Source organism: Melanotaenia boesemani, chromosome 7 (assembly GCF_017639745.1).
Source record: "Melanotaenia boesemani isolate fMelBoe1 chromosome 7, fMelBoe1.pri, whole genome shotgun sequence".
NCBI classification, from domain to species: Eukaryota; Metazoa; Chordata; class Actinopteri; order Atheriniformes; family Melanotaeniidae; genus Melanotaenia; species Melanotaenia boesemani.
In genome coordinates this window covers 18,694,823-18,837,639 of record NC_055688.1, presented here as the reverse complement: position 1 = coordinate 18,837,639, position 142,817 = coordinate 18,694,823, and the positions used below count along the sequence as shown (strand labels likewise).

Sequence of the window (142,817 nt, the reverse complement as noted above, 5' to 3'; positions counted from 1 at the left end):
ATCAGGATACGATGCTCGTATTAGACCCAACTTCAAAGGTACAGTGTATGCCAAGGCACACCATCACAGTAGCCCTTAAGTATATCCAGTGCAAGCAAAAAATCAAAACAAACACCAGTGGATCTATGATGTGAAAGCTAAACAGCTTTCTGTTGTGTGTGTGTACATGATGTATGCTCTTTCCAAACAATGTAAAGTTTCTGTTATTATAGGGATGAAATTTCACCTTTCACCAGATTACGTTTAGACATGTACTAGAAACTGTTTTAATAACTGTTTTTTTCCAGTGCATGAAGCAGCGTTATTATTGGATAGTATGAAACACAGAACTTTAAAATCAGTAGAGTCTTGCATTTGATAAAAAATTTAGGTAGGAGTATTTAAAATCCAACTATATACCAAAATCTTGATAGTGTCTTACTTTTAAAAAATTGTAATTACGGGTTTGTGTGATTGCTTTAATGTTAGGGAAGGTGGATGTTGTGGTTCAGAAAGTTGCCTAAAAACAAAATAACAAAATTTTATAAAAGATCCTAAAATATCATTTTCATTCTTGAATTTGAAGGTGTCATTATGTCTTAGAAGAGTTTAAAAAGGGTTAAAAAAAAAAAAAAAAAAAAAAGGAAAAGTAATTGGTATTTAAAAGTCATAGCTTGAGGAAAATTTCACACTAATGAGGTTAATCGGCAAAAAGTCAGTAACATGATTGGATATTAAAAGAAAAGGCACTTCAGAGGAAGTCTCTCAGAAATTAAGATTTAAACTGGCTACAAATTGTAGAGCAGTTTCTGAAGTATACGTTTTTAAGTATGCTTTTGTACAAGTATCAATGCTAAAACTGACCTCTTTTTGTCTGGTAGCCTGTATGCTTTCTTCTTGCAATGCTCTACAGCACAATACTCATCTTGAATCTCACACCTGCCTTATTTATAAATGGCCTTCATTTGAGCATTATAGTATTATACTAAGGTTTATGTCTATAAACCCCACAAAAGCTTATACAACGGTTTTAGACATGTCATTATCTGATACATGCTCTCTTGACAATATCTATAAAGATTTCTGGCTGCAATGACTTTTTGAAAGCAGCACTTGGATTTCCCGAGACTTTTTGAGCACCTGAACAGAACCTTATGATAGATAAGATTCTAAGAATTTTTTTTTTTTTTAAACACAGATTAAACACTCTTGCAGGCACAAAATGTGGGCCAGCACATCTGTTACCTTCCTTATTCACAGTTTTAACAATCCCAACATTTTCTATTCCCTTCCAATTTCTCATCAAACTTTTCACCTTTCCGTGCACTTGAAGTGACAGGCCTGAAAAGAAAAAATACTGTGCGTGCCTGTAAAACCAGTCTCCTCAGAATCAAACCTGGAACTGGAGCGTCTTGAGCTGTTCTCAGTCGTATATGTAGTGCAAGGATGAAAAGTGATGAAGAAACTGACATTTTTCAGGAGCCTCAGGAGATGTACAATATAATAGCTATTTTAATGCAGACACCAATGTAATATCATAAATTCCTCCTAAGGGGAGCAATCTATACATTCAGTGTGTTATTTCTTCCCTTAGGCCCTCCTGTGAATGTCACCTGCAATATTTTCATCAACAGCTTTGGGTCGATCACAGAAACCACTATGGTAAGTAGAATGTATAAAGTATTCAAGGAATACTAAGGTGTTTTCTTAAAACCATGACGAAGAACTTTCTAAAAAATACAATTAAAGTACTAGAGTTTCCGAAAATGATAGTAATTTGTGGTTCGTAATAAGCAAGTTGAAGGTATCTTTCAAAGATCGCCTTTCAATGATGTTTTTTTTTTAGCTCCTTCTCTACCATCTTCTTTATTAATCCTCTTGCCATTCCGTCATTTCTGTTTCCTGGAGCATTACTGTGCAACCTTCAGAGACCAGTGGGTCACTGACATGCTGATAATGAACTGTCCACTCTGCAATTAAAATGAAAAATTGAGAAAATGAATGAAAAGTCAAAGGGGAGAGTAAAGGTCTGCATTTACAGTGTTACTGCTGCTGGGTCAGCACATTACAGCAACAAAGTGTTTAAGGTTATCTGGGGAGTTCAAGAGGGTTGGATCTCCAGCCAAGTTACCCCAGAGAAACACAGCACCAACGATGTCGCTGTATGTACTGATGAGACATAGTTCTTTTCTGATTAGCAAGAAATCAGAAAGATTGTTTGTAATCTAATCAAAAAGATTTGATGTGTGTTGTCTGCAGGCAGGATTATTCAGTTTTCAGTGATTTTAGCTCAGTCTGGTGACTACAACTAAGTAAAATTGATGTGTTTGTGTTCAGCTTTCCATGTTAAATTTAAAAGATGGATTATCTAGTGCTGATTCTAGTAAAGTTTGTTGTTTTCTTTCAACAATATACCTCATAATTCTGCTCATTCGCATCCACATCCACATCTGTGGTCAGTAATGTAAGTGATCACATTCATCCCTGTCTACTCTTCTTATCGTGGATTGATATAGCATACAGTATGTTTGCTTATAGTTTCTGGTGATGTTCCAACCAAAGACAGCAACTCTTTCATCATACCTTTATCTTTCATTGCTCTTCAAACCACAATAACATAAAAATCCATTGCTAAGCCCTCCATACTCTGAACTTTAACCTCCACTGATGATATATTTTCCATTAACTATCCGAGTTCTTCCACAGGACTACAGGCTCAATGTATTTCTACGGCAAAAATGGAATGACCCTCGTCTGGCATATAGTGAATACCCAGACGACTCCCTAGATCTGGATCCCTCCATGCTGGACTCTATTTGGAAGCCTGATTTATTCTTTGCAAACGAGAAAGGAGCCAATTTCCATGAGGTCACCACTGATAACAAGTTGCTACGGATTTTCCAAGATGGCAGCGTTCTTTACAGCATCAGGTAAGTAAAGATAATGTTTAAAAAACTCCAACAGAGCCACTGGTTGCTGGGTTATAAGTAACTGGGGAATGACATGGGTGGCTCAGTCAAACTCCAGCCACTAAAATTAAACTATTGCAAGTGAAAGATTTGTTGTATACTGATGGTACAGTTTGATCGTTTTGTGTGTTTCTCCTGCATATTTAGTAATTCTACTAAAATTCATGCATGTACCATTATGTCTCTTTACAAAACGTGCATTTTTGCAGAGTATTCCCTTATGATATACGATCATATGATAAACTTGTAACGTAATCTACCTAGGTGTTGGAGATTTTAATTACATTTTAACCGAATAAATTAAAAAGAAGTCAAAACCAAATTATGACTCAGTGCCATCCAAACAAGCATTATGAAAAAAAAAAATCCCCGACATGCAAGACCTCTTCTGTGCAACAGCAGCAGATTGCTGAATTTCCAGTGACATGCATATATTCCATTTAGGTCGTCAAAATACTAATAGAATGGGAGCACTGGAAAACATAATAAATAGAAATGCCAAACAGAAATTATGTTAGCAAGTCTTTGATGTAACTTCATAGTTTTAAATTAACTAATGCATAGGAGTAATACTTTCCAATACATGATAGTTGATAAGTTGTCAAACCAATAATATTGCCAAAAACAATCACCTCTGCTGATTTACATCATCCCCTATATTTGCATACCATGTTTGGTTATTAAAGATTGATTGTCTTTTTTTGCATTTAATACACAACGCTGTTTATACAGCATTAGAAAAGCGAATCACAAAGGTATTTGTAGTTTGTTCTTTGGCTGGTGGAAATATATTGTGTCATCATAGCACATTATCAAATGGGTGCCTCTGTGCATAGAGCTGGTGGCTCTTGTCTCGCCTGTGGGCAATGCATTACAGCAGGTAATTACACAGCTTTCCTCCAGACAGACTCCCAAATAGCTCTCTCTTTCTATCTCTCTCTCTTTTCTAAGAATCCTTGAAGGCTTAATGCATCAACACCGTAACAAATAAAAGCCTACACCAATTACTTTCCTATTTACTGTGGTTCATGGAGCGATCAAAAGGCAGAGTAACTTAAAACGTTGTTTAGGAAAATTAGATTCATTTTATTTTCCTTATTCCTAATATATAAAGTGAAATAATTTAATAAAGATTCATATTTTAAAAATGGCTAAATAATCCAACCTGCCACTGATTGATTTCATTGTCCTTTCAATCTGTTAACCTGTCATGTCTCTATATTTATGGTGTCTTTTCTTTAAGCCCTTCTGTTCTTTCTAACATCCTCTTTGGTTCCTACTCTTTCTCCCAATCTGTTTTCCTATCTCAGGCTGACTCTAACCCTGTCTTGCCCTATGGACTTGAAGAATTTCCCAATGGACATTCAGACCTGTACCATGCAGCTTGAAAGCTGTGAGTTTTCATTTCTTCTTCCTTTATTCCCATGCTTTTATCTCCTTTTGATTTCAAATTCTTGGATCTTTTTCTAGGCTTGCAAAGTATCTTGTTTATTTTCCAAGAAATACTCACTATCAGACCTGTAAGTTTGTTGTTTTTTAGTTTATTTGACTGCAACACGTGTTTGTAGTTGTTACTAATAGTGGAAATGTGATTATTACAATAAGGCTTTCAAGTCTTTGTATCGTGGTGTTGAAGCATCTTCCCCCCAAACAGCAAAGCAAGGCGTAACTTAGCAACAATAAAAGATTTTTTTGTTCCTGCAGCAAGCCAGAAGTACAAGACATTAGTCTCCAACAGCTTGAGAAAGATGTTAATGTATGTATGTGTGGTCCCAAAATTTTAAGAAAATGCAGAACATCCAGATATTTTTTGAAGGAAGTAAAAAAATATATATACGCTAATGAAAAGCACATCCAATGTTTGGTATGTTTCTGCTAGAGCCAGTAAATGATGCTAGTAAGTCATACTGCAAACTATGTGCTGCTGTTCTGTTTAGTGTTACAAGCTTGAGAATTAGTGTCTTTGTCTTTGTTTGGTTTGGTTTTTTTTCCAAAGATTGACCAGCAACAATTCCTGTGACATCCACTACAATACCTCAGCTACTTCCTAGAGAAGATTCCCCAATATAGCACAACAAGGACAGAGTTTACCTGTCTACTCTGCGTGAACTGTTAATTCTAGAGAGTGAGAAGTAGTAAGCAGACTCACAATTTTGCATATAGTGCCAAAGGCATGGCAGAGTGAAAGGAAAAGGAGCAGCAGACACCATGCGACAGATGACACACGTCTATCAGTCTGAGGAAATGTTTGAGGCGTTCTGCCTCATCGTTTATGTAGCTGACATCATCTTTAACTGACTTGGTTGAAGAGTTTGTCAGATGTCAACCGTGCTCATAAAATTAGGGGCAGAGTAGTAGCTTTACAGTACTTTCAAATAGACCACAACTTAATACTTAATAAGAGCATTTTAATCTCAGTTTCAGGCTTGTTTCACCCCCTGACAACAAAAAGAGAAAATAAAATGAAACAAAAAGCTGAATACTTTGGGAATCCAGCTGTATTAGCATGGAGCTGATGTGAGGTTACTGTTCAAGGATCTTGCCATATCTGAATTATTGTGTGGGAATATGGGGAAACACTTATAAAACATATTTTTTACCATATACCAACAACAAAAAGAATTTATAGAATTGTCTGTAAGATGAGATATTAGGAACATACCAACATAGAGTTAAGAACTCTTAAGTTTTATGATTTGGTGGAGTTAGAAATAGTAACAACAATGTTTAAAGTAACTAATGATTAACTACCATACTACATACAAAAGATGTTTTTTAATTGAGATGGAGGAAATAATATAAACAATAAAAATAATATTTTTTAAAAAGTATGAAGAAAGCAAACTATGTGAATTTATCACTTCACTGTTGTATGTGTATTCATGTATACATATATAGGGGTATATGGCTATGTACGTTTGTATATGTATGTCTGTGTTGAAAACGTGTATGTGGGTAATGTGGGTGTGTATGTCAAATGTATAGTATAAAGGAGTATGAGTATATGTTAATATGTACAGGTATAGGTAGGGTGGTAGATATGCACAGGAGTGTACAATATCTCTATGTCGAAGAACTTATATTTCCTTTTTTTTTTTTGTACTTATTTTGATTTCTTGAAGACTAATGCGATTTGAGACAGTGTCTAAATAGAGTATACCGCAATTAGTAAGGGGGGCAGGAATATATAAGTGGTTATTTCATCCTTCTCCTTTTCAAGCTTGATAATGTATTTTTTTATTATTATTTTTCCTAAATTTAATTTCTTAGATATTTCTGGTTATGTATTATATATTCATCTTTCCATTTCTTTTTTTTTTCTAAAAGTATTTACGTCAACTCTAATAGTAGAAAGTATTTTTGTTTTGTCTGCTCAAAATAAAAGCACCTAAAATCAAAATCAAAAGGTTCCAGGGTAGGAGGCTTTACACCTGTGTGTGTGTGTTTGTTTGTTTTTTGTTTGTTTGTTTTTATATTTTTTTTTACATATGGGTGAAGTTCATTATATTCCAGTCTTTATGTATGTATCTCAAAATCTTTAAAAGATTAATACAGAAATTATTGGAAAAATAGAGTAGGAGGCAAGCAGATATATAATAGGCTTGCACACAACAGTATGAAATTGGATGTGATTATGTCCTGAATTTGTTATAAGTATGACATCATCTAGAAACATTTAGGGAGGATGCATGTGTTACATAATGCCATCATCAATATGATAATTAGCATCCAATGTCATCTAGAGACGTTGAGCTATTTTTTGCTAATTTAAGCTATACTAAAGCAAAAAGAAAAAAACATGCTTGGGTCAAATCTGGTCTACTTTTGGCACGTATGGTTCAGTTATGGCACTGGCAAGTGCTGTGTGTGCCAGAAGTGAACAGATGTCAGTTGCCAGCATGACTGGGATTATGGCAAGTCTCCTGTGGGCCCCATGTGGTCCAGAAGTCAGTAGTTGGTTTGGACATTAAGGCAAGTGTTTTTTATGGGCCAGAAGAGGCCCTACTACAGCCTGCCTGGACATAGATTATGGCAATTTCCTTGTGGACTACATCTGGTGGCAATGTGGCTCAGTTTCAGCCAACACTGTAAATCAAGGCCACATGAGGGCCAAACATATTTTGCTTTCCAGCTAGCAACGGTTAGAGTCACTTTAGGAGAAAATTCCCTGCAGTGATCCACAAAAGAGAGGTCTCTCTCCAGCTGGGGGAAAAGCTTTCTCTTCTTCCTCAGTCAGCAGAAGCACCTTGTGAGATACTTACACATAGTGTTGTTTCTGTGGTACATCAGGAGACCATGGAGTGTGTACAAGTGACGTTCTGGACATTCAGGGACATTGTATATTTAAATATCAGGTATTGACTTTAACTGATGTGAATGGTAGCTTTTGTCAGGTAATATGTTGAAAAAATATGAGTTTTATCTTATAATTGTTTGATAGTGTGTATAAAGTATGACAGGCTGACATATAGTCTTAATGGTGCACCTTTCAGTCATTATTTCAGACTTGTTGGCTACCTGATAAGAAAAACAGAAAAATATGTAGATGACAGCAACTTCACTGGGAATTTGGCTGCATTGATACAGATTTTGTGTGAGCTCAGAAAGCAGGAGAGAAGCAAACAGATGCAACAGGCAAGTGAATATGTTAATTAGCATCACAACATCAAGCAACATTTAGCAGTTAATGGGAAGGTGTATTGAAATATTATATTTATTGATATATAGGAAACAGTGATGTTTTGAGACCCTTCCAAGCTTTAGTCCTACTCTTTGAACAAACAAAAATGCTAAAGGGTATGCAGTGCATTACAGTACCGATGCCAAGGGCCATGACTAAGATATGATATATGATGTGCTAAGAGTGAGACTGGGCTTTGACAGCTGTCATTTTAGTGAGTATAAAAGATGGCCAAGGGCTATAAATGAGAAATTTGCTTGCATGTACCCACATATGAAATCTAGGATACTCTGTTAAAAAAATCATAAAAGATTAAGGGGGGCAGCATATGCTGTACCACATGAGCACTGTTAGACTCAAAAATCTGACAGGTGTTTTAGCAGCAATTAGAATGGGAGTTAATGTTAGGAAGGGTTTTTTTGTTTTTGCTTATGGAACATTTATAATGAATATCCTATAACATTTGAGACCTTAACACTGATAACTCTGGCCAGAAATGATATCCTCTTCTCTCAGTTCTTCCTTGCCTTTGGCAGAGATAGTATCTACCCTCATGAAACCAATTTCCAGGATATAAATAATAAAACTTTAACTCAGTGTCCCTTTTATTATATGTGACCCACCCCCTGTGCCTGAAGGTGACCCAGTTCTCCATCAGAGGGACAAGAGGATTCAAGTTTAGTAGAGGGTGAAACAAGAAGAGAATTGGGAAAACAAAAGAAAATTAAACCCAATTATTTGTTGGATTCAATAAGTCACAGGGGTGTTAATAGAATAAATTCCTTCTTCGTGCAACATAAGGCCTGATTTATTTCTACAATTTAACAAAGGGTAGGCAATAAAAATTAGAGTAATAATGTCAAATATTTTGCCCCTGTGGAGTGTGACGAAAGGAGTCAGGTAAACAGATGTGTGCCTAAAGGGTGTGCGTTTGTTTTTGAGTAACAATCCCATCACACTGCCATTAGAGGAGATGTAATATTTTCTGTTTAAAGCCATAGTGAGGGTGCTTGGCCTTGCATTGACAAGTGCTAGTACACCACCCAAGGGTGTGATCACCTTGGCTAGAACTTAATGTTAAGAGGACATTATTGGTTTTATTGTCAGCTGAGCTGGCAACACCATCTGTTCAGCATGAAAAATGAGCAAGAGAGGAGTGTGATTGGGGGAAAAAAGAAGAGTTATCTTTGAGAGTTTGAGTGAGCCAAGGCCAATCTTCTTTCTTGTCCTTTCATGCCATGGGCTTATATAGATATATAAGAAGAGCTAACCACAGGATTCTGCCTTATTCTTACACATCAAAGCTTAATATACACAGCACTGCTTTGCCTTGAGTCAATAATGTGCAGTAACCTCAAATCTACTTTGTACCATATACAATAAGTAGGAAGTAAGACCGAGACGGTAAATGTGAAGCATAGCCATAGCTGCATTAGGCTTTCATTAGCTGAATGACTATTAAACATAAGAAAAGAGATGGCATGTGACAAATGATGATTTCTCTGCCGAGTTATTCCAGACATTCTGCCTCATGAATTTCTTTTTTATTGCTCTTTAAAAACTGTGAGTTATGTTTTGATGCCTTTCAGCTATAATTGGCAGAAGAAAAGAAAAACATTTCATTATCTTAGGAAAGCTTTGGTATTCCCCTTGGTTGTTGCCAGAGAATGTCTGAATGACAATGAATATGTGAATGACTATGAATGACACAGTGAATTCTACTCAGGAGCAAGATTTGTGTTTTAGTGAAGGTGTTTTCAGACTAGTGGTTCAGAACTGGGAGTAACATTATGAATAATTGATGTATTTGTAACTCAGGCCCAGAAGGGTTCCAGCAGACATCAATATTATTCGAGATCTGAAAGAAACTCCATGTTGTTGGATAAGGCATGCATTTTCAATATACTGGTAATACAACAGCTGTGAGGAGTACAATTCTCAAAAAAACAAAACAAACAAAAAAAAAAAAAAACAAGTAAATCAAACTTTATGTAATGTATACCCTGTATGGTCATATATAGCCTGCCCTGCTGGTTACATTTATCTCCAGGCAGCCCACAGCACTGGCCTCCGTGGTGGTCCATCTGCCATCTACCACAAACACCTGGATTTTTCTCTTTTACCTTCTCCTTAACTGTTCTCCTTTCAATAAATCCAAGCCCCCTTCCCAATGAGATTTGCTCTAATCTACTGACCACCCAAACCAAATCCAGATTTCTTTCCAGATTTTTCAAACCTCCTATCTACATTCGGTCCCACATCCACAAACATTATGGTACTCGGAAGCCTAAACATTCACGTTGATTCACCCTCCTCAATCGTCTATACTGCTTCAACACCGGGCAAAATGTTGAACCAAAAGAGTCACGTGACCTAGGTCACATGACAGGTGTCAGTCCAAGATGTCCTGCGACATCATCTGTTCTCATCGTACAATGCTGTTTTGAGAATATTACCACAGCACTTAACAGATCAGCCAACTACCTCACAGGTGGGGGGAGGAGCATCTGTTTAGGCTGCTGGGACACCATTTTTTCTGGCACGCAATTGGATAAACACCCATCATGTGACCTAGGTCATGTGACTCCTTTGCGTCTACAAGTGCCAGTGCTACTTTCTTTTCACCTGAAGAACACTGAAACGTCTTGTTTTTAAGCTCAGTGTTTTAAAAATAAAATCTTTTTAGCTGCTACCATGTTGCTGTCAGCTGATTGAATAATTTTACATTAACAAGCAATTTCATAAGTGTAAAGTGAACAGTTAATGTATATTCAGCTGCAAAATTCATCTAAATATATTCCATTATTATTTACAGCTTTTATTTAGTAGCTAGCTAGAGTACCAACACTTATCAGCTGAGTGTATGTTAACATATACAACGTCTATCACTGTCACTGACAGATGTTCCTCATGCCATACAGTTTTTAAACAAATATACCAGCACTGTATATATCAACTGTAGCTGTGCTGTGTGTGACCTTTACTGTTACAGGACAGATTGGTAAAGGGTAGCTTGCTGGATAGATCAGCTGAGGGCCATTACGTTACCACAGTCATCCCAGTTTGAGTTTCTTTCTCTCTGAGTCTCATTAGCTAAAGTTTCTGATAGATTTTCATGAAAAGATTTCATGCAAGATCTCAGTGAAAAGTATAGTTAAGGATAGGCACCACAAGCAAGAATAACCATAATAATAATGACAATGTTTAAAAGCTAATGCAGTTGGTTACTTAAAAAACAAAAGCCCACAGTAACAGATTTGATCTAAATACAGTAGCATTAACAGCCATTCCCTGTGACTAAAAGCCATTTTTTTTACATCTACTTCAAGTGCTTTGTGACAGTTTTGTCTGTTTTTTTTATGATAATGTTTTCAATGTGAGCAACCTCAGTTTGCAAAATCTCAATTGTGAAAATTTGAGAACTTGACACATTTCCAGTATTGTAAGCTAAATAGTCCAATCTATGACTATACCTACATTTATTATATCCTTTCATCTCAACATCTTTTATTTAAACTTCTAGTGTTGTAGTTTCCCAGGGTGGTTGATTAGGGTTAGGACAGCGATTTTAGAGTGAGTATGTTTATATGTTTGCGTGGGTTTACAGTACAAGTAAAATAAATCTAATGGGAAAGTGTGTCCAAACTCTTGGCTGGTACTGTCGTGTATGTGTGTATATGTGGGACTTGTGAGTTTGTGGTCTGGGGGATTTGATGGTTTAAGATGTCTTGGCTTTTTGTTTCTGTTTTTTTTTTTTTTTTTTTTTTGTATTATTATTATTATTATGTTTATAATGTGAAGCAGTAAAGATGATGGATAGATGTTTATAATGTAAAGCACCTTGTATTGCAATTTCCTTTTATGAAAATTTTTTTTATAAATAAAGATTGACTGACTGAATCCAATGCGGGGAGGCTATTAGAAAAGATGCAGAGTACACCCTGCATAGCTTGGCTAAATAGTAAAAATGCAAAGTATTGCATGAACATTTGCTTTCTTGGAAAAGTAAAACTACTGATCCTCATTCACTCTTCTTTAAAAGTTAAATTCAGTTTTATCTGGACTGCAGCAAATCATAGTTAATTATGTCAGGGTACTTTACTCACATGTATGTTAAAAAAAAACATGGAGTTTAATATTAACATTTATTCCATCATATCAGTTTAGCATGACACACCACAGTCTCAGTTAATGGCAGCTAAAATGAAAAATATACGAGAGAAAGTCATTCAGAAAAGTGACATATTAAAGACCTGATCCCTTGACCCTAACAGCAAGGGGATCTGGTGGCTCAATTATATCCTCCTCTAAGATGGATTTTACGAGGATGGTTTAGGTCCATTTGGGCCTTTAGAGGTAAGAGGTCACTGCAAATCAATGCAAAGTTGTTCTAACTGTTCACCTTTATCCTATAATGAAAAATGTGTATCCTTATGGGAGAAGTCTCTTCAACAATGGCAATGACCCCATCCATAGGGCAGGAAGGAGAATGATGTAATGATGTAAATCATGTGCTATGGCTTTCAGTCACCAACTCTTCTGAATATTTACAGCTTATGTTAGACAGGCATGCTATACAAAATTTCCACAGAATTATCAAAACATAAAAAATGGGAATATGTTTTAGAATAAAAGAGTACTCCACCCTTCCAACAGATCACTCTTTAGATGCAATGGTGCTGTTATTTTGGCATATGGGGGTCCACCTTACTAACCCTGCTAAGACATACTTTCTTTCCCTCTGGCCCTTCAACTTGTTGATAGAATTGATTGTCTTTTTAGGCTGGACAAGAAAACAAACAAACAAACAAAAAAACAAAAACAACTCAGTAGTGCACTTCTCATTTTTAGTAACAGTATAATAGTATACATTTTTGCCCAAAACTCTTCATAATTGTACAACTACTATTCAGTACTAGTAGATATCCATTGGCTTCCATTTGTGATGCAAGCATGAGTGGACACACCAGTTTTGGCTGTTAACCAACAAACCCACAAACTACAGCTTGTCCTTTATTGTGGGACTGAGTCCAGTTAAAAGCAATTTCTCAGAAAGTCATGCTTGTTAAAAATTGTGGTCCAGTTCAGCTGCAAGATAATAAAATGCTATCCCTTGCTGTTGTAGTCCATAGAAAAGACCAACAGAATGAGGTAAACTACGCTGCTCCTGTCAATAACAAAGAAGTCTGTGATGTTGTTTCTATGGTTGTAACCACTTTAAAAACAGATATACACAAACATTTTTGGTATAAAAATGATGGGAGCAAACCTAAGAAATAAATAAAGGCTTTTTTCTCAACATCTCTGTTATAATATTATCTTTGTCCTCTGTTCTCTTTTTACAGTCGGTTACACCATGAATGACTTGTTCTTTGAATGGCTGGCTGAAAACCCTGTTCAAGTAGCTGATGATCTTACCCTCCCCCAGTTTGTGCTGAAGGAAGAAAAGGATTTGGGCTACTGCACTAAGCACTACAATACAGGTACATTAAGAATTCCAGTTAAAAACCAATGACCCAGTTATTGCAAAAAAAAAACTCTGCTTAGTTTTGGTGTCTGTTATGCTTTATCTAAAACTTGCTGCATGATGTCATGAAGTTTGTAGCTCCTTTATACCATACTTTCCTTATTTGCACTCAGTCCCATTTTAAGCCCCTCATGTACAGACCTTAGAGCATCATCGTATATCCTGTGCCTGCAGGTAAATTTACCTGCATTGAGGTGAAGTTCCACCTGGAACGGCAGATGGGTTACTACTTGATCCAGATGTATATCCCTTCCCTCCTCATTGTTATCCTTTCATGGGTGTCTTTCTGGATAAATATGGATGCTGCACCAGCCAGAGTTGGTCTGGGTATCACTACCGTGCTGACAATGACCACACAGAGCTCTGGGTCAAGAGCCTCACTGCCCAAGGTGAGTGTGCACACTGGTGGCCATTATCAAGGATTATATTTTGGTATATTTGGTTGCCCAAACATCATGCAGATATGAAAAGTAAAATTAGAGTGACGGGTTGAAAAAGTTGCACCAGTAAATTTCACATGGACAACAAACTATGTATTTAGTCATGACATGCTGATTTTTGCATGAGGCAGGTCCTGATCCAGAACAAGACTAGACACAAGTCAGGGTGAGCACGATGGACGTGTCATTTCCTGTTTGTATTTTTTTTCGATCTCTCTGTTTATATCTGTAACAGTCAGCAAACTGCTGCTCAATTGAGTGAAGTTTCCATGAAATGCCTGCTCAGTGGGCATGGCTTATGCATTGTGACAAATCCTCTCTCATAAGTGACGCAGCTGGGGCACTCCCCAAGTCTTGGCCGTGACTTGTCTTATGGCTGTGTGTCAACTGCCCACAACCCACTGATTCATTCCAATTCTAGGTCATGCTAAAGCTGTGTGTCAGTACAAGCCAGAGCTGAGAAACAGGTCGATTATGAATGACCTACAAATTATCCATCAGCGGTATTGATTAGCTGTGCATTATTCTGAGATCTTGTCTGTTTTCAGGTGTCCTATGTGAAGGCTATTGACATATGGATGGCAGTGTGTCTTCTGTTTGTGTTCGCTGCTCTGCTGGAGTACGCAGCTGTTAACTTTGTCTCAAGGCAACATAAGGAATTCATCAGGCTGAGGAAAAAGCAGCGGCAGCAGAGGATAGTAAGTGTTAAACATGCAGACACCAACTCAGCTAAAGCCGGTTTCCAAAAGGAGAAACATATGCACTGACACTGTCACATACTGTAGACCACTCCAGAAAAAGTAAGCATGAGGTGCACACACCAGACACATACGCACAAGTCCTTGTCAGGCCATATAACATTGACTTATGCCTCTTGTTATTGTGGCATGCTGTATATTCAGGAGCTGACAACATCAACACGCTACAGCTGGCTGTCATATTACATGAGGAAGATCTGCTCATTTCAGTTCCGCTCATTTCCATGTTGAGCACTGACCTGTGAAGAGCCTTGTGATCCTTCATCTCCGTCGCAGCATTTGACACAGAGCAACAGCCTTTTCACCAGTCTAATGGCACAGGGAACCCTTAGCTGTGCTACACTGGTTAATACATTTACAGTGGGCTAACACTGGAGTCAATACTAATTTATGACTACATGCAGATCTTGTTTTGGCTGTACTTAAAACTATCAAAACAAGAGAAGGCCAACAGTCAAATGGCCGGAAGGGATTATTTAATAAATAAGCACACATTCTGACACTGCTCTACCCAGTATAACCATCATTCTATGTGACATGACAATGTGAAGCAATCATTCAAAGCAGCACCTTAAAAGGACCATATTATAACAGAGAAATACAAAACAAAACTCTTTTTATGTGCTTGAGGACATATATTTGGGTGTCTAAAGTCACCACAAATGAAAAAACTCAGACAGTACACACCCCTGGCCCAAGTCCCCTTCATCAAAGAAATGACAGATTTGCAGGGTAAAGTTTTGTCATTTTTTTTGTCAAGTTTTCCATCCACTTGTTTTATTATCTCTGCCTTGCTTCGACTTTAGATGATGATTAATAAGCTAATAATGCTCCACCAGTGCTCTCTTTTTTCTGTTGTTTTACATTCTGGAAAAAAAAATTGTAGTTGCTGTTCTTAAATTTTTTGCCACATAGTTAAAAATTCCAACATCCTCATTTACCAATAAATACACCAACAGTACAGATCAAGCAGCAGCCAAAAGAAACATCTGAGAAATGTTTCTCATATAGGTATAAGCATCACTTATAACCTGAGCTATAGATTATGGTAGCATTGAAATCCAGTTTATGAAGCTAATATGTGAAAGAGGAATTAAGTTCTCATTGGTGTTTGTAACCTGACAGCAGCCTTTATGTTCTGTGGTGTATTTTTCTAAGAACTTGACAAAAATAATGATCTACAGCCAGCTGTCCTAAATGCAGAGGAAGGATATGAACATATTGCAGATGAGGTATTTTTCTGACTGAGTTTGGTGTGTGATCTGAGCACTCATGCCATTTACTGAACACCCTCTCATGCCATAATAATGTGCTCCAGTGGTTATTGAGTATTACAGATCTCAAAAGAGGAATACCCTAAAGAAGAGAGGGACAGAGTGGAGTCAAGTAGCTCCTAAAATAGTCTGTTTGAATGGAAGTGTAAATTATTGAAAGAAAAAGGAGCTGTCATGTTTGTGTGTGTTATATCAAAGCATGTTTCAGACATTTCCTTAAGACCCCAGAAAACTATCAGCTTGTGGACAAAAGAAGGCATGTCTCCTTTAAAGTTTTATTACATGCAATGTTCAAATGCTATATCCTTCTTTAATGGGGACAAACTTCAAGCCTCAGTGCATGATTACAATTTTAAAAAGTTGCTTTAGATAGATTGACACAAGCTTTTTCTTCTCAAATAAATGTTGTATATTTTCACATTAATGTTAAGATAATGGTTAAGCCAGATAACCATAGATACCATAGATACCTTGGACATGTTGAACCTGCTTCTGTCCACAGAACCCAGGACTGAGTGGTTAAACAATTCTGGTCCCAACAAGTTGTCAGGAGATCTATTTTATTTAAACCAGTGTAGTTGGAGCTGGCAAGCTTCCCAGGTGTGTTGCAGTGTAATAGTTGCAACACACCTTACTCAGACTTGTCCAGAACTTGATATGAAGCCCTGCAAAAGTCTTCTAAATACCCATTGATCTGAGTCAGATGTACTGCAGGGAAACTTCTAAAATATGCAGGGCCCTTGAGGACCAGGATTGAGAAACCCTGATCTAAAGCCTTCAGGACAGTGACTCTGTCTAGAGCAGGTGTGGGCAACGCCAGTCCTTGAGAGCTGCAGTCCTGCAAGTTTTAGACGTTTCACTAATTCAACACATCTGATTCAAATTAATGAGTCACTGAGAAGAACCAGATGAGCTGTGGATCCATTTAATTTAAATCTAGCATGCTAGAGCAGCAAAACATTTAAAATCTGCAGGACTATGGAGTTGCCTACCCTTGGTCTCGAGGACTGGACATCACTGGGTTAAAGAAAGGATTTACGAAAAAATGACCAACAGCTGGAAGTTTAGTACTACAGAGTACAGATCAATGCTGGCACACATCACAGGATTCTTTAAATCTATACAGATTTAGAGACCACACACTTGATGATAACAAAAGACACATCACACAAGATTTCTCTCTTCTGATCTTATAGTGTGTGTTGTTCACTACAAAGCACACCACACATTAACCAATTCTTCAGCCAGGTATCGGGTTCTTCACGCTCAGTTTGTATGCAAAGAGTTTGGATTGCCATTCCATTAAAACATAGAAACCTTTAACTTTATATAAACAGTATATTCACCTCTTCCATATTTAATTTTTTATTTTATGAGTTAATTCTTCAGGGAGACTTCGTAGGGAATTTGGTCAGCCCAGCACTCCATGCAAATTTTAATAAATTAAATAATAATTTTATAAATTATTAGAACGTTTTATTGCATTTTTTTTACTAACATCAACAGTAGAAAACCCAATGTTTTATTATAAAGTTCCAAAGCAAATATTTTTAAATGACCATGAACATCCATTAAGCAATCAGGCAAGCAACCGCTTGTTGGTGAAAATTTTGTTAAGGGCTGAGTGTTCTTCATTTTCTGTTATGTTCTATTATGAAGTTTGCAACTACCTTAAAAGTGTTGTTTTTGTATCATGTTTCTGTCAACCATATATACTTCTTAACTTAGAATGTGTTCCTAAATTATATACGGGGAGTTTTTTTGTTTTGTTTTTTTTCTCGAGGCATTTTGAAAATCCCATTGAATAACTCAGGCTGAGGGGCCTCCCAGACTCGCAGTCAAATTCCCAGTAAATGCAGAAGCATCCAGAGAATTTCCTGCACAGACTGCTCTTCTGCAAAATAATGATTTTTTTAAGGGGAAAAGACTTCCTCTGTCCACATCACTTGCACAATTACTCCCATTGAGAAGTTTGAGGTCACAAACCATCCATCTGAGAGCTATTGACACTTGACCAGATGTGCTGAACTGGAGAAAGGTTGTGAATCTGATGGAGCGTACAAATCCCAGACAGACAATCAATGTAATTACCCAAACTTTTGCTTGGCTCAGAAAACATCAGATTATTCAAACAGCCTTTGTATACTGTAGATTATCCACATAATCTTCAAAATTATGAAAAACTAAACTATTCTGCGATTTCCTTTACATAAAGAATTTGAACTGATTTTTCGAGGATTGCTAAGACTGAGACTGAGACTTCACTGAAAGCACTTACGGCATGTGCAATGACAATAAAACTGATTCTGATTTCTCTAAACAGTTCTCTTGAGTTGCAGATACATTTGATTTGAAGTTTGCATGAATATTATTTCCACTATTAACTTTATTAAACCAAATTCAGGGTCAGGGGGGCTGGAGCTCATCCCAGCAGTTAGCAGGTGAGAGGCAGGGTACACCTGGACAGGTCACCAGCCCATCACAGGACCACTCCTAGGGAGAATTTAGAGTCACAAGTTAATCTAACATGCATGTCTTTGGATGGTGGGAGGAAGCCGAAGTACCCAAAGAGATCCAACGCATACATGGGGAGAACATGCAAACTCCACTGTTCGAACTTCCCCCCCAGCTGAGGCTCGAACAAGTAACCTTTTTGCTGTGAGGCCTTAATGCTAATCACCACACCACCATGCAGCCCATTAACTTTATTAAACTTGTAAATTTAACTTTTATGGGTCCATTTATAACAAAAACATCAACCAAAGTTTGTCTTATCTAATAATAAATAAAGAGCAGTAATTGTTGTTTCAATGTTTCTACCTTTTTCTCTGATGGAGGATATCGGCAGTCGGGTTGGGAGTGTTGAGTCGTTGCGGAAAGCCAGTGACAACCCTGGTAACAACTCAGCCTACAGGAATCTGAGTCAGCACTGCAGCGCCTGTGCAAGGGTAAAAATGAACCCTGTGTCAACCCTGACCTTCCAACCCAATTTTTGTCCGTGCCTCCAGCCTTCTAAATTGAGTGTGTTGTGAAACCTTCATCTCAAACATGAATTTATCCCGGCACCTCTCTCACATCCAGACTCACGTTGTGCTGATCTCACCCCGTCTCTGTAGCCCTCTACTTCTGACCTTCTGTTCCACTATACAATTGTTATTACCAACTTGGAATTCTTGCCCTTTATTCTTCCCCAATCTGTGACCTGTTTAAAAAGTTCTTTCAGATTCAGCACACCTTTCCTCCAGTTGTTGTTTCCTTGTCAAAGTTTTGATCTTGTTTTTCAGGATACCCTATAAATGTTTAAAGTTACTAAAAATATGCATTACTTGTTTTTTGTTTGTTTGTATGAATTGTTTATATTACATAAAATGTGTAGTTTTAATTTAAAAAAATGTATAACTTGGGAAACCATTATTCTCTGTATTGCTGATAGTATTTAGTTTCAGCACCCTTTCATATGATGCAGAATTTATTGCAACGGTTTTCTCCGTAAGGTAAGGAGCTTACATAACTCTTCTTGGAGAAAGTTTAGTTACACTGTGCAATTTCAGCTGTATCACAAGTTCACTGTCACACTGTAACAGACATTTGATGAATTTAGCTAAAGCCTGGTACCCACATAACAATATTTGGGCTGTTTTTGTCCCGATTTTGCCTCCCCCCGACCTTGGATGGCAAACGCCCGGTCATCATGAGATTTCCCTGTCCAATCATCATTTGGTCTGTGGTGTGTTACGAGCCGATTTGTCCCGATAATCCACTCCGAAACGGGTTGTAGCCGACAATTGGGAACATTGAACATGTTTAATATTTCAGTGCTGATTTCTGAAGAACGCCGACGACTCGTGCATTGTGACTGCGTGGGTGGTGACATGGCACAGAATGTAGCCAATCAGCGAGCGAGCTGGCTAAGGAACAAGGAAGTAAATAAAGTCGTTGTTCACGCCGTCTCCAGTCTGTTATTTTTTTCAGTTCTGGCTTTTTCTGTTAACAATAGTCCCAAGACCACCACCATTCCCTCGTCCTATATATCCCCTTCCATGCTGTGTGTTGTGTTTTTCGATTGTTGCTATGGTTCTTCATTTTTTGCAGATTGTTGCTATGGTTCTTCGTTTTTTGCCGGTTGTTGCTATGGTTCTTCTTCTGTGTTTTTTGCCGGTTGTTGCTATGGTTCTTCTTCTACGTTTTTTGCCGGTTGTTGCTATGGTTCTTCTTCTACGTTTTTTGCCGGTTGTTGCTATGGTTCTTCTTCTACGTTTTTTGCCGGCTGTTGCTATGGTTCTTCTTCTACGTTTTTTGCCGGTTGTTGCTATGGTTCTTCTTCTACGTTTTTTGCCGGTTGTTGCTATGGTTTTTCTTCTACGTTTCAATGTTTGTCCGGCTCAGAGGACTAGATTGTAGATGAGTTGCTGGACAGCATCGTCAAGTGTGTGTTGTTCCGTGATTACATTGTCAGAGCACACCACACACAGTACGATCAAAACTGATTTTTTTATCTTCACGTGTGAGGTCTCGACCAGATAAAAAATCTCACAAGTTTTAAAAAATCGTTATGTGTGTACCAGGCTTAAGACATAGAGCAGGCTGCAACTGAAGAGAAACAGCATTTCTGAACGTCACAGAAACTGAAAGTAGCTGACAGAATAATATGATACAGATTATTTTTTATGGTTTTACTACTTAGAAGTTGGAATTTTCATGATGCATCTTTCTTGGCTTGATTATTGTCTCAACATGATGACATCATATGAATGAGACTTGTGCTGCTGCAGCTAAAGCAGTTTTGCCTCTTTGTGCCTCTTTTTGTTCTTTTTATACAATGGAGCCAGTATTGGTTTGATCAGCACATCACTCATGCCATACTCCTCTTGGTCAGTCGCACTGCAGGACGATGATCCTAAATATCTGGCATTGTCTGAAATTTGTTCCTGACCATCTTTGGTCATAAAACCATTAAAACAGCATTTTTAAACATGTCCTGGTGTTCAATGTAGAAATTTATTTTTAAGACCTTTCAAGCTGCTTCCTATAACTTTCTATTTATTGTAGTTTTAGGCTGATATATTCTCAGCAACACTTTAAAAACAGGTATTCCTAATATCTGACACCTGAACACAAAAACAGTTTAAAAGAAACTGAGAAAAAAGGGGGAAAGTAGCTTTATTTTCTTCAGATCATAATGTGATCATTGGATCAGGTTCAAGTGATCTTATGTCAACAAATCACTGAGTGTGTAGTCACTGCTTAGAGCACAATGATGAGCATCTGTTATCTGTAGAGAAACACACCATTAGACTTTAGCACATAATGTACTGTATCATTTAAGAAAGTGTGGGAGGGGTAATTAAGCTGTGCTGGAAAAGCTTTGACTCCCTATTGCACTGCTCTATGGTGCAGTTTATCATTCAGGTAACATAGTAACCATAAAGTTATTCACAACCAGGCAGCTGTGAGGAAGCTGTTAAGGGAAATTAAGTTAGCAACTTAGTTAAAACACTGATTTTCCGTGCTATTATATATATATGATACCTGCAGACTGGGCTCCATAACGATCAGCTTTATTTTCTTATCACAAGCAGATGCTATCAGCATGACATGTTGCAAACTTTTTTTAACCATAGGCATTTCGCACTCTATATATATCAACTACGGGTGCCTACAGGGTGGTAAATCATGAAATTACACATGCAAGGGAAAATGGCTGAGGTTGTAAAAGAATGGGGTTTAAAGGACAAATGCAAACGTAAGAGTTAAGTGGAGAAAAATATTAAATACTTTAGTAGCATGACATGTTTGACAGGAGTTCTTTACCAAGTTTCTGCAAAGAGTTCAGCACAGATCTGCCAGGGTCAGTAAACGAAACAGAGAGGTGGGTAACGGGGATCTTTCAAGGCTTTTCATGCCAACTACTAATCATCCAATTTTGATCCAAGATCTTAATTGTCTCCTGCTAAAGTGAAAGTCTGAGTGTCAGGGCGCTGTCAGAGTTAAGCTGTGCATCTATTAATATTCTCTTCAAAGGGCAGAAACAGTGTCTCATTCACTGTTTCAAAAAAAGCACATTTATCCATCACAGCGTAATAGCAAGTAATGTTAAGAAAACATTAAGAAAAATCTGTCATTCTGCAGAAGAGCTGCTGAGGACAGATGGAGGTTCATTTTTTTCATTAACTTTCAGAATGTCAATTTACTTTGTTTTTTTCCTTAAATGAAGATACCCTCAAAATGCTATCTTTGTTTTCAAACATAGTACCATTTTAGGCAACCTAAGGTGTATATGATTAGACATATTTTTATCCCTCTTCCTTGAAAAAGCCCTGCACTACCCACTAGCAGTGGATAATGCACTAGAAACCAGTTCACTTCACCAAAAGCAAATAAAGGCTTTACTGTTGATAAAAAAAAGGGTATGAAAAAATCTGAACAAGCCAGTCTTAGTAAAATGTAGAAAAAATATTTCTTAAAACATGTGACTAATCTTACACTTCCAATATCCTGGATAAACTGGAAAAGAAAAGAATTAAAAACATGTTCTTGTTGAATTTATTCAAATTGGTATATAATTGATCTGTGTATCGTCACTGTTAAAATGTTCTCCCTCTCTTGCCACACTAAAAACACATTTGGGAGTCAGCCACCGAGTGGAATGTAAAAAGCTGTATGATGATTATTATTGACAGCAAGAAGCTAATCCATTTTTCCCTTTGCTTGGCTCCACAGGAGGAGGAACTGATGAGGGAGAGCCGCGGCTTTTACTTTCGGGGTTATGGACTCGGTCATTGCCTGCAGACCAAAGATGGCACCGCTGTGGAAGGGGCCACAGTGTTCTCCCCACCTCCTCCAGTCACCATGTTTGACGGTGAAGTTCTTCACAAGCGTTTTGTGGACCGGGCCAAACGGATCGACACCATATCCAGAGCTGTTTTTCCGCTGAGCTTTCTCATATTCAACATCTTTTACTGGGTCACCTATAAAGTGTTGCGACATGAAGACATCCATGCAAATTTGTAAAAGCGCTCTTTGTCAGCATTAAATATCCCCCCAGAACCAAAACTGCCTGTGTGATCCACAATATATTACAATGAGGAAATGTGTCAAGAGGCGTCACTGTTTAAAATAAAAACTATGTGCTCAGGTGCGTCTTCAGGATCTCAGACATACAGTGATGAAGAGAAAAGACTAGGTTAAGCTACGCGCAGAGACTGATGTTTGTGATTGTTCTCACGTATCCATCTTGGTTTGATTCGCCTGGATCACAAGACAAAAAAATGATGACACTTGTGGGCTTTGTTTCAAGTGATGGATAAAAGAGTTCAGAAGCTGATGTTGATCCTGGCTGAATGAGATATTCTGACTTGAATTTTGACTCTACAAAGCTTTAAATGAATGTTTTTGACAATTAAAAAATACCTTTTTTTAAAACTACTTTAGATTATCAAAAGGGTACAGTTTTGTGTTGGGGGAGGAAGGGGTCTTGAAAAATGTATGAATATTCAATAATTGATCATTCAATTTAGGTATGTGTGACAAGAAATTATATAGGTGTACAACAGTGTATTAAAGTGTATATAAACAATGCTGTTAAACTGCACAAAGCACAAATGTGTATTTCCTTTTGTCAAAATTTAAATAAATTGATATTCTGCCAGGAAACCAGAAGAGATTTTGTTTTTTTTTTTAATCTGAAAATCTAATTGATTACTTTAGATATTGTTGTGCTTTTTCAACTACATAACAAATTGAGTCACAGACCAACTGCATCACACACAATTACTTTTCCATTTCAGTCTCTTAATAGCTCTCATCAGCTCAAATATCCCAAGAGAGAAAGAAAGCTTAAAGTAAAGGTGGAAATCAAATTTTCCCAATGAAAAAAAAAAAAAAAAAAAGTAGAAGTTGCAGATGTAAAACCGGTAATCAGCTCACATCAGCGACTGGGTCTTTGTACACTGTTGAATTGTATGAAAACAACCACATGCACATGGAGAGCTGGTGTTTCTTTCCCAGTTGAAGGAGCTACTTTGAAGGTGCACAAATGCAGGGATGTGGTGGTGGGGGAGGCATCGCCAGCGAGGGAGGACGAATAGGTTTTTTAATGGGAAATCAGAGGGTTGTTTTATCAAGTAATGAGTTTGAAAAGGGCTTGGTGTTCCTCTGCTAATGACAATGAATTCAGAGGGGCTGCTGCTGCCTACTGTCCTTTTGTGTGCAATCCTAATCAACCCCTCTGTATTGTGTGGGTCCCCTGTTAATGAAAAAGTATGCCAGAATCTGTTAGTGTTTTCATGCTTACCTTTGCTTCTATTCCATTATCACCCGCTAACTCATACATTTTACAGATTACATTTTTAACCTCAGTCCTACAACTACTGTAAGAGAAACAGAAAAAGTTGGTTGGATTTTTCATCTTGTGATCACAGAAATAAAAAAGAGGTTCCTGCTTATTGCCTCTGATAGCTTAAGAAAGGAGTAAATTGACGCGTTGACTAAAGGTCCTTACTTGCCCCTGACAGCTTGAGTAGATTTCTTAAACAGAATGTGAGGGCATGCAAATATCTTTAATATTGGTTGCTGCATGTCACTGGCTTTGCTTTTACCGTCTTTTAAACTCAACTCTTGAGGCATTAGTTCAGGATTTTGGGCAATGTGCTTATTTACTTTTTTACTCCATTTATTGTCAAGTCCATTTATATGCTGCTCATTCTGCAACAAATACAAAGATTTGAAAAGTGAAATGTCAACTGGTATCTGTCACAGTGACCAAGCTCAATTACCGTGGTTCCCAGTCTTCATGCAAGGTTGCTAGCTGTTGGCTTGACAAAGGGTTAGTACGAGTCTTTTCATCTCAAATAAAAGTACTTTTTTTCTTGAATGTCAAAATACTGTTACATGTTACAGCTGTGTAACATTAAGAGCTGCTCTCTTAATACGGCACATTTGCCTGACAGAGACTTTCCTTGTTATGCCTTTATTTGAACAAACCAATTTGTCGATGAGCTCATTTAAGATTTCATGACATGTCCAATGTTTTCCTTCCTTTCACAAGGAAATGCACTATTTCACACCTTTCGTTTGCATGGAAACGAGAGGAGCCTGGCTGCAGGGCTCCAATATGGAGACATTTCTGGTGCAGTATCCACTCTCAGGACACCTCCACCATAGGGCAAGAAGAAACAAACTTTACCACACCCTATCCCTCCCCTGGGAGGCGACTAGATGAAGAAGAACAGATTGAACACACAAGACTCTGCAACAGTGGTGGGTTCCTCTACAGCAGGGGTGTCCAGCTCCGGTCCTCGAGGGCCACAATCCTGCCGGTTTTCAATGTGTCCCTGCTCCAAAAGCACCTGACTCAAATTAATGAGTCATTGTGCAAAACTTAATAGGCTGTTGGATCTATCTGATTTGAGTCAGGTGTGTTGAAACAGGAAACATTGAAAACCTGCAGGACAGCGGCCCTCCAGGACCGACTTTGGACACCCCTGCTCTACAGCTTAATCTGCAAAACTTAAAATGTATGGCTTTTTTATGCTTGTCAGAAACATATCTGTTGTGTAAATTGCATTACATTTAAAGTAAGTAAGGTTAGTGAATGTTACAGCTTTGAACAGGTTTGGTTGTTTGGAGATGTTTAGGAGTTCATGAACTAGTGAGCCTGGTTTGATAAAACTGTTTAGCTCGAACTTGTAGCAGGGTTAGTTCAATTTCATCATTTAGGTTTTATTTTTGTTTTCCATTGACCCTACTTTCAGTTTGTCTTCAGAGTGGCTTTGGTCATTTCATAAATGCAGGCCTGGACTGAAATAAGTAGCGTTTACAACTAAGAAGCCTGCAAAGATCTTGTTGGACTGTTGTATTTCGTCTCAGCTGATATGTAGTTTCAACTATGTGTCATGACCAACGGCTATTCTGTCTTTTATAGATGAAGCCATCTATTTTGTCAAATGGAAAACCTGCAATTAAAAAAATGCAGAACCTGCTGCAACTTCTATCACTGTCTACTGTGTCCAAACTTTAATCCAACCATGTCATCCAGGCTCCAGCGTCACCTCCACGTGCTTATAGAAAATGCCATCCCCTTAGTAGGTAATTATTTTAATCAAAAAATGACATTTGTGTGTCCCTGTGTATGTTCTTGTTGGCTAATTATTTATTTATTTAATTTTTTAACTTTATTGTTGATAGATATCATCAATATTTATTGTTTTGAACTACTTGGTTCTAAATGCAGCTTTATTTTCAATTTTAGAAAACTTTCACAGTCACTGAATCCTGGAAAACTGGAAAGAGTGACTGGTTTGCAAATACAGGTAAAACTTTGCAGCAAGGGTTATTTAAATTTAACAGAACTGTGAAAACACACTGATCTACAAACTCCTTTCTTAGGATTTTCCAGAACAACCATATGAGAATGACTGTTGCATCTTTGTGCTCATATAATAGTTTAATAATAGTTTTTTATTAGTTTTAGTTTTTATTTCGTTTTGACTTTTTCTTTTCAAAGTCAGTTAGTTTTAATTAGTTTTTAGAGCAAATTTCCTAGTTTTTATTAGTTTTCGTTTTTTAAAAATGCTTAGTTTTAGTTTAGTTTTTATTAGTTTTCGTTTTTTTAAAAATGCTTAGTTTTAGTTTAGTTTTTATTAGTTTTAGTGTTAGTTTTAGTTTTTTGCTTGTTTTTTCTAAATTAGAGTATTTGCCAAGTGCAAAATTCAAAATAATCAGAATGAGCACTGTATAATAAAAACGTACACTTTTTAAAAACTGTATCAGGAGGAAACATGAACAGCCAACGACAAATCAAATACAACAGCCCATAAGACAACAGCCTTAAGTTAAAAAATGTGTGCAATGCTGCTTCTGAGCTAGTGTGCTAGCTAAAACTCAACATAACCAACATACTTAAGACACACAACAACATAACATTAATCCATTCAAGAGACAGTTTACAGTTCTTGGTAGCCAGGAGTCTAAAGGAGGTAAATCTGACTAATCATGAACAACCTGAAAAACCCAACAAACCCAACAAACTCTAGACCAGGGGTTTAATTCATTCAGATGAAACAATTCACAATTAACTACATAAAGAATTGAACTAAAGGTGCAGCAGCTTTAGAACAAATTACTGCATCTGTTTAACAGTACAGAACCTCACATGTTATACTGGACATGATAAAGCTGTGAATATTTTACATACTGAAAGTGAACGTGTCTGGTAGAACACAGAGCCAGCAGCTGGTTAAGATACTCGTCTATTTCAGCTGGAAGCTGATGTGCTTTTCTTTTCAGAATTAAAAGTTTAGTCTCCCAGAAAGACCAAGAGAAAATCATCCATGAATTTCTCCAGTAGGCTGGATTACTGTACTGGTCTTCCTAAAAAGAGCATTAAACACTCGCAGCTCATTCAAAACGCTGCTGCTAGAGTTTTAACCAGGACTAAGAGATCTGAACACATCACACCAGTTTTGAAATCTTTACACTGTTTTCCAGTTTATACTGGTTTCCTGTCAGTCACAGAATAGATTTTAAAACCCTTCTGATTGTTTACACCCCAGAACAGTTTAGGCCCAGAATACATCTGTGATATGTTCAGAGAATATAAACCTAGCAGAGCTCTTAGATCCAAAGACTCTGGTCAACTAGTCCAGACCAGAGTCCCGACCAGAGTCCCAACCAGAGTCCAGACCAGAGTCCAGACTAAACATGGAGAAGCAGCATTTAGCTGTTATGCTGCAAACAAGTGGAACAAACTGCCAGTGGAGATTAAACTTTCACCAAAAGTAGACATTTTTAAATCCAGGTTAAAAACATTTTTTTTCTCATGCATGAAATCTGCACGGTAACTTTTTAAGTCATCTTGCTTTTAATCATTTTAATATAATTTATGATTTTATTGTGATTCTTGCTATGTGTTGCTGTCTTTTATTATTTCTAAATATCTGTAAAGCTTTTGTTTTATGTAAAGCACTTTGAATTGTCCTGTACATGAAATGTGCTGTACATATAAACTGCTTTGCCTTCTATGCTAAACGTACATAACCTGCTGTCCAACATTGTAAACAAAAACTAATTTAAGCCTCTCAAATTCAGCTTTTCAAGATTTTGTGGGTGACTGTGTGTGTAGGTCTGTTTTTGCGCGCGTGTGTGTGTGTGTAACTGAGGGTGTGTCTGTGACTCACGTTCCCTCCCCATGCTGCTCGGCCTGGCTGAAGCTTATCAATCCGTGGAGGGGGGCAGAAAGGCTACCTGGTCCAGGTGCTCCTGGTTATCCTTCATGTGCAGCTTTTCAAATGGATTTTCAGAATCGTTTTTTTTCCTTCCACATATTGAACCACCTGCTTCTTCTACAAGACCCTTTATCTTTGACATGGTCATAACGAAAGAAACCCCAAACAGGACTCTCCTCGCTTTCTCCTAACTTTCTCCGTAGCATCACGCTAGCCGGCGCGGGCGGACACGCTGTTGACACGTGACGTCACGGCCGTACGACGCAGACACCTGAGGGGTATTGCACGAAACCAAGATAAGGGATTAAGCCGGGATATGTTGGTTATCCTGGCTGAATTTAGCCCTAAGTCGGTTTCTTGAAAGCAGCTCAAACTAATCCCGGCCAAGTTACTGTGGTGATTTATCCGCTGCAGCTAGCCTGCTCCAGACCAGGCTAACTGCTAAGATTAATCCTAGCGAGTCACCTGCATGTCCAACGTCAATTCTATGAGGAATTAATGTGTTTTACAGCATGTCCATGGTCTTCCTAAGTATGGCGCGTCATTTTAATCATCCAGTATTAAAATATTACATATACAGTCACTGTACATTTAATCCAAATCTGTTCGTAATCGCAACAGCCTTTTTATATGGATTCGAGTTGTAGTATTATTATTCTATTCTACAGTCATTTAGCAGACGCTTTTATCCAAAGCGACTTACATTTGAGAGTAAGAACAACACAAGCATGAATTCAAACAAGATGGACGTCATAATTAAGTGTTAGTCAGACCGCTTTTGAGTCCAGTTAGACCCAGGTGCTGTCGTGCAGTGCTAGTGCAGTGCATATAATTTTTTTTTTTTTTTTTTTTTTTGTCATTTTATTTAATTACAGGATCACGATTTCATCACACAATATCAACTTGGTCATAAGTGCATGATTTCATCAGGCCAAGTGTTATATTGCTATGCTAATGAAGACTGCTCGTCAAATTGCTGTCAGAGGTTTTATAAATATGTGTTTTATTGCGTTAATTGAGATTACAAAACACAGCGGATGAGGTTACAAAGGTGTATTCAAAGAAATCCGTGACGAGGGCAATGTAGAATATATAAGTCCAACTCCCCTTCACCTGTTCCCTCTTCATAATGGCTTGCCCTTTTTTGGAGGATGTGCTGGACGAGGAAGCCCCCATCCTCAGAAGAGCATTCAGACGTGAACGAGTCTTCAGGGACAGCTCACATCCCCTGGCCTTTGGAGATGACTATGTCATTTAGAGATACAGATTTTCGGTTACTGGATTTCCAGGTCCAGATTTCTGAGTGTCCGGCGTTTAATCTCAAGATCCTGCTCCATTCCTTGGAGCTTGCTCATTTTGAGTCTGCTTTTAACATCTGCCAGCTCTCTCTCTCTCTCCAGGTGCCCTGAATAAAGCGTTCTGACAGTTTGTGAAGTCTGTAAAGGAAATGTCAGTTAGCACAGCAGGATTTGTGCATAACGTAGATTTACTTTAGCCAATACTCACAATGTTACCAGGCCGCTTAGGAGACTGTGCAGCATCCGGGTCCTGCTACACATTTTCTATTAGCACCACATCCCTGACTTCATATCCTTCATGGAATAAATAAGCAGGCCAATCCCATAAAACTGACATGCCTCAAGCCTTCTGGACTCCACTGACACAGTCTCCTCATCTGCAGATGTGCATTCTGCAGCTGCAGATGTGCTTCCCCCTGCCGTATACATGCAGCGAGAGGACTTGGATTAAGATTTCACAGAACATACCAAGCCTGTGATTTCGAGACACTGTACTAACCGGATCATCTTCTGGTGGCTCCAAAAGTGTAATTGTGTTCCCAGACACTGCAAGGTTATCCCAAGTCAGACACTATATTATATTTGATTGTGTTCCATGTGCAGTAGAATTGCAGTACGTGATGTACCTTGTATGAAGCGGACAGTTTCTGTGGCTGGGACAGAGTCAGTTATTGTCCCTCCCTGGATCCCCTCCATCACTGGCCTCCCTTTATTTAAATGGAGGCCAGTTCCTCTGCTGGAGTCACATCCTGGCTTGGTGGGCCGCCCCCTGTGCCAGTTCTATAGGCCATTTTTTAACTGCTACAATCATACAGACATTGAACATGTCAGCAGACACCTCATCTATTCACCTCATTTGTTCACGGTTATCTACTTTGGAGTCACTTACCAGCCTGCAAAATGTTCTTAAATTTAATTTTTTCTTGCTGCCAGGTCCTTTTATGGCCAGACAGGTTTGTCCTTTATGAAGGACAGAAAGATAAAATAGATAAAAACGTTACATGAGGAAAATAGATTAAATGACACATTGTGGATAATTGTTTGCACCTAATCATACTCTACATTTCCTGAGTAACATGCACCTGCTTGTCACTCTTAAAGTATACAACAGTTAGTGGATTTGAAAAGTAACTCCTTTAATTGTAGCCTAATTATGACGGTTCCAGTGGAGCACTGTTTATTAATTGTACAGTTTTTGACTACTTACGCATTGAGCCGGTCGGCTATTGTCTGCCAGGCTCTCTCGCGTTCTTTACTTATGGCATTGGTATTGCCTTTTTTCCTTATAATATCCTTAACTTCGTCAGAGAACTCCGTCAGGAGCTGTTGTTCAGCGGCCGTGACGTAGGACGCGCGACTTTTATCCATTTCCCCATCGGTGATTCTGTGAGCGATCGCGAGGTCTGCTTCAGTGTGCCGTGCACACGCACTTATCCCAACTATCTTCACCTGGCTTAACCTAGCCGCACCTTCTCATCCTGGCTCAGCAAACGTGCAACCAATTAAGCCAGGATAGGCCGCGCAAGCTAGGTCAAGCTGGGCTTGCTTAATTATCCTGGATTTCTTTATTCTGGTTTCGTGCAATACCCCTCTGGAGTAAATACGGCAAGAGCGAAGTAAACAGATTTCATATCAACCCCGAGGCCTTATGTATGAAATAAATTTACAAAAAACGAAAACGAAGGACATTTTTGCTTTAATTTTAGTTCGTTTTAGTTCGTTTTGTAAACATAAAATACAGTTTCAGTTAGTTTTAGTTTTTTAAAAAACTCGTTTTTATTTTTATTTCAGTTAACGAGAATGTTTTTTAATTTTAGTTTTCGTTTTTTTCGTTAGTTTTCGTTAACTATAATAACCTTGGGCAGGACACAGTCTGGTTAAATACTGCTGACAGTAAACCCGTTTATATTGAATAGTTTTTATTTCTTTTTATGCCATGTACACTGTACTGGAGGGCCCCTATGATTTCTCCATTGTAACTGTCCAATTCAAGTTATTTACAGAGCACTTTAAACACAACACTGTGGACCCAAATCTTGAACAAGAAAACAAAAAATCATAGTAAATCTAGAGCAACAGCACTGATGAGCACGAAAGGGAAAATACGTTGGAGCTTTTTACGCTTATTTTTGAGGACATTTGAAAGAGGTGGCAAATTGCCAGAGTTATTATTTATAGTATGAACGCAAAGCTTGAACAATAAAGGACTTAAAGACACAAAGAGTGTTTGATTATTTTTGTATTTTATATGATTGAGTATTGAATGATTTCCGGTTTATACCGTGACATGACATGTGACTTGCTTAATAATGTGGAACAGCCTCCTTAGTTTCTCTTCAATTAAGCATTACTTTAAGCAAGACATGAGAAACAAATCAAACAAAATCTTCAACAGAAAACTTGAACCCACATGTTTAATTAACTGAAATCCTACAAGCAAAATCATTTGGAAGATGGTGTAGTTGTATTCTGAACTTTATGTCTTTTACTGTTACTTTTTTGTTGTTTAATCTATAAATATTGTACCATTTGAGAAAACTTGCCTAGCAGAAATCCTTGGTTTGATATTTTGAGCTTCAAAGAAAAGAGTAAGATTTTAATGAATTTTCATTGCAGAAAGCAAGCGGCCAAAGCAGAACTGTATCCTGAGCAGCATCATCCACCTGAACAAGTACCCTCGTTTTACTGTAAATAAGTGATGGTATTGTTTCGAGACTGATAAGAAAATCAACCGCAGCATATTTTGAGGCAACAATAAGAAGCTTTTCCAAATCCACAAACCTTGAGTGACACATGCAGAATAGACGCCGTGATTTCTGGTACTTATGCTTCATCACCTCTTCCAGAAAGCAGCATATCCCCTCAGAATGTGCTTTGTTTTGAAGACACAGAAAGATTGATGGATTCCAATAACGCAAAACCTTAACTTTGCTGACCAGACTCAAACTTTCATTATGATAAAATCCCACGGGCGTGATGACTTAAATAAATATATCCCTGCAATCTCTAACCCACATCTTGTCACAAGACACCCAAAAGGAAACAAAAGCTATCAATTTTCTGATTTATATACTGGTCCCAGCAGAAATATGAAGCCAAATGAGAACATTAAATATTCATTGTTCCAACCAGCTTTAGATGCCTCCAGTGCTATTCTGTGTGTAGATGCCTATTCAAAAATCTTCTCCAGGGGATGCACAATGATGATGACTCAGACACATGTACCAGCTATGTGATTGGGTATAAATACACATACAATAAACTGGAGAGTGAAGAATGTGCCTTTTATGAAACCACTGGTCGTCATGTCCATGACATGCTTTCGCTGGGTCCTTTGTGGGTAATCAACATGCCCACAAATAACAGCTAAAGGGGAAAATATTGGTTTATTTTGGCAGTGATGTATTGATGACACAATGCCATGTGTCACCTTTAAATATATGAGTGTAAACAGAGGAAATTGCTTGTGGATGCAAACCTTGTAAATGTCAACCAGAATATGGAAACATATTCTTTCACCGCATGCTTTTTTTTTTTTTTTTTTTTTTGCTTTAAATTTTACTACTGTGTGGGTGGCGCAAAGATTTCATGCAATATCTTGTTTATCCAGAGCTAAATCTGATTCCATACTGTGCAGACTGACTCGGGGAACTGATAAGAAACTGGAACCAGAAGACCTGAGGGTTCTGGCAGGTTCATACTGGGTCAAGAGGTCACTGATGTATTTTGGTCCTAAACCATTCAGAGCTTTATAGACCAGCAGCAGAACTTTAACTATTCTCTGACGAACAGGCAGCCAGTGTAAAGACCTCAGAGCAGGACTGATGTGGTCACGTTTTTGGTCTTAGTGAGGACTCGAGCAACAGAGTTCTGAATAAGCTGCAGGTGTCTAATTGATTTTTAGGTAGAACCTGTAAAAACACTGTTACAATAATCAAGCCGACTAAAGATGAAAGCATGGACTAGTTTTTCCAGGTCCTGCTGAGACATCATATCTTTTACCCTTGATATATTCTTAAGGTGATAGTAGGCTGATTTTGTAATTCCCTTAATGGGTTTTTCAGAGTTAAGGTCTGAGCCCATCAGTACACCCAGATTTCTGGCCTGGTTGGTGGTTTTTAGTTGTATAGACTGAAGCTCCGTATATTTCGTAAAATAAAACTTTGACATGCACACGGATACCTCTGAGAGATAAATTTCAATCATCAGCCTGATAACCAAAGAGAAGAGGAAGAGAAGAGCTGACAGCTCCACCCTATTTGAAGTCTGTTTGCATGAGTCCAGACAGTTGTGAGCTTTGATGCACCAGTTGTTGGAACTTTCAAAGACAATCACAAATACATTAAGGTTGACCATTAATTAGCCTTTTCCCAACTTGAACAATATCTAAACATCCAGAAATTTTTAATTTATGAAGTAAAGTAAGCATGCCTCTACAGAAGATCTGTTCAAGAATACAACAGGAACAACCTACATTTCAAGCAGCTCTGAAAAAAACTCATCCCTTGTGCATACTTATGCAGAAAATCTTAACATGGATTCATTTCCACTAATCCCTTTCTGTGCTTCTGCATTTCTATAATTCCAACATCTGAGAGAAACCCCACAGCTGGGAATACTGTAGCTCAGGGTTTACATGGATAATGGATATAGATGCATCTGTGGACGACATTTTCTTTCTTTTTAAACCGGAGAAACAACAATATGCTCCTTTCCAAGTCCATATATAGAGAGAATGGGCACCAGTCAAAATTACATCACTTCTCTTTTATAAATGCCCTAGCTTTAGGAGATATTCATAATTTCTTGGGATAAAGCTTGTTGGAAGATTTAAGTCAGAATAACAGCACTTCTGCGCACATGATGCTAAAATAATTGCAGTGGTTATTATGTAGTGCAATGTACTGATTCAACTCATCTGTACACGTAAAATATTTCAAATCAAAGCATATAAATGTATGATAAACAAAAGTCTTTGCAGCACCTACAGAATGTCATGATTCTTCAATGAAGTATAAGTGATGCCGGTAAACAGTTAATTTCACAGAAAAATAGGTTTATAAAATCAGATTAGTTTAGATCTTGGATTGTGGTCATCGGTTACTCAGAAGTCAGATTAGCAAATGTTAAGTTAAAGTGAAGACAACCATGGTGACCTAATATACAAAAGACATTCCATTTAAACACATTTTTAAAATCTTGGGGGAAAAAAACTACTTAGGTTTCAGCTTCTATAGTTTCAAAATGACGATAAGCAAAATTGTTCTGGGACAAGCCCTAGAGGGATGAGTGGCTCCCATTTTATTAGTTTCCCTTTTTTGTGTGGTGTAGTAGCTTTTCATTCTGGAGACATGACAGTGGAGGGAGAAGGAGGGAGAATGAGTTGGAAAACATACAGCTATAAACACATTCACATTCCTGCAAAAGACCTACAATTCTGTGAAATGATGACATTCCTATAGCCATCATGGATGCACATTTTTATGTCTGGATTTAGTCCATGGTGTGTGCCCTGGAACAATAAAATAGCATAATTCCACACCTCGTGTTCCTAAATGCATTTCAGGTGTGTTTATGATAATTATCCTGCAGGAGAAGCTACTCTCTTTATATCCTCTGTTGTGTGAGTATGTTTCACTTGGCCAGTAAATGTTCCTGTGCTACTGGCTGTAAGACAAGCCAAATGCATAAACAATTCGTCCCTCTACTGAACGTTGGACAGGTTTCCCAATCATATTTTTCTCATTAATATAAAAAAGTTTTACCAACTTCACTGGTCCCAAAAGCCAGTCTTGAAATTTCTCATGTTTATTTAGTTGTTCATTTGCAAATGTCTAATACTTACTTTCTGTGTCGAGGACACAAGAAACAGGAAAGGTTCTTGTGTGATGACTGCTCTGTGACTGCAGTATTGTTTAGGTGTGGCTAAATGCCAACCAGCGAAGATTATAGAGATGCTACAAATAAATGTGGCAAAATGAAGAGTAGCTTTATGTTTGCTTTAGCAGAGTTAGCTTACTGGTGCATTCAAATGACCTAAAAGAATTGACATTGTAACTTGGAATGATGTTGCACCTGAGCTTATTGTGTTGCAATTTAAAACTTTGAAAAAGCAGGAAAATTTGTTCACTTATCCATTTCAGTATTATGATAATATTCACTCATATGAGGGCCAGATAGAAGTGTGGGGTGAGGTTAGGGGACCACATCATTAGTGCTCTACCGAGATTAAAGCATGCAGCATGAAGAGTTTATCATGTGAGAGAAGCTTGTAATAAAGACGTTTTACATTACTATTTTGGTTCATTGGCCTAACTAAACTGTGTGAATAATTCTTGCACAACTTTAAAAAGCACTTCCTTATTATCACTTCTCTTTGTTTCAAACTTAATCTCATTTTCCTCTTTTGTTCAGAGTGATTCCGAGTAGCTAACCACCTACCTAAAAGTTGACATTTGAGAATGGGAAAACGTCTCTGCTTCTCCCCTTTTGCTGCTGTTTAAGTTAACAGGATTTTCTCCATATCCTCCTCTGGCTTGTCCATCAGACACAGCTGCCATTACCACTAATGTCCAAGCGAGAACAAAGGAGACAGTTTGTAGCTCTTTCACTCTGCAGCTCGATTGTGGAGGTTTGCTCTGCGAGGTGAGGCAGGAAGGAAATTAATTGTTTTCATGGGAGACAAGACAATAAATGTGTATGCGCATATGTGTGCTTATAGCCACATGTGTGGAAAAAGACAAACCAAACCAAAGTTAAATCGTCTGGCGGGTGATTATTACCTTCATTTGTGTTAACTACCTGAACACATTGGCATTTTGACTTTTGGATTTGGTAATGTTTATCATTAATGAGTCTTGACTGCTTGAACTTTCTCTACATTGTGGCTGAGCTATATTAAAGTGTAGCATCCAGGCTTTGTTTGACTTGTCCTCCAAATCTGACAACACAGAAAAAAAGGAATGTAGCACAAACTTACATGATGCATAATAATTAACCTGACTCATACCTCTCAGACAAAACATAAACAACCCATCAAAGCACAGACTCGACACTGTTAAATCCTTTAAGTCCTGTAGGGTTGTAAGTTTGAGCCTCCATGAATCTACCTTGTTCTTCCAGGACATTATGCAAACGTTGCATCTTGATTACGCTGAACAATCTTGAGTTCACTGAACAATGTTTGCAGTGTGGTAAAACACATTATCTCACTGTAAGATTGAATCACATAGAGTTAAGCTTTCTCCCCATAAACACTGACCCTAATGTGCTCAGCCCATTTGTCCTTGTACCACTTTTAAGACTCTTGTAGTTCTTGTTCTTGTAGTATTCCTTTAAATTTAAATTTGTGGTAGGGGTATTCCGAGAGGTCCCCCGAAACCACAATTTCCCAACATCATACACTTAGATAAAAACATTTATTGCTACCATATTGGGGCAAATATAACATTCACCCCAAATCAAGATGTGGCTACACCACTTACTGAAATATTAATATAACTGTGAGTAGTTTGCATCATTTGTATCCAAAATACTGCCTTCTATTGTTTTAGCAAAGGCAAAATGGGAAACGCTTATCCTTGGACTACAGAAGTAAATCTGTCTGATTCTAAGCTACAGGTAAAGATGGAAGTATACATGTATTATTTGAAAAATAAATTAATTCAAGTTCCTCTTTGATCTTTGAAGATGACACGGGTTGCGATCATTCAGAAAAGGTCATTTTCTTCTGCGCTAATTAAAAGTAAGACAAAGAAAAGTCCCATTGTTAAATATCACAGTGTCACAGAGAATGCCAGTGAGAATGATAATGAATACTTGTAATGTTTCACATGGATGGAGCCTCTATCTTCATCTTGTTTTCAGTACCAGCTCAAACCAAAGCTGAGACTACAGGATGCTGTCAGTTTAATAATACTGCTATATTGTTTTTACTCTAAATTACAATGCAAATAAGCAGATCCACTTTGTAAATCTCAAGGGATATTATCATAAATTCTGTTTGTATTTTTCTGAACCGACCATGCACTGCATACTGCTAAACTCTGTATTCTAAAACAAGTCTAATGAAGATGTATGTGGTTTCTAAAGAATTTCTTCCATTTATGCATCCAGTCAATTAACAGAGATGAGCTGTTAGAAATCGACTTATATCATGCTGCCCTGATGTTATCCGTCCATTAAACTGTTTAGCTTCCATCTGTCAGGATCTGTGGGTTTCAATTTGGGTTTTTGTTGAATTTATTGTAGCCTTAGTTGCGGTCCTGGTTTCTTGTTTCACTTTTTAGTTCATTCCCTTCTTTATTACATTCTGTTATACTTCCTGTTCTACACCTGGTTTCATTTGCTAATTCACCTGCTCTTCGTTTAGTTTGTTCTCCTTAGTGTATATTTACCCCTTGGTTTCTTTTGTTCATTGCCACATTGTTGTTGTTTCCCCATTGTCATCCTTGTAAGTCTGTTTACCATCAGTTCTTATCATTAAACCTTTATTCTTGCTCCTGCCTGCCGCTTTACTGGGGGGACTAAACTAAAAGCCATTATACATTTTATTTAGTGTCTTTTATAAAAATCAAATACACTTTACAACAAACAAAACGACAATGAATAAAATCAGCATTTAGCTGATTACCACATTAGACACTCAAATCAAAGCTAAAACCCTACTGGCTATGCTTTTGTAGCTTATCCATGCTAAGCTAAAAGGAACACTGGAATCAATCAATCACTCTCATTTAATTTATTCACAATAACTACACACACACACACACACACACACACAAAGTAAAAATCCAAGTTTTATATACTTACCTACACCGCATGCATCCATGTGACTAAGATGCTAGACTGGTTTTAATGTGCACCCTGAGTCCTGTACGACGAAGAGAGATTTTCTTTTATCGAGGTAAGTTTAGGGTTAACCCAGGGTTTTCTGTACTACAGCGCTGATTAACTTTTTACCAGGGTATACCATTATGTTAACTTACGCGGAACAGCTAACCTGTTCTGGATCAGTTTATGTTCTGGATCAGAGATCAATGAGTATAAAAGCACCACCTCCTGACCAATCACTTCTCTTAGAAAATGGCTTGACCATTCTGTCGACCTTGGTGTGCAAATCATGAGAGGAGTGCTTAAGAGAGAAAAAGTTTTTAGGGATAGATGCATCTATTTGATGAAGAAAAAACAAGCCTCGTCACTGACCGCTTTGAAGTATGTTTTTTTACTTGTTCTTGACTTGTTCCCAAGTCTGTTTACCTTAACCAGGGTTACATCTGTAATAATGAGGTTACTTATAATGATCACACATGGCTGAACTGCAGAACCATGAACTGGAACGCACAACTACTCATGCCATCATGGTGAGTAATTAATATTCCAACACAAAGCGTGCTCACATGGGGTTGCTGAGCTTCTAAAGAACTCATTAAACTAAAAAAATTAAGAGCGCAGGTCAGCATGGTGGCACTTAAAATACACATGAAGAATCCAGAGAACAACATCATGGGCAGAGGAGAGGTGGTCCAGTTTAATTTGACACTATGATCGTCAGTGAAGCGGTCAGGTTATCTGCTTAAGTCTTCCTTACCTTCATTAAACTTTAGTGGGAGAGGCCATTGTTTCTGACAGACCTAATGTTGCTATGCACTGGACAGCTGCAGTGCAATGTTAAGAAGAATCTGTTATGGACCTCCTGACAGGGTGAACCATGTCTGATAGACAAGATTCTTAAGTGGAGCCAAACATAAACCATAAAATAGCAGGTTTTCCAGACATGGGATTGGAAATGTGGGGAATCTTATCCCCTGCTTCACATTGGCATGAGTCTACTAAGTGGTATGTTACATTAATCAGGATTCATCTCAAGCCTTTCCATGGGGATAAGTCACTTTGTGATCACAGTGCTCATTACTGAAATTTGCATAAAACATTAAGTGTGCAAAGAGGCCATGTGTGCCTTGGGAGGGCTTTTAATCTGCAATAACCAAAGCTATGTGACAAAGCTGTTATAACTGCCTTAAGCACAATCAATCGACAGCATTGTTGAATGCATGAACCATTACAGTAGACTTTGTCCTTATGAGAAGACCAAGTGCAATTTTTGGTCAGTATCAGGTTAACAAACTTACTAAACATTAGTCCCGTTGCATTTTCTTTTAACTTTTTTCCTTCAAGCTGGGGAACTTTAGAAATGCTGATAGGCTAGAACACAACACACCCAACACATCCTCCGAATCTTGTTGCCTTGGAAACAAAAGCCCACTGAAAAGCCTCGAGTGAATTGGTTACATCCCCATATGTCACATAGGGATGTAAGTGAAGTGGAGACAAGTTAGAGGGCTGAAGGTGTGCATGTATGAATGTGTTTTATCATCATGTATGCTTGAAGGAAGGGACTTGGTGTTTGAGGGAACTGCATCAGGATCAAAATCTGTAATCCAGGTCTCCCTTTTACCTACCCCGCCCCTCAAAATCTTAGCTGCAGAAATATCAAAAATACATATCACACCATTCCTTGTCACTCTAGTGCACCACCTGCATTGTGAACACATCTGACACTCTAAAATGTGAAAGATGATAGTCACAGGACATTCAGCAGGTGTTACTTCACCTTTTTATTTACTATCTGCTTCCTGTTGAATGATAGCCTGTCCCATCAAGTTATCCCCCACCACACAGACACACACCTCATTTAATGTGTCATTGCAGAGGTTTAAAAAAAGAGTGCAGAGCTGTATTTTTCCATTTTCTGCCTCTGTTCATGATATATAGATATTAAATATACAGCTGAATGTCATAAAATGTCTTTAGCCATGTCCATTTGTCAAATGTTAAATCTTATTGCAAGCTTTTTCATGTTTCACTGGCATTTCTCTCAAGTCAGTTTAGAGAGAAAAGAGCAGGTCACAATAAAATTTGGAAAGCTGTTATAGATTACATTTTCTAGAAGACACAGATCCAAAGGTAAACAAAATTGTGACTAAAGATAAACCCACAGAGAACAACAACAGAACACAGTTCTCCATAACTTTGTGGACGCTTTTTCTTGTCCTTTATTTTACTGTTTTGGTTTACTGTCAATGTCCTCAACTACAGTAGATACTCCACTTTTCCTTTAACAGAAACATTATGTTAACTTTATATGCTGAGCTGAATTTGTGAAACCAAGTAAAGGAAACTGTTAGCGATTCTGACAATTCACCTTTATCTAAATGATATTCAGATTGTAGTGCCTACATGAGTTACATAGTTACATACATTAAAATTCTAATATACATGTTATGCAGCATAGTTTCATAAATCAGCCCACATCACTTTTCCTTATGCTCTTGCAATTAGAGATGACGTTCATGAACAAATCGATTCTTTTGAACGGCTCTTTTAAATGAACGATGGGAACCGAGTCACAGCTGTGATCCGTTCATTTGTGAGCCATTCTTTTTATATACAAATTTTCAACACTGCCTTCATCACATTTATGACATCACAGAAGTCTGATGTCCAACACGCTTCATTCATGTGAAGCATTTATGGGCAGAGAGTTGTTCGGAAACAAATACTGTAAGTTCTATCCAAAACATTTACTAGAATTTGTGGTAACGGCTTTTCTGCTAGCTGCCGACAGGATATTGATCAGGTATCTGTCACCATAAGAAGTACTGGTAGGGATATCGCCCAGGTAAATAGTACAAAAATCTTGATTCAAATTGAAACGTATCACATGGCTAATATCTTCCACAATTTAATTCCAAAATATTTGGATGACGGAGCAGCCAAATTTCCTCCAATATCTTAATCCCTGCCTCTCTTTCCGATTTTATTTTAATGTAGTTTGCCAAATGTCCAAGTCCTCAACTTGACAACAGCTTTCTTGCACAAACAAGGAAACATCTAAAGCCTGCAGGATCATATCACTCAAAGATCAGAAGTGGAGACGAAAATACTGTACTGTTTATTTACAAGTGAAGCCACAACCTTTAATCTCAGTATCAGATCATTTAAGAACTGCTGCTTTGCTTTATCCACACATTCCTCTTTAGCATAAAAGATTTAAAAAGAATGTGCCATTTTTGGCATGTCCCAGCTCACAACCATTCTAACTGGTTCAAATTTAATTTTAATCCGATTATGTTTTTGCTGTTTGATTCAAGTGTTGCATTGCTCATCAGAGTGGGACACGGTATTGAGCCAAAGCCTCTTTTTTCACAGGTCTAAACAATGACTCTACCATACTCTGCATGACCAGTTAAAATACAATGATTTGATAATCTCTTACTTTTAGGGTATTCTGCATTTCCAGCACCAAATAGAGCCATGTAGCTACACATTTCATTTAATAAAGATTGGTGTGCTTTGACAATATTTGTTTTTCTTCCTAAAGCAAAGAGAATAAAAGATGTGCTCTGGGCTGCAAATTCACACAGAGAAATCAATATGTAGGTTCATCGTAACCTTAGAAATCTGAACTACAGCTATACAGAATTTTTTTTCTCTTTATATTTTTAGGTGATAAAAAAAAAAGGTTGTGTCTCAAAGAAAACACACCCTAAATGTTTCAACAACCAAATGAAATATTTACAAGTGCAGCCCAAATAAAGTTAATGATTTAGTAAGTTTTGAATCTGGAGAAGGTGCTCGGCTACAACCTAAAATGCATTAAAACTTGAAAGATCTTCAGTTCAACACACAGGTGTTTGCTTTCATGCTGCCAACTGCTTATAACATGGTCAATTTGGCTTATCCAAGCTTGATGTGGTAACTCTGGCTCCAGAGTTTATCACCATGTGAAAAGGTCAAAACTGTATCCATTACACAGATGCATCATGTGAACCATAAGAGATGAGTTTGAACTGGTAAGAAGGTTTACTTCATTCACATTTTATCCATAGTAAGAGCCCTTTTTGTTTATTTCCCATTGCTGCTATAAAACTGTTAATAACCCCTTGAAATCATAACCTGCTGGTAGAGCCTCTATTAATGAAAAAGCACAAAGGTCACACTGTGGAACACAGTAAAAAAGAAGCACAGTGAGAGGCAGTAATGAAGATCTTCTACGTTATGATAGAGGACACAGTTTCTTTCATAATAACAGCTTGTTATGTGCTTGTTTGTCTTCTTTTAAGACATTTTCCTGAACCTACTAATACACCCAACTCACAGAAATCTACACCCCACTGCTATCACTCTTTATCACAGCTAATTAGTCATCAAATGAGTAAGTTTGCATCCCTACAAATGATACGTCACTATATTTCTCACACTTGAATTAATCTTAAATTAAAAGGTAACTGATCCAAAACAAACAGCTGTTAAATCTGATTGGTGACAACATGCAAAGCCACATTTTATTCAGCTATTTTATATATGGGTAAGGGTGAGGAAATAAAATACCAGCTTAAGGAAAACATTTCTTTTTTTTTTGTATAAAGTACAGAACTTATACAGACCCTAATGTTTGGCTCCTTTAGCTGAGAAATGTACATGCAGCACTGCAAAAGTCCTAAGACTTTCCACATTTCTTTATAAATTGTTTCAAATGACCAGTCTTTCTTGAATTCTTTTGAAGTGGTCTCAAGCAACAGTTCTTTCTGAAAGTCTTTTGGCTCCCACCTGTTTTTTTTTTTTTTGTTTGTTTGTTTGTTTGTTTGTTTGTTTGTTTTTTACTAACTAATAATCCAGGTCTCCTGTCTGCATTTAACAGACAACTTAGCAAGAACTTGTTTTAAATCATATTTTCATGCCCTTTATTAGTAACAGCCTGTCACAAAGACCGATAATTAGTTCTATTTTTTAAAGTTCAATATATACAGAAATGCTGAAGATCACACAACATAACACACACACAACACATCATCACGGTGATTCCCACCTTGTTATTTCTTATAAGAAAAAAAAACATATTTAACATGCTATACTTTGTGTAATAAACATTTGAGAAAATTGACAAGGACAAAAAGAAAAGAAAAAAAGTGGCAGGCCTACAGTACACCAGGGTATGCAGGTTTAATCCTAAAGAGCTGCAAATCTGCTAAGTCTGCTAACTAGCAGGACTGCAGCTCTCTAGGACCAAACCTGCCTATCCATGGCCTACACCAACTATCTACACCAGATGAATAGCATCTTAAAGTGATGTCCTTAAGAAATATGGGGGGAAAAAAAGCCAACCAAGACCTGACACAGGACCTGAGAGATAGATGTGGGCATTTAGTTGATCCCTCAACTGTTCAATGAAGCCTCACTAGAAATGGTCTGCACATAAGGATGGCTATCATATCAAGAAGCCATTATAAAGGATGGGAAACAACAATAAAAGAGTAATGTCACTGACTGAAAATCGGTGGCAATTGGTCTTGTGGATTGATAAACTTTCCCCAGAGCCCCGACCACAACATTACTGAAGCAGTGTTGAGTAGATGGACAGAATAGAACAAATGGCAGCCAATGTCTAAAGAGTTTTGGATGGTCCTTCAAGAAGCCTGGAAATCTATTCCTGAAAACTACTTAAAGACATTACAAACAGATGCCTAAGTGAGTTTAGGCTGTAATGACCAATAAGTCCTCCGAACTGAAATGGTCATATGTGTTCATACCTTTTTGTCTGACTTATCTAGTAAACCACCACTATAATTGGCATTAGATGTGACATTTGTGAAATGTGACATTGGAACCAACACACTTTCCATAAGTAACACTTCAAACACTTTTCTCTACTTGATTGTATTTAGACAAAACCATTACTTTGGTAGAGTTATGAATTTATCATAGTTTGGGCTGAAACACTTATCCTTCATTTCCAGTGCAACTTTACAGATTACCATGGTTGCATGTTAGCACAATATGTGATAACAAAACTGTCATTTCCTGGTTGGTTTTAGGTGGTTTTGGTTACAATTTTACACCATATAAAGCAACCAGTGGGTGCAATTTTACCCTTCACGTGCAGTTGCTCTTACAACCACCAGAGGTCGCATTTTCTTTTAATGCAATTATAGACCGTGTTTCCATGGATTAATGAGTTGCATTGGCACATTTTGGTGAGAACAGTTTCAGAATATAAAATGGCGGCCAAGCTAAATTCTGAATTTCAAGCTTTTTAGTACAAACTAAATTTTTGCCTTGTATGCTGTGTATTTATGTTTGCAAAAATAATTACACCCATTTCGTGTTTTCTGGTGATATAAAGATAAAAAGGCGATGTGGGATCTCTGGTGAGCTAGTAGTGGAATGGCTTGAGCTATAGTATTCAAGAAACACACTGGTTGCCTGTTTAACTGGTTCCACTGGTTCTTCCCATTGACTCACTGTCGTGGAAATGGTAAGAAACATTAGAAAAATGCCAGAAGGATATACCACACTGCCACACTACTGAGGAGAAAATGAAACGCCTCACAGATGCATTCAGGGACAGCTGGGAAATAGATCCTTCAGAAATCTCTTAACACAAGGATAACTAGAGATAGTCCACGTGGGCTTCCTAACAAAAGAAGTTGTGGCTCAAGAGTTCTTTTAATAAATGCGTGATACAAACATGTTTGTTTTCCTGGATAACTGGGCTCCAACATGACAATCTAGAGTTGATACAAACTTTTTGTCACAAGGAGTCAAGAAGGAGTAGCAGCAGTCTCTCTCTTAAACCCATTAATCTACCTTAGACCTAAACTTAGTTATCATTCATTCAAAACCCCTCCTGAGCTTCTCACACCCAAACTGTCAAAACAAAAGGTACGTCTGTTTCTTGTTGTGCACCACCAACCTGATGCTTCTCCTTTTTAAAAATTTAATTTCAAATTTACTCTTATCCAACTTAGGGTTCTCAGCAACAGCCAGATCTATCCTTGTAGAGGCCTTTGCAAGGACAGCCTCAACACTGGATTTAATTCATTTTCAGACTTGTGTCTTTTCTCAAAAGGTAAAGAACCCCATTTATTTATTTATTTATTTAATTTATTTAATTTTTATTTATTTATTTCGGCATAGTGAAAGTAAATATAATCATATATATCATAACTTCTAAGTTGTTCTGACATGGCAACAAAGAAAACATCTTATAACGCTATTTCTGATCTTTTTTAAAGGTCAGAATTTACATTACTGAACAACAGTGCATATATGGTAAGAATTCTTATTTTCAGGAGCTATTGGTATGATAATGAAAAATTAGCACAAAGGGCATTCAAAGAAAAAAATCAACACTAGCCACTGTCTGTTCATCACAGTACTCTTTAATTTAATTATAGACCTCCAGTTTAATTATAATAATCAAATTAATCTTATATCTTCTCTTTATAGGCTCCTTGTGAAACCCAGAGCTGAATTTAAAATCCTTTTCTCGCATAAAAAGTGGAAGTAGTATGCTCCATTAGATTTTTAATAGGTCATACTACACTGGCTGGCCAAAAAAATAAAAATAAAAATAAAAAGTTGGACCAGCTTTAGCTTTTTCATTAAGTATTTTTTCTGATCACACTTGTTGCATCAGTTGAGGGTAAATAACTTGATGCCAGCTGAAGAATAATCGCTCGTGCAGTCATTATCCAATAGGAGATTCGTACCTGTATTTGCATAGTTAAATGTAGGTGGTAACTCTTTTTGGCCAGGAAGTGTACAATGTTGTCCTAATAGGACATTTCTCCCTGAAACTGTCAGCTACAAGGCTGTGGATCCAACTCCTAGTTTGGGCTCTGAAGAAAACAAGGTAAAAACATGAGCTACGCAACATTAATGGCTTTGTAAATCTATTAAATAAAACAACAGTCTAACAGTGCCTGTTAAAAAACTGGAGTGTTTAAACTACAGACCATTTCATTTTTCTTATGACTTCACTCACATTGAACTTCAATAGTGCTAAAGACAGCCACACTTACATGCTATATTTGCCACCTGGGAGTTCATGAAGTGAGTCCCTTCATATGAGTGAAAGAAAGAAGAAGAAGGGGGTTGGTGCACCCTTTTGAACAAAGGATTTGTCATGGTCAGCAATGTTAACCCTCAGTGCTTTAAGGACTACAGTGTATTCAGAATTGGCCCAGTTACTTGTAGGCAGCTATAAAAGCTGAAAGGATGTCCTTACACTCACAGCCCTGAAACAGCTCTGGTCAAAATGTTAAATGACATTAGGTTGAATACTGATTCTGGTCAAGTATCAGTCCTGGTTCTGTTGGATCTCAGTGGTGCATTTGATACTGTAGATCACAGAATCCTGTTGCACAGGCTGTAAAACTGGGTTGGACTTTCTGGAGCGGTCCTTAACTGGTTCAGTTCCTATTTAGAAGGCCGGAGTTATTTTGTTACGATCGGCAGCTATGAATCTGAGCGAGTGGCCATGACTTGTGGAGTCCCCCAGGGGTCAGTCCTTGAACCTCTTCTGTTCAACTTGTATATGCTCCCGTTGGGTCAAATATTACAGAACTATAGCATTAATTATCAAAGTTATGCTGATGATACACAACTTTATGTGTCTCTGTCACCAGATGACTCGGGCTCTTAAAATCACTGACCAAGTTCGTAACCTTGGAGCGTTGATAGACTCACCCTGACTTTCAGCAGCCACATCAAAGCTGTCACTAAGAAGCTTTTCACCAGCTCAGAAACATCAACAGAATTAAAAGTTTAGTCTCCCAGAAAGACCAAAAGAAACTCATCCATGCATTCATCTCCAGTAGGCTGGATTACTGTAATGGTCCTTTTAACAGGACTTCCTAAAAAGAGCATTAAACATCTGCAGCTCATCCAAAACGCTGCTGCTAGAGTTTTAACCAGGACTAAGAGATCTGAACACATCATACCAGTTTTGAAATCTTTACACTGGCTTCCAGTCAGTCACAGAATAGATTTTAAAACCCTTCTGATTGTTTACAAATCCCAGAATGGTTTAGGTCCAGAATACATCTGTGATATGTTCAGAGAATATAAACCTAGCAGAGCTCTTAGATCCAAAGACTCTGGTCAACTAGTCCAGACCAGAGTCCAGACCTAACATGGAGAAGCAGCATTTAGCTGTTATGCTGCAAACAAATGGAACAAACTGCCAGTGGAGATTAAACTTTCACCAAATGTAGACATTTTTAAATCCAGGTTAAAAACATTTCTTGCATGAAATCTGCACGGAAACTTTTTTTTTAAATTATCTTGCTCTTAATAATTTTAATGTAATTTATTATTTTATTGTGATTATGTGTTGATGCCTTTTACTATTTCTATATATCTGTAATGTCTTTGTTTTATGTAAAGCACTTTGAATTGTCCTGTACATGAAATGTGCTATACAAATAAACTGCCTTGCCTTGCCTTACTTTACAGGCATTTTTGGACAAAAATATATACTAAAATCAACACCTTTTGAGATGATGAGTTTATATTTACTTTTGACTTGACTTGATTAAATCTAAAATGATATTGCCACTGATCTTGGAAAGAGCTACACCAGCGTAGAGGGTCAGAGTACCTCAGCACAAGCTGTTTCAGTATATTTTGAGAAAATCCCCCTATGTGGTAGATCCTTCACTAAAACTGTGCCTAAAATCATTTACTTCAACCAATAGAATAAAATAAATTGCTTTATGTTGGACTGAATATATCATCATTTGGTTTGCTAAATTAGGTCAAGCAGCCTAATCCTCATTGGAGTTCTGTGTTCCAGCTGGGAGACCTTAAAGTAGCCTTTTTAATGAGATTCTCAGCAAACCTGCATCTGATGCGTCCTTCAATTTGTATGTTTAGACTTGATAACATGCCACAAAACAAAAACAATATAAGCACAAGCAAACAGTCGACTGAGAAAATGTGGAGGGTACTAAGAAGAAAAAAAATCACCGTTTTCATTAAAAATATACATCCTTCTTTTGCTGTTATATTGATTTTACAGTACACTACACACTACACACAGCTCCATCTAATTACTGTAAAGATTCTGTATCAATATAAGAACTCCTCGAAGGTAGGATTAATGCTGGCAGGTACTCAGTGATTCTGTTAAAGCAGCCAGAGCAAAAGGTCAGTCTTTTTGTACTCACTGACTTTAAGGACTACAACTGAATCATTTATTGATTATCCTATCAAAATGGATTTTCTCAAAATATACTGAAACAGCTTGTGCTGAGGTACTCTGACCCCCTACGCTGGTGTGGCTCTTTTCAAGATCAGTAGCAATATCATTTTAGATTTAATCATGAGGAAAAACTATTACCGACCTCCTTTTTCACACTTAGAAGATAATAAAACTCACAATCAAGCACATCATTTTCCAAAAAAAAAACAAAAACAACTAAAGCTACAGGCATCCTTTCTCTAAAACAATTCTCAATATCTGAAAGTAAACAGACAAGGAAAGAGGGGTACCTCCTTAGATAAACCCCTGTGGCTATAAGGCAGTGAATAATGTATTTGGTAAATAATTTATCATGAAGGTCTAATGATAAGAACAACTTGCCCTCACAGCAGTGTTTAAGCATCTGCAGAGAACAGTAAAGAAGAAAAAAATGAAGGGACGAAACTTTATAAACCTTATATAAAACGTATCTCTTTCTCACATCTTAATCTTTTAGAGAACATTCAACATGATCCTCCTTCTGAGACCACATTTAGCCTCATTTAGAAAAGCGGAAAAGCTCATCATTGCACTTCATGCTTTCGTCTTTGAGAAAGAAAATGGTTTAAACTCTTCCGGAAGTCTTCTAAAGTTTTCTTAAATGCTTAGGTAGGTGGCAAAAGTGAAAGAAACTTCCATGTGAATACCAGGAAGCAGAACATTGCATTTTAACAAGATGAGCTGCTACTGACTTTAAACCGTGAAGGTTTTTTAACGTTGTGACTGATCACGTATATGTTTAAAATATATAGTAGGTGCTACAATTACGTTTTTAATTACACTTTCACTTGTAAGAATGAAGGGCAAAGTTGTATGAAGAATGTAATTAATGAAATCTGCAGCTCAGTTTGAATAATCTAATGAATCATTCTTTCTAATCACAGTGTAATTAAGGACATCTTTCATTTTAAAACGGACTAAATATTAAATAAAAATGGAACTATATGGGAGAGTCTGCTTTCATTGCTCTTAATGTTCAGCCCACTTCATTATGCAGTCACCTCTTACCTTTTTAATGTCATATGAAGGAAGAAATGGCTATAAAACAAACGAAAAATTAAATTATTGTTTCTTTACCCTGCAATGTGACACCACTCCAGTAAATTACTTCTTCCCATGATTGTAGGCATCTTAAATGGATTTCTGTCTGGAGATGACCAGATTGCAACACATAGCTCGAGTCATCAATCTGACTGGTTGTAATGCAATTATGATAAACTGAATTTGCAGAAGTCTAAAATGTAATTAAGCACAGTGAGGCAACACTTCACTCTGTGGTTTAAACCACTGAGGATAAAGCAGCTCTGTAAACAACCAAAAAAAAAAAATCTAAATAGATTCCCTCGTATTAAAAATAAGGAAATTTAAGCTTCAATTATTCTTTAAATCATTAGCTAAATGTTCAAACATAACCAAGAGGAGATATTTTGTCAATAAAACAGTGATTTACAGGTCAAGCTTGTCTCTACAGGTTATTACCAGAAGCCTTTTCAGACACACTTGGTCCAACAAGGACCTAATTATAGCAGCAGCATCAGTACATGTAGGCTCCTTCCCTTGTGACACTCACATAAACAACTTAAGAAGTTAATTGCACAACAATAAGGGATTTTTCTCCCTGCAAGCCATATATGAGAGCTTTTATTTATGGAGGCACAACTTTTTGATGACATTTACTTGTGCTGCTACCTGTCTTTATAGATCAATACAGTAATGAAACTCTCTGGAAAGAGGGCTCGCCACAACAAAGCTTTCCCTTTTATTTCATCCCCATACACTTCATAACAAAGTTGCCAGCATAAGTCAGCCATGACAGCCTCTTCAATTACATGACAGTGAGGAAGAAAGGAGCATGATGGATTGGTGTCAAAGCTCTGGGGAGCCACATAAACTAGACAGCAAGCAAGGGCTGCCCCAACTGTCAACAATTTCAATTAACCGCTGTAAAGATACAGGCACGCTGCTATTTTATGCAGCACTTAGAAAAAAAAACAAGGGTTTCTGTCACAACAGTGGGCAACAACCCATTTTTACAATGAGAAAACTGTATTTAGATGAGCAGGATTGGCCTATCCATCAGCAGGGGGTGGCAAGAGTCAAATTGAAATCTGACATTTAGAGCCTCAAAGCCTTTTCTCACTGGCTCTGATATGAACTACAGCATGTGACAAATTGTATCAGGCTTCTCCCTGGCTGAAGCCTCTGATAATATTTAGAGTTGAAATGGGCATCCTTGACATTTCACATAAAGGTCATGTTTTGTGTTCATTAATGCCCCCTTTTTACATAAAGTCAGCTGTGGGGATTGAGGATTATTGTCATAATATAGGTCTCCCAATTCACAAGTGCTGCTTCATTCATTTCCAATCCTCTCAATATCAGGATTAGAGTAATACGTAGTAAAATAGACTTACCGGAGGAAGATCGCATGATGGTTTCACTGAGGTGGGATGCTGATACAAGCATTGTCACCTCTGTGATGTTTCAACCATTTCGTAACTCTGAGCAAACTCTAAAATAGCTAATCTGTACATAAACAATCTAAAACATTCATTTTCTCCAAAAGAAAGAAGTAATACAGTATTTGCAAAACTCATCAGTCACTCTGCATGAGAAGATCTCTGACAATTTTCCAAATGGAAACATCCAGGATAAATTTGAGTCTGTGGTAGCATTACCATTTCAACTGAATTAAGAAACCAATCTCTAATTTATTTAACATCAGCTCCAGTCAAATTAGTCTTGCATCTGCAGGTATTACACAGTCAGAAGCAGTGTAAAAGCTGATAGTGTGTGTGTGTGGCATTTTATTAACCAGGCTCCTCAGGAGCCTGCAAGGTAATTTCGACTATTTTCCATCAGTCCTGATGCCAGTGAGAATACAAATACAAATAACTATCAAGTGTTCACTTACATATGAAAACTGGTTTTGTTTGGACACAAGTGATGGTCCAATGTCTGCATAAAAAACTGTTGAGGTTGTTTTATTCATGGCTGGATTTCCAAACAGACAACAAATCCCCAAGTTTGTCTAAAAGCTACATGAAGAGGTTTATTGTCATTACACATGGAAAACTGATCTCCAAATATAATTTATTTTAACTAAAGGATTAAATGATGCTTTACAGGACAGAACAATTCATTTAATCCTTGAAGGATTAAAACAAAATAAATTTAATGTTCATTCAAAATCCCATTGGATCATATAACCCATTTTCCATAAAACATGCTATGAAATGAAAAGGAGACAATTAAGATTTTAGTTCCTCAGCATATTTTTGTCGTAAACATTTTCACCATCTTCGTTTCATAAAGCAGCTCATTTTTGGACGGCCAGGTTAGCAGCCAACCTTTTTAAGCTCTGTAGTGATCCAGATTGAGGCTGGTTTCGTCTTGCTGAGATAAAGTTGTTTTCTAAAAACAATCATCTATAGCAACATACAGTTCAAAACTAGTATATATTTATTGTAAACCTATACTCGTTCCTTCTCATATGATGCTGACTATTCATGTCTGTGACTATGCTCCACCGTGATGCTCCAGAGAACAGAAGCCAGTTGATCTCGCCACCCTTTACCCTGGAGGATGTCCATGATTTCCAAATGAGAATCCTGCATTTTAATGTATTCCCTTTCTCTCTCTTTTTGTTTTATTTTATTTATTTATTTATTTTTAGATTGCAGCAATTTTGTAGTAAAATTGGATTTGTGGTGCCAACTCTGTTTATTTTATTATTTTTTATGATGTTTCTTAAGTGATTTCCACCACAGAACAGTGCCTGCTTTTAAAGTATTGCTGAAGAATATTATATAATGGTCTATGGTCATACTATACAGACATCTTTCTGATCATCGGATTTTTAAATATACACTACCGTTCAAAAGTTTGGGGTCACTTTGCCATGGGATTCAATAGGGAAGTGACCCCGAACTTTTGAACGGTAGTGTATGTGTAAAAATATGTTGTTTAAATGTGGACACATGAAACTGTGTGATTTGGAGGCACAGTCAGCAAACCTATCAATGTGTTTTATAGACTTTTGTTGGCTGCATAGCAAATTTTCTTAAATGTTATCTGTACATTCAATTTCAATTAGGAACATATTTTGTCCAAAAATAAATTACAGTTTCAGCATTTATAATGAACTCATTAACATACTTTTTAATGTTTAAAGGATTTGCAAATCAGTGCTGTCTCATTTTCTTTACTTTTCACATTATGTAAGTTTTATAAAAACAAACTTGTAGCAGGTAAAGTAATTAACTGTTGAATTAAACCCAGAACAAGTTGGTATCTGCAGTAAAATTGATCACAAATATAAAACCAAAAGGTGTAGCGCCACTATGAAGAACTGAAAGCTGCTCCTCCTTAGAGACGGGTGGAGTATTTTCAGTTAAACTTTTGATGTGATTTCCCTTCATATTGGTGATATATTTTTTCAATTGCCATTTGGGAACTAATAAAATTATTTCAATTTAATATATTATTCTGTAATGATGCAACATAATAGCCAGTATTTCAGAGGAAACATGAGGCACTGATATTTAGAACTGGCCAATAGCACCAACTAATAATTAAAAATTAATAATATAATAATTAAATCCAAAGTTTCTTAAAGAAATAGTACAACTCATCACTTTTTACTCACAAAAGTTAACATTAACAGTGCTGCATTCCTTTTAATTTAGGGGTGTGGATCCATCACAAAATATCAAATATTCATTTCTTAACATGATTTCATGGGGTCTTGGGTTTTTGGACCCCATTTAAAAATCTTGCGTCCAACTTACAAAGGTACAGTTTATCCGAGATAGGTAAACATAAAACAGATTTATTACAATGGAAAAGAAGTGCAAATGTCCCTAAATTATTGTTGCTATTTTTAGCTTATCGGTGTCACGAGGAATCACAAGACTAGAAACCACCGGCATTATCACCTGCCTTGCGAACAGAGGGAACTTCCTCGTTTGCTGAGGTTAAACATGAGCGAAACGCCATTGGTCAGCAACAGACGCATTTTGATCCTATTGGTTAAATTTTAGGTCAATCATGTAGAGGAGGTGGGCTGACAGTTCGGCACGAGGAAATAGATCTAGCAAATAAGCACAGTAGCTTTTAGTTCCTTTTGGTAGTACTAGTGTAAATTTGTGGGTGAAAATGTGCCGAATTGTGTTTCTCCTGGCGGTCATCAGTATTCTGTGTCCATCCGCTGAAGCGCTGGATAATGGCCTCGCGCTGAAACCCAGTATGGGCTGGCTGCACTGGGAAAGGTTCCTGTGTAACACCAACTGTGACACGGACCCCAATAACTGCATCAGGTAAGAATATCAACAGTGGGGCGCTTGCAGTGATCAGCTGTGACTCAACAGACCTACTGATGCTGTAAAAAAAATAAATAAATAAATAAAAAACAACAACAACACTGCAGACTTTCACTTTCTGTTTGGATGAATTAGTTTACACCACCATTTTTAGGCAAAAAAGGGGTGTTTGTTGAATAGAAACTAAATCACGCTAGAAAATGTGAGGGTTTAAAAAATAAAACATTTCAAGATTTTTTAAATGAACAGACAGAAGTGATCAACAGTCACTGACATCTCATAAAAATCTCTTTGGATTCAGCAAAAGAAATACAGCAGGTACTGCTATGTTGTTAAATTCATATGACTTGTTGAGCATTCTAGCTGAGCTGTACAAGAAACTAAGAAAAAAAAGATGCTAGATTCAGAGGGGACTTTCAGCACCTGAACTGTACTACACAGCTGTTGTGATGCCAGCAGAATGTAATTTGGTTTTACCTGAAAAACATGTTATCCATTTGGCAGAACATGTTACTTCAAAATAAGAGGATATCCTACAGCTTCAAGGAAGCATTTCCAGATGTGCAAGGTGTCATTGCTAATGCAGAGTTGCCTGAAGATCCAAAGATTATGACCAATCAGTACACACATGTATATATTTGGCTTTGTCCAGATTCAGTAAGTTATTTAATTATCTCACAACAATCCTCCACAACAATGAAATCCTCAAATTATTTGAGATTTTATTGTGATAAATGCCGGAAACTGGCAAACTAGTTGCCCACATAAATTCATTCCCTCATGTGGACCTTTGAAATACACGCCATCTCTGCCATGCTTGTTACCGATTAAGCTATTTGTGAGATGCCATACCAGGTGCTTTAACCACTTATTAATCAGTTATCTAGCATTTTACTGCTTCTGTACTAGTTTTTCTTAAATGTATTCTTGGTATCAGACTTAATGTGTTTTATAGAAAATTTAGTTTTGACAAAGACAAATTGTAGAAAATTATGTAGGGATTGAAAAAAGTAAACTGTTTTTAATGTCAGTCACACTTCACTTTTTTCCCTTCATTATTATTATTATTATTAATAATAATAATAATGAAGGAAAAAAATAATAATAAAAGTGCATCAACCTATGTTTAAACCCAGAAGTTTTTTTTTTGTGACAGGATCTGAGAAGTTTAAAATAAATAAATTTAAAAAGATTAATTTATCTCCTCTTTCATAACAAATACACATGGCTACCTGTGCAGAACAAGTAGCCTTTCAGGTAACTGAGCACCAAATGCTTGGATGAATCTTAATTATTCTATTTCTTGACAATGAGCATTCTTTGTTACCAACATTAAGGTACTATCTATATTTGCATGTGCCATTTTGTTGCAAATGACATTGAATGTTGGCATCCAACTAATACTATCAGCTCCGCCTGTCTCCTCCTGTTGCCCTGGCAGCGAGAGTCTGTACATGCAGATGGCAGATGTGATGGTGGAGGAGGGCTGGAAGGAAGCCGGTTATGAGTACGTCTGCATCGATGACTGTTGGCCCTCCACTCAGCGCGATGCTCAAGGCCGCCTGCAGGCAGACCCCAAAAGATTCCCAGGGGGTATTAAGAAACTGGCCGACTATGTGAGTGGTTGGTATAAAACAGGAATGAGAAGGCTGAGTGTGAGAACACCAAGAGTATTAGCACAATAAGTCCTCCATAGACATCAAAGAGGGAAAGGGGTTCAGAGAGACTTAAGAAAAGTGAGAAATACATTTCTTTAGTTCACCTGGTGTAAGGAGCCAAATAAAAAGGATGTGATAGGATATAGCTGCTTTTATGATCTTTTCCAGTTTTGCGACGGCATGAATGAGTTTGCAGGGTTCAGGAATGGTAAACTATCTATCTAAGACATATTCTTGTGCAGTTTTATTATTCAGGTTTTGCTATATATATGTTTAAGTTTGCAGATGTTAAAAAGTTTGAAGAAGTCCTTGTTAAATAAGTCTAAAGGCAAAAGTGATTACACAGTCAGATTACATATTCATCCAGGTCCACCTGCAGTTATTTACATAATGAGGTGAAAAAGAACCAGATGTGGAACCCAGGTCTCAAATTTCATTTGATAGAAATGGAGCACCTGAATCAGAGCAAAAAGTGCAGACCTTCGGTTGGAGTTTATCATGTTGCGCCACCTTCGCAGTGGAAAGGAGTATAAACTATTCGGACAGGCTGATTACCACCTTAGAGTTCACATACAGCATAGCAACACAGACGGCTGAAAAGTGATGTTCACCAGGAGAGAGATATATTTAGCAAAGCCTACATGAAGTTTTCTGCTGTGTAACATCGCCACCTGCTGGTTTAAATACATTACAGGATATAACTAGCATGTGCTTGCAGGTTTAACAAGCACGTTTAAAAAGACATGTTTTCTCCTTTCAGATCCATGCTAAGGGTCTGAAGCTGGGTATTTATGGAGATGTGGGGAAAACAACCTGTGCTGGGTACCCTGGCAGTCTGGGCTACTATGAGACTGATGCTCAGACTTTTGCAGACTGGGGTGTGGATCTACTCAAATTTGATGGCTGCTTTATGAACTGGACGTTACTGGGAGAAGGTGGGACTTCCATTCAGAATTCAAATGTCTACTTGTCAGACAGCAGAGATCTGTGTATGAGCTGCTGATAAACTTCCTGATTGCTATTTTATAAAAAGCCAATAATACTGTAAACATATTTTTGCACAAATCAATCTTCGGGCTCCACATCTTTATCACAGATGTGGAGCTTTTTCATAGTTAATTTCTACAAAACTTGTGAGTCCTTGGTTTATTTTAACTACTTACCTTTTCTGGTTAAGGCTACATGAACATGTCAAAAGCACTAAACCAAACCGGGAAAAGTATCCTGTACTCCTGCGAGTGGCCATTGTATGAATGGGCTTTCCATAAGGTAAGAGAAAATTTCAACTTGTACAGTATTAAGTAATCTGATTGATAAATGATAATAACAAAAGATCGTTATTAACCTTGTGGTCAGTCATTATTTGTTCAGTCATTGTAAAGAGCATTTCTGTGCCTCCAGCCTAACTACACAGCAATCCGTGAGACGTGTAACCACTGGCGCAACTTTGATGACGTGTACGACTCATGGACCTCGGTCAAGTCCATCTTGAATTGGACCACTTTTTATCAGGACATCATCGTCCCCTCAGCTGGACCTGGGGGCTGGAATGACCCCGATATGGTACTCTGCTCTACTCCAGTTCCACAACATTCCTTCATCTGACCTTTAACTAAGCAGAGCCAGTGGCCTTCAAGTACCAATCTGTTTTAGTCTTCTGTACAAGACAGAACAGCTTACTGTCTGCCACTTGAAAGTTTTATTGAATACACTAATTTGCTTTCTTGGAATGTAATGACTAATGCTAATTACATCTCTTTTTTTTTAATTTATGGTTTTCTTCAAGTAGACTTAAGAGAAAACGTTTCAGTTGCTCAAAAGGCCTGAACTTTCTTGTAAATTTACATGACATTTCTCCATTTCTCTAGCTTGTAATTGGGAACTTCGGCCTGAGCCATGACCAGCAGGAAACTCAGATGGCATTATGGGCCATTATGGCAGCCCCCCTGCTCATGTCTAATGATCTACGGAACATTTGTCCTCGTTCCAAGATGCTGCTGCAGAACAGTCGCATCATAGAAATCAGCCAGGACCCACTGGGCAAACAGGGATACTGCACTGCCAAGGTGTGTAAGAGCTGACACAAAGCATTAAAACGTTTTCCGTGGCAGCTGTCTGCTTTTGACTTTCTGTCTAGAAATACTTAACGTGACTTGTTCTACAGATGGACAGTTTTGAGGTGTGGGAGAGGCCTCTGTCTAAGAACCGTCTGGCTGTCGCTGTGCTGAACAAGCAGGAGATTGGTGGGGCACGAGGGTTTGCCGTCAGACTCATTCCTGGGTGGAAGATCTGTAACCCTCAGTGCAACGTCACACAGATCCTGCCTCAGTACAAAGAGATGGGTGTTCAGACTCAACGGAGCAGCATCGTGTTATCTGTCAACCCTACAGGCACTGCTCTGCTGACAGTAACCCCCATCAGCAGCTACTACAAGAAGCTTTACAAGCTGTACTGGAAGCCCATGTCCATTAAACAAAACACCATTTTGTAGTCCTCAGGTTATGGATTTATGGAAAAATCTAGGGTTTTTTTTTTATCTTTTCGGGGTTACATGTATACATTTTCAAAACTGATCATTTTATAATCGTGTTTGCTTGAATACTGTGATGTTTTAAGTAAGCCTACCACATTGGAGGCATACATTAGTATGTTTATTAAGTCACAAGTCTCAGACTTGTACAAATGGCAAAGTTTAACTATTTGTAAGAAACATTCAATTCTGTGCCCCAAACGTGTTTTATAAAAACAGGTTAAAGAAAGCAATTTACTCCAAAAATGTTTTGACACATTTATTGAAAATAGTGACAGCTTCATCCAAAAGACTGGACCACAGTTTAGAACTGGATGACTTGGCCCTGTAAGAAAACAAAAGGGAAAACACGAGTGAAAATGCTGCTTGATTATATGTGATTTATTTCTGCTGAGTTTGAGGATTCTGAATGACTTTTGCACTGTAAAAGAATAAACTTGCTAATCAAGATATTTTCACAGTTGCTGGCTATGTGATCTGTATATAGCAAATACTGTCTGTAAATAAAAGCCAATATGGCTACCAGCAGATAATAACTTCCCTCAAACTATTAAGTTTAAACATTGTCCCTAAGCTAAATTCATTACTCTGAAGCTACCACCCTCTCTTCAATTTATGGTTGCTTCAAACACCTTTAAGTTAAAGATGGGAACAATTACGATTGTTGCACAGTGGTTGCAATTTACCTCTAGAATAAAGTATTTTTCATCAAATGCTGAACTCCAGGCATCAAAACACCTCCATAAACCAATGATCGATGCTAAATCTGCAATATCTTTTTCTGATACACACACATTACTGCTGGCTCTCCCAAAAGCCGTTTAGTACTCAGCATATGCATGAATTGTTTAACAAGTCTAGTATTACCTGAAATGTTTGGCGTTTACATCTGCCTACAATTACATGGCAACAACAGTGTGAAGGTATATGTTGTAAAATTATTTTATTTCAAATGAGATGCAAGAATGCCTCGTTTCGGATAAACAATTTAGCCAACTAGGCTAAAATTATGCCTACTGACTTGATCAACAGGGGGGAAATTAATGCAAAAATAACCACCTGAACACTATAATGCAAAAATCATTGGATCAAGGACATAAAAGTTGCATTTAAATGTTTTAAGAAATAATTCCCTTCATTATATCCTTGTGTGACACCAGTATGTAACTTAAACTAAAACATGCAGTCCGGCTCTAACACCCAACTACATCTGGCATTTCAGTCTGCAACAATCTATGCAATTCTCCACAATTAGTTATTCAGTTACTCTACCCACATGTTTCAAATCTAAATCCAGTTTGATAAAATTCCCAAACAGAGGAAAAAAAAAAAAAAAAAAAAAACATAGAAAATTGATTCAAATTTATAACTGGTAAAATTTCTATGTATTCCTTTTGAGTGCCCTTTTATACTCAGTTATCTTGTTAACTGGCCCTTCCTCTAATGTACCCCAGTTTTGTAGCATATTCTGTAGTTTAACTACCATTTTTATGCAATGTCTGCTCTTTCCCTAGAAACCAATGCCACCTGGAAATTTTATAATATATATATATATATATATATATGAACCATATCAACCTCAAATGAGCCATAAAGGATGAAATTATTTGCTTAATTTCAAAGGGCATCAATACAACAAAAAAAAAAAAGTTTAGTATTGAAACATTACAATTATTACAATTGCACACAGAAAGCACTAAAGATGCACAACTCTTACCTTTCTCTTCTTGTCACCTCCCAACTCGAAGTGCTTGCATCTCTTGATAGCCAGCATTCTCTTAGATCTGCAGTTGGGCTCCACACACTCAAGCCTCAACACAATTTTCTTTGTAGTCTTAGCCTGAATAAAAACATGTGTTTTGGTGAGTACATCACATTTCTACTGCCCATTACATTGATCAAAGTCCATCGGAAAAGAAGAGTTACCTTTTTCCGGAAAATTGGCTTCGTTTGACCACCATACCCACTCTGCTTTCTGTCGTATCTCCTCTTACCTGCAAGACAACTACAGTTCAGCCACAAATCATTTAGATATGTGATTCATTTGAACGCTGAAGGAACTAGTTTACCCTGTGCATAGAGGGAATCCTTTCCCTTCTTGTACTGGGTAACTTTGTGGGGTTGGTGCTTCTTGCACTTCTTGCAGTAAGTCCTGCGGGTCTTCGGGACATTCACCTGCACAACACAGAAGACGGACAGTATATCAGCTAATAAAATGTCTGATGCATTTCGACATTCCAGAGGAAAGATACAGGTTGCCATTAAACATGTCAATTAACAGGCCTTTTTAACAGAGCTAACGGACAGCAACCGGTTAATATAACGCCAGAAATTTAAACAGCATTAGTTCAGAACAATGCCAAAAATGTATTTTAAAAAATCTCTAGCAAATCAAAAACGCGTTTATTAACTGTTGGCACTACGATTAGTCAGTCATTTGTAGTAAGCTAACGTGTTAGCATGGTAGCAACTTAACGTGAACAGTGTAAATGTGCAAATTACTGTAAATATGGTTAAGTACTGTTGCCACTTCAGTAACTAGATTCTATATTTATCTTGAATTGCCCAAATGTGGACACTAGTTGGACAGGAAATGCCAATACCAGTACTTTTATTCCTCATACGTTGTAGTCACCATCACTTCGATCAAACTGTGTTAAAACGCTTACATGTAACCCAATACTGCCATCATTGCGTTTATCAAAACATTACCATTACATCTCAGCTGAACATATACACATATGATGCTTTAACTGAAAAGATTGTGTGAGATTTTATAAAACGTAACCGTGTAGTAAGATCATACCATGGTTGCGCCCCGATGAAGCGGAAAAGAGGAAGGCCGAATCCGGAAGCACTTCGTGAAGTAGACCTCAGCAGTAAACACGCCGGCAATGCCGCGGTCTGCCCCCTAGCGGTGGGAGATGTCAGGTGGACGCAAACAAAAGAACATTTAACAAAGTTGCAAATTAACTGTTGAGTCGGTACGATTCTCAGGCACTGCTGCTTTAATTGGCGTTTTAAAATTCTTATTATATTTTTACTTCTATCTATCTATCTATCTATCTATCTATCTATCTATCTATCTATCTATCTATCTATCTATCTATCTATCTATCTATCTATCTATCTATCTATCTATCTATCTATATTTTTGCCTCTTTCTAATGTCTAGTAAACAGGAAATTGTAGTCAGGGTCACTATCTCAGCAGGCATCAGGCAAAAGCTGCAATATACCCTGAACAGGCAGCAAACCTGTCACAAAGTCAACACACATGAACAACAATGCATGTTTTGGACAGTGGGGAGAAGCTTGAGTATCTGCAGAAAACCCACAATGGCTCAAGGAGAATGTACAAACTCCACACAGCATGGCCCCAGTTGAGATTCAAACAGGAATCCTCCTGTTGTTCGGCAACTGCTCCACCATAACACCACCTCAACTTCTCAGATTAATGGGTTTGTTTAAACATTCAAATGATCAAATGCCCTATTAAAAATCGAGGGCAAGGGGAAAGTCTGTAACCTGACATCTGATTTGTTTGTCAGAACTTCTTTTGTCTGTTCTTCCTTTTTCCACTAATAATTCCATGACATTTCTGATTGATGTGTTGTCCCTGAGCGTTTATAAAGTAGTTTTAATCGACTCCACCTCCAGTAACTACAGTAAGAACATGGTGTAATATTCATACGTGGGATTTCAGTTTGCTACTATGTGTTTGGCTTTTTTTTTTCTTTTTTTTTTCCCACCACTGATGGAGATTTACTCATGTTATCCTGAAGTTTCTATCTTCCTCCTACAATAGTCAAATTGGCAGTGGACAGGACAAGATACCCAAGAAAGGTGTCACAGTGTGACTATATGCAGTATCCAAACATGGTCCTGTGAGCTAGAGTCTATTTATCACCAAAACTGTCCAGAAGGCTGATATGAAAATGAGCAGGAAGGAAAAAGGGAAGTAAGCAGACTCGATTCCTCTCTGTGGGTGTGTTTTAACTTCTTGCATCACAGACTAACACACATTTTATGGAAAGCGAACTACTGAGGCAAAGGTTCATGCCACAGCATCTGCGGTTGTTTGTCTAATGCTTTACTTTTTCAGGTGCTTGGTAAGTGACAATATTTTTAATCCTTGCTATAAGGTCAAGAGGTATTATTGGTCTTTCTTAGTTTACAGGGACGCAATATACTGAATTAGTCTATGAATACTGAATATTTACTCAAAGATATAAAATGAGAATTAAATGTTATGTCAATTTGTGCAAGCACTTAACTGAAAACTGCCAGTACTGTGTGTTTATCTGAATCCATAAGAAAGATTTCACTTTTTTTCTTTTTCTTTTTTTTAATGATTGATCATATCTTTGTGACTTTATCTACTGAAACACATCTCGTTTGAGTAGTTTGTAGACAGTCATGCACTACTTGGTTTGTGGGTGTTGATAAAACTGAAGTTATCAAATCTACAATTAATGCATGATAAATGTATTGAATGAAGTTTTAATGCAATTCAATTAAGTATCATGAGAAGTGACTTTGACAGATCACATCCATGTAAATGTATGTGGCACATTTGTAGGTAGAGCAGCCAAACTTCATGACTTTTTTTACTCATCGTTTCTCACTCATGCATGCACACATATTCACACGGGCAAATTTATTGCACAAACTACTTATCTGTCAGGAAACATCAGGAAAGAGAGCATTTTGATAGGTTCCTGTTTGAGTAAGAGTATTGCGACTATGGTTATGTTTGTGGTATTATACACAGTACAGTATTATACCATGCTGTTAAATAATAGAGCTCATCTTTTCAAATAAAATGTACATATATGTTTTTATGTATTTATTGCAGTTACATTAACTTCAAATTTGATTGCTTAGCAACACAGCTTGCATAATGCCAGTGTGTAGTCTGGTTTATGATCCAACCTGTTTATGTCAGACCACATAAATAAAAAAAGAGAAAATCTTCTTTCTGATGTGGTGTGCAAGAAAATAAAAAGCACATACAGTGTTATGTATTTGTGGGAGATTACCTGACATGAACAGGTATACATCAGATGTATGAAATATATACTATAAATGTGTAAATTATAGATCTGCAGGGCACTTCAGGTTTTTTCTCCCTTCACATTGCTGTGTAACACTGATGCAACTTCCCCATGAATTTAGTAAAGTCTTGTCAGAAAAGACCAAAACAAGAAAGAAAAAAACCAACCTCTTTTCAACAGAAATGGTAAATCATGTTAGAAAAATTATGCCATTAAGTCGACAGGCTTGAGTACACCAGTACTTAGATTTTCAGTGTTACCAAGTTAGTGATGTGAGAAAACAGGTGGTGACAAATGAGAAACGAGTAAACAATGTTTCACAGAATAGGGAACATCGCTGTCTAGTTGGGATGACACAAACAAAGCTAATGGATCTTATCATTCTGGTGTTAAGAAATGTCAGAGGCCGGGTTAGTAGGGAGTGACAGAAGTTTCTGGTAGTTTCACAGTTACAGTGCAGATGACAGAAGGAAGTGCTCACTTCTGAAAATAGGCTGAGCTAAAATGCAAAAACATCTGACAGAGACTGGTTGTAGGCATTCAGCCGGGTGACGGGTGGGTAAGTTTGACAATCCGATAGTCGATATGTGATTAAACACCATTACTCTGACTTTGAAACCTTTAATGAATGTTTTTTTTAACATGTTGTTGTTTGAGATGAATACATCAGAGAATATTTCTTTTAACCAAAGCTGATAATTTGATGTGGTCTGAATTTTAGTTCTACATTGGTTGTAACCAAAGCTGACTTGACATCACACTGACCCATTCTTGTCTATTGGATCGGGGTGACTTACTCAATGATGTCTAACTTTGTGAGCTTTCTTCCTTTACCTCCTTTCATATGTGAAAGAAACTCATTTGCACTAGATATAGTTCTATTTAAATTTACTTCCACTAGTTTGCATGTTTTGGTTTGGTTTTTTTATAACATAAAGACATTTTTGTCTCAGTGCTCTAACAGAAGCTTCATTATCACCTTAGCTAACACACCATCATTGGCCTATTCTTGTTCTGAAGGTGCAAGTTTCATTTTAAGTTTGGTGGTTAGAAAGTGTTGAAAACAAGATTCAAACACAACCATAGACTAAAATTACAGTCTCTTTAATTTGCTACTTTTCTCAGAATGCAGTAAATGGTAAATATGTGTGTTAGTTCATGTATGAAAGAGAATGGCTGCCTTGTGATGGTGAAATAGTTTCAATGATGAGGTCAGTTCTGAGCTCTTTAGACTAATGAATGCAGGAGGACACATTTTACATAGCGGTTAGTTATGTAAACACAAAGAAGACAAGCATTCACAGTTTGGATTCATTCTGTATTTGCTTTATTCATAACCACTAGATCCTAAGTTATTAAAAAACAATTACGGAAAAGCTTTCGTCTGTCTGTTAAAGTGCATTTTTAGATAGCAAAGTTTGTGATCTAGAATATGGCTTCTCTGGCAAATAAAAAGAAAACAAAAAGGAAAATTGTACATTTGGGCCAAGATGATGGACACTATTGAACATCTGCAGGAAAACATGGAAATGTAAACAGAGGATGAAGCTGGCACGAGAAGCAGAGCCGATATGCAAACTATGCCTTATCATTTACTGATAGGTGTTCACACTGTTTGTTAATCTCTTTCCAGATCTATACTCTAACCTATTATACTGGCATTGCTCTGACTGTACGAACAGCAGGCAAGTATTTATTTAAAAAACTTTGCAAAAGGAATTAAAGCTGAAACAAACAGAACCCTCTATTGATTTCCGAGCTGAGTGAGAATGGATGAAACTGTTAAAGCTTCCAGTAAAATGAAGATGCTGTTTGGTGCTGTTTTACATTAAGAAGTAAAGTGTTGTGCTGCTAAACTTCACTCTAAAATTTCTTTAATTCATTACTTGTTTCAGTGTCGACCAATTTAGGTTGAATCATGTCAGACAGTATACTGGAAGAAGTCTTCATTAAGCGATCGCAGCAGAAGAAGAAAACATCCCCTTTGAATTACAAGGAGAGGTTGTTTGTTCTTACTCAGGAAAAAATAGCATACTATGACTACGATGCTGACAAAGGGGTACGTATATCAGGCTGGAGTCAGGCTTGAAACAGAATCATATATTTTTTTAAACTGATGTGTCTTCATCTCTTGTGCAGAAGAAAAAAGGTCTGAAAGGATCAGTTGATATTGAGAAGATCAAGTGTGTGGAGGTGGTCCAGCCAGAGCCAAACGCTCCACTGGAGCGCAAGTATGCGTTCCAGGTAAACTTGTTTTAATCTGCTTTTCAGACAGAGAAAATATCTTTGCAGAATATGTCAAATGATAAATAATTCCATTTATTTGAGTTCTTCCTTGTCTCAGCTTATTTCAACATATGCATACTTTTGTTTTCACTTGGGATTTTTAGAGATGGTTTTCTACTTACATCTTTAAGATCACAATATTTATCCTGTCTATATGTTGCAACATAAAGGAGGATGATATCTGTAATTCCTTAGAAGAAAACTGTCCAAACTTCTAAAAGTTAACATTCTGAAAGTCCATTGTTAAGAAGTGAAACTGAGATTAACCAGGGGCTTTCAGTGGCAGTGCAGGTGTTGTCATTGTCATAAGATTTAAGTAAGGGTAGCAAGGAACGCTTTACCCTCAGAGAAACCCCAAGTAAAGGTTTGTACAGTTCATGTCTTCAGTATCGGTGCAGTTGAAGAATATGAAGCTGAGCAGTTACTAACTAATCAACATGTACCAATCATCTTTTCCATTGACTTTGCCAAAGATCATTTATGATGAAGGGCCACTTTACATCTTTTCAAAGACTGAAGATATTCGGTGTGTTTGGCTAAAGAAGCTAAAAGACTGTGAGTATGCAGTCAGATTCATTTCCACGTGCTGGGTTTATGTGTCTTGTCAGTAATGCTTTCTCATTGTCTTTGCAACCCATATTTTAGCATCTTCCATCTTGTACAATAGCAGTGGTGGATGTCTATGCTAATGCAAATGTGATTTAATGTACATTTTGTGTGTATGTGTGTCTATTCTTGTGCATAGTGGTGCGCTTCAACAAAGACCTGATGCAGAAGTATCATCCTTGTTTCTGGGTCGATGGGGTGTGGCTGTGCTGCCATCAGGAAGTTAAACAAGCAATGGGTTGCAAAGTACTGGATACTAAAAATGGTAGGAAAAACATTTCCTTCAGTCTGAAATCTGAAAAAAATTAACAAATGGACTTCTCAGTTAATCCATTATTTATCAAACAACATCAATAATAGGTTTTAAATCTGGAGCATCAAATCGAAGGCCATCCAGGAAACCTCTTCCTCCAACCCCAACCCCTACAGTGGTAAACTCCTTTTCATATTCATCTCAACCAATCACAGACAAATTTCTTTTACATTTCACCTAATAATCCTATCCTGTTTCAGGAAAAGGTTAGTCGCCCTTTGCCCCCACAACCACCTGAGTCACCTGCTTCCTCTTCAAGCATGACTGTTATAGCTGAGTATGATTACACACCAATGTCAGCCCAGGACTTGGAGCTTAGGAAGGATGAAGAGTACACCATCCTAGAGAAGTCTGACCAGAACTGGTGGAAAGCCCGAGACAAATATGGGTGAGAGTCAGAAAAAAAAAAAAAAAAAACTAGGACACCAATGACTCAGAGGAAAGCCAAAAGCAATCAGTTTACATAGGACATTAACAATCCTGCATCCAAAAAACATGTAGGGTAAAAAGGGAAGTTTGCTCACAAAAGGAAGAAGTTTTCCTGATGGATTTCAATTGTAAAAGCTAGATATTTTTTATCATATTCACTCATCTACAAAAGTAATGTCAAACCCCTCCAATACCACTTTTTCATGCACCCGAATGCTTACCTAAAAAAAAAAAAAAAACAAAACAAAACAAAAAAAACATACGAAGAAATGTGCCACGAAATAGTCTTTACTTTACCGGCTGCTGCTTCAGTCTGATAGTTAAAGCCATGTCAGTGGCAGTAAGGAATGACAAATTCCTCTGCTATAGTGTGAGGCTACTGGCCAAATTTAGCCGTGTTTTGCAAAAACTGCAAAAACTATAAGTTTTATTTAGCCTTGCTGCGTCCCCTCCTGGCATAACGATCCACCCCCCAGTTTGGAAACCACAAGTTAACTGTAAAAAGTAAGAAGGGATATGCTGATATTAGTTTTTAATGGTTCATATTAGTTTTCATGGTTCAAACTATGTTTGGTTTTCTTTTGCAGAAAAGAAGGCTATATACCAAGTAATTATGTTGTGGAAGCAGAAAATGGGCTTGAAAGATTTGAGTGAGTAGAACTTCCATTGACCTGTGTATAATTTCCAGATTGTAAATTTCTTTTTTTATATAAGCAGATAAAGTCTTTATTTGTTTTTTTGTTTTTATCTTGATGTATCTTGAACTACTGGATTAATAAATGCAGAAAAATGATCATTACACGTATTTCCACAGCTGGTATTGCAAGAACATGAACCGCAGCCAAGCAGAACAGCTGTTAAAGTCGGAGGTAACTGATCCTGACATGTTAATGGACCCATAAATTAGAAGCTGAATTTCAGACTCACAAAGTATATGTTTGCATGTTGTTCCCCATTCTTAGAACAAAGATGGAGGTTTCTTGATACGAGATTCAAGCAAAGCTGGGAAATACACTGTGTCCTTGTTCACCAAGGCTGGTGGGTGAGTAAAACATTGCTGCCATTTATATAGTAAATCCACTGGCTCTAGTCATGTGTGAACATATAAAAAGGAGAACTGCATGTAATGAAAGCGGAAACTGCAGGCCACAGAGGGAGAGAGATGTAAATTATTCATGCAAAACTGGGACTAATCTGTCTGCAGACCTTTTTCCTCTAAAACTGAACCGCACTGTGGATAACACTGAACAGATATTACCTGCACGTGCATGCGTGACAAAATATTTGTTTCCTGTCTCTGTGAAAACCTGTTGATTTGATCTGCTGACAGTTAATTTTCTTATGTTCTCCACAGGGAAACAGGTGGAAGTTGCAAACATTATAACATCTGTACAACCTCACAGGGCCAGTTTTACCTGGCAGAGAAGCACTATTTCAACACTATCCCAGAGCTCATCAACTATCATCAGCACAATGCAGCAGGTTAGTTCTTCAGCCATGAGTGAACGAGATGCAACAGTGTAGATGAACATACACAAACAAATAAAATGTGGTCATGGCAACAGGAAAAGGGAAATTACTCAACAAGCCTGCAATACTAAAATAAATAAATAAATTTAAAAAAATGGTGGAATGAATTCATATTTTCCTCATATGTTTATATAGTTTGTATAATAAGGTTTCAAGTTAAATCTATTTAAAATGTCCAAATTTTACTGATCATTGGAAACAATGAATAACAGCCACACGTTGTTACTTAACATTTATAGCATGTGTATCTAGGAAATGACACCTGCTCTTACTTTTTACTCTAACAATAAACGTTTCATTTCATGTGATGTATAAAAATAAAACTGGATACAAAGTGACAAAAAGACTGACACCATGTATCTATAGAGGTTTGCTGTTTCTATTTTAAAAATTTATAAATGAATGTTATTCAAACTAGTTTAGTACTATTAAAACAAAATGATTATGACTTGTTTACGTTCATGTGACCAAAAAACACACTAAAACATGATTAGTCAGTATTAGGAAAACTACAAACTGACAACAACTAAACAAACTTTCAGCAGAAAAAATTTTGATCCTTGCGGTCAGACTCTGCATACCCATACCAGGGTAGAGATTTATGAAGATTACCTTTACAAAGTCTTGTTCAAATCCAAGGTGGCTTCATCATAATGCGATATGATAGTAAATTATCCATGTTAAATGAAGAACAACTCTTTCAAATTTGAAAACTGAAGGTGCATATATATATATATATATATGTATATATATATACTTCTACTTGCTTGTGGCTTATCATAGGCTAACTGAAACAAATCAACCATTTTGCATTTTGTGTATTTAAAACTTTAAAGCAGCCTTTCTGCTTATATTCCTGAGTTTTACTGAGTTAAACTGCTCCGTAAAGACATACATATATAAAAAAATAAAAAATCATACAAGTCACTTATGTGTTGATCTAACAAGGAAATGTGGCTTTGTTTTTTCCCACCTCTAGGTATGGTTAGCAGGCTGAAGTACATTGTATCTAACCGAGCACAGCCTCCATCAACAGCAGGGCTTGGCTATGGTAAGAATATGAGTTCAAATATGTCTGACTCTTGATACATTCACTCATAGATCCTAATCTCTGGTGAATCACCTTTTATAAGAGCAGTTTAGACACAGCAGTTTCTATTTACTATAGTTGCTTTCGGTACAGAGATACCCCTTCATTTTGTCTTGTTTGATCTAGGTACTTGGGAGATCGACCCTCACTGTCTCACTTTCATCAAGGAGCTGGGCACTGGTCAGTTTGGAGTGGTGAAGTATGGAAAGTGGCAGGGTCAGCATGATGTGGCTATCAAGATGATTAAAGAGGGCTCTATGTCAGAAGAGGAGTTCATAGAAGAAGCCAAAATCATGATGTAAATACAACTCACCCCTGACTGAATATCAAAACTGAATTTGTATTAATTGTATGCCCAAAAATTATAAAATTTTAATAAAACCAACCAAACATACTTTTGTTCAAACCAGGAAGCTTCGCCACGAGAACCTGGTGCAGCTGTATGGTGTCTGCACCAAACAGCGACCTATTTATATAGTGACTGAGTTCCTTGCAAATGGCTGTCTACTGACATACCTCAAGGAGGGCATGAAGCAGCACCCATCACCTGTCCAGCTCCTTGAGATGTGTAAAGATGTCTCTGAGGGCATGGCCTACCTTGAGTCACAGCAGTACATTCATAGAGACCTGGTAAGAGGCAAAAATCTAATGTGTGAAAGTGCAAAACAAATTCTACTGCATTCCTACAGAGTTAAAATAAACTGTGGTTTGGTTTTGCGAGATAAGGCTAGAGGTTTAATGATTATGCTTGTAACCGATGTGTTTGTTTTATCTTCAGGCTGCCAGGAACTGCTTAGTAGATGCAAATGGCACAGTCAAAGTGACTGACTTTGGCCTGTCAAGGTATTTCATGTTACAAAATAAACAAAAGCAAAATACACTCATACAGTAATTAGTAATGCAGTTTGTGACATTAAAATCATCTTTCAATGCCCTCAGGTATGTTTTAGATGATGAGTACACAAGTTCAGTAGGTTCAAAGTTCCCAGTTCGCTGGTCACCTCCTGAGGTCCTTCTATACTCCAAATTCAGTAGCAAGTCAGACATCTGGGCTTATGGTGAGAAGCCTAAGTCATACTGTTTATTTGTTCTTAAATAATCATTTATTGATTGAATTTAGACTGAAACAGGACTAAACTACAATTATGACGGCACCAATTTCGAGTGTTAACTGTTCGTTCTTTATTAGGGGTTCTAATGTGGGAGGTGTACACTTTGGGCCGACTTCCGTATGAACGCCTCAGCAACACGGAAATAGGAGAACAGGTGCCCCGAGGCTTGCGCCTCTACCGCCCCCAGCCGGCCAATGATAGGGTCTACAGCATTATGACAAGCTGTTGGCATGAGGTAAGTGAATTTTGTCACACTGTGCCTCAGTAAATAATGGTGTATGAAAATACATTTTAGAACCCAATTCAATTTTTTCACTTTGTGTTATTTTCAGAAAGCAGATGAGCGACCTACATTTCAGGAGTTGGCACTGGCAGTTCAGGATTTGCTTTATGAGCTCCAGTAGACTTCAAAATAATCAGTCGATTCACACAAACAGCTCAGTCTGATCTCCACGGAAAAACATCTATACTTATGTCTGAAAAAAGTTAAAAGCTTGAATGTAATGTGAATATGTGTAATGTGAATGTCACTTGCTCATTTATTAGCCTTTAAATCACATCAGTAGAAATAAAGTCCTATAATTTAACGTGTATATTTCACTGACGATTATAGGATTAAAATCAGTTTTTAATATATTCTGTTTATTATATTGTGTGTTATTGTGTGTAATCATTGTGGACATCTCTGTATGTAAAACAAGCTTTGTAAGCTCACATGTACTGCATGAATTAAAGCCAAGTATTTCAGGCTTTGAAATGTCATTATTATGATGTTAAAGGAGCATGACTGTTGAAGTATCTGAAACATATGCTGTTCTCCAATTCTCTCTCTCTCTCTCTCTCTCTCTCTCTCTCTCTATCTATCTATCTAGATAGATAAATAGATAGATAGATATATCTATCTATCTATCTATCTATATATATTTATATAATTATCAAGTGAACGTGGCCATAGAGAAGGTTACGTATACATAATGTGCTGTCACACAAACGTGCCTTCTGATTGGTTAAACTACTTCCTGCTTCCTGTCGTTCATTCACGCACGTGAAGGTCAGCAAAGAAAGCCGTTCGGCAAAGATAATTCAAAGAAATAGTATTATAACATTAAATTTTAGAAAATATGGACAGTCAAAGCGCGACAGCAGACCCCCAGCTTCAACACTTTATTGAAATCGAGTCTCAGAAACAGAGATTTCAGCAGCTGGTGCATCAAATGACAGAGGTTTGCTGGGTAAGAACATCTTTTAAATAAGTACAGTTCAGCAGGTTGCCGTTCGACATGTGTGTTTGGCTACTGACTCGTTGCCGCTAAGTCTTTAACTGATAGAAAAGTAACAGTTTCGTGTGTTTTTGTTAGCTAAGCCAAATATCAACCCCGCCTGTGAGCCATGTATATCACTCCGGTATTCAGACACATGCCGTACTACGTCGTCAGCAGTAATGTTATAAAGATTTTTACTCTTTGCATGCAGCTATTACAAAATACAAGTTTTTTAACGTGCTTCTTTTAAGGGGTTCTTGCCCAGCCCGGTAAGGCTAGTGCCCTGAAGAGAAGCTAAATGAAGCGTCAGAATTTAGAAATACTGGCTGTTAAACCTCAGCTTCGTCTTATGCAGATTGTCATACTAAAGATAAATTACTGTATCTGATAATGCAAATACTCTAAAGTACGCGATATGTTTAGTATACGTTCAAAAAACCATTTTGACCTGTCCTTTAACATTTATTTGTAATGTTACGTGATAAAGTAACTTATTACGTGCTGAGGTCACAGCCGGAGTCATGCGCTTTATATATTACCTTTTTTTTTATCCATTATTTGCTGTTGTCTGGCCATAGACAGATAAACGTTTGTGTTAATAATACAAGAAATAATACAAAAAAGAGTAATCTATTAGTATAATGAAAAAATCAGCCAAATTCTCTAAACTTTCTCCAGTGTTCATGTGTAAAAGCATTTGAAGAAATCTAAATGGTGTTTCTTGTACTTCATCTGAACTGTTTTGCCTGTATCCATAGGAAAAATGTATGGATAAACCCGGACCAAAGCTCGACTCCAGGACTGAAATGTGTTTCGTTAACTGCGTGGAGCGATTTATCGACACCAGCCAGTTTATCCTAAATAGACTGGAGCAAACACAAAGGAGCAGGGGGGCATTCTCGGAGACCATGACGGACTGAAAACTACCACTGAAAAGATGTATGACACACACAAGGTCAGCGACTGTCTGTGAGGCGGCAGCTTGAGTCGGAGACAGTTGTCTGTACAGCACCCTCACTGTCCAATCAACTGGGAGCGACGTGAAGAGCCACTTTGGATACAAGTGCCTGAGATCAACACCATTACTGGACTCGTGTAAAAGTTGAGTGCTTTATTCGTCCTCTGCTGGAAAATGAGTGTTATAAAATGTTTAGACTGTAGTCTTTTGCTGACTATGTCAATTCATTTAATTTGAGTAAGTATACATTCAAACTGTGAAGCCCGGTTTGAACGTGTCATCATTCACTGAAAGGTAGTTGCTTCTGGAATATTTGGCTTGCTAGCTGCTTGTGACAGCCACAAGGACTTCACCATACACTGATGTCAAATAAAAGACCCTTCAATGTCAAGAATGAAGAGACAAGCTCAATAGTTAAAGATTCTGGACTGTACATAGGCAATAAACAAAATGCTGAATAATTTTGTCCACTCTTTTGGAAATTGTATTAAACTGAATTTGTAGTTATGTTTTAATCAGCATTATCAAACACACAAAAATACAGTTGCATTAGATTTGTTAATACTTGGCACATGTTGGAAATTAAGCTGTACATAAAAATAGTATTCTTTGGTGCAGTTTGTTTATATAATACTAAACCTTTACAGTAGCTCATCACAGGAATTATAGTAACTGCCTTAACACTGGTTGGAAATTAATCATATTTATATGTATGATCAAGATTAAAAGTGCTTAACTATGAATACGTTTCAGTAACAAAGGCAACATCTGGCTATGTATTGTTTAAACGTAAGATACTGTAAAAAATATTTACTCAACAGTGCAACAGACATTCACATTCACTAATTATATCCTAATTCTGTATTTTCCTTTAAGTGAAAGAAAATGTGGCTGCACCATCAAGTCAAACTGACGACATTCGCTTTAAATAAAATCCACAGTGGCTGCAACATAAGATAAACTTTAGACAACTTGCTCATCCAGAGTATTCTGAATTTGGTAAAACACACCTGAAAACATGTTTAAGAACACAAGTCACATTTTAAAGTTGTGATGTGCATTAAAGCTTTGTAATATTTTCTTTCCTGATAAGACGTTTGGTCCTCTTCATGGGGCTCTTTGGTGTGTTCCCCATCCACCGTTTGAGCCTCCTTCTCTTGGCTGCTTCACCTCATCCTCTGCTAGTGAATCATGGCTGGGAAGAGCCACATAAGGCTGTTGGCCCCATGGGAATCCCTGAGGACCCTTCTTTAAAAAGAGAGGGAGAGAATCCCAACTAAATATGGTGTCTTTGAAGGCATGGAGGAGGAAAATTCCCAAAATGATGGTGAGAAACCCACTTATTGTTCCCATTATGCCATCAGCGGTCATCCTTAACCACTCTTTGAAGAGGATGGCAGAGCAGGCCATGACAGATGTGGTGAAAAAGACGTAGTAAATTGGAGTGACAATGGAGGTGTTAAAAATGTCAAGAGCTTTGTTCAGGTAATTGATTTGAATGCTGACACAGATTACCAGGCAGATGAGTAATGACCAGAACAGGGGTTCCTTCAGCACTGCAGTCCCAGCAAACAGCTGTTTAATGCCAATCCCCAGGCCCTTCACACAAGACACAGAGAGGGAGCCAATCACAGAGCAGATCAGGATGTAGACCAGCACATTCTTCTGTCCGAAGCGTGGAGCCACAGCAAAAATAAGAACCAAGCTGCTTCCCACAACGCACACAGCAAACACAATGAACCCTAGTGGAAGCATTTAAGAGTGAGTTAGTACCATGAGTTTCCACGGTATGGTTAATAATTTTCTACTGATAAAAATATGGGCCAACCTGGGTCCTTAAGTTTCTCAGCCATCGCACTGAGTGAAGCAACCTCTTCTTCCTGCGGTGCATGGATCACCATGACTGTGGAGCCCAAGACACACAGCAAGCAACCAATCTTCCCATGAACGTTCAGCCGCTCGCTCAGAAAGTAAGAGGAGAGTACAGCACTGGAAAATAAAAATGTTGGGGCTGTTTTAGCACATGTGCAACTACTTAATTATATTTAATCAAACTCATTAAAAAGCCTCAACCAAGACAGCATGCCATTTATTCTTAATAAAAAGATTTTTTTTACTGGTTTTAAAACTAACTTCATTTTCTAACTGGATGCCGGTTTTCAGCACACACAATGTTATAATGAGATCAAATAAATGTCAAAAACTATTACCTGACAAGCACACTCAGTGCTCCAAGGGGGGTCACCAGTGTTGCTGGTGCAAATATATATGCAGCAAAGTTAGCAGCCTCTCCAGCTCCCACTGTAACAGATCAAAATTTCCATTAGAAGGCACAGATTCATAACTTTCTCAGCACTGAGAAATTACTTTCTTTCATCCCACATATGCAAATGTGCTCTTTTGTGCAGTCTGTGGGTGCTGAACATACTGCAACATCACTAACAAAAATACCAAACCCACAGAGTCTCATTTCTCCTTAAACAAAGACCACATTGTTTCTAGGCATGACTGGTCAGAGAGGGGGGGAAAAAAAGAAAAGAAAAACTAAATAATTCACTTACTTGAAATAAGTCCAGCCCACCATAGCCACTCTTTGAGATAAGCATGCCCCCCTTGACCTGTAAGGTATAGACAGGAAAATTAGTGATTGTATCAATTCCAAATATCTCATAAAATAAAATAAAAAAATAAAAAAAATTGGAGGGTGATTAGGTTTTTTTTTTTACCCATTAGCCATAATATCAAAACAGCTGAAATCCTATAAGAAGTCAATGTCCTGATGAACTTAAAGGGCATTTAGGTGGATTTTTCTTTAATACATAGCACCTATCTAAATACTGTCGCTAGCTAAACACAGACCCACATGGGCGCAGTTGTCTCAGGAGTAGCTTCTTTAAGCAGAAGTGCTTAAAAAGTACTCTTCAATTGAGTACATTAGGGAGCATGGCATGTAAACATGTAAACAAACTCTACAGATCACAGTGCAGTTATACAAATACATAATTTCATTAAATCTTAGGATGACACATGCTTTTCAGACCTACATCCATGTATTTATACCTTTACTTTTAAGCTAGAACTAAATTAAGCATAAATGTCACCTCTGATTCACAAAGGACTTTCCTATTCACAGCTTTGCCTCTGTTTCCATTAGCAAATACAGCAAGGTCTGACTGAGCATCTCCAAAAGTAAAAGGAAGTTCATTAAACGAAAATATTGCCTACAGAGAACAGCAGTCAATGGGCTGAGTCTTGGGATGATAAAATTTAAATATAAAATATTATTGCCATTAAATTACACCAGTAAACTGTTTAATAAACTTCGGTGCTTCAGTAATGCTTCACAATAACACTATAAAAGACAAATTAAGTGAAAACTGACTTGTATATTGATGATTAATGAATGACGAGTCTTCTAATGCATACATAAGTGACACCATGACATGTTTGTCTCTGTAATAAATGGTTGTTCACCTGTCACAAAGAAAAATATGCTTGGTTGGAAAAGACAAATACTGCAGGTGCAAACGTAATCTTATTAATTAACAAATCTCTACTGTGATCTTTCCTACCTGATCAGATAGTTTTATGCCCCAGTCCATCGATTCATTACAGAAACGCATCACTGCGCGCATATTGTGATATTTAATTACATTTTTTTAATTATTATTATTGTTTTTAAAACGGAAGGATGGTGCTTGTTACATTTAGATGCGTTAGATATAAAGCTCCTGGCGTTTTATTTAATGGCTGACTCATCAGGTTTAGAGGAAAACTTTCATTACCTGCTCGCATCGAGCCTCTGCTGGCCAATCGCAGCAGGCCTTTCTTTTTCAGGATGAAACTTGCTCCGATAAAAACACTGGAGCTCACAGCCAGAGAGAGACCGATGTAAAAGTCCAAGCGGTTCACCTCCATCTATAAAACAAAGTGGCGTTAAAGCGGATGAAATAATCAAATTGGTATAGAAAACTTTTTCAAGTTAAGCAACGGGCGCGTATAACATCACATGATAACTGAGCCGCTTCAGCGACTAGTGTGATCTAGAGCTCTTGTAACGTCTTAAAGATGCAGAACACAAAAACACAACCCCTTTCATGTACTTAGATGTAATTAATTTAAAAACGGTATTTGAGCGTTATTTAAAGTTAGAGTTTGAAAAATGTTTTACCTCGGATATCAAGTTAACCACATTCGTCGCGTGTAGGTGAGAGCAGGAAGTAAAGCAGCTGATTGGTTGGCTGTGATCCTGATACTTCCTGGTGGGAGGAGTTTGTAACGGGCTCTAACTGCTTTTCCTATTTTTTATATCTCCTATTTGAAAACTAAAAACTGCAATTATTTCAAACCGTTACACTAGTAAAACTGCGATGAGCCTGCCTTTTGTTAGGGATTACTTAAAGCGGAATAATTTGATTTTTAATCATGTTTTCTGAAACAAAAGGTGTAAAATACTGTCTCACTATGACCTTCCTGACACATTAAAGTAAATTCTGAAAAAGTGGAAATGATCTGTAAAAGAGTACTTAATTAACAATAATTAAGTTATCTGATTTTGTTGTTTGTTTTGTAAATGTATTTAAATCATTTTTAAAGGCCAGAATAAGAGAAAACCGGAACAAATATTTACATAAAATAACCCACTTGAGATTAACAGATAAAAACTCTGTAACGGTGTTGTAAAAAAGAGAGAGATAGAAACAGAGGGATTAAAAATCCATCATTCTCTGGAAGTCCTGGTGCCAAACTATCTTGTCTGGTGTCATGACACAAGAAAAAGCTGTAGTAAGTATGAAAATGAAAAATGTGATTAAATAAAACCATAACTGTTCAGTTGTTACAATAAAACTGTATATTAAGCAAAACTGGGAAAACATTTTTACTTTCTAAATGTCAGCATCTGTTCTCCTTAGTTCCTGGAAACTTATAAAGTACTAGTATGAGAAACATGTGATACATCACAGTGTAACATGCCCATTCAAGCATTTTTATGCTTTACTGATGTGAAATTCAAACTGGACATATGAATAAAAAAGAAAAAACAAGAAAACATTCAAATATATCCATTTAACACTCTTGGTATGGATTCAATATGGATGGATCTTGTAGCAGCCATTAACTCATGTTTTGTACCCACACTAACCATATTGTTTTATGCTCTTCAACACATATTTCCACAAGTAACACTGTTGAGCGGAAGAAAAGAAAAGAAAAGAAAAGAAAAGAAAGAAAGAAAGAAAGAAAGAAAGAAAGAAAGAAAGAAAGAAAGAAAGAAAGAAAGAAAGAAAGAAAGAAAGAAAGAAATCTAGTCTGAGTGTATAATAATTAGCAAGTGTGTAATATTCTAGGATGTAGTATGAACTTGCAAGAGAATTTTAGAGCAAGAATTTAGAGGGGGTGCCAGGCGAAATCTAGCGAATTGATTGGTGGTTGGCGTTCGACGCTGACTATGCAGCGTTTTGATTGGACACGTGATTGTTGCGCAAAGAAACCGGAAGAAAATCTAACCTTGACAAGCAGGCACAACATGCGCTTAACGTTTACGCCAAGAGCTTCAAGCTAATTGATTTAATCCAGTTTAACTAAAATATTTTACGGTACTACGTCCAGATCCTCGGACATATTTTCCCCCCATTTTTTTTTCTTTGAAAGCGAAGACTTAGCTAGATAAATTAATGGTCAGTGTTAGCACTTACCCACATCCTCAGGATTAAATTCGGGAGGCTTCCTGTTGGTATTGTCCGATATCTAACGATGAAGTTCCCCTTTCTTTTTGTGTCTAGAAGCTGGAAGCATTTTCATAGACTTCAACCAACGCAGTTTTCATCACCAGCTCCAAGACAATGGTGCACTGTTTTGAGACACAACAGCACTCAGTTGTACCAAGATGAAAAGAGTTACTACATAACAACTCCCATCTTTTATGTCAATGCTTCTCCTCATTTGGGACACCTGTATTCAGCTGTGATAGCAGACTGCTTACACAGGTATAAACTGCTTCAGGGATTTAACTCAAGGTTTGCAACAGGTAAGACCTCCATTCACAAAAATGATACATGTTGATATATCCACATTTAAAGATAATAATAATTAAAAAAAATATTAATTTCAGGAACAGATGAACATGGCTTGAAAATCCAGCAAGCTGCTGAGGCTGCAAGAAAAGATCCCCTGACTTTCTCCACTGATGTGTCTGAGCAGTTCAAAAACCTCTTCAGCAGTTGCAACATTTCATACACAGACTACATAAGAACCACTGAGCAGAGACACCGTCAGGTGGTGGAACATTTCTGGTCAGTGCTCTGGAACAAAGGACTTATCTACAAGGGGAGTTATGAAGGCTATTACTCCACACAAGATGAAAGCTTCCTCATGCCATCGCAGGTTGGTGATGCTCTGGACTCATCAGGGAAGGAGATAAAAATATCACTGGAGAGTGGACACAAGGTAACTAAGGTCATGTCTGAATAAGAGCCATCTTTAATGGGATGTTGCACAATTTCTGAACATCATTGTCAAAATTCTCTCCACTATTTTGCAGGTGGAGTGGATGAAAGAGGAGAACTACATGTTTCGCCTGTCTGCGTTTCAGTCTCAGCTGCTCGACTGGTTAAAAGCAAACCCCGGAGCTATACAGCCTGTGCGCTTCCACCATGCTGTTCTGCAGTGGTTGCAGGAAGATCTGCACGACCTTTCGGTGTCCCGTCAGAGAAGCCGTCTCCAGTGGGGCATCCCAGTCCCTGGCGATGCAGGACAGACCATCTATGTGTGGTTAGATGCGCTTGTAAATTACCTCACAGTAGTGGGTTACCCAGAAAGACATCATCAATGGTGGGATGTGGCCCACCACATTATAGGAAAGGACATCCTAAAATTCCACGCCATCTACTGGCCAGCTTTCCTTCTTGGAGCTGGACTGCCTCTGCCACAGGTGATACATGTACACTCGCATTGGACAGTTGAAGGAAAGAAGATGTCTAAAAGTTTGGGTAATGTGGTAGATCCTTTTGAACACTCACGAATGTTTACAACTGATGGTATGAGATACTTTCTGTTGCGTCAGGGAGTCCCAGACTCGGATTGTGATTACACCTATGACAAAGTTATAAAACTGCTCAATGCAGAGCTTGCCGACTCCTTGGGTGGTCTGCTGAACCGCTGCACAGCTCCAGCTCTTAACCCAGCTCAGGTCTACCCATCATTCTGTTCTCAGTCTTTCCCCAGTGAACAGGGAGGCAGAGCTGTGATTGAAGACTACCACATGTTGGATGCTGTGAAAAGCCTACCAGCTGTGGTAGAGAAGCATTATGAGAGCATGCATGTGTATAAAGCTCTGGAGGCTATTGCTGTCTGTGTGAGGCAGACAAATGGGTTTGTTCAGCGCCACAAACCCTGGAAGCTGAATAGGAGGGACGATAAAGACCAACGTTGGCTGGACACTATCATCCATGTCTCCTTTGAATGTCTGAGACTTTATGGCACACTCATCCAGCCAGTAGTGCCAGAGATTTCTAATAAGCTGCTGAGCAGACTCGGGGTGCAACCAGGTGAGAGGAGCTGGAAAACCCTGGACTTCCTGCCGAGGTTTCAGGGGCGGGACTGTCCCTTTGAAGGGAGAGCACTAGGATCAGACTCTGGAGTGCTATTTAGCCGCCTGGAAACTCAGAATGTAGATAAACAAAAACCAAAGGAAACTAAATCTGAACATTTAAAATGATGGTAATTTCACCCATACCTCAGCCATTGTTAAGTTTATATTGACTTTTATATCCGAAACATACAAGCAGCAAGTATACACAGCAGCCTGATCATCCCCTTATCGCATGTTCCAGTCAGTGGCTCTTCATATATACTGGTCTACCCTTGCTCTTAGCTCCTAAAACAAACCTTTTCTGCAGATACATCCAGTGTTATCACTTAAATACCCAGCTGAGGTTGATTTCTAAATCATGTGCAGGATTGAGGATATTTGTGTGAGGAGGGGAAAAAAAAGACAAGGGAGAATTCTGAAACCTCACATGAAAGAAACTATTAAATTTGGTTTTAATTACAGATGTACATTTTCTGCTGCACTGTGCCAAACCATGTACTAGGACTATCTTTTTCAAGCATACCATTACCGAACACAAGAGGATAAGTAAAACACGGACCTTCTCACTCTGAAATGATAATCCTCCACTTTACAAGTGTAAAACATTTACCAGTAAGCACATTGACATCACAATAGGAAAACAATATAAGTAAAGCTAACGACGACAACATTGTAAATATCTAAGTTGCAGGGTCCAGGTGTAAAGGATGATGGATCCTTTTTACCCGTTACTGAGAAACTTATTTCTTGACAATCCTGCCAAATAAAGTGAAACAAAAACAATCCTGTAAAACTTTTCCAACCTGCGTTATTACAAACTCATCTCTCACACTGCATCATGCTGGGATGGCTATTTTCTCTCATAATATCAAAGTGTTCAACAGGCAGTCAACACAAGTACAAGACATGAAAACTGACATGATTTTTTTAATGAGAAATACATGAAACTGAAAAAATTTACAAATTGAAATAAAATAAAAAATTGCATTCTTATAATTTGTGGTAATTTTTTTTACATAGACTTTTCCATCATTAACCATTAAGTGTTTACTTCAGATGAGGCTCCCCCCCTTTCATAATCCATGATTACACAACTGAAGTCATGATATTTTCACATTGTTGCCTCAGTGGTCAAAGCTGAGATTTGGTTAATCTGTTTGGTGGTCCTCTGCACTCTCAACTGTCTTCCCTCTAAGACAATTTTTACAGGGCGCTCCCGTTCTCCCCACATAATGGGCATCATCTCCACACACTACTATAAACAAGCATGATCAGTAATATGAGTTGGTGCCCTGTCCTGGTTGTGTATCTGGGGGAAAAAAGGGGGAAAGATAAACAACACTGGCATGAGAAGAATGCACTGTAAATGGACAAATGAAGGTCGACTTACTTGAAAGCTGTTGCTGCAGCTGTCTTACAAGAGCTGCGGTCTGCTGCTGCTGCTGTGTCTGCTGCATGCCCTGTCGTGGAAACTAAAACAGATTTACACAAACTTGGTAATTACAGCATTTCAAAGGTTGCAGTGTTAACGGATGCTAGGGGTGGAACAACATGTTTACTCTCCAATTGCATCAATGCAAATTGAAAATGTTAAAACTTTGATAAAGTTTGCTTTGTTCACCACCTGATATTGACCTACTCCTGAATGAAATTGAACAGAAATCATATTGTGGCAAAATCTGTGATATAGACTAACATCAAATCATGAAATATGAATCTATATATCATCAACTTTTCTTCTTCTTTTGGTGTTTTCACAGTTGTAAAGATCTCTATCGTGGTGTATCACCACTACCAACCAGGGTCAAAATGCGGAAGTAAACTCTGAATTCGGCACTGTCCGCTTGTGGATGAACTGACTTATTACCCATGGAAACGTAAAAGATGCATATAAGTATGAGGTTGGTGATCCCATTTTTCGTGTGGTTGGTTCGGACTATTATTGAAAAATAAAGAGTCAGATATGTAAAAGAAAACTGGATTTGGGACTATTTTGCGTTGTGAACACAGCCTTAGAATTACAATGTCTTCACTGAAAAGTACATTCTCATAGAGTATTTTAAGATAGAAAATCAACCTGTGACGCAGACAGTGCATCTAAATATCAGCAAATACAATTTATGCAAATCTATAAATATATTCTGCAAAATAAGACTATTCCAGAGCAGAGGTATCCAGTTTGGACTTACCATGGGTTGCTGGGGGGGCAGCGGCTGCATGCTCAGGCCCTGGTTTGGTGCCTGTCCTGGGGGAGGCACCGTCGACACCTGCTGCTGCTGCTGCTGCTGCTGCTGTGGAACTTGTTGTTGAGGAGGAACCTGCTGTGGCTGAACCTGCTGTGGCTGAACCTGCTGCTGTTGTTGAACTTGGGCTTGTTGTTGTTGTTGAACTTGGGCCTGCTGCTGTTGTTGCTGCTGCTGTGGAAATGGAGGAGAAAAAAGGATAATGGAAAAGATTTCTTTTGAAGATATTCTAACAAATGAATATTTTAAACATATATGTATTAATGCTCTCATTATACAAGGCATGTAGCACATTAGTATACATATGAAGCAAAGATCCAATGGCCTCACAAACACACACATCTTGACAAAATATTCATGAGAAACATTAAGAAACATGCTAAAAGCTCAACAGTAGGGGTCGTCTATAGTTTCAAATAAGCTAATATTGGTTTCCATATTTCATGAAACTTCTGTCACGTTGAACCACATATGTCAGTTTTTCAATGTGTAAAACACTAATGATTTCTCCGAGCCGATTTCCAAACTGAGGGGGAGAGTAAGATTTCCAAAGTTTCAAAATACACTTTTTTTGCGATAACCATGCCATATGCTATCACCATTTTTGAATTATAATCCAGACTTTCCAGCAGTTTCAGGGTCAGGATCAATGTTTACATTCAGTGCACAAGAGAACCATCTAAATATAGAACTCCAGAAACTCCAAAGTGCCGGACATTACCAAAATTGATGTACTAATGTACCCTGGGCCGTCCTATTATAAAGAGGTGAAGTCTGGGGAAAATTTTTATGTAGATTTTTGAATAATGTAACCTATGTAAAACTTTAAACTGTATTAGTTGGAGTCTTACATTGATAGAACAATAATGAAGGTTATTTGATGATTGTTTCCAGACCTCATCCTTAATTGTGATGTTAAGATCCTCTTTCCATTTTTGTTTGATCTTCATTGCATGTTGAGGAACTCTTTGTAGAAAAAGTTTAACTAGCAATGAAATCAATCCTTTAGCTTGTGGAGAACGAAGTAAATTTTTAAATAGACAATTTTCCTCTTAAGGGGGATAAAATGAGGAAAAATTTTGTCTTATGAAATTTCTCAATTGCAAATACCGGAAAAAATTTGTTTTCGGCATAGCGTATTTTATTTGTAATTGTTCAAATGAGTAAAGTCACTCATTAATATAAAATTCCTTAATGGATTTCATACCCTTAGAGTTCCACTCTTTGAAACCCCTATCTTTGAGTGAGGGAGGAAATGCATGATTATGCCAAATAGGAGCATGTACTGAAATGTTTGAAATTTGACAGAACTTTTTGATTTGTGACCAAATTTTTTCAGTTATTTAATATATGATGTTCACCTTTACAAGTTACTGCTGGCCTGGGTGATGAAAATAGAATTGCCCAAAAAGAGATTTTACAGTCAGACTGTGTTCAGTTGCTAATCAGGGGGGAGTTTCAGCTGTTAGTCCCCCATCTTCCTTTGGCTTTTCTATGAGCTTTACAGCCCCAAATAACAGGTAGAATAACAGAGTCGATTTGTTTAAAATAAAATCTTGGGATACATATTAGGATATTCTAAAATAAAGAAATAGCGGCAAGGAGACCATTTTATTTGTGTTTACTCGACTTATCAATGATAGATGTAATGTTATTCAATTTTCTACAGTCTTTTTCAGGATATTTAATCTCTCCATAAAGTTACATCTAAATAACAAATTAGGGTTTTTAGTCATTTTTATCCCAAGATATGTAACAATGTTTGAGATGTTAAATTGAGCTGAGGCTATAAAAGCATGTTCCAGTTCTGCTCCCAATGCAACTAGATCAATCTCCTGCCAATTTATGGTGTATCCTGATACATCCCCAAAAGAATTTATTTGTTCTCGTAAATGTGGCACTGTTCAGGGTCGGACACAAAAATAGCAATGTCATCTGCGTAGAGTCAAATTGCCAACGGTTCAATGGCAAGTGCAAACAGCAATGGTGACAGAGGACACCCTTGTCGAGTGTCTCTTTCAAGCGGAATAGGTGAAGACTATTCCTGGTTAGTAATAATTGAGGCAGTGGGTTAAGGTATGCCAGTTGAACACATGAGATAAAAGGGTCACCTAAGTCACCCAGTTAATTGCAACCATAATTTCATTTAGTTATTGGATTATTCAAATTCGCTCGAGTCACCAACCAGTCTTGGAAATGGGACCTTGTTAAGCCAAATGTCGACATCTCCTTTTGTTTTGGATTTATAAAATTGTTTATAGTACTCTAAGAAACGTTCATTAATCACTTTAGGATGGGTGAGAGTATCACCATATTAGATATAATTTTATGTATTGCACGACTATTTTGCTGCCCTCTCAGCTGTTGGGCTAACAATGTATGTGGTTTGTCACCCAGTTCCAAATATCGTACGTGGAGCCGGGACATTTAACTACTCACTTGCTTTGTTAAGATAGTATTATATTCATATTTCAGATTAGCAATTTCCTGCAAAATTTGATTGTTACCTACTTGTTCATTAAGAGTTTTAAATTGGGTTAGTTTATCTTCGATTTCTCTAAAAAATGAATTTGTTTTTTTCTGTGCTGCTTCATACGAAATAATATGCCCTCTCATAACTACCTTAGTTTTCCATAAATTAGAATCTGATGTATTTAAGGTGTCATTAGTTTGTATAAATTCATCTAATTTCTGTGTATGATACATACAGAAATTACCATCACTAATTAATGAGGGTTTCAACTTCCATGTAAAGTCTGACTTTGGCAGATTAAAATCGAACATAAATGTAGTAGGGGCATGATCCGATAAGTATATTATGGTACTTACTGTCAATCACATTGGGCAAAAATTTTTTATCTAATTTAAAAAAAAAAGAATTTAAGAAAATGCATATATTTACATCAGCAGTGACTGAATATTACAATGACCTGGGTGTGCGTGTAAAGTGCAGTGCTTCACCTAAACTGCTTGAAAATGTGTATAGCACCTTACATCACAAATTAATAAAAAGCACTTTGAATTAGTTTATTATTAGCAACTGACTAATAATTTACTGGAATAATGGACTTGACTGAACTAATGTTTAAAACTACACAGCGTTTTATTTATAGTCTCGGTCTAGATAGAAGGTTTATACTGAGTTCTCTTAATAAAACAAAACAGTTGGAAGTATGTCATAGCTACTCTCTGTATCATGCTCTTGGAGTTTGGCCGTGATGTGACTGCACACAGACCGGTGCGTGCACACAGGTGAGCAGACTTCTGCCAGCACTGCATACAATCATCTACCACCTGAAAATCTGACACAATTTCTTTTGTTTTTAACCCTACCAGGAAATGAAGCACTCGCTCTCCATCGAGGAGCAACCGGAGTATTTCTCTCACTGCAGTGTTACGTTGATAAAGCCGTGCACATCACAGGAACACGCACACCTGAACAGGCTGAATCTACCGTCATTGTTTTCATTTCTAAGTCGTATTACGGCTTAAAATGAATTCACTATTCTGTTTACAGGTTTTGTAAAAGTCACCATGTTTTCTAATATCTGAACTTTAAGAATATGTTTAACAACTGAATAACAGTTTCATCAGGACATTAAAAATGTAACTTTTTTTTGTCCGGAGAGTTTTTTTCCACCGCATTTCAGTCGTTTATGGAAAATTTGTCAGCAATGAAGTTTGGAAATAACGACGTGACTTCAAAGCAAGCTGTCATATGATCTTTAAATGATTTAGTCATTACCACATGTGTCATGTTAAAACAGTAATGCTGTAATAGGTAGGTTACCTGTTCCAGAGTTCATGAATAAATAATTCAGCAGTACTCATTTTAAGGTTGTAGATATTTATATTCTGGTTATTAAGCCTGTATGTTATTAAGCCGGCACTCCCAAGGCTGTAAACCTGGGGGAAAGCTGTACTACCAACACCGATAATTATACTACTAATAATAATACAAATAATAATAATAATGAAAATAATCATAATAATAAAATAGTAAATAATATAAAAAATAGATTAGTTACTTTGATATTGGCCAGCAAGTCCTGTGTTGTCGAGTGTCCCCATGAGACCCCAGGTACCTTGAATGAACCTGTCCCTCATCCCAGAAACGAATGTGGACATCCAACGGCTTGGTTTTCGTCTCTCACCAAACATCAGGACGAAGGGTCCGTTGTTCACTCAAGAAATTAATTTGGTGTTAATATAAACTGCTATGCCAGACTGGGATATGATCTGCAACTCCGTCGTTGGTCTTGTACAACATGTGTTTGGTAAAGGTGTTTAATGTCCATAGCACTTCAGCTCTCAGGGTTGGGGTACAGCCAAACGTCGTGCAGAGGTCAGTTTTAGTTTATGTTGCTGCTGAACTTGTCACACTGCCAGATGGTGTCTGCGAGGTACATATACCTGACGGCTCAGACATAAACAAGGAGGGAGTTTGCTGTTTCGCCTTTAAGGCGGCGATATGCTTCACTGATTGCTCATGTGACTTCAAAGCTTTGATCCCCATCGTTCTCAGTTTGATGTTCTTCTTGAACCGAGCTTTGAATGGGTTCTCTACCGGTGTCAACCAGGCCAAGAATGACTCTTTGTACAGCCATGTAATAGTACATCTGCACTTTCCCATTTTACTCACCGAATCCACAAAATTCTCAAGTCACTGTCAGCTAGCTTTCTTTCATGCGAAAATAAAGGCTTCGTGTGTGTTGGGCTAAATGTTCCCCAATAATTTTTCCCTGCAAAGTCAGCGATAATTGGTTCCTAATTTCAATATAATGGTCGGGTTGGAACAGGAGAAAATTACTTCACTTCTGTCACTTCGCAGTTCGGACATTTCCCTGACACATTTTAACGCAATACAGCTTAGAACTTTAGACCAACATAATTTAAGACCTACCATATAAAATTTAAGAACAAAACTGTTTAAGGACTTTTTAAGGTATTAAATGCATATTTGTAAATTCAAGACTTAAGACTTTTTAAGACCCCGCAGGAACCCTGTGTACTAAACCTATGCAGATCCCACCCCTTCCCTTCTTCCCCATTATCCCAAACAAGGTAGGAAAAACCCCAAACTGCCATACTACTAACAGGGGGTTTAACAGAACTTGGCTCTTCCCTAAACTACCAAAACAATGAACATTCTGCTCCCCCACCAGTTAGCAAATTATTTAAACCAAAACATGCACTTTTACTCCTGAGGTTATAGAGATATGCTTTTTATAGTCATTAAAATAAATATCAGAAATTGAACTTGAAGAGGTACACTTGATGCTTATAGCCTATGAATTTGTTACCTGAGTTACCATTACCAGTTAAACATAAGACACTTTCACAGTCAGTGAGTCCACTAGTGTTCAGCTTGCACTCTTGACGCTTCCACCTTGGAAGCTGTTTTTTCTGTGAACTGTGCCGCTTCCTCCGGGGTATCAAACCAGGATATAGCGTTGCCATGGGTGACAATCAAGCGAGCAGGGTAGATGAATCCTGTACGTAATACAGCAGCTTTTAATCTTTTCCTGGTATTCTCAAAGAGTTGATGTCGCTTCATTACTTCTGTAAGAAAATCCAGGAAGACATGAATCTGCTTGCCTTCATACATTAAAGTAGCCCGTTGTTTTGCTAACTGTAAGATAAGTTCCTTTGTACATTCGTTATGAATCCTAGCCATCAACACCCTGGGCCGATTTGCATTGCTAACTGTTAGGCCTCCCAGCCTGTGTGCGCGGTCAACTTTCACCGGCTTTAAAAAATGTTCTCTTCCAAACAGAATGGGAAACAAGTGTGCTACTACAGGTCTTCCATTTTCTATATTTTCCGCCAAGCTGGCTATTTTAATATTTTGACGTCTGGACTATGATTCCAAGTCGATAACATTCTCATGTAGTGTTTTGTTAGCAGCTTCTAGCAGCTCCGACTGCTACTCGAATTTGATTAGCCTGTAATCATGATCGCTACTCACGTTCTCCATTGCAGCGATTCGGTTTGAATGTTCTGTCAGAGTAGCTTGGATGGCTTTCAAGGTGGTTTCCAAAGAGTTGAACCTTTCGTCCATTTTGTTGCTCATTTCTTGTATAGCAGCAAGAACAGCTGCAATAGTCTCCGGTGCTCGGCTAGCTTGTGGTTCAGTTAGCGTATCATCTCCACGTGACTCATCTTCCGGGGCTCCTTCGGCCATTTTTTAAGTGTCAGATGCTTTTTGGTCCTTACGTAATATCATAGACTGCAAATGTCTGAAGAAAGTTTTGGTGAAAAAGCGTTTTTATAATAAGTCTCATTCATCGGTGAGGAGCCTACCAAGATGTGACTACTCTCTCATGTGCTCAGTAGTGCCCCCCAAGAAATTATTAATTAAATTAATAATTTATTAATGTAATGTAATCAGCTGTTTGGTTGTACAGCTTGTGTTTAACCAATGAGATGGAAAACTAGCAAACTACAGACGAAGTTGGATGTGGAACACAGAAAATGTAGGCTAAGAAAGGAACTGTTGTTTACTCTGTTATTGCTTTGCGTGGATTAATATTAAGAGTGCCAGGAATGAACCATGAACTCCAGAACCAGCTGTTTTTTCGCTCCAGCAAAGTCACCTGCAATCAAGTGCTGAAGGAATGAAGTTCTGTATGCTGATATTACCTCATTTGTTCTAGCTGTTGTCTTTGAGAGGTCCTGAGAAGCTAATGCCTAGCCAATAAAATTTCCAAATAGAACTGTACACATGAATACTTAAGTTTTAAGTACATGTTTACACAATAATATCTAATCAATAGATATTAAGGCTGAAAAAAAAACCATTCAGTAGGAGCTCCAATTAATATAAAAATATTGACAACTTGAGTTTTATCATGTTTCCAAATATCCAAAATATTGATTTTCTGATCAGATTAACCACTTCTACCAATGATAAGACATAAACCCAAGCAAAAAAAATTACAAAATAAAGGGGAAAATAAAGGAATGATCAATGACATACTCTGAATTTGAGGTACTGCTGTTGCTGTGCTGCTTGTTGTTGCTGCTGCTGCTGCTCTGCCAGCATCTGATTTGGCCTCAGGCCTGGATGGACTCCCTGGGCTCCCATATGACCAAGATTGTGCATGATAGGATTCTGCTGGAGGGGTTGATTGGCAAACCTTAAGTTTATAAGACAAGAAGAAAAATGAGGAGTGAAGGAGGTGTAGCTACAATGAAAATCAAAGACAACAAAAACGGTTGTTCGAATTTAAACACAGCAACAGTTCTATGTATCCGTATGTGTAAGTGCTACTCAGATCTAATCAAGCAGCTCCCCGATACTGACCTCTGTGTGTTCTGCATATTGTGTGCGTAGCCAGGTGCCTGCTGGTGAACGTAACCACTGGACCTCTGTGGCATTTGCCTAAGAGGATCCACCACAGCTGGGTTGGCTCCAGGATGGGTACCCTGGAAGTTTTGGTTCCCATAGGCGGGGGCAACTATACCACCACCTTGGGAAGGATGCTGCTGCATGCCCATGTGTGATCCATATGTGGTATAGCCCTGAGATATGTTCTGATAATTAAAACAAGGAGAGAAAAAGACTATAACAGATTTTTTTTTTTCTTAAAACAAGCTCTATTTGTGTGGTAGAGTCACCAAAAACCATTTGAAGCTTCAGGATACGTAACAATAACAATATCTGTCCTAAGAAAAGCTGGCAAATTATATAAAAAAGAAAAAAAAAAGACATACCTGTGATGTTTGCATTGAAGGGTATGGCTGGTTAGGTGTCATTTGTCTGATCTGCTGCCCCATAATGCCTTGATTCTGCTAAAAGAATTCATAAAGATTACAATATTTGCATTGGTTTAGGTACAACTTTTAAAAGTGTATATATATATATAGATATATATATATATATATATATATATATATATATATAGAGAGAGAGAGAGAGAGAGAGAGAGAGAGAGAGAGAGAGAGAGAGAGAGAGAGAGAGAGAGAGAGAAATTTATGCACAAAAAGAAAAAAACATTAAATAATCAAATATCCTTTTTTCACTTAGCTTGTAAGCTACATGTTTTCTTGACTGAAGGGAGTTGCTTGAGTTGTCAGAGGGTACCAACTCACCAGTCTGACCTGTAACTGATGTCGCAGCATTTGGCCCTGAGGCAAGCTAGGCTGGGGTTTATAACCCAGTGGGTATTGCTTGTCCAGTCCCATCATACCAGTCATGTTACCCTGCATGCCAGACATCATGGCTGGATAGCTGGGCCGAGTGGGCATCATTTTGTTCATCTGTGGGTTACGGGCAGGTCTGTAGGGAGGTTCTAAACCTGGACCACCTGTTGAAAATCAAATAAACACGGTGTTAAACATCTTCCTGTTTCAACCAGGGAGACAAATCATGAGCTGAAAGTATGATAACAAGATTCTGTGGGCTGACCTGGAGGAAGAGGCTGGTTCTGTGTGTACATGCCAATGGTCTGTGGGTTATAGGATAGGGTAGGCCTGCCATATGTGTGGCTCGGCATCAAGTCTGCCATATTAGGCGCATAGGTTACACCACTCGCTGTGCGGTTACTATAGTCCTGCTAAGGAAAAAGGAAAATCAGTTTCCTCTCCAATCTGGAAATCCTCTGTTTGTAAAGCCGTACTATTCTGAGAACATAAAATTTACAGATAACCAACCTCTGTCTTGGTGGAAGTTTTCCTTTTCTTGTTATTCTTCTTTGCTTTTGACTCAGAGGGGACAGCTGGTACATTTTTCTCTTGTTTCACTGCCTCCATTATCTTCTTCTCTGGCTCTTGGGAAACGGGTGTTAGAGGCTCCTCTTCTTCAGGGAGTAGTTTGAGTGGCTCCAGGTAATAGCTACGAGGTTTGGGCTTCTGGTGGGTGTGGTAAAGCAGGAAACGCTGCTGCTCCTCAAATTTGGTGATCTTGCGGTCCACGCGCACTGTACCAAACCAGCCCCAGGAAAGAGGGGCGGAGTGTTTTAGACCCTCAAAGACATCCCATGGAGAAATCTTCTGTTTGGTTGATACTTGGAGACCCTTATGGAACAGCAACAAAGCAGTCTTAATAAACTCAATCTTTAATGTACAGGTTACCATGTAGGTTAGTTAACTTAAGGAAATTCTCAGAAAGGCTCATATTTTTTTAGAGAAATCTCACAAGATAAAAAGATTTATAATAGCACTGCTTTCTGAGACATACCATGACCAAGAGAAAAGAGTCTGGTTTTCCTGTAACTTATTACTCTAAACAACCTCCACACCAATAAATCTGCTAAGTGCTTGTATGCATTCATCAGACTGTTAACTGCTGCCAGATCTAACTGTTTACCTCCTTCTCAAAGCCCGCAATTTTGTTGCCCTTCGTGTCTATTAGCGAGCCTTGAGGTTCACAGGTTATGACATCACGAGTTTGCTTTGGCAGTGGCAGAAGCTGGCGAACCTTTTCCAAACTTTCTGACTGCCGATCTCCAAGCTCTTTCTGTGAAATGAAAACAGATGAGAAGCAACAATTATGAATGTTTAAAAATAAACTCTTTAAGAATAAAGTGAAGTTTCTTTGCCTAATTACCAAAGGAAGACATTGTTTACATGTATTTTACCTGCTCTTGTGAAATAATCAACCACACCTGGCCAAAAGAAATCTGACTTTCCTTTTTAGTTTTTGCAAGTATAACAGGCTTTTGCACACTAGGTGATGTTCAGTTGCTTTATTCTAGTCAACCTGACATTTTCAGCATGAACTTAAGCTTTATTTCATACCTGTTTTACAATTCAAATTCTATCTAATGAAGTTTTATTTTAAGTATTTTTACTGATGATGCTTAACCATTCATCTGGTCTTTGTTTTCCCCATAAAATAAGCTCATGAAAGTATTCTACACTTACAAGTATAATATTACAACTTTAAAATCTGAAGCAAAGTTACATATTTAACATTTTGGCAGGTCTTACCCTGAGCTTCTTGACCAGGTTCATGTAAGCCCTCTTATTCTCCTCCATGCTGCCCTGAGAGATGCTGGACATATCAGCAGCTAGTGTACCATTTATCAGCACACTCAACATGTCCAGCACAGTTGTGAAGAGCTCGCTGTTGGAGAGGAGCAAAAGTTAAAGTCAGTCAGAGTAAGTGGTGACTGACAATTTTACAGTTAACTTGTATTTTTGTTGAAAATAACCCCTCAAGTGTCTGGATAGAGGATAATCATATGGATTGCACTGTGAAACAGGTTATTTCTGTGGTCATCACTCACTTATTGGACTGCATGTCAACTGTACCGCTACTGATGATGTCGAGGAGCAGTACTGCCCACTCCGTGGTCTGCTGAGTGCTGCGCTGCACTGTGTCAAACATGCCACCGACCTTAAAAGGAAAGAAAATATATTGATTTGTACTTGCAAAGCCAAACAAATAACTCTGGATGTTTAGAATACAGAACATTTAAGGACCATTTTGGTAAAGAGCTGTTATTTTCATGTGATGGCAGGGTTCACGCCTTGTACTCTCAAAAAGTAGTAAACAAGAAGGGGACTTTATTTTGTGAATATATTTAATCAATAAAGCTTTTGAGAGATGCTTACAAGATTCAGTCGTAGTTTTAGAGCCTCATGCATCATTTGCTTTGCTTTGCAGTCATCCTGGTACTGATCCTCTCTCCAGTTGGTGACAATCTGCTGCACTTGGCTATAGAGGGAGGTGAGAAGGCCTTCCCTCTGTTCATCCTGCCCCTTCAGGCAGGTCAGTACCAAAGACAGGAACGGCTGCTGGCTCAGTAAAGACATACTGCAAGGGAAGAGCCATACAGTCATTCGAGAACCAGCAGTAAAAAAAAAAAAAACCAATCAAGGGAAAAGTAAGTTTGCTGCATACCTTTTCTGCTTCTGCCTATCCCTCTCCTTGCGAGAGGAAGAACCAAGGTGCTGTCCTTTCTCTAGCTCCTCTCCAGCTGCCTTCAGTACATGACCCTGAACCGAGGTGGGCAGCTTGGCTATCAATGGAGCCACCAGCCAAACACCTGATCGCTCTGATGAGCTGAAAGTTAGTCACACAAATATGTGCTTGAGTTCAGCATCATTGAGTTAAAACCTCCATGTGAGAATTAATGATTCATATTATTATCTTGATTACAGAATTTAAAAGAAATTCATATATAAAAAGGCACAACTAAAAATGCATCTTTAACTGACACACACCTTAAAATAGGTTTCATCTTGCTCGTGGTGCTGTTGTTATTGGATGCAGGGCCACCTTGGGCTGCTGCTCCATTTACTGAGGGGTTACTGGAGTTTATCTCAGCTGATTTCTGGAAAACCTCTATAGTGGCCTTAGCTATGTTTTCCAGGAGAGAGTAAAGCTCCTAAATTGGAAAAGAAAGAAAAAAGAGAAAGAATCTTATATTTCTAGTTACAAAAATAACACACTAGGGACAACAACACGTTGGAAATGTAACAACTGCAGTAAGGAAGGCCTACATTGTTTGTGCTCTGTTTGATCATCAGCTGCAGCTCCAGAGACGACTGCCTCATTGTCCACTGGTCCATATTCTACAAGCATCAGGGACAGGGATTGTTGTACAAGTTTATACAAGTGGTTTAGATTTACAAGATGCCCAGTACAAGTTACACACATGGTCATGCCTTAAATAATGTATTTTCTCAGCTTCTCATTTAGCCAAAAGAGGGCAGCAAAACCCAACTGTTTAATTTCAAGAAACAGCTCAGCAGTGATTATAAAGCATAATAATGAACACAGTCAAAGCTGTTGAATACCCAACAATGTTTCATCTGAAACAAAATACACACATATAGGTGTGTATTTTAATGTATTTGTTTTCTTCTGCATACCTGAAGGATGCGTTTGATACGTTGCCTCTGAGGGTTGTCTCCTTCATCACTGTCTAGCTGGCGGTGGGGATAGCAGATAAGCTGCAGTAACCGCTGGGCCTGAATGTTTACTAGAACAGGATCCTGCAGGGCACTACTGTCCTCGGAGAGGGACTTCAAGCAGCGTTCTCCAACCCATTCCTGCATGAAACCACATCGGGGGAACAAGCAAATGTGTCAGCATTCAATAAATTCTGAGATCCTAGGGCTTACATTCAAGAATTAAGATAAACTCAGTTGTGCAAAACAAGCTTGACTAAAGACGGGGTGGGTGGTGACATAAGAGGGGAGAGGGTCATTTGTTGAGGAATGGACGTGCACATGCCAAAGGTATGCAGAGTAGTCTCATGAGGCCTCAGGGCATGTCAAACACTTCGAACAAGAAGCTCAGAATTACGTCTCTATGTGCCTTAAAGAGGACTTCAGGCAGAAAATACAACACAGAGCATAACATTAAACAAGACAAAGAAAAATGTCCACAGGTCCTCACAAAAGAAAGCCATTTTTATTGAATGTTTATCTCAACAACTTCATTTTTATCTTCCTATTTCACTAACTGTGTGAACTGTTGTCAACTGCTGTAATATATTAATTTTATTCCAGCTCATATCCTCACCTGCTGGCAGATCGTCTTCAGAACATACTTTGCATATACATCCAAGCTTGCTGTTTCTATGGAGACATTGCGCCCCTCAGATATGTCATCGAGGCCAGCAGGATGTGACAGACCTGATCCTCGTAGCTCAGCATCACCTACAACCACAAGAGGAACAAATAAAACCAGTGAAAACTCAGCAAAATCATCAACATCCAGTAAAATAACAAAATAATAATCTGACACAAAGTCCAACCATTTAATCATGTTTGAAACCATTTTGATCATGTTTTCCTAATTATAGAAAGGTAATGCAAAGATTAATACCCAGCATAAATACAGCTTTGAGGACAGCAAATACCGCTCCAACTACTATGCTATTCTGGGAGGCAGCAAGAAGGTGGCGATCACAAGATGACCGAATTCCAACAGAGGATTTGTCTGCAAAGACGTGAAATAAGACAGCAAGTCAGAATATTACTGATGAGGAGCAAAACAAATAGTGAAATGTTTCAGGTTGAGTTCACTACCTGATTTAACACCATCTTGGGGGACAGGGTTGCGCTGTGGTGTCTTAAAAAGATGTAGGAGAATTCTGCAGGTGAGTCTGGCTCCTGGCTCAGAGTCCTGCTCACTGCAGGCTGAAATTGAGATCAGACACACATGCATTCATTAGCATTGGGTTTCTTCACATCTTATTGAGGAGATTCACACTGTTTTTGGATAGACAACACAACCCACTACATCAAAGTCACACGTCTAAATATAAACCTTGTCCTAGATATACTCCTCATCCAGCGGAATCAAGTGGAATTTGCATGAAGTTGGTGTTTTGAAAAAGGGAGTGAGAACAATATATTTACAAGTGAGAGCCGTTAGCATTTGGCAGGTGTAGTAGCATTATAAAAATGAGCCAAACCCAACCCAACAGTGAAGCTGAATGATGCTTTGTCTCCACAGTGGGATAAAAAAAAAAGAAAAAAAAAAGAAAAGATTAACCGACAGAGGCTTCAGCAACAAAGCATCGAATCTCCCAGATAAAATACTCTGCATTTTCTCTCTGACAGAAGCAAAGTATTAAACAGCTTGGAAGGAATGTTATGGAGACCCTGGGATAACACTCAATACAAATATAACAAATGTAAGAGGGTTTAACTGAAATGGGCTTGAGTCATTCAGACTATGTGACTAATAACTTTTAAGACACATGAACAAATATAATAATAAAAAATATTTATAAAGACAGGGGGCAAAGTCAAAAGTTTACAAAAAGATTTAACATCTCACATGATTATTATAATAAAAAATGTTTCTAGTTTATGCGAAGTAATGTTTTATTGGACGTTTTTTCCTGAAAAACCTCAGGTTTGAGAAAATACACTAAAATGCATAAAAGCACCAACCAACAGCCAGTACATCCAGTATAAATTAAGTTTTTTCTTAGTTTACTAAAGGACAGCTAGTTCAAGTGGTATTAGTTTGACAAAACTGAGCAAAAGATAGTTCATTTCATCTACTGGTACAGTCAGGGTTGAAAAGAGAGTAAAAAAAGGTAAACCCCTTCTCCAATCAAAGAACCATTGCTTTAGTCTAATCACTTTATGTATGTATATAAATACCTCTTACCTGCATTGAGAAGGGAGGGAATGGCCACACAGCGGACTAGGTCTTCCAGGAGCAAGCACTGTCTAGCAATGAGAATAGCTACGAAGGTTGCCAGGGAGTCATGGAAGGACAAATCACTAACCTGAGGGAGTGTAGAGATCAGCTTTTAAATGACTAAGTAACAGCCAAATACATGGCGACAGACATATAAGCTTAAAGTTGTACAGAAGAATAAAACACTTTTTGATAACTAATTTAAGAGTAACATAAATACTTCAGAGGAAACTACAACTTACATCCACGTTACACAGCAAGTCATTGAAGCCACAGTTCCCATTATTAGAGGAGCAGCAAAGAGCTTTGAGGATGCCAAGCCACTCTGCACTCAAAGAGCGACAGTATGCCGTCAGCTCTGCACACAGGATCCCGATATCGTTCACCCTGAAAGCAAATTACATGGTATGAAACAGCGGTCCAATGAAAGAGAGCAATCTGAACCATATGCACATTCAGCCGAATCTAAACATGAGCAGCGCACCTTTCAGGGTCTCGGTGGTCCACGCAAACATCCATGAGTACGTTACAAACAAAACTGTAGCGGTTGGCTGGGCTGTCGTTGAGGATTTTGCCCACCATGGAGTGATTGAAGTTGACAGCTGAGGGATTGGCGATGGCCTCCATCATGAATGCAGGATCCCAAAGCATATTAGAGTCTGACGGGTCAATATTACAGTAGATGGAGTTTTTCACTTTAGAGCAGAACTCACTGTGAGGACGTAGAAGACAGAAAATAAACGGCTGCATCAGTACTAATCACTTAAAATTTTACTAGAAAAAAATGTATTTGTTCATAAAAAACGAGCATCCTTAAAGGACAATAAACCAGTTTAACATTTTTTTTTTTGCTGGGCCAATAGAAATCAGGAATGCACTCCATAACAGCTGATTTATTCCCACCTAAAGATCTCTCCAAACTTGTTCTTGAGGTTGCAGGAAGTGTAGAGATCATACAAGTAGGCCAAGATACAGCGCTCAGCAGAGGAACAGTCTGCAGGGTTCACACCTGACTTCACCACAATGCGCAACCTGTGAAGACATTTATACAAATAATTCAAAAGCAGCTCTTTCAGCTACAAGCTTGAAGAAAAAGTTTCCTTTACACATTTTTTTGCTTGCTTGGATGATAGACTGAGTCTTGAGTATATGAGCTCAATATGGAGCTTTAGCCAACAGCTGGCTTATAGAATTAGCATAAAGACTAAAAATGGGCAAAACCAGCTAGATTTAAGGCTTTTATTTCAGATAGTCTACTCTCAACATGCACCTTTTTATACATGCAACTAAAAGTTACAGCGGCACAGACCATAACACTTATAATTGATTCACTTTGTCCATGTTTACACAGCACATTCAAATATAGTTGTGGTGTGGAACACAAACGTCCACTGTAAAAGGCTGTAATTTCTGTATTCTGCCTGCAGCTGTTTCCTCTGATCACCCCGTTCAATGCTCATACATTCAACAACTTTCTGTGCTGCATCAGTTTCAGTAAAACTGTCTGTTTGGGGGCTTTAAACTGCAGACTTATGCAGACACATGCTGCACAGGTATTAATGTTCACACAAGCTCAGACCACTTAGTTTTTACTGTAGGTTCTGCATCTGATGTTGAAGCTAAATTTTTGCTTCACTTTGTCCAGTATAAGAAAATCTACTATCTAATATTCTTTTTTTCTATTTTCATGAAGTTATCTTCCATTTTTTAGAAAACAATTACACAATGGACAACACTGAGATCTGCTGTAAAAGCTGAACTTTAGTTGTTTACTTCAGGGCTTTTTCTATTTTAGCTCAGCTCTTGAGTTAGATGCGCTCGTCAGCTTCACTGTGAAATAACATTTTTGATAAAAGTCGACAGAATGAGTTCATGAAAGAAAGCAAACTGCAAGTTATTATTATACCTGCGGTCACAACCAAAAACATCCTTTTAACCATTTTAATTAAGGCTGCAGACTCGAACCTACAAAATATCCCATTTAAAAGGACATATCAAATATGTGTTTCTAAGTATTTCAAAGCAAACCGTATTTGAAGGACCAAATAGCATCTGAGCAATACTTTACGAAGTGGCTACAAATTTAGCTATCTATAAGTATAAGCTATAAGTTATCTTACTGATACATTACATACCCATCAAAAACTTGTGCTGTCTGCTCGGGGTTAAGAATGAGACAGGAATGGTATCTCCTCAGCACAGCTACAATACACAGACACAGGCTGGTGGTGTAGCTGCCCACCAGGCTGGATGACTTCAGCAGCAGTTCGGCTTCCACCAGACTCAACTCGTTCAGAAGCTGCAGAACATAAAAAGTCAGGTTTCACCCAAAAGCGTAAAAAAAAAATTAAAAGGGATGTCTCTGGCTTTACTGCTGATAGACGCGAGGACACTGATGACAGAGTTGCAAATACCTGATTAGCAAAGTCTATGAGGCCACTGATGTTGAGGGAGTACTCCATGAGGTCAAAGATGAACTGAATGTGCTGGACAAGAGGAAGGTGATAAGACATCCCTAAGGCAAAGCTGGTGATCTGCTCAAGAACATTTCTGGACACCTGCAAAGAAAGAAAACATGAAATGAAGGAAATGGTCAGAGAAGATTATTTCTTTTCAAACCACGTCTAGCTCGTTTTGTGACTGGACAAAAAAAAAGCGTGGTCATTCAGCAAATTAGGAACAAATACTTTCCTAAAATGTACGAACTAAGATATTGAATAAAATTTAAGCGTGTCAAATTGTTAAATTCTAAATATAGTGTTAAACTAATAACAACTAGGGCTGTCAAAAATAAAGCGTTAACGGCTTTAACTAAATTATGTAATTAATTACGTTAAAATATTTAATACAGTTAACGCATGACAAGCCTCATACATTCGTCATTTCTCTGTTATGACGGCGGGACGTTGAGAAGCACAATGAAAAAGATCAGCCGGGTGGTTCTATGGATGCACTTGAGAATAAACACAGCATTAACAGAGCAACCTGCTGCGTTTTGCACCGTGTCTGCTCTAGTGGCTTTCTGGTTTCTCTGTTTGTGCAGCGAAGGCTGTCAGTGATCAGCTTGTCAGTTTAACTCTAGTAGTGGTGGTTCGTGGTTCACATCGTCACATATTTACCCCAAAGTATTGTTTTTGGCAAGATTTTCTGTAACACAGTAGCTGAAAGGATGTAGCTTTAGAAAGGATTTATACCTCAGCTATGCAGGAACGGGTCTAGGAAAGCTCAAATGGGGGGCCAAGCAGAAGCACAGACCAGAAAAAGGGGGGACACAAATGAGACCCTTTTTAGGTCTAGATTTGAACTAATTAACTAAAGTGATCATCTAATGTAAAAAAATTAAGAAAAACCTGTAAAGCAAACAGCCAATGATTTATTTTATCAACAGGTGTTTACTTTGGGTGCTGCTCCTGTAGGACTTTATCACTGCTGCACAAACACTCACACTTCAATGATAAAAGCAAAAATGTGTTTTTATCCAGATAATCAGTTTTATCAGTTTCTTCATCAATGTCGGCAGTTTAACTTCAGTCATTACATGATCACCATGGAGACAAGTTGGATGATGATATATGAATTCTGAATTATGATTAGAACATGGTAGAGATGATTTAGAACAACATATAGATGTACTTTACATGCTGCGTTTACTGACCCTCGGACATCTGATGTTAACCCAAGAGAAGGTCAGTAAGCAGTAAATATTGGTAGCATTGGCTCGTTCTGTTGATACAATACAGTAAAAACGGGCAAATTTCAGGCATATAAAAACTCACGTTAATTAATCATGAGCAATTTATAAGCCGTGATTAATCAATTAATTAATTTGAACGGTGTGATTAATCGGATTATAAATTTTTAATCATTTGACAGCCCTAACAACAGCATAAACTTCATTGGAATGAATGATGAATAATAGAGTACGGCGCATTAATATGAGGCTGCAGCCCAAGGGTGATCAACAGTGCACTGCACAAAACCCAGAAGACAGAGGAACCGGCTCTTACAAAAAAGTTTTATAAACAACAACACTATCAATCATCTTACTTAACCCAGTATGGAAAAAAGAAAAAGAGAGGAAAAGAAAAAGTCACATTATCCCTTTAATAAAATTATGTGAGCAGCTCAGTCATATAGTTGAAAAGTTATCTCCATAAATAGATCTGAAATCCCTGACCACAGAGAAACACCTTTTGGCTTCTTGAGCCTTTTGAATGAGTTGCAGATTCCACAGCCTTATACATTTTAAAATCTTTGGATTATTATTAGCTGCACTGTGTTCTGCAGGATCAACTATGCTCTTCTTCACAACCTGTACCATCCTAAACATGCTATGATTTATTGGGTTTTGCCATCTGATCACTTTATCCATTCAACCTATGTTTAAACTTATCAAATTATCAATAAATAAATAAATAAATAAACCCATAAACCATATTTAATTATATTTACATAAGTTCCCATAGATAGGTGACTGGTTTAACATAAGATCAAGCTTTTTGTTCTAACCTGGGAGGTGACCTGGTGCTGGTCAAAGTGGGAGAGGAGCTGGAATTTGGAAAAGATGTCCTCTGCAGTGGGAAAGGCCTCCGGCTTACTCCTCTTCCTCTTTTGTCCTTCCTCCCCTCCTACAGGAGAGAAAAAGAGAAAAAGTTACCATAAATGCACAAAAAATAAATAAATAAAAAATAAAATCAAAAGATAGCAGCACTTTTCATTTAAGAGAAACACAATTTTGAGCTAAAGGTCATCATGATCTTGCAGGAATTTGGTCAAAAAAACAGTCTAAAATCTTAAATCAACCTTAATAAGGTCACTTGTATATGAGATACGATGCTATTAGCATAGAAATTGACTGGAAGGTGGAGAGATCCAGCCAATAAAAGAAGCTTGAAGTTTCTTGAAGAAACATGAAGCTTTAAGTAAAATCTCAGACTCCTTTTTTATTGTATAAGAGGGCAACTACGTCAAATAATGTTTTTCTATAGACCAGACAAACTGCATGTCCAGGTGTGAGCAGTACAACATAAGAAAATGGGAAAAAGACATGATCACTAGATGAGGTGAGTGAGGTACATCCCTACCTGTTTCAGCTGTGCTTTTGCGATTGAGCACCTTCAAGATGTCTTTGGTAATTTTCTTGATGGTGTGTCGTGCTTCATCTCTCAGTTTGCCTACACCGTAGAGGACCACTAAACGCTGGTTGCATTCATGACTGGCACTTTCCTCCTAAAGACACAAACAAGGAGATGCAGAAAAAAATGGATTCAATCAATACCCTGAGTAACACAGCAACAAAACAAAGTAACCCCAAAAAACATACATGCTGGGGTTTGAGGAAAAATTAAACTAATGTCTTTCATTGTTGTATTAATGTAAGTAAATTTTGTTCTTTTTAATCATGAAAAGGAAATAAAATCCACTGAACTAAAGGGGCTGAAAAACAAGGTTAGCCATAATCATGAAACCTCTATTGTATATATATATATATATATATATATATATATATATATATATATATATATATATATATATAAATAAAAGATTAAACTATGTAAAATAAGTCTAACAAACAATGATGTACAGTCTCCAAATCAGACGTGAGAAGCTAGCTGAGGGTTCAGGTTTCAAGGCTGTGAGTGTTCTCACCTGAGGAATAGGGAAGTGAGTGGCATACTGAATGTGTCGGGGTTGCTCATACAGTTGGGGAAAGGCAGGGTCCATGCCTTTGTCCTTACAACCGGCCTTGCTGTCCTGCTCTGGAGCAGGTTTCTCCGGAGAGGGGCTCCCTTTGGACTCACAGTGCATTGGAGGTGAGAACATCTGGAGGGAAAAGGAACAGATCATTTAAGAAAGTTTAACAAAAAACTGGTGATTGTTGTGAAACAGTTTCACAATTTATGCATCAATTATGATAAAATATACTTGTTTACCTCATCAAAATTAGCACTGGAGTTGTGATCAATTTCCATTGACTCAGACAGTCCAGTGTCCTGCTGGACAAACAACAACCTCGTGTTACACTTTTATATTATTACTTACTTCATAGCACTTCATAGCACATTACTTCTCAGCACTACACAACAACATGCCTCCATCTTGACACTGCTGCCTGCATCCTGCTCTTTGCGCTCTGATTCATCGGAGGGCTCGTCGCTGGGGGAACGAGGACGTGGCAGGTGGGAGTCAGAAGCCAGGTCGCCACGGGAGATCAGTGTGCACATGTAAATGTTGTGGGAAAAGACATCGTGACGGATGAGCTCACAGAAAAGAAGAACCAGGTTGGAGAATTCCACTCGTTCGCTTTCATTTCCAGGCTCCGCTATAAATGGGTAAAAGAGGATTTTGAATAATTTAATAGCAGGTTTCCCCCCCTGCTGAAGCATTCTGAATAAATATGCAGTGAGTAATGGAATCAGAGGTGCAGACAAACTGATCTAAAGTTCCTTAAAATATTAGACTGAGATCAAGTATGACACAATTCAGAATACCAGCTGCAGGAAGCGATAACCGAAAAGAAAGACTCACTTAGCGTGGGGGCCTGAGTATCGAGAAACTGCAGCAGTACATCCTGAAAGACTGGCAATGTGGCAGCTGAGAGGGATCCGGATGATACAGAGCCCTTTTCATCCACCACCTCAGACTCGCCACAGCGCTGCAAACCAACAGACAACAGTCAGAAACAGTGCTAAATGTAGAAATGCTATTTACAAACCTCCCCTTCAGCATGATCACTGGGGTTACAGCTTATTTACAGATAGAGCAAAAGAATCTAAAATTATGAGTAGGTATATTCTAAATGTTATTTATCACATTTGGGTGGCTTGATGGCTCTGTAAGACCACCAGAGCATAAAGATGTGGTGAAAGAAAATAAATTAAGACCAATGCTTGTGTGAAACAACCAATACCACAAAGTAACAGTTTCAGTTTTGATGAGTAAATTTCAAAACCCATGGGGGTCTAAGTTAAATCAAGAAAAAAAAGGCAAATGAAAGAAAATTTAAATACCCTGGCTTTTTTACTTTTTCTGTAAAATACCAAAAACTCCTTCCTTTAGACATTTATAAATCCTTTCATCCATCCAGTCTCAGTTTGAGAACCTTTCAACTTACAGCAGAGATTAAGCCAGCTTACAGACAGAAACACGTGGCAGTATTCAGCCGGCGGGTGGTGCATTTCTCACCTCTGCTTCTATTTCAGCTTGTCTCTTTTCCAGCAGCTTGGCCACCACCATGGCTCTATGTCTGCCAGAACGCTTACAGCAAACTGCCCACTCACAAAGCAAGGTCACCACCGCATCATCATCAGGTGACATCTGGACACAAACATACATCATATGACACAAGGGCCAAAAATGGAATAATGAGCTGCCTCTTTTTGTTACCTGCTGATCCCAAGATTACAGCAAAGAAGCTTGCAACAAAATTCAATTCAATCAGCATATAAAAACACCATGAGGTTAACTTTAATGCTCAGCGTATATTTCTAATCCATGTAACCTTGCCTCACTGCAGAGACTTGCAGTTAAGTTTAATGCAAAATCCCAAAAGAAATCAATCCTTACCTCATGGCCATCTTTACTCTGGCCTGAACCAAATATCCTGTTGTAGAGTGAATCCAATGAGTTGTTAAAGTCAGACTTCTCAAAACTGTGGTTGTCTAAAACCTCCAGGGTGTGTAGAACTCTCCCGATGGTGAACCCTGGCAAAAGATTACATTATCTTGTTGTAATTGTTGCTACAACTTGTGAACTGGTGAGAAGATGAAGGGATGCAGATTTCTTACCAGCTGTCGTCTCTTGGCATTTATCAAATGACCACCTGAACTCCACGGCCTGGCCTCGCTCCTTAATTTGCTCCTCAATTTCTCGCAATTTTGCACGAACCTGCAGCAAATGATGGATTCAGAAAAACATCTTCCTGTCAAAGTCATGTTGAAAAACTAAAGTACTTCATATCTAATAAGATGGCCAAGAGAAAGGGAGAGAGAGAGAGAAAAAAAGATGGCCAAGAGCTTCAGTTTGGAAAAAAACAAAGTAAAAATATTCAAAAATTACAACACTGGATTTTTAAGGAGTCAAGTTTCTCAAAACAAGAATTTCAATTTGAGGTGAGAAACCTTTTGGGCACTGAATGGATTGTACCTTTTTTTCTCAAGCATTTAAACTGACATATTTTCTATGTTGTGTCGTCATTGATTAACTAACATTTTGCTTTTTGTACCACTGTTTAATATGCATTGGGGAAGAAAAAAAAAACTTCATGTGCAAATAAAAAGCCAATCGCTGCCCACACTAGCATTCAATTTGAAAGACACAACTAGTACAAAAAGAGAGAGGAAAAAAAAAAAGTGAACAGCATACCAAAAGTACCAACAGAGATACAGTACCTGCTGTGTAAAAGCAGTGTTTCCTCCTGGCATTGGCAAACTGGAGGGGGCAATGGGCAGGAGGTCCAGAGGTGAACCAGTCTTGTTTCTGCTGTCAGTTAAAGAGTAATGCCACACGAGAGCACTGGGACAGCATAACACTATGCTCTGTTGTAACAACAAAAAGACAAAAACAGCAGAGGAAAGGAAAATAAAAAGGAAAAAGTCAGCCATGTAATTTTAAAAAACTGGAGAATCTCTCATTACAGAAAGAAAAACAATCAAAATACCACTTGCAGAGCATGTGCTCATTTGTACAAATGCATCTTAAAACTTTATGTACTTTATCCATGTTGGACTGTTGGTGGGTTGCATGTTTTAACCAACTGCATATATATAACTTTTACTAAGACTTTCTTTTTGGAGAGAGCACAGTACCTGTAACATGCAGCTGAGGCCAAACACCAGAGGCCTGTGCTGAGGGCAGATGTAGAAATCAGTGAAAGGTGTCTGGGGCTGGTTACCCCCTGCTGGCTGGGAAGTTGGGGTGGGGGGCAGAGCGTTGGCTTGCTGTGTCAAGATGCCATGGGCTGGATGCCCACCTGTGCCAGGGCCCAGGCTCCCATCACTTAGCAACAGGTTGAGTCGGCGTGTGCAGAAGTAAGCCAGTCTTCGTGACAAGTAAGCAGACTGTACAAATTCCCCTGAGTACTGTGGCACAGAGGAGAGATTCACAGCATTACCCACAGCACTCAGTGTCCATTAACACCAGTCAGCTTTGCAAGCAGAAGCAAAAAAAAGTGATTGCGAGTCCCTGTGGGTGCTGTCAGGAAAGGTCAGCAGCGCCAGATGAAGACACAGAACATGATAGACTGTTGACAGCTGGGGAAGCCTGACATAACAGTGCTGCTTTGTGTAACTGTACAGCTGCAGGGCCGCTAAGCTGGACCACATGTTTCCCAAAAGTAACCCGTTTGTGCATGAGTCCTGATGTGAAAAGGGCTGTGTTTACCTGTAGTAGGAGGGGCAGGAGAAGTCTGAGAAGCTCGTCTTCACCAGGTCGGACCTTCTCAAAACACTCCAGCACCCATGTCAGGAACTCGTGTCTATCTAACATACCATCCTGGACACGGAAAGAAAAACAAGATTATTTTCATGTCAAGAAGAAAAACACAAAGATAATACAGAACTTATTCATTAATCATTCATTAAATACAACACAACGGCATTGTTTGAAAATGATGGGAGAGCGCAGAAGTCCACATCAGATGGACTTAAGAAATGACACCATTCCCTTGGAACATCTGACACATAACGTCATATCTTGGAAGATGCCAGTGAGTTAGGAGAGTTTAAACAAGTCACCTGAAATCTTCGCCTGATCATATGAGATTTGTAGTAGTGTTTCCATACCCCATAATGATAACTTGATAATTAAACATCCTATGATCAACTTATTGAACAACTTAGGGCTGGGCGATATGAACCAAATCTTATATCTCGATATTTTTTACCTGAATCACGATATACGATATCCCAAATTTCCCTGAGGACTCTCCAAAGGGATTAATAAAGTATTTCTATTCTATTTCTATTCTATATCTCAATATTTTTTTTTTTTTTGTCAAGCAACCAAAGAGACAGTTTTAATTTACAGCCTTCAGTGCTAAATATACTTTTATTAAAGATCAGCAGCACATGTGCATTAAAACAGCTGACTGAAATTAAAGTACCTTTATATTAAATTTTAATGCTCCTAAAACAAAATAAATTCAAAATACTTTTCAATGACCATAACAAAAATACAGCTTTACAAAATGCAAAAGAAAAGATGCTTTTAACTCAAAACAAGCTATATCGATATAAACAATATTCCCTCCTATATTGCATCTGATAGTCTCGATATATTTGAAAATCTCGATATATTGCCCAGCCCTAACACAACTCCTCTAAAAATCTCCAAAAAAATAAAAGCTGCCTCTTGTGTTTGTAATCAAATCAGATTAAAAAGTTAGCAATGCCTAGTTATAAAAAGAAAACATATTCTTTAATAGCTAAAGTTGTTTGCATAAGCAGCTTGAGAAAATGTTTATACTGAAACTGATTAAATACTCTTATTATGTAAAAGTTAGCGATATTCAAATTTTGGGTGAAAGTTACCAAAAATGTAAATAGTTCATGTGACACTGACATTATATAATGAATGTAGGGCATTTAAGTAGAATTAGTCAATAATAATGTCTTCCTTTTAAACAACTAATAAAACAAAAGCTAACAACAATGGTGGGTACTCCACAGCATAAAAACGTTAATGTCAACTTGTCTTGTATTAGGTGTTGTCTGGGTCGTCAAAATATGAACAGTTTGAAGAAGAGGACTGATTAGAAACAAGTTACCATTGAACCAGAACATTTAGTGGTTAATTTAATTTAATTTATGGTTCAGACACCCCCCCCCCCCTTTTTTTTTTGTGGCTTATCACCTTGTTAGAGATCATCATATTAGTACTTAGTACTTGATTAGTACTTAACATTGAACAGTTGTGCATGTACATTAAAAAGTTTAGAGAAAGTCAAAGTAAGATCACCTGTACAGGTTATAGTGCAATTTAGGTACATTCTGACATCCTACAACAAGCCAAATATCCCCAACTTTTTGTAAGTAGTGTATATGGAAAAACTATTGCCAGCAACCAGTAACAACCCTTAATACCAAAGTACTACCATTAACAGTCCCGTGTTAATCCTGACAGTGTTCAGCTTTAGACATAAGGTAGTGAACTGACCTGAAACATGAACATGGCCAGCTTCTCGTTGTATTCCCATTGCTTCATGGCTGTGTCCACATCCGTGGGCATGGCTGGAAGAGGTGAGCTGCAGCCCTGACTAGGGAACTGTCTATAAAACTCTGCCACCTTCTGAAGCTGCTCCCAAAGATACTTAGTAATGATCTGGGTCCATTCTGCACACCAACAAAAACATTTTAAAATGACCAAAAACGTTCTATGTTGATGATTTATTGCTCTTTATTTAAAACCCTTGTAGCACATTTCCTACCATACTATCCCTGTTCTCTGAATTTGGTAGATTTTCAGATTACAAATTAAACTGGCACAAAAGTGAACTATTTCCTTTAAACAATAAAGCAAATTATTTAGATTCTTCTTTGTCTCTTTAAACCAGCAAAGTAATTGTTTACCTACCTTGGAGCTACTGTTATAAGGAAGCTTAAACTACTGGAAAACTTCCCAACACTTCTAAATCAGATCAAAATGGTCACCTCTATTCATCACTTTACCTGAGCAGGTTCTCCCTAAACTTCTGTACCTTTTTAAATGAGTTTCAGATTTCAGCCCAAAGTCTTTCTTTAATAGTTTGGATTCTACATTTTGTTTCCATATATATGGAAAGGTAAACACCCATGGGTTTCTTGAATACACCTACAGAAGTCCAAGCCAAATGGTGGGCAAGCGTTACCCAATTTTTGTCTGTACATCCAACCTTTGTTGTACTGGGCTAATGGTAGACAGAGCAGATGTATATCTTGGTTGTCTAAGGTCCCGAAGGTCATTTCAGCTCAAAGCATCCCTTTGGCAGCCTTGTTAGACACCTCGCACCCTCTCAATACCCCACCCAATAACTAACCCTCAGAGTGGACTCAGTTCAGAAAATGTTTTAGACATTTTAGTTTTTTCCATCAAAGTCCTATTTTATCTGACTATCTCTTCCCTCTTTCATCTTTGGATCAGGCTTTTAAAAACTGGCAGTTTCTGGGTATAAAGTATTTAAGGATTTATTCATTAATAACTTTCCTTATTTTGATCAGCTCTTAAATAAATTCGGCATTCCAAGAACACACTTTTCAGATATTTAAAAGTTTGGCATTATCTCTAAAGCCAGTTACCAGGTTTTCCAGAGGCTTCTCAGAGCTCTGTAATAGACGACATTCTTAGCCTGTAGCCTTTTGTAAGAAACCTGATTTTGGGCTGTCATTCTACAAATAGTCTGTATAAAATTTATGCTCACTTTTCCCTATTTTATGTGGCTGTGTAATGTACAAAGGTGCTCTTTATGTTGTTAATTTGGTTGAAAATTAAATAAAGATTGTTAACTGAAAAAAACAAAACACCAAAACACACAACAAATCCTCTATCTGACCTAGGTACTAACAGCACAAAATAATGACAGATAAGATAATTAACTTACCTATACAAGGATCAATTACATGTCTCTTCTTGACTTTAGTTTCTGTGATGGCTGCATGATATGCACAGGTCATCTTGATCATCCATGCTGAACGCATCACAGGGACAAGGTACTTGGCCAAATATCCAAAAACTTCCTCTTTTTTGCTAAATATTGGTACCTGAGGCAAAAACATATCATGTGGGTCAGTTATAAGAAATTAAGAAAAAATTATTTCTCTTTAAAAAAAAAAGCAAAAAATAAAATTACTAAAACATTTAATTTTTTTCAAGCAAAATACAGTAATAATTTTCCAAAAATCTGATAGTAGTAGTATTAGCAATAATATTTAACATAACTATAGCATAAAAACCACAAAATTAACCATTTAAACTAGGTGCTTATATTTTAAAATGCTTAATCTATTTGGAAAATGAATGCAACTAAAGACTTAAATCATCAATCTACTTTGTTATCAAACTGTTAAGTTATTCTTTGAGTCATTAATAAAGCAAGTTAAATATAAAGAGCAAACAATGTATTATGTTTTTACAGTGAATGTGGAAGCAGGATTAAAACAGAATACATAAGAAATTCAACAATTTAGGAATAGTGTTTTTAAAATATGAAAAAATGAACAAAATCCTCTACATCACTTGATTTATAGAACCCACACAAACGCCTTTATGCAAGGAACAGAGCTAAACCCAAATACTGAATGGCCATGATGTTCTGGCTGATACAGCGCTGTGTCATAAACGAACGGTTGCATAGCAGAAATCACAGCATGGGCTCAGAAACCTGTCGCCTAACACAGCTTTTTATACAAATGCTGCTGCCTTTCCTGGTCCAAGCTCATTAAAGATGGAATGAGTACAAAATGAAGCCAACTGACTGACAGGTAGCAGAAAGATGGCAGTCAGCAGTCCCAACATCATAAATCTGAAAAGTCATCTTCATACTCTCTACCGCAGTCAGTTCACCAACTTGAAGTAGAAGTTGTAGCTGCAGGTCCATCTCAGCAGGTGGCTTATGCCAACTCTTTTGAATGAGTGAGTCAACAAAAACATGATGGTATCTGCTAGCACTCTTTGACTGACAGTGTAATATGGTATATAGCCAAATAAATTCAGCCGTTGCAAACAGTGGAATAACAGCTTTTTAAGAAATGTTGAAAAAGTTTAATAAGCAATATGTATTACCAGACAAAACATAGTTCTGAAAAAAGTGCAATCCCCAAGTTGTATAACTGAACGAAAGAAGACATTTTCAAGCATGCGAAAGAAACTCACTTTCAGTCACCCTCTACAGAAATTTATTTACAAAGCCTAAAATGAAAGCAGGTTTAATCCTTATTTAGGTTTGAGTTGCTTTGGCCTATAATAGGCTACAAAAAATTAAAACTTATTCAGCATCTCAAAATTTGCCTTAATAAAACTATGAAGCTTGCTAATAATGCTAGTTCTCATTCTCAATACAAACAAAATCCATTTTGGAAAAAAATTGGTGCCGTCACATCATTATGTAAGCGTGATTAAGTACAAATGGGACAAGGTGAAAGGAAGTCAGCTTAAGCATGTTTGTCAAGTGTAGGGCTACATTATCGGACCTTGTTAAGTTTTCTTTCCTCTATATTACCACTGCCATGCCATTTATCCAAACTGCAAAACTGTAGTAATAAACAGAAACATCACAAAAATTATGTACAGAGAAATTCAACCATGCACAATACAGATGGTGAAAAACAATGTTTTCTCCTATTTTTATTACCATTAAAGCAAATTACTTATTATTCTACTTTATTTACCTGAGCAGTTACACCTCTAAAAGGAAGACATCATTTAGTTATTCTTACAAAAAAAGAGAGAGACCAGTTTCTCACCTTTTTAGCCAGCTGCGTTAGAGGTTTGGTCCCAGCTAAGTCTGTGAACCAGTTGTTGATGGAGCTCTGTGACCTTGCTGTGACAAGCCAGAAGTTATCCTTCTGGTTGACTTGTGGTTTACGCTTGCCAGTATCTGGAAACGTGTTGTATCTCAGCTTCTCTGCAATGATGCTGCTGAAGTTTGAACTGATCTGTAAAGCAGCATGGGCAAAACAGCAAAGAAATAATAATAATAATTGTAAAAAAAACTTTCATGGAGACCAGAAACTGTGGTTAAAATGCTAGGGTCGTTACCTTTGAGGGATTGAAGTTGACATTTTTGGCACTGCCATGTTCATCACCAGACACAGCTGGTTGGTTATTGAATCCTTGCTTCACATTCAAAGCAGTCAACTCATCCTGCAATGTACATACACTTAATTCAGTACTAGAGGATAAAAAAAAACCCATGCAAAACTAGCTAGTACTACTCTGACCTTAGAGGATATGTGTTGGATTAGTTGAGCAAACACCAATATGAGTGACATAATTGTAACGTAATGTTAGTAAATAAATTCATTAAAAATAAATAAATAACGATGAGCGCAGAGGTATAGATTCTCAATCAACATCCCAGGTTACATTTGGATTTATAAAACATCAAGAGCAGGCAGCACTACCTAGCCTAGCTAGGCTAAACTCCAATTAAAACTAAGCACAGCAATTAGCATAAATGACACTTTGAAAAAATGAAGATTAGCTGTGCTGTTTTAGCTAACGTTAACTCGTAGGGATCAAAATAAGCTTAAAACAGTCACGCACAATTTAAAAATCTATCGTTTTATGTTCTCCGCCATAAAGCAAAATAGTGAAGTTTATTTCCAATTCTAACGAAGCCGTCAGCTAACGAGTTAGCTTAGCCAACTATTATCAAATGAGCCGGCTGTTTTCCAAGTAAGCTGGCAAGCTGGCTAACAACCTGACAACTAGGAGCTGTTCATTGTTATGGCTAGGCCCAAAACGTCTACAGGGTTGCTAAACAGGCTAACTAATGTTAGCTTGCACAGCTTCTTTGCTGAGAATTTTCCCAATAAAACATCCTTCCTGGACTTTCATATTGCACATCGTGAGACTTCACCTCTTTTTGCTTCGGATCTTGGGGATAAACGTCCGGAGGGCCGAGCCGGGGCCGCTTTAATGGCCGGTGTTCGTAACTTAAGATCCCGAAAGCAGCCATCATCCAGCGGCATCACAGCCAAGACTCTCCTCCTGCCCAGAAGCAGCCAGACTCGAGCTACAACGACACACACTTCCGGTACCCCCCTCCAACCTGGGACATGAAATAAAACTACACTATCACAGAGATTTTTTTTAATATGCCAAAATATGGGACATAGATAAATTAACACAAAAATGCTAAACTGGAGCCAAAGTTGGAGAAACTGCAAAATAACCAGACACCAAACAAATCACCAGAAATATACATTAGAGATCATGTAAGAGACTAAATTACAAAATAATGAAAAACAAAAAACATAAGGCAATGCACCTGTTACATAAAAGCTATTAGAGGGTTTTATATTCACAAAGGCACGTTTAATTAAACTTAGCACATAAGGCTGTTTGTGTATTGTTGACTTTTTTCTTCTTTTCCGTTCTTGTTTTAAACGATCCTTGTAGGCAACAAATCTTGTTGGCAAACCTGTTTATTTCCTCCTAAATAGTGTCACAATTGTAGGGAAATGCATTTGTGGGATGAGCAGTAGAGTTGATTATGTGTCTGCAGACCAGGAGACATGCAGATTCAGACCCACAGTTCTGGACCCGCGCTTCCAGGCCCCTAATGTTTTTGCAACAGTGTCACCTACTGGATGAGTGTAGAACCGCAACTGCATTTCTAAATGAGCATGTCCTCCATACCCCAGATGAAGTTGCGGTTTCCAGACCAAACTGAAACGACTTAATCAGCATCCATGCTAAATAAATATTTTTTTCAAAATCTATACTTTTAAAACTATATTAGAAGTTCAGAGCTTAAAAGTTGCTTTTCACCCAAATAAAAATACTAATTGGTTATTTAATTGCTCAAGAATCTTTAAACAGGAATTTCCATGTTGAGATCAATACTTAGATTCAGATGAAGCTTAAAAATCTATTCTTACAACAGCTTTGAAAGTTTATTACTACATAAATGATAGAAGTTTAAAAGTTTAACTCACCCCTATGAGTTTGGCTTATTACACCAAACTAATAAAACACTTGCAATTGATTGAGTTTGTTTAATCTAAATACATTTTTATTATTCTTTATCACACAGAAATATGTTTTCTTGTGTACATTTATATAGCTTCCACACATGTGCTTCAAACTTACTGAACATATAACAGGAAATGTCTGGTCTTTGGTGTCCAGTCTTCATTTTGTTGTTTGGAATTTGAAACATTCAACAAGTTTAAAATGTTTTAATAACTGATCACAAATCAAGTAAATCTGCAAAGAGACAGACAGACAGACAGACAGACAGAGAGAGAGAGAGAGAGAGAGAAAACAGTTATCCATATTATGTAAATATCAGTCAGAAAGGTCGGAAGAATCTTTACAGCAGGCCCTACATAGGTTGGACAGGTTTGTCTTTACTGCATCTGTCCAGGTTGAAGAGATTTGCTCTTGCTGAACTGTTGTGCAACTTTTTTTTTAATTTAATTTTTTTTATCCTGTCCCGTCCAGCATTGTAGCCAATAGAATAATGGTCTGGCTGCTGTGTTACGTAGAGCAGATTTGCTCTGCCAAGAGGAGCTTTATGGGTATGAGGCTCTTCTTGTTAATCTGTTTTGTTTTATTATTTCTTTATTTGTATAAATATAATGTTTTATCTTATTTATCAAGTATTATGGAATTTGTGTAATCTTGCTGGACCTGACCGAAAGGGACACAAAAAAAGGCTAGCAAAGGAGATAAGCGAAAAGGAAAGTGGACAAAACTAAGAGACAAAGATACAGCAGATAGAAGCAATGCCCCTTCAGTTCAACTTAACACCAGACAACCAACTGCTACACCTGTACAGAAACACAACAGAAAATTTCTCACAGCTTTTACTGGTAAACTAAGCTGACAATCATTAGGAGTTCCTAAAAAAAAAATAACCACAACAACTGTAATAAATAAAAAAAAAAAAAAATAGATAAATAAAAAAAGAAAGAAAGAAAAAACCCTAAACAAAAATGGCTTGTGTAATAATCCACTGGACAACTCAGTGACTGTGTCAGCATGTAGAGTAAGAGGAGTCAGGATTGAGCAGAGATGAATGTGATCATGCAAATCTGACCACGCCTCCACGGAGGCAAGAGGCAGATTAGGGCGGCCCAGAGACCCAGATGATCAGCAGCAATCCGAGAGCACAAACCCAAGCCCCCCCACCACTAAGACTACCTCGGACTTACCTCAAGGGCGCAGAGGAATGCCCCTCCCCCCAAGGCAGAGGCATTGTGCACCTTAAAAAGAGTGCTTAATTAGTTCAAATGAATATTTTTCAAGAATAAAACCTCCAAATATAAGGTATATAGTTATATACATGTAAATACTGATAAACCAATATGAATGAATACTATCCTTCATGTTGAATATTGTACATGATGTAGGCTAATACAAAATTAACTTTTAGCATTCAGTACAAACTGCTAATATTCGTTTCTGTAATGTGAATACTTCTATTAAATCGCTGACCTGTATACATTTAATCATATCATCCGCTTCATTACTTTAATAATTCATTTATGTTTAACTCGTCATGGAGCCTCAGTTCCATTAAACCAAGTGTGCGAGTCAAACTGTTAAGTTCCAAGAAGCTAAACTAAGTACTAACCTAACCTAGACTGCTATCTTTCAAACTATGGTGGTAAATTCTATTCTATTCTACAGTCATTTGGCAGACGCTTTTCTCCATAGCAACTTACATCTGAGAGTAAGAACAACACGAGCAAGAATTCAAACAGCATGGGACATCATAATTAAGTGGTAGTCAGACTGCTGTGAGTCCAGTAGGACCCAGGTGTTTGGACCCAGTAAATATTGTCAAATCATTTTAAACTTATCACAGTAAAACCTTAACTTCTTTTTTTTAATTTCAAATAGACAAAATAGTTTAATGTCATTAAGCAATGAGATTCACATTCAACACTTACTCTTTGATCGTCATGCACATTGTTCTTCAATGAATTAGGGGATCCTGTTGGAAAAAGACAAATTGTCTAGAAGTGGTCTCGGGGTCTGCAGACAAATACTTCTTGAAGCTTGCCAATATTCTCTGCCAATGGCAGTTTATCCTGCTCTTGACGTCTGTTTAGATATTGGATTGGATGATTGAAGTCTAAGCTGGCAAGCTAACAATGTATTCATTTAACAAACAGAGGCCTTGGTAGCATGTAAAAGAACCATGCCCCTCCAGCCACAACAGTCTGGCACCTCCTCTTCATACTGGTTATCATCTTGGTCACACACTGCTGTGGGGTGGTGTCCCATTCTACAACCAACATTTGTGCAAATCAGCCAGTGTGGTAAGGTCACTCTTAAACAAACAGCATGTCCTGGCTGATCCCTCATGTGCTCACTGGAGTAGAGGTCAGGTCTGCAGGCAAGCCATTTCCTTTTTCTCCATCCTCTCTTGATAAACCCCACTCTGTAGGAGTGAGCGTTGTCATTTTGGAAGAGTTCGGTCCCAGACTATGTAGTTATGGGATTTCCATTGCTTGGAGAATCGCATCCCAAAACCTCTTTTCTTTAAGGTTTACTTCCAGTGAAAGAGATACCACCCCACACCATTACACTACCGCCACCAAAAGTTGTTACCCGATCAGAATCAGAATAGCCATCTCCACATCTTCATAATCTCAACTGTTGCAGGGTCCATAATCACAGGTGCTGCTGTGTGCCAGAAACTCAAAACAAGGCAGACACAAACACACACATTTATATTTATAATTACATATATATATATATATATATATATAACATTAAACCATGTTTCATTGTGCACAATATCATCAATGTGCAATGATGATAAAAGCATTAATTTATTCATTCATTCATGTAAAGACTCCCTTTTATGTGCAAAACACTTTACACAGATGCACTGACTTATAAAAATATTTTATTAAAAGAAACTTTATATTAAAAATCAAATATTAACAAAAACATTGCAATATTACAATCTCAAGTGTACAAAGGCAATCTTGAAAATGTATCAAAGCAATAGGAAAATATTGCACCTTTTCATGATTGTTCAGCACATTTGACTATAAGGCAGAAGACTACAATCCAAAGTATTTTTTTATAAACATAATATTAAGGACACATCCTAATGTTGATCATCTTCAACATGTTGCAGATAATATATTGTACCTTCCAAATGTAATGCAATAATACTTTTTGCTTAACACCAGAACTGCCACGCTGGTAAAACATTAGAAACAGTGTAAAATATGAAGATTTTAATCTTCAGCATTTTGGAAATATTCGCTAACTTCAAAACACAGTACTGTACTTGAATCCAGTATTTTAAACAAACAAAAACAAAACAAAAAAGAAAACACGCCTGCTTGCATGGCTAATAACCTGAACATGGTGACAGTTCTGGACACATGTCTCACCTGTGAAAGGTGAAGAACAACAACAAAAACAAGAATTTTCTGCATGTTTTAGACAATATCTTCTAACAATGAATAACACGTGACTTTCTTCTTTAAACGTACACTGTATTGAGTGCCTTCAAACAAATAAATTGCAGTTAAAAATATCAACAACACTATAAATATTGCAACATTCTCTGATTAGCATGTAATTCCTGTACCGTAAGGTCTTAGTAACAGAAAAGAAAGAAACACTAAAACTAATTTAGAGTCTCACTGATTAACAGACTTCCAAAGGAAAAGGAAGCACCACATGAAACATAAAGTGCTGCTGTCAGAGTTTTAACTCTGCTTCACTTGCAGTTAATTATTTGGCCTTCAAGAAAGGACTCTTGTGGCACAGAAGTGACACGGAGTCAGCTGTGCCTTACTTTGCATACTGAGATTTGATGTATTTTGTGACAGAAATGTAGTCCCTGGGTCTCTGATGTGATAAAAAAAAATCACAGACACTGTTACATATAGTAGCCATCATTGTATTTTGAGATGTACTACTTCACATCATGGTAGGATTGAATTAACTGTTAGTGTGTCTTTATTTTTGTGCGTGTGTGTGTGTGTGTTCATGCAATAACATATTAAACTGCATAATTTATTGGATCACAGTTCTCATTCAGTGTGTTTTATCTGCTTTGGTTTTCCGTTGCTTCTATCATGGCTCTGAATCTTGAATTTTCATCTGCCAGTAAGGCTGCAGGGGAGTCGAACTCCAAAATCTATAAGAACAAAAGAGAATAAACAAAATCGGTATCCGCATATTAAATCTGGATATATCACTGGAACCCAGAGGCAGTGTATGAAAAGCAAATTTATATGTAGAAAATGTTGTACTTCGACAGCCTTGTTACACTTTGAAGTTTTTACTGTATGACCAGTGCTGATTGTTATAGAAAGCATACTTTTTCTCTACTTTTGACACTCAAGTGTTGGCACTGTAATTTCTGCCATGTTGAATATGATAAAGTACAGACAGTCAGGGCTGGAAAGACTTTGCAACGCATTAAAAACTTATTGTTGGCTAATATTAAAAATGGACAACAGTTACTCATGATCATTAATTCTGAGTAGAAGCTAGTCGTGTGGACAAAAAGTGCACACTCTGTCAGTTTAAAGGCTTTATCAGACTTTATAAAAAATTCTTTGGTTCTTACTACATCTTTTATTTGAAGAAAACCTCAACACCATGTAATTTTCTATTTAACCAAAGCAGTGTATAAAAAAAGTATATCTCAGTGTTTTGAGAAGTTATGTAGCAGCCAGATGCTTTTAATCAAATGCATTTGATTAATTGAACATCAGTGAGTGTGAACAACGGCTAACAAAAGCAGAAGTTTGGGCAGTTTTTTGACTGGGTCATTGAAGTGTGTGTTAAAACAATGCCAAGGAAGAAAAACATCAGTAATGATGTTAGAGAAGCAACTGTGCTGCCTATCTCTCTGGGTAGTTTTATAAGAGCAGTTGGAATCCATCATTCTTCAGTTAGAAATATTTTTACAAGTGGAAAACTTCAAAGACAGCTGACAATCTTCCCAGGAGTGGATGTTCCTGCAAGTTCACCCCAAGGTCAAAATGTGCAATGCCAAAAAAGTACTCCAATTAGCATGTCAGCTGTGAAAGTTAGATAAACTGAAGCAACATTGTAAAGTGGACCAAAATTCCTCCCCAACAACGTGAGAGACTGATAACATCATACAGAAAATCATTACTTCATGTTATTGATACTAAGGGTGGTCCTAAAAACCTCTGAATCATGAAGTGTACTTAGTCTTTAGATACTGCCTGCAATGCAGGCTGATAAGTCATTGTTCATCAGAAGCTGAATTAAGCTCAGACATCATTAGGATCAAAAGATTTTTCATTATGTTCTGGTATACAGTATAAAACTGTCAAATTAAACAAGTATATGCTTAATTTTTTACATACTGGTAACTGAATTTGTCTAAATCTGTAACAAATATTAAACCCTTTAGGGCTAAAAAAAAATAGGAGGCAGAACTGGAGGTTGTGGAGATTAAAACATTGAGGTTCTCTTTGGGACTGGTGAAAATGGATAGGATCTGAAACGAGTACATTAGAGAGACAGCACATGATAGATGTTTTGGAGACAAAGTCAGAGAGGCCAGACTCAATGGTGTGGACATGTACAGAGGAGAGATAGTAAGTATATTGGTAGAAGAATCCTGAGGTGGGAACTACCAGGCAGGAAGCTTTGAGGAAGATCAAAGAGGAGATTTATGGATGTAGTGAAAGAGGAGAGGAAATTAGTTGGTGTAAGAGAAGAGGATGCAGATTATAGGGTTAGATAATTTGCTATGGTGACCTGGGAAGGGAATAGCCGAAATGGAAAGAGGAAGGCTGTTTAGCGCTATCTATAAATGAAAAATAAAATGGTCAGTTTCATAAAAATAGATGCAGAAACTGTCTCATTACCAGCAACTTGGACAAAATGAGCGCAGTGATTACTGGTTCCAGTTTATGTTCTTAACTTTGTTAAGTAGTTACCTTCCTTATCTACATATAGACCTAGATTCAGAGATTAGAGCAGAGGGTGAAATTCTGTAAATTTACCCCATTTATATAATTACTATGACCCTGTAACTGCTTATGGGTTCTACTTGCAATGCATGTCAGCTTGAGCATCACTCATGTAAAATGTCCAGTGTCTTATGCCATTTATCAGCTCAAAGGGATCAATTCGCACTGTACATTTGTAGTCACTTCAACTTGTGGATGGATTTGAATCAGAATGCTGAATTGTGCAATCAGCTAAACTGCATTTATACACACCTGGCCGTTGTCCAGTACTAAGACCCTGCTGCAGCTCATCACTGTGTTGAGACGATGGGCGATGATGAGAGTGGTGCAACTACCGAATGCACTGCGAATGGTTTCCTGGATTAGACGATCCGTCTCAGTGTCAATGGCTGCTGTTGCTTCGTCCAATATAAGTATCTAAAAGAATGAAAAAAAGTAAATGTTGCAGCGAGAGTACAGAATAATGAAGACAAGAATGGGTGTGAAATCATGGCGTATGTGTTTGCTGCATTTGCTATAAGAAAACATCATATCAGTAAGATGCAGTCAACATGTACACCACTAGGTGGCAGTGGTATCCCATGCAGGATAAAACACAAAGATGTTTTTATGTTCTCATTAATTGAGCTCATCACCCATTCTAACTAAAAGATGCTCAAAATATAAATACAGAATGTCAACATTATGCAATCAGCACCTTGCTGTTTCTCAGCAGGGCTCTGGCCACACAGAGTAGCTGCCGTTCTCCCACCGAGAAGTTCTCCCCATTCTCAGTCACCTCAGAGTAGAGTGAATGAGGCAGCTGGCTGACCTGAGGAGGGTAGGAGGAGTACACAGTGATATGAAAACAGCCACATAGAAAATATAACTTCAGATAGGATGATCTTATCACTCACCATTTCTTTAATATGTGTTTTCTCAAGAGCTTCCCAGATCTGCAAATCAGAGTATTGATCCCATGGATCTAAATTGCTCCTGTTGGGATATAAACCAGAACAATGATATTCATTACTGAGTGAAATATTTTTTATTAAGATAACATGTGGTGCACTGCTGGCCTCTGAACTCTCAATGACATGGATATATTCTCTGGATATATGAAACTTAATTGATAGATGTCCATAAAGCTACCATGAGCTATTTTATTTTATTTTCAGAAAATAATGTAACTGAATCACTTCTTCTTGTTAAATTAGGCTTATGTGTTTTATTTCTTATCACACACAGTAGGATAAAAAAAATAAATAAAAAAAATAGACAAGGATTGCCACACTGAGCAAAAAATATAAGAGCCAAAAATGTTCTAAGATTAAGTACAAGGACCAGAGGAATTCAGCAACTATATGTTTAAAAGCTTATGCAGAAACATAATGCAGCTTGTTATAGGCTGACGAAATGAACCAACATCTGCACAGGTACGAATGAAAAAGCTAATTTTGTTTTAACCAACTGACTGCATGCTGAAACACAGTTTCCATTAGAACATCTGGATTTTATTGCTGTGGTGCAGATGTGTTTTTTCCCCATTTGCTTTGATGTGCTTTTTAGTCCAAAAATAATCAGGTAATCCAGAAAAATACATTATTCATAACTATTGATTATGAAAGTAATTATCACTGGATTACCTGACGGTACCGATGAAGAGTACAGGCTCTTGCGGAATGATGGCTAGCTTGCTCCGCAGGTCATCCAGGCCAATCTGGCCAGTATTGATCCCGTCAACGATGATGGAGCCTCCACTCAGCTCCACAAGCCTGAATAAAGCTACAGCCAGAGAGGATTTTCCTGCAAACACATACAGAAAAGATGCTGTGTTAACAAATGTGGGTATGTTGCAACAGAGATGTAGATTTAAGCTGAAACACTGCTGGCTGGAGAACAGAGAAGGTTAGTCATACCTGATCCTGTGCGGCCCACAATGCCGATGGTCTCTTCAGGCAGAATGGTGAAAGACAGGCTCTTAAGCACCAGTGGCAGATCATGTCGATAGCGCATGCTCACATCCTGGAAGGTGATCTTCCCTTGCTGAGGCCAGGAGGGGGCAGGAGTGATTGCCTCAGGACTTTTTCTGGGTGCTTCATTGTCAAGGCTCTGGAATAAATAAAGGTGATGGTATACTGGTATTAATCTCTCTGAAAAGGAGACTAAATCTCTAAAGAGGAGTAAAATCCCTAACTTGTTTGGAATGATTATTTCCTCTTTGAGATTTACTTCATATTTGAGAAGAAAAAGCTGAGTTGATATTTGTATCTTTGTGGTTTGATGGCTGTTGTCTAACACAAGCCCTGTCATGTGCTTCAGAGCGTGAAAAGACCACACACCGAGTTTCTGTTTACTTCCTGCTGAGTCCATCACACACATACAGTCACACAAACACATGTCTGGACCTGCCACCTGTCCTGAGTTAATCTGCTCTATCACATTGGTTTGGTGGCGTGATTTCAGTGAGTGTGAGCACCTACAATTTTTCTGAGTGCCCCACACAAACGAATGCACTAATGAATGCTCTTACCTTTATATAATGATTGATCCTTTCAACAGATGTAAACCGAGCTTCAGTCTCAGCGAGCAGGCGCACCGTAAACTGAAACAAGCCAGTCAACTGGAAGCGAAATACAAGCAGAGAGTTTAAATGTTAATGATTAATACTGTCCCACCACTTACAATGAAGCACTGGCTATTTAGGCTTCAGCAATTGAGAAGTAAACAGATTTGCTGACACGTCTCCTTCACAGTGCTGAAAATTGATTTCAATTATCTTCCATGACCTTCATTACTATGTTGATTAAAACTTTAGGTGAAGCACTAAATGTTTTAAAAAACATTAATACCTCAAGGACAGCGTAGTCAATGGGCAAATCAGTAATTGGTAACGTGAATAATTAAGTAAGATTTACCCACAATAAATCTGGGGTAGGTAGAAATCTGGAGACAGAAAATGAAATAAGCTACTGCATCAGCAGAACACAAATCTTGTTGCTCTGGATTAAAGTTCTTGGTTTAACACATTCATCCACTGTGAACAACTCCTTCCCATGACATTAGACTATTTCTCAATGCCTGTTTAACAAGGACAGAATGTTGTTTTTAAGATATGGAGCATAATAATGCTGTAGATATATGGTATGTAATTTGAAAGTTTGGTCAATGTAAAAGAGCAACTGCCACCAGTGACAGCATAGCAAGGCCCTCTCCTTTGTTGTGATATACCGTGACCTCTCTGTGAAACAGGCTTTTATTCTTTTTTTTTTTTTAAATCAATTCTTTAATGTATCTGGTCTGAAAACCCACTAAGGGCCAAACCTTTCCAAATCAGATTTTCTGGAGCCTTATAACAGAACCAAGAGTTTTAGAGGCTCCATTTCCTCCTCGACCACATAAATTACACCACGCTGAAAAGTTACAATGGCATTTATGCCCAGTGACAACATAAAACTTCCTGCCAACTCCAACTTTAACCAACTGACCACCATAAACTATCAGGCCAAATTAATGTAGGCTGAGAGCCATTTTGTGAAATGTGACACAGTCTTAGTTTTATGTGCTCAATAGAAAAAAAGTGTATCAGGTAAGATATCCAGTCAAACAGATAAGCACAGCTATCTGAAGCTTCAAACTACAAACCTTTTAGCCTTTCAGAAAACTACAACTAGATATTTTCTGTGATTCTACACTGTGATTGTTTACAAACCTGCACTGCATACGATATAGCCAGGCCTGCATAGGCAGGTGGTATCTGATTGTGCATGAAGACAATGAGAAGTGCTACAGCAGTGATAAGAGAGATGCTGATGAGGTCCAGGCGGACAGCCAGCCAGCGCATTGCACAACTGAAGAGGTAGTTGGTAGCCTGGTTGGTGTCCAGCAGTTCCTGATATCTGTAAAATGAAGGGAGAAACTGTAAACCCATTTTAGCCAAGCAAAAGCAAGCAGTGTTCTGTGCTTCGCAGCTTCAGGGTAAATTTTCTAGCATGTGGTCATAAACTACAAGGGGAGATGAGATTAAATTCAAGTTTAATGTTTTCCGTTGCTGACAGATACCATTGTGCTCACCTTTGGAGGAAGCTGTGCCCTCTTCCATAGGCATGGATGGTGGAGAGGCCCTGAAGACTGCTGGTTATATGAGAGGTGAATGGTGATTGACTGATGTTCTCCAGACGCTTCAGCTCGCGAATCAGAACCCTGGAAAGAGACAATAATAATCTATATTTAACTTACTTTTTGTTAAAAATGATTACTACAAATAAGACTCTGATATTACATTAAAACTGTTCTGGCTTCAATTGTTACCCAGTTTGTGGATAAAAATCCATTTCAACCAAGTCCGAGACACGATGGAACTGAAAAGTTTCTACTCATGCCACTCTCATTTAAATGCAAATGAAATAGATTACATTTAAGTTAAAGTCATTTAAAGCAATTCACAGCATGTACAAAAAGCAGAATGTTAAAATCCTGCATGAAACATAAAGCTCTGTGGAAGTGATTTGACCCACTTTATAACTGAAGCACATTTGCCACATTTCAGTTACAGTTTTTTAAAATCTTGTGCCGTCTTAGTAATGAAACAGAACCGAGGAGTGTGGGATTGAAAGATGCTTCAGCTCTAATAATTCTGTGTTGCAGTCAATGAGACAATACACAGATATGGCCCATAACACAGCATCTGTTTTTCTTTCTGTTTCTCCTGACATATGACATGTGCAGTGTTACGAGCAATGGTCAGAAACAGGAAGTCACACACTCGGTAGCCAAATGAGCCATCGGTGAGGGAAGATTTACTGGCAAAGGTGAGGCGTATGTCTGCTTTTAGCTGTTGACAGAATAATGGTGCATGGGGATAACAAGTCTCCCATGAATCATTTGGTTTTCTCTAAAAAGCAGAGAGGAGATGAGGAAAGAACATGACACTTCCTCGCTTCCAGGCTGTGATGCACACAAACATGTTTATGCCCTGGGCAGTTTCACTTAAGAATTCAATAAAAAAATGCTTTAAAGCAGATAATTTACATGGGAGATCCACTTTGACGTAACATCCACACATATCCTGTGACTCTATAAGATACAGTACTTCTTCCTTTTGAACAGCGATGCTGAGGGTTATCACTACTTTTCATTAACCACTGGGGATTATCTCCTCCTTCCTGTTCTGTTTACTCTATGAAAGTATATCTTTAATTCCACTTGCAGTTTACACCAGCTAAGTGCATCTAAATGAAAGTAATGTCTAAAGAGACAAACTGGTATCAGATTAGAGAAATTGAGCACTCCAACTTAAGTAGGGACAAGACACAAAGTAATACACATGGAAAGAAGGAAGAGAAGATATCTGTTTAACCTTTTGCCTGTAAATATCACCAGACTTTGCTACATAAAAACAATCCCAACACTATAATATATCTAACAAACCCAGTCCACAAAAAGTTGGGATGCTTTGTGAATTATTCAAAATTATTAAAATATTAAAAATCTCAGAAACCCTGATTTTATTTACAGTAAAAACAAATTAAATACTTAAAGTGAGATGTTTTACTATTTTTAAAAAAATATTTGTTTCTCCTGAATGTGATGGCAGGAATGGGAAACTGGAAAAGTAAGTGGCACAAAAAGAAACAGCTGGATGAAAATGCTACAACTAATCAGGTTAATTTTCAACAGGTTAACAAGTAAAAAAAGGTATAAAAAAGGGCACCTTAGAGAGGCAGTGTCTCTCAGAGATCAAAATAGACATAGTTTAAGCAATCTGCAAAAAACTGTGTCTACATACTGAAACTATTTTAAAATGTTTTTCAAATCAAAATAACAAAGACTGAATATACAGCAGATAATATCATCAAAAGACTGGAAACACCTCTGTACACAAGGGACATGCAGAAAATTAATATTGAATATTGTCATTTCTGGACCTCAGACATCACTGCATTAAAAACAGACATGATTCTGTCAAATGGCATCAGGTTAATTTCCAGAAATTCCAGTTTTTCCATGCCATCTACATGTACAATATACAATATATACAATATACAAAACAATATACAATTATGCATTTTGCACAATTTTGGAATTGAGGTTGTATCTTTACAGGATCCAACATTCAAAAACACTGATGTTAACTGTATATACTTTATGCAGACAAAAATCTTGGTTTTGAAATTCATGACTTTACATCAGCAGAACAATAACACAGAGTCATGTTCTTCTCATATAAAGAGAAAATAACATGATTCTGTGGTTATTTCCCAAGACACTAGCAAGCAAGCTGTAGTTCCCCTTGGTGTATTCATTTTTATTGCTCAGCTGCTGCAAAAATATAAATAATGACAAAGTAGAGTCATCGGATCATTCAGGGCACTTCTACAAAATTTACCACTATACAGAAACCCTTGACTTTCCTCAGTTTTCCAAATAAAGGTTATAGCACTGCTTCTTTTGTTGTCTTCTCATTACATAATCAATCGTGATTAGAATAGTTTGCAAAAACTGGTTTAAAATCAAACTGTTTCATTTGTTGTAGTGGAAATATTGTCCATGTGAGTATGTTCTTGTGAAGTAAAAATGTAACTAGTAAACAAGCTCTACAAGTTATACAATGATTACTGAAAATGTTTTTAGTCCCACTGTTATCAAAAACCTCATTCTAATCACTAATATCAACCCCAGTTGTAGATAAGAAAAAAAAACATTAAACTTTTATTGAAAAAAAAGGGTGAGATGAGATTCTGACCTGGACGCACGGTTGACAATGCAAAGGAAGGCACCCAGGGGGAGGATTGAGATCAGGAACCAAGGGAAGACAATGCCCACCATCCCCAAGCAAAACAGCACCAGGGTCAGGTTCTGCAGCAGCATTTCAGCTTGCATGGTCAAACGAACATCCACTGCAGGGAGAACAAAAGAAACACAGATATGTGGGTAGGACCAGATATAACAGAATGTTAGATGGGTTGAAGGAAACCTCAACCTACAGAGAACCCATTTGGTTAACATTTACATACAAAGTTCAGGGCAGTTTGATCAAAAATAGGCTGATTCAGACCCTCAAATAGTGATTCTTAGCTACCAGATGGCATTTGGGTCTGAACAGGGACAGTGACAACATCAGCATCATGACAAGTGGATGAGTACTCATTTTAATTTGTCAGCATGCACATTTACTGATTGTTTCCAGGTTCCCAAACAGAACTAGTCCACAACCTTGAATCAAATCAGTTCTCTGTTGGCCAGAAAGCCCCATACTGGTGTTTTTATTTTCCTTTTTTTGTTTTGTTTTTCTTTTTATGAATGACAGAGGCAAAGGTATGTAGGCAACAGCAAAACCTATGCTTTAAAACAAATGCTACTACCCAAAAGCACAAAAAAAAAAAAAAAAAAAAGAATCAACAAACTCACAAATCGACATGTCATGCAAAGACACAAGTGAAGTGGACAACAGAGAGCAGCTCACAAGGGAAAATGCTCCATGTCAAATCACACTGTGTCTTGGCACTACACCTTGTCAACCACAGTGACTTCACTGACTGAGAGCTCTCCTCAGGGAGAGGTTCACAGTCAAGACAAATCAAACCTCACCCTCATCCATGTCCCTGGAGAAGCGGGTCAGGATACGACCCAGAGGTGTTGTATCAAAAAAGTGCATGGGGCTGAGGAGGAGCTGGCGGAATAGCTTGTCGTGGAGCGCAGAGGCAGCCTTCACCGAGCACTGTCAATGCAAACAACATCCTGTGTTTCAACATGAGACCTGACATGTGTCAACAAACAACTTTACAAACATATGGAAACAATCATGACTTAGATAAACAGACATTTGGAAGAATATCGCACAGTGATCGCACAATACAGTGGCACTCGCATGTTGCCTGCAGAGTTACAAACACGGCCTAACCATATGCTGTGCATGTGTATAGGGGTGGTTGGCTATTTTTTTTTTTTTTTTGCACAAGGCAGGCTGTCAAATCCTCATTTATAATGGGTTTCTGGGAGGCTTACATATAGGTCATGACCCAATGCACAAGAGACATTTTCCGAATTGGACAGAAATTACATGTGGCAGCAGAGAACAAATTAATTCTATTAATGTAATATTTAACACTCACAAAGATCCCATCACAGCTAGAGGTAAAAAAAAAGGATTAGCCATCTTTGAAAAATTAGCAATTTCAAGCAGCACACATTAACATGGGGGACTAACCTCTGCAATGCTATGTCAGTTTGGGTTAGTGTGAAAAAGAGGAAACACACCCGAGGGGGCTCTGGCATGGATGAACACACACACCCACGAGCGCCTGGCTTTCTTTTTTATTTTATCACAGACAGACAAATAGACACACACAGCCTTTGTAAAGCTGTGAGGAGTAGCAGTGGACAAATACTAAATGGATTTGGCCTGCAGCCATTTTCCATTACAATGCAGGAACCATGAAAGCGTGAACAGACGACAGCAAAGACAATTAGGGAGGAGCACTTGACTGTAAAGCACTAATAATATATCAAATTTTAGCATCAATTAGAAGTTTATCAGCGGTTAAAAGGATAAAGCATGTGACAGAAAGATGCTTACCCTCACAAACACAAGTCCTCTCACTGTCTTCAGCAGCAAAGCAACTCCCATGGAGATGACATAAACAGTCGAGTAGTACTGAATATGAGGGTTGAGCCTCATGCTGTTGCTCGCCACTGTTTCATTCACCAAGATTAATGATGTGTTCTAAGGGCAGATGGAGCAACAAATTACAAAAACAGAGGAAAAATTAGAAAAATCCCCCCATTTGGCTTCTAATGAAATTGGGAAAAGCATAGTTTGGCTCAGGAAAAGTACATTTAAACCATGAAAAGTCAGCCTAGTGACGTTTACTATTCCAAGCACATCTCTCACCAGCAGCCACTGTCTGCCTTGCTGCACATCTGTTTCTCTGCTGCTTGTGCTTGCTTTTAATTAAGTTTACTGAGGTGCTGTTACTTTTTTAATCATGCACATTCAGATTAATGCTCAGTCTGCTTCCACAACTCACTGAAGCAAAGTAGTTATTTTTCTTTTGGGGGCCAAATACACACTAAAGAGGGGCGTCAACTATAATGAAGCAGGATCATCTCCCAACTTACCCCACTGCCCTGTCTGATCCAGTGGCTCAGCCACCAGTTACTGAAGGCAATACTGCCTGTGGTGGAGAGGAAGAAAAAGGCGTTGATAATAAAGACTATGGGACCTCCAGCTGCTTTGATGTAAGCTCCATACACAGACCAGGCGACTGCACCAGAGCCTTTCTCTTCAGCTTTCATCAGTTGCTCTGAATCCAGAAGAGAAGAGAAAAAAAAGCCAGAAAGAAGTTACATCAGGAGCATTCTTAAGGAAAACAGCATTTAACTTGATTTTATGTGTGTAGAATGAAAAGTGACAGGCTCTTTCACCTTTGTTCTTGCTTTCCACCTTTGGTTCGACCATGGCAACATCAACAGTGCTGTCAGCCTTTTTTGCAAAGTCCCTTTGCTGTTTGTTTTTTAAATTCTCTTTAACCAGATTCTGAGACATAAAAACAGGAACGGAGGACTAGTTTTAAAACATGCCACCAACACAAATCAGAACAGCCGTAACAACAACACGGTGAATTTAATGGAAGTATTGGTTACATGGTCTTCAGCAGCTCACCAGTGAATCAATGCACGCATAAATAATGAAAGGCCTTGTATGCATTAACATTTCCCTACTATTGGATCTGTCTATCTACACTCATGAATTATTCAGCTTGTAATGTTCAATGTTTCTGTGTAGCAGGGACAAAGATGCCTTATTCAAAAAAAGCTGCCTTTGTTGCTCACACGCTCCAGGCCGTACCTCCTGTTGCATGCTGCTGAATAGGGTAGCATAGTCACGCTCTTTACCCATTAGCTGTGCATGGGTGCCGTGTTCAGCAATCTGGCCATCCTTCATCAAAATAACATCATCACACTCAGGCAGATACTAAAAAGGGAACAGATTTAAAAACAGAAAAATGATAAGGGATATATATTATATATATATATATATAAATCTCAACATTACACAGACATTTTAATCAGTGTATCCACCTTTGTTTTAAAACAGGAAGTTCTGTTTTTTTTTTTTAAAGAGCAATTTGGACTGTTTGGAGGTCCTCACCTGCAGCTGGTGTGTTACAAAGAGCACTGTCTTCCCTTTAGCAGCCCCATGGATGGCTTTGTTAAAAATATGGGAACCCACACAAGCATCAACGGCACTGAGTGGGTCATCCAGTAGAAGTATAGGCCGGTCACTGTAGAGCGCACGTGCCAGGCTCACCCTCTGACGTTGCCCTCCACTCAGGTTCGCACCCCTCTCCCCAATCTAGAAAGTAGAAGTAATTGCTATGTGATATTTGAGAAACCACAGTTAGCAGTTTTTTTTAAAGAAGACAATACACAAAACCTCTGTCATGTCTCCATATGGAAGCTCTGCAAGATCTGGGACGAGACAGCATGCTTCCAGCACAGCGTTGTATCTGATATGAAAACAAATGTGAATAATTAGGGATTAATCAAGGACATAGAACACTTTTTTCTTTTGATGTAGCATCATTACACAAACGTTGATCTTACTTGTCTGAGTCATACTTGTTTCCAAACAGGATGTTCTCCTTCAGTGAATCATTGAGAATCCAGGCTTGCTGGGACACATAAGCGAAGCCCCCACTGGCAGCTACTTTACCTTCTAACAGGGTCATCTGCAACACATGAACAGAAGGTTGGAAGAAGAGAGAACACTTGAAACTGTCCTTTAAAAATAGAATAATAAAGGAAAAAAATGTTTTTCATGTTTGTGCAATTTAAGGAGAAACATCTACATGAACATTCAATTAATCTGACCTGTCCAAGTAGAGCAGAAAGAAGAGAGCTCTTTCCACTCCCAACGCCTCCACAGATTCCAACCAGAGAACCCTGAAAAATTAACCACATGAAGCAGGTTGAGGTTCATGCACCCATTTAATCAACATATTTGTGATTATGTAGATCCTTGTGTAACTACCTTCTTGACATGTAGATTAATGCGGTGCAGGGTCTTATGAAGTGGGGGTCGTATGCTTTGGGTGGAAGAGATAGTGCTTTGTGGGCTCTCCTGCTCCATGTTCGTGAGGAGACTTTGTCCATTTGGGCCTTCTTTGTTTCCCTTGCTGTCCTCTGTGGAAATGTACAGGCTAAGTTTCTCCCTGCGCAGCACACGCTTCATCCCTCCTCTCTTCTTGGGAGGCGGGTTTGGCTTTGTAACTGGGGAGCGCGCCTTTTCCCAGGCAAGCGTGGCGTCCTGAAATTCTACTACATTGACATGATCCTCCACTCTGTCTTGAATCATTTCTCTATCATCCATCGTAAAGAGCCTCTGTGAAGTCAAACAGGATGGGTTACACAACATTCAATTCAAACTACACATTGCCATGGCCAAATTTATGGAAACTACAAGTTAACATTTTACATGACAATATAAAATAACATCAGCAAAAGTACAAGGCTCTTATGTAGCTTAACATCAAGTTATGCAATACCATGCTGGCTCTACAGTGATGACTGCATCATGGAGTCTAATGCTTTAAGTACAGTCCAGCCTGTACTTAAGCCCATTAGTGTGTAACGCACGTGTGTGTAAATCACAGAAGAGCCTGAGTCTTTTGGTGCATCCTTGGCAGAAAGCTTGTTTACTTAACCTTAGCTGGCTCTGTGTAACTTCTCCCACCAGCATGTGACTTTTACCATGTGCTGGGAAATAGTATATCAAAAATGTCAGTATGTGGTGTGGATGGAGGGCTGTTTAGCAACAGGGTAAAACCTGCATGACAGCTCTCATTCTGTATCAACATGAGTCACTTGTTCTGATGCCTTTTAATAAGTGCATGTATGATTTGACAGTTAAGTAGTTGTGTAAATAAAGGTAGACGTTTATCATGTCTACAGTTTTGAAATGTTAAAAACCTGTGATAACACAAAGTATCTTTCTTAAATCATAACAGCCATCTTGGTTTATCAAATACTGTTTATACAGATCAGTGCAAAAGTCTGGATTCATCCATCAGAAAACAGGAAATAGGTGGACTGATTTACTGAAAGAGTAATTGGGTAAACAGTAATATGAGACAAACATAATTGGTAAAATTCAAATGACCTTGAAATTATCCTTGAAAGTAACTAATTTATACTTCAACATAGTCTAAACCTTCTTAGAGGCATTCTTGTGACTTTTTTAAGTAGCTTTCAGGAATAGTTTCTTGAAGGACATTTTAAGGCTTTTCTTTGGATGCTGGCTGCCTTTTATTCTGTTGTCTGTCAAGATGATCTAACACTGCTTCAATAGTACTGTTACAGGAAAACCGCACGTTTCCTACATGGGATTACATAATGGAGGACATGTTCCACATGTGTAGACCACATATGGATCAAGTGTGAAACACGTGTGTTTTTCTCTAAGGTAGAAGTTTTGGGGAAGATTCAATACTCAGAAAAAGATGTTGCCACTGATTTTCAGTCCTGTTCTTGTGTCAGGTGGCATACTTCAGCATTTTCTCCCAATTTCCCATTATTAGGAATGTATTCCATATTTTCACCCTTCCATGGAAACCATTTCTGATAACCATACACAACATGTTGAAATATGCCAATCTTTCAGAGCTCTTTGGAAATCAGCACGTTAGTATCAAAATGGTATTTACAGACATGGACAAAATTGTTGGTACCCTTCGGTTAATGAAAGAAAAACTCACAATAGTCACAGAAATAACTTGAATCTGACAAAAGTAATAATAAATAAAAATTCAATGAAATTTAACCAATGAAAGTCAGACATTGTTTTTCAACCATGCTTCAACAGAATTATTTAAAAAAAAAACTCATGAAACAGGCCTGGACAAAAAAGTTATGGTACCCTTAACTTAATATTTTGTTGCACAACCTTTTGAGGCAATCACTTCATTGGTTAAATTTCATAGAATTTTTTCTATTTCTGTGACTATTGTGAGTTTTTCTTTCATTAACCGAAAGGTACCAACAATTTTGTCCACGTGTGTGTCTGCCAAACTTTTAGAAATATCTATAGAAACTGGGACAAATTATGTATAAACAAAATGCATAAAGATACAGTGTGAAAGTGGTTCCTTGCTAAGTTGGCTGTGATGTGCAGACACAACACTGGTTCATCCATGAGTTTCTGTTTTAGAAAGTCTTCAGAAAAGAACTATTGCTCGAGACCACTTTCAAAGATTACAATAAAGTATGTCTTACTGGAAGCAAAATGTAAGTAGAAGAGGAGTGGATCACTGTTTTGTCTATACAGAAGACTTTTCTGCCTTACTCACCTGAAATCTTTTAACAGCTACAGCACCCTCTGACAGCGATCTCACGGCCAGTGGCGTGACTTTCAGGGCAAATGTCATGGAGTTGAAAACGGCAACCACAGTAAAAGCCTGATGTAGGGTGTGGAGGGATAGAAAAAGTTAATTGCAAAATTGTTTACCCCGCATCTGACTTTAAAACCAAAATGGACCAAAATCAACTTAAATACAAGATACAAACTTAAAAAATGCTCATTAGTTTAATGTTAAGGATGGTTTTCAATGGGTTTAATCTATGTAAAATGGTAAATATAAAGGGACTGTGGTCATTATGCGTTTCCATATATAAATACCTCTGCTGCAGTAAGGTCATAGCCTAACGCCATGTGTAGGGTGAACGTGCACACACTTGCTATCACCACGACGATGGGAGCCACACCCACTGTGAGACTCTGGACGACCCCAGCTCTCTCCAGTATCCCTCTCTCCTCTGATCGCACCGCTGGGGAGGACACATGAAAGTGAGAAAAGAAAAAAAAAACAAAAAGTAGGGGCTGGGTGGCTCCCAAAGGTTCTCCAATGAACATTCAATCAACAGCACCCCCAGAGTCACTAACCAACACCACATGCATACACAAACAAATAGAAGAGGGAGGACATGAGCCTCCTTTTTGAAAAAGGCTCGAAAACCTGCTGAGCCTTGATAACTCTCCAAGCCTAATGCCAAAATACTGACCCCTTGGTCCATGTTTGTATCTCCCACATGCAAGCACTGGCTGCTTTGTTAACCCAGCACACTGGGTGCAAACACAAGAACAAAATGCTTGAGTATCCTAAGCCCCAACAGCACAGTGTGTGAAACAAGAGAACTCCCTCCTCCTAATACATCTTATTTTCCATTTGGATTCCCTCTAGATGGTAAGTGTGTTTCTCTGTGAACTACAAAGGATGAGTCACACATCTTGGGAAAAAACACTGATCATCCATATAACAGTGATACTAATTAAAGGGAACGGCTCTGTAACCCTTAAGGCTCATTGGCCATTAAAGTGAATACCAATTAATTATCCCTGTAATAGGTTATTACAGAACAGCAGTAAAACTGAGCCCTACCTGGTTAATCTGGAGAATGATTAAAAGAGTGATTAAAAGAATTAAAAAAAAAAAAAGTAAAAAAAATCCTTATCCACAACCTAAAGCCAGAAACACGTAAAAAAAAAAAAGCCCCCACTAATTTATAGATTACAAGAACAGCCTTAACAGACATTCAATGTATCATAAAGCCACAATCATATTGCAAATTAACCTTGAAGACAATGAACTTCAGTTAACGTGGGGGGTGGGGGGGTAATGCTCATTCCCTATTTGCAAGTGACAGGTGTTTAAACAACATGGCACATTATTCCGAGTGAGTTGGGCATACAGATGCCTACTAAAGTAGTAACAGCACAAAGTGCCCTGGAGAAGCAGCAGCTGCTGACCACAAACAGGAAAAGAGCACTGAATGTATCGCTGAGTCGTTTAGGAGCACTCACTGTGAATGTTCTGTGCAAAGGCATCTTCCCAACAATACATCTTGATGAACTTTATGCAACTCAAGATTTCGTTCATCAGCCTCACTCGCCGGTCGGTGACCGCCACACACTTCTTGCGGAAATATGCAGTCAGCCTCGATGCAAGCATCTGTCCAGACGGGAACAGCGAAAATGATGACAAGAGAAATAAGTGGCAGTGGAGGAAATGAAAGACACAATCACATTTGCTGTGCTGCAGGCCTGTCCGGGGAACCACTGTGATAAACGCCTTCCGCATCAGTAGCAGGTCTCTTGCTGTCAGGCTATGCCTTCGGCTGAGTTTAATTAGAAAATAACAGCCACAAAGTTGACAGGAGATAGATAGCCACAGAGTTATGATGCTTTTAAAAAGTGCTTGGGGGTTCTTTAATTGCCTGAATTAAATTTGTAAAGAGATGTCTTCTGCTAACCAAATTCATAAAAGTTCCAGCTCAGAAAATAATGAGTCAACAATAATATTTGTTTCAGCTCATTAAGTTTAGGTGAAATGTTGAGAAATGATCATCTATTGCTTCTTACTGCTACAATGACTGTGCTCATTACTTAGTGTAAATTCTCTTAATAAAGTTTGTCATCAAATTACACTTTACTGTTCAGAGTAATTTACACTTTACATTTTCCCAGATGTCTGTGCAGAATTCGTACCATGGTAGGGTAGAAGATGATGAAAATGGCTGACCCCAGCAGAGAAGTGGGGCCCAGGAAGTATGCAGTATAGGACAGACCAAGTATTCCCACCAGGGGCCCACCTGCCAGCAGGCAGCCCACTGACACTGCTTCATACAGCCGCTGGCCATCACTGGAGCAGATGTTGATCAACTAGGCAGGGAGACAATTTGTAACACAGTTTACATTAAAAATCTTTTATGAGCTTAGCTATTTGTCTTAAGTTGTCTTTCTACTGACGTTAATTTGTTGGAAAATTATTCTAAAGCTGTGGAAGGACTAATCTTAACCAACCCACCTCTTCCTTTCAAGCTGTGAGATTTGTCAAGATCTAAGCAGGAATGGCATGAGAGCCTAAATTAAATCCATTTCAATCATCTGCAAGTGGTGCTCAGAGGCTCTGGATTATTTTGTTAATTTGGAGATGAGTCTCTTCCAGGGTTACATCACCTACCTCGCCTGGGCTGATGTCTTTAGTGCTGCGCAGGCGGAGGATCTTCTGGAACGCAAAAGTAAGAGCAGCTCCGCGCAAGCGAGCAGCAGTGCGGTAGTTAACGGCCCACATGAGCGCCAGAGACCAGGAGCGCATCAGTTCCATGAGGAAGATCCCGGCTACCAGAGACAAGCCGTACTGTATGGACCTCTGCGAGCTCTGAGAATACTCCAGTAGAGCTCGAACAAGAAGAGCCTGGGGACAGATAGTGATAGCAGGGATGAAGTGGAAAAATGAGGCAAAGGAAGAAATGGTAATAGGAAAGGAACAAAGAAAAAGGGCAGGACATGGAGGAGATAAAGAGGAACCAGAAGAAAAGAAAAAAATGAAAGGGAGAGAAAGGAAAGAGTACAATTAAGGAAATGCCAAAGATATAGATCAGAAAGATAAAGACAACATGGAAAGAGAAAAAAGTAAGAAGTTAAAAGAATAACACTAAATGCTTTGTGTTTAGTTATACACATGAAACCAAATGCAAATTATTAATCTGCATAATGAACTGACTTAACACTTTGTCAGGATGTGTAATAATAAATCAGATAGGAAAGTGAGACAAACGCGTCATTGTGTCACAACTAAATCCAGTTAATGCTATTAGATGTGGGTAGTAGAGCTGACACAGGGCACACATACCAAAACAACCAAATAAACTGCCTTTTGGAGAAAGAACAATGCAGCCAACTCAGATATACAATAAAAATTGGGAGTTCCAGCTTAGCGACCTCTTTCAGTTCAATGTGATTATTCCTAATTTCTGATAAGGACGTTTCAGAAATATGTCCACTGTGGATATGTATTCTCATACACATCAAAGGCATGTTAAAAGCAGCTCCTGTGCTGATAGGCATATTGGCCAAATACACAAAACAGAAAAGGAAAGGATTTGGACGATACTCACGGGCCCAACAAAGCCTGCTACCATTGTTAGGAGGAGGGAAAAGATGGCCACCAGCATGCGGGTTTGACAGAACCTCCAGAAGACTCTTGTCAGGGACGCTCCCTCTCGTCCACATCTTTTGAGCTCATCGTGCCACAAAAACTCAAGCCTGAAACCAAAACCAGAAATGTATCACATGCAATGTAAATGAGCTTAATTCATAGAGTGAAAACACTCAACATCAGGTCAAACTATTGTTTTATCTTCTCTGCGATACGAGTGCTGTGTCAAACCTTTTTGTATTGCAAGTTAACTAAATGTGAAAGTTACTTTTTGAAGGGTAAAATTATAATAAGTGAAAAGGATTTTTTTAATGTACTGCTCTCTTTCCTTAAATTTATGTAAAAGTAATTTATCTGACTGCCCAAAAGCACAGTAGGGGGTATAAATGTGCTGAAAGGCAATCATTTCAGTTTAAAACCACCAGAGAAAAATTAAAGCAGCCACAGTGATGATAATGCAAAGGTGACCTCCAATATACAATCATGAATGATGCATCGCATAATTAGACTGCAAAGGTACTAAACATGTTAAAGACGTGCTAATGTACTTCTATTGCAGAATACTGCCTCTTGAAGTGAGTAAATATCTTGTTGGCCAAATGCTTCATTGCTAATGATGCCATAAAGCAGCAGCAGAGCAGCTGCAGAAAGTAATTTATGCCCAAACGACTTTATTAAAAACGTATCAGAGACAGACAGAGCATTATGCCAACTACACTCCCATAATGCCTGATAATTAGTACTTAAAGTCAAATGGTGCTGAATATAGAAAATTAAACTGCAGTCAAAAGTGGCACAGATGCAGCTTGATTCATTGGAAACATGGGGAAAGTGTTAGGGTCATGCTGAGGAAAAAACAAAACAAAAAAAATAATCTTTATTTATTTTTTTTATTTCAAGGATTAATTAAAAATGTTAACACCAAAGTCAATCACTTCTATTCTCAGTAATAATGTTGAGAATACAGTTAACTCCTCTAGTTTATCGTATTACAGTACAAGGATGACCAAAAAGTTTCTTAGTGCAAATGTGAACTTTTGGTAGCATCTCTTCAAAGTTCTAATGTTATACTAAGGTAGTGTATGGAGAGATTAACTATTCTTATGTTGCTAAAATGTTTAAGTACAATTTTGCCTATTTTCTTTTGTCTTTTCTTTTACACAGAGACGTATTTCTGCTCTATTATAAGTACTAATGTTAGTATTTTGATCACTGGTTTGATCGGTAAAGTCTGAGCTTAATCTGGAAATATCAGGTTCTTGGCATTTAGACTTTCCTCTCAAAAAACCCGATTTTCTCCTGATTCATTGATTTTTTTTTTTTGTAACTGCCACAAATGCTGAAAGTTTCCCTTAATTTCTTCCTCTTTTCATTTTTAAAATAATAAGACTATATGAGAACAGTGTATTTAATGTTGCTAATTCCCATCAATGGATCATGCAAGAAAACTGTGAAGAAAGTACAAAGAGAAACATTTCTCAGAATAACTTTTGCCAAAATATTAAAAACATAATAAAATAGGAATGAAAGGTTATGCATATTTATAGCTTTTATAATCATTTAACATAATTTAACAATTTAGAAACTTCATGATGCAACACTAGATCTTAAAGTGTGTGCAAAGACACACACATAGATGGAGATGAGAACACCACGGCAACAGTGTGGGCTCCAGTGTGGGAATTATTTGTGTTTAAAAAGGCCTGAAATGTTTCTAACAGCCACCAGCCAGATGGCAAGTGAAGCTGATGTTTCAAGAGCCTGTTGGCTGGGACATCGCGTTCAAGGTTCGCACCTCACTGAGCACCAACAAGTGTCAACTCTCCCAGGGTGCTTTTCCAATTTCCCTTCGCTCCATCATCTCTGCTTTGCATCGAGGTTGCGTAATGGCTCTTGCAATGTAAACGGATGAAACCTCCCCCCGCTCTGTCTCCAGCGTGATAGCTTTGTGCTCTTTTCCTGCTTCCCTTCTATTTGCTCTTTAACACAAAAAAAAACAGCAGCCGTAAGCTACCAGGCCCAGAGCCACAATTTTCAATAGAGGAAGTCACTGACAACCCAAGCAGTTGTCATCAGACACAAGACTGAAGTTCCTCAAATAGTCAGCCTCCTCAGAACTGCCCAGTCATGGCACAGAGATGTGAAAGTGCATTAGTAATGGAAAAAACAATGATTGTCTTTTTAATAAGTAAAAGCATCCATACGTCTACTAATAAGCTTATTATATGTCTTGACAGTTCATTCAGAGAATTAGTCTGCTACTGTTTCGTGGCAGACAGTGACTTCTATCACAGTCAATGACAGCTAATTAGCGTGACAGGGAGACACCATGTGCCACAGGTAGAGGAGTGACATAAGCAAGTCAGGCCCCAACTCTCACTATAATCTCTAATCCCTGCTATTCTTAGCCTCCATCCCAACACAGCACAATGTTCCTGTATTAGCAAAGACAAACAGGCTGTTCATCCATTAAGTCTCACTGAACACAACGTGGTGAACAGACAACATGCTCTCAGAGCACCTAACAAATCTGAAGTAAGAACAGAGTTTTGCAGAAGGTTCTGTTTCTGTGAGGGAATAAAACATGAGCTGATTTCTAAAAAGCACAACATTAAAGGTGATATATTTCTTGCCTATATTAAAGGCCTATTTCCAAACCTTAAAGTTTCCTAATCAAAAGAAAATGGAAAAGGATTTGAAGGAAATGCTGAGGCACTCTGCATTGTGAGTACTTTGGGCAGGGACTCATTCAAGTTAGCAAGTCTTTCACTTCTTGTTTTAGAAATGTTTGCCTTGTCTGCATGCAAATAGCTTCTAGTTCATTGGGATGTTCAGACTGTCTTGTGTGCACTGCTCTTTTCAGGACTAGATTTTTGATGATGTAAAACCTAATGTAGTCTACTGTGGGTTTTAAAATGTGTTTTGATTCATTATCCTGTTAGAAAACCAAACTCTTTTCATCTTATTGCTGTAGTCTATGCTAAAAAAAAGTGTGGTGTTTGCTCCCAGAATTTGCTAGAATTATTTGCTCTTTTCTTTTCTAAACCAGTGAAATCCTCATTGTGCAACTGGCTGAACCGCTAACTAAAAGCATGATTGATCCATCCCTGTCTGAGAGGTGATCTTTTCTTTAGACTCTGTCTCCTTTTCTCCAAACATATTGTTGCCCATTAAGTAAAAAAGTTGCATTTTCGCTGCCTGAGTCAGCAGGAACTTTCCACAGAAAACATCAAACTTGTTAAGATCTGAAAACTTCTGGCACTTAATTTTGTGGGGGCATAAATATGAGTCACTGCACAGAGGAAAAGTACAGTTAAGAGTATACAAGCAGGAGTAAGAGGACCTGTAACTGCATTAGCTGGGTGCGTTAGTCCAGCTTTGAGAGTTCTGAGAGCTGTAATTTTGAAGGATTTCAGTAAGATTAACATGTTTGCAAGTATTTTAAGTCTGATTTTGGTCTGACTGAGCCAATAATCCAGTTTTTTTCAAGCTTTGACTAAACATGCTCACAGCTGAGGAAATATCTACAAACACGTTTTGTTGGGTGGAATATAAATACAAGACTTTAAGTGCTTGTTAGCTGCTTAGAGAGGCCCATGGTATAGCTTTACATTGTTGGGAAAAAATCTTGAGATTTTGATAATTTATAAAGCTGTTAAATGTGCATCACCTGACTTTTCTAATTAATTAATATACAAGTAAATTTATATTCTTAAAGTTCTGAAAAATTTACCAAAGACATAAACCTAATCGTGCCAGTTCATTCCCATTATTTCCAGTAGTCTGGGGATGATGTCTGTCAGCATCATGCTGAGATTTCTTAAGACCACAGGTCCCTTTCACGAGGCTAATCAAAGCAGTGCACAGTTACCTCACCTTTGGCAGTTGACTGTGGAAGCTTCGTGGCAAGACAGTCCCCACACATCGTCTATAGACAAGCTGGATGTCTTATAGGCTTTCAGTGCCAGTGGGGAGAGCCAGTGCAGTGTCATGAATGAGAAGAGGCCAGCATTATCAACTGGGTGCTGATGCCTGAAATAGAGTGAAGATGTGGAAATGGGTGAGATTTCTAAAAAAGCGAAGGCCACAAAGAGGTGCTATGTTGGCAGAGCAGCCCACACATATCACTGAAATATAAGCGGCACCTTTGCTCGCCAGAGTCACTGGCAGGTGAATCATGCCTGTACTGTTTGGACAATAATTTGCACAGTGCTCACAGAAATCTAAGAGAGCAGCGAAAATAAAGGTCAGTGGTAGTTTATCAGGTGGCATATGTTCAAACACAGTGCTGTGTGTTGCTGAGGGATAAGTTCCTATCCCTTATCAAGGCCTCCTGCTACACCCAAACAGTCAGCACATTAGGCAGCAAACAAAACAAACCTTCTGCATGCTGGTCTACAACTGTCTGCCATCATATCTATGTTTTATTAGTCGTCACTAACTTAAATATAGCTTTGTTTACTTGTGAGTGATCCTGAAGGGCTTTAAAAGCTGCAGGCTTTTACGATAACGGCCTCGTCTCTTCGAACCCCTATCCGCTGATGCGTCTGCCTCCTCTTCCTCAAGCTCCGGCAGTGGTTGAGGGGATGACAGCGACAGGCCTTCCACCCGTCCAGCTGCTTCCAAGGCATCTGGAAACATGACAGACCACTGAACAGAGAGAGAGAAAAAAAAACATGAATTCATCACAAAAACAGTTTTTGAACTGTAGCAACAGCTTGATAAGCTACAACTACTAGTTTTAATTAGACATTGAGGACTCTTTCTAATTTTTTTTTTTTTTTTCATAAACCTGTAATTTTAAAGATCTGATTGCATTGGCCAGTGTTGATAATCTGGATCAGATGTTACATTATATAAAAATCCTAATCTTTAAAATCTTTACATTTGAGCTGTGAAAGTCAAAGTTTCGCTCGATTTTTCTGTTATCAGAATCACTGGAGATACATTTTTTGATAGGAGATCAGTTATTCATCACCTAGTAGCAAAAATCTGTGGCAATGAATGGATATACAACAGCTACAGGTTATCTTTGTTAGCTCTTTAATTCTAAGAAAATATTCTAAACTTAGCAAACCTCTCAGCAGGACAGATAAAACACAGTAATCTGCTTGTTTTGTCTTCCTTTAATCTAGAGAGCTAATACAGAGGGGCGGCGTATTGCTGAATCACCCTCTGAGACGCAGATAGACTTGAGAAAGCACCTTGCTCACAGGTCATGGGCCCTCTCTGGCATACAGTGCTTATCTATTTAAAGACAGCCTGCTAGCCACCCCGGGAGTACAGGAACAGATATCTGAGCTGCTGTTGCGTCCATACACTGTCACTGATCCCTTCTGCAGCAAAGCTCCATGACAAGGTCAGACCTGCTTGGTGTGGGGTGCAGACAGACCGTCCTGGGAATGTGTTCAGTGACGAGATTCAATTCTGATAGCCCAGCTGGGGCACAAGCAGAAACTCATACCATAGGTTCATACCATAAGTCATAAGTTCTACAGAGAAATATACTGCAACACATAGTCACTGTTGTTATGGTAACCAAACTTTGGTGCTGAGAACTTTTTTTTTTTTATTTTTTTTTTTCTTGTTTTTGTGTGCATGTGTGCGTGTTCCCATCTGTTGCCCTCAGTGCTCATATCATGTGAAGTTTGTCATATGGCTGTGAACTCTCAGAGCTTTAGGGAAAGACTAGCCATTATTCATTATAGCCAAGAACTTTGCAGCCATGCACTCCAGAGCTCCTTAGACAAAGTCAAATAAATCACACAAAATGCTTGCATGAGATTGCAATTTAACCTGTTAGTCAACATCGTGACGTCTCATCAAAATGTCAGAAAATATAAAGCTGGCCAGTGTAAAGCAGTCACATAAAAACAAGCTTACTAGTAAGAGGTTCAAAACAAAGAAAAGAACCAGAAATCAGAGCAAAAAGTTAATAAATGCAGTGAAGGTACACAATGAACTCACCCACACTACCAAAGATAAACTAGAGAAGTCAAAGAAATGTTTTTCCCCTTATGTTTTAAACTCAATTTCAATTTTAAATAAAAACAGCGGATATCTATCAATGTCTTATCAACTGAGGAAGTCAACACTGATAACATATCACTACACTGGTTAGAAATGCTACTTATTACCTTAAAAGTCTCACCAACCAACATTTCTCATTACAATAACTTATAACTATGCTATATTCTTTGAAATTTTAAGATGACTGAGTAAACGTCAGAATTCAGATTTTCATCACAACACTCACATTCAATTCCTCCAGGCTCGGGTCACCTTGGTAGCAGTTTGGGTCTCAGATGTTGTTTTCAAGAGTAGGAAGCAAAGATGAGGATGACCATGGTGCATTTTCTCTCAGTTTTATCATTAAACCTGAACTTGGTCTCCACATAGACACATCTTCCTCAGGAGTGGATGAAAACACGGCGGGGGAACATAGTTAACTTTACGTCTCACGTGTATGCAGTACGTGCTGTTTCCTCCCGGCAGCGTCCGCGGGACCGCTGTACTGTCACATAACGACTTCACACACGCAACCCTACAGGGAGAGGAATTCCCGATATCCCTCTGATGTCATCGCGGCCCGACCAACTGCTAACACTGCTCAGCTGTCACCTTAGCAACGGCAGTAATAACCAGGAAGTCTGCAGCTCAAGGGAAGTCGGCGCTCCGCTAAGGGGCGGGGCATAGATAAGGAAAAGATTCTAATTGGCTGTCTATGAGCTAGTAAACTGGTCTCTCTCTCTCTCTCTGCTGATGGGCCGAGGGCTGAAAACAGATTAAAACAGAAATGAAGGGGAAACAAACTACCATCAGGCTGAAGTTTGAGTGAGGATGTTACATTGAGACTTTTTTAGTTAAAT

General features: G+C 38.0%; 9 protein-coding genes across 21 annotated transcripts in view; 5 read left to right on the top strand and 4 right to left on the bottom strand.

The window, feature by feature from the left end:
* glra4a (glycine receptor, alpha 4a) overlaps positions 1-23,268 on the top strand; it is a 67,367-nt gene extending 44,099 nt beyond the window's left edge. Inside the window, exons 2-9 of the mRNA XM_041991201.1 lie at positions 1-38; positions 1,574-1,641; positions 2,686-2,909; positions 4,259-4,341; positions 12,975-13,112; positions 13,331-13,545; positions 14,145-14,294; positions 22,349-23,268. The exon at positions 1-38 is cut by the window's left edge and continues 93 nt beyond it. Of these exons, the coding sequence (XP_041847135.1) occupies positions 1-38; positions 1,574-1,641; positions 2,686-2,909; positions 4,259-4,341; positions 12,975-13,112; positions 13,331-13,545; positions 14,145-14,294; positions 22,349-22,639 (1,207 nt within the window). The 3' untranslated portion in view covers positions 22,640-23,268. The remainder of the gene's footprint in view (positions 39-1,573; positions 1,642-2,685; positions 2,910-4,258; positions 4,342-12,974; positions 13,113-13,330; positions 13,546-14,144; positions 14,295-22,348) is intronic.
* A 30,030-nt stretch (positions 23,269-53,298) lies between these two features.
* gla (galactosidase, alpha) lies at positions 53,299-58,196 on the top strand. The gene is made up of 7 exons (XM_041990520.1): positions 53,299-53,555; positions 55,000-55,174; positions 55,977-56,151; positions 56,394-56,485; positions 56,618-56,779; positions 57,085-57,282; positions 57,381-58,196. Exons 1-7 carry the CDS (start codon positions 53,395-53,397, stop codon positions 57,705-57,707), a joined length of 1,290 nt encoding a protein of 429 aa, XP_041846454.1. The 5' UTR covers positions 53,299-53,394; the 3' UTR covers positions 57,708-58,196.
* Positions 57,993-60,655, bottom strand: rpl36a (ribosomal protein L36A). Its single transcript, XM_041990521.1, has 5 exons — positions 60,553-60,655; positions 59,816-59,921; positions 59,673-59,740; positions 59,464-59,586; positions 57,993-58,071 (listed from the first exon to the last, which is right to left on the bottom strand). Exons 1-5 carry the CDS (start codon positions 60,553-60,555, stop codon positions 58,051-58,053), a joined length of 321 nt encoding a protein of 106 aa, XP_041846455.1. The 5' UTR covers positions 60,556-60,655; the 3' UTR covers positions 57,993-58,050.
* Positions 60,656-61,767: 1,112 nt separating this feature from the next.
* btk (Bruton agammaglobulinemia tyrosine kinase) lies at positions 61,768-70,918 on the top strand. Of its 4 annotated transcripts, none has more exons than XM_041991121.1 (19): positions 61,768-61,857; positions 64,436-64,487; positions 64,698-64,861; positions 64,942-65,046; positions 65,562-65,643; positions 65,834-65,959; positions 66,055-66,125; positions 66,208-66,395; positions 67,024-67,086; positions 67,251-67,305; positions 67,399-67,478; positions 67,791-67,918; positions 68,946-69,017; positions 69,183-69,354; positions 69,467-69,686; positions 69,835-69,899; positions 69,996-70,114; positions 70,246-70,403; positions 70,501-70,918. In XM_041991121.1, the coding sequence occupies exons 3-19, from the start codon at positions 64,721-64,723 to the stop codon at positions 70,570-70,572; spliced, it is 1,917 nt and encodes a 638-aa protein (XP_041847055.1). In that variant the 5' UTR covers positions 61,768-61,857; positions 64,436-64,487; positions 64,698-64,720; the 3' UTR covers positions 70,573-70,918. The 4 variants fall into 4 exon arrangements, with proteins under 4 accessions (XP_041847055.1, XP_041847058.1, XP_041847057.1 ...); XM_041991123.1 differs by lacking the exon at positions 61,768-61,857 and adding an exon at positions 62,918-63,361; XM_041991124.1 differs by lacking the exon at positions 64,436-64,487 and having other exon boundaries at positions 61,784-61,857.
* Positions 70,919-71,186: 268 nt separating this feature from the next.
* timm8a (translocase of inner mitochondrial membrane 8 homolog A (yeast)) lies at positions 71,187-72,895 on the top strand. The gene is made up of 2 exons (XM_041991132.1): positions 71,187-71,400; positions 72,189-72,895. The coding sequence occupies exons 1-2, from the start codon at positions 71,290-71,292 to the stop codon at positions 72,348-72,350; spliced, it is 273 nt and encodes a 90-aa protein (XP_041847066.1). The 5' UTR covers positions 71,187-71,289; the 3' UTR covers positions 72,351-72,895.
* On the bottom strand, positions 72,882-78,153 carry zgc:101583 (uncharacterized protein LOC494104 homolog). Of its 4 annotated transcripts, XM_041991129.1 has the most exons (7): positions 78,085-78,153; positions 76,174-76,306; positions 74,950-75,006; positions 74,599-74,689; positions 74,217-74,377; positions 73,729-74,130; positions 72,882-73,636 (listed from the first exon to the last, which is right to left on the bottom strand). In XM_041991129.1, the coding sequence occupies exons 1-7, from the start codon at positions 78,088-78,090 to the stop codon at positions 73,578-73,580; spliced, it is 909 nt and encodes a 302-aa protein (XP_041847063.1). In that variant the 5' UTR covers positions 78,091-78,153; the 3' UTR covers positions 72,882-73,577. The 4 variants fall into 4 exon arrangements, with proteins under 4 accessions (XP_041847063.1, XP_041847061.1, XP_041847062.1 ...); XM_041991127.1 differs by having other exon boundaries at positions 72,882-74,130; XM_041991128.1 differs by lacking the exon at positions 78,085-78,153 and adding an exon at positions 76,560-76,634 and having other exon boundaries at positions 72,882-74,130.
* mars2 (methionyl-tRNA synthetase 2, mitochondrial) lies at positions 77,867-80,412 on the top strand. The gene is made up of 3 exons (XM_041991126.1): positions 77,867-78,416; positions 78,501-78,835; positions 78,930-80,412. Exons 1-3 carry the CDS (start codon positions 78,143-78,145, stop codon positions 80,103-80,105), a joined length of 1,785 nt encoding a protein of 594 aa, XP_041847060.1. The 5' UTR covers positions 77,867-78,142; the 3' UTR covers positions 80,106-80,412.
* A 2-nt stretch (positions 80,413-80,414) lies between these two features.
* On the bottom strand, positions 80,415-112,031 carry med12 (mediator complex subunit 12). Of its 6 annotated transcripts, none has more exons than XM_041991116.1 (43): positions 111,892-112,031; positions 111,069-111,173; positions 110,774-110,965; positions 108,913-109,072; positions 107,493-107,668; positions 105,720-105,830; positions 105,146-105,418; positions 104,729-104,875; positions 104,126-104,225; positions 103,905-104,041; positions 103,524-103,655; positions 102,867-102,993; positions 102,431-102,660; positions 102,272-102,331; positions 101,988-102,161; positions 101,423-101,567; positions 100,848-100,966; positions 98,753-98,896; positions 98,474-98,637; positions 97,242-97,370; positions 96,823-97,050; positions 96,581-96,725; positions 96,306-96,426; positions 95,210-95,320; positions 95,007-95,120; positions 94,701-94,837; positions 94,046-94,225; positions 93,674-93,745; positions 93,395-93,558; positions 93,072-93,233; positions 92,783-92,984; positions 92,455-92,564; positions 92,156-92,291; positions 91,533-91,682; positions 90,878-91,240; positions 90,633-90,780; positions 90,317-90,531; positions 89,939-90,016; positions 89,529-89,758; positions 89,202-89,361; positions 82,169-82,396; positions 81,370-81,451; positions 80,415-81,288 (listed from the first exon to the last, which is right to left on the bottom strand). In XM_041991116.1, the coding sequence occupies exons 1-43, from the start codon at positions 111,991-111,993 to the stop codon at positions 81,251-81,253; spliced, it is 6,501 nt and encodes a 2,166-aa protein (XP_041847050.1). In that variant the 5' UTR covers positions 111,994-112,031; the 3' UTR covers positions 80,415-81,250. The 6 variants fall into 6 exon arrangements, with proteins under 6 accessions (XP_041847050.1, XP_041847054.1, XP_041847049.1 ...); XM_041991120.1 differs by having other exon boundaries at positions 89,939-90,013; positions 90,633-90,777; XM_041991115.1 differs by having other exon boundaries at positions 102,272-102,334; positions 111,892-112,026.
* A 4,956-nt stretch (positions 112,032-116,987) lies between these two features.
* wu:fb13g09 (multidrug resistance-associated protein 5) lies at positions 116,988-142,548 on the bottom strand. Of its 2 annotated transcripts, none has more exons than XM_041990270.1 (29): positions 142,231-142,548; positions 140,411-140,598; positions 139,825-139,980; positions 135,908-136,055; positions 134,971-135,204; positions 134,496-134,669; positions 133,812-133,959; positions 132,630-132,778; positions 132,301-132,408; positions 129,987-130,337; positions 129,827-129,898; positions 129,560-129,684; positions 129,390-129,462; positions 129,105-129,308; positions 128,802-128,927; positions 128,378-128,489; positions 128,072-128,256; positions 127,530-127,676; positions 126,542-126,671; positions 125,697-125,850; positions 123,026-123,154; positions 122,664-122,850; positions 121,485-121,574; positions 120,871-121,063; positions 120,598-120,757; positions 119,869-119,947; positions 119,670-119,783; positions 119,225-119,389; positions 116,988-117,153 (listed from the first exon to the last, which is right to left on the bottom strand). In XM_041990270.1, exons 1-29 carry the CDS (start codon positions 142,300-142,302, stop codon positions 117,061-117,063), a joined length of 4,266 nt encoding a protein of 1,421 aa, XP_041846204.1. In that variant the 5' UTR covers positions 142,303-142,548; the 3' UTR covers positions 116,988-117,060. The 2 variants fall into 2 exon arrangements, with proteins under 2 accessions (XP_041846204.1, XP_041846205.1); XM_041990271.1 differs by having other exon boundaries at positions 142,205-142,547.
* Between the last annotated feature and the right edge of the window lie 269 nt (positions 142,549-142,817).

Excerpts from the sequence above, each read along its gene's own strand:
- gla (XM_041990520.1), top strand. The coding sequence starts at position 53,395 with ATGTGCCGAATTGTGTTTCTCCTGGCGGTCATCAGTATTCTGTGTCCA. Across the intron at positions 56,152-56,393 it reads CTGGACGTTACTGGGAGAAG|GCTACATGAACATGTCAAAA; the intron begins GTGGGACTTCCA and ends TTTCTGGTTAAG. Across the intron at positions 57,283-57,380 it reads AGGGATACTGCACTGCCAAG|ATGGACAGTTTTGAGGTGTG; the intron begins GTGTGTAAGAGC and ends CTTGTTCTACAG.
- rpl36a (XM_041990521.1), bottom strand. Across the intron at positions 59,741-59,815 it reads GGATTCCCTCTATGCACAGG|GTAAGAGGAGATACGACAGA; the intron begins GTAAACTAGTTC and ends GTTGTCTTGCAG. Across the intron at positions 58,072-59,463 it reads GAGGTGACAAGAAGAGAAAG|GGCCAAGTCATCCAGTTCTA; the intron begins GTAAGAGTTGTG and ends GTTTTCTTACAG.
- btk (XM_041991121.1), top strand. The coding sequence starts at position 64,721 with ATGTCAGACAGTATACTGGAAGAAGTCTTCATTAAGCGATCGCAGCAG. Across the intron at positions 69,355-69,466 it reads GAAGAAGCCAAAATCATGAT|GAAGCTTCGCCACGAGAACC; the intron begins GTAAATACAACT and ends TGTTCAAACCAG. Across the intron at positions 69,687-69,834 it reads AGTACATTCATAGAGACCTG|GCTGCCAGGAACTGCTTAGT; the intron begins GTAAGAGGCAAA and ends TTTTATCTTCAG.
- timm8a (XM_041991132.1), top strand. The coding sequence starts at position 71,290 with ATGGACAGTCAAAGCGCGACAGCAGACCCCCAGCTTCAACACTTTATT. Across the intron at positions 71,401-72,188 it reads AAATGACAGAGGTTTGCTGG|GAAAAATGTATGGATAAACC; the intron begins GTAAGAACATCT and ends CTGTATCCATAG.
- zgc:101583 (XM_041991127.1), bottom strand. Across the intron at positions 74,690-74,949 it reads GTGGGCTGGACTTATTTCAA|TGGGAGCTGGAGAGGCTGCT; the intron begins GTAAGTGAATTA and ends GATCTGTTACAG. Across the intron at positions 74,378-74,598 it reads GCACTGAGTGTGCTTGTCAG|TGCTGTACTCTCCTCTTACT; the intron begins GTAATAGTTTTT and ends TTTATTTTCCAG.
- mars2 (XM_041991126.1), top strand. The coding sequence starts at position 78,143 with ATGAAGTTCCCCTTTCTTTTTGTGTCTAGAAGCTGGAAGCATTTTCAT. Across the intron at positions 78,417-78,500 it reads TAACTCAAGGTTTGCAACAG|GAACAGATGAACATGGCTTG; the intron begins GTAAGACCTCCA and ends TATTAATTTCAG. Across the intron at positions 78,836-78,929 it reads CACTGGAGAGTGGACACAAG|GTGGAGTGGATGAAAGAGGA; the intron begins GTAACTAAGGTC and ends ACTATTTTGCAG.
- med12 (XM_041991115.1), bottom strand. The coding sequence starts at position 111,993 with ATGATGGCTGCTTTCGGGATCTTAAGTTACGAACACCGGCCATTAAAG. Across the intron at positions 103,656-103,904 it reads AGAGTAAAGATGGCCATGAG|ATGTCACCTGATGATGATGC; the intron begins GTAAGGATTGAT and ends GTTTGTGTCCAG. Across the intron at positions 94,838-95,006 it reads CAAAGCTGTATTTATGCTGG|GTGATGCTGAGCTACGAGGA; the intron begins GTATTAATCTTT and ends TTGTGGTTGTAG.
- wu:fb13g09 (XM_041990270.1), bottom strand. The coding sequence starts at position 142,302 with ATGCACCATGGTCATCCTCATCTTTGCTTCCTACTCTTGAAAACAACA. Across the intron at positions 134,670-134,970 it reads AAGACATCAGCCCAGGCGAG|TTGATCAACATCTGCTCCAG; the intron begins GTAGGTGATGTA and ends CTCCCTGCCTAG. Across the intron at positions 133,960-134,495 it reads TCATCTTCTACCCTACCATG|ATGCTTGCATCGAGGCTGAC; the intron begins GTACGAATTCTG and ends CCGTCTGGACAG.